The sequence below is a fragment of the Embiotoca jacksoni genome, unplaced genomic scaffold (assembly GCF_022577435.1).
Source record: "Embiotoca jacksoni isolate LCO1_2020_lvr unplaced genomic scaffold, fEmbJac1.0.p SCAF_15, whole genome shotgun sequence".
In the NCBI taxonomy this organism is placed as follows: Eukaryota; Metazoa; Chordata; class Actinopteri; family Embiotocidae; genus Embiotoca; species Embiotoca jacksoni.
The window spans coordinates 9719214-9823364 of record NW_027185285.1 but is presented as its reverse complement, the minus strand read 5'-3'; the positions used below and the strand labels follow the sequence as shown (position 1 = coordinate 9823364).

The window sequence follows — 104151 nt, the reverse complement described above, 5'->3', positions numbered from 1 at the left end:
GAGACTAAAACATTTATGTGTAGCTGAAAACAACAGGATACATTTTAAATCCTTTAACTGTTGTTTAACTGCTGGTGTTCAAGTCTCTTCTTTACCATCATCTCCTGATGTGTTTAGGTTAGGCTAGGTTAGGTAGTTACTTTATTAATTCCCGAGGGGAATTTTTTTTCGCTACAGCAGCATACAGAAGCAACAACATAATAATAGAACAATAGAAAGCAATAAAATAGCAGTTAAATTATAAAATATAAATATAAAATATAAAATGCACAGTATATACAGTGTATACAGTACAGTATATATCTATATATATTATATACAAACATCCAAAAAACACAGTCAACAGTATTATTTTGCCAGAGGTGAGTTATTGTACAGTCTTATTGCGGTCGGCAGGAATGATCTCCTGTATCTGTTTAAAGGACAGCGTCTGCTCTCTTGTTGCCTAAGTAAGCTGCAAAGGATTGGAGACTTCTTTACCTTCAATTATATGTAACTGTTTCCAAGTTGCAGCAGATGATGCAACTTTATTTGCAGTAAGTGGAAGTGAATTTGTTGCGCAAACATTTGTTGTACAGTAAACCATTTCCTGGCAGGCAAACTGTTCGTGTGTACATTCAAAAGTCTTACATTATCTAAATGTTCCATCTGAAAATAAGATATCTAATCAAATTAAGACTTATTATTCATTATTTTCCAAATACCCAAATTAAATATTTAAGTAGTATGTGCAATAACCTTTATAACCTTTAACACTTTTTAAAACATAAAACTGGTCTCAAATCTTCATGCAAACATTTCTTCTTCAAAATGTTTAACAGTTAAAAAGTATTTTCAGGCTACTACATGTCTTTGTGAAGGTAAATAGTGGAAGAGTTCGGTCACGGTCTGGCTCAAAAGCCATGACAAAACTGAGGAGACGCAGGTTGAAGGCCAAACAAAAGTACTTTATTCAAACTCAAACAAAGTTAAACCCAAAAGAACAATGGACATTTTACATTACATTTACATTTACATTACTAATAGAGACAGATCTACCTGAGGAAATACGATGTAACATAATGCAGTGCAACCTAATGTAACGAGTGAAACACATCCTACAAAGCCTTCTCCTCTGACTACTCTGAATATTTTTTTTTCGAAAAATAAAACCAAGTTGCATCTTTTACAACAGAATGATTTAAGCTCAGTGGCTCGCAATTGACTGTATCTGCCATTTTATGAGAAAATAGACCAGTCTTTATATTCACTGAAGACTGAAAGGGATCTTTGAGATGAGATTGTTCAGCATACTGTTGCCAAAGTTCAAGAACACACGCTCTTCTACACACATATGTGCAGCACTTAGAGTACACTTACATCATTGGAGGAATTGATGGCTTAAATCATGATGTGGATGCTATCTGAAGCTCATCTGAATGTTAAACAACATTATTTCATTGCTGGCTTCCATTGATTTCAAGCCTGTAAAGGATTAAGAAACCCTTATAATACCAACATTGATCAACATAAACCATTAGTCTACACTATTAAGGCTTGTTGTTCTCAACCACTTGTCTCTAATGATGTCTGTCATTTAAAGACTCCTCCTACAGCAGCAGCAGCAGCTCAGTGTCGTACGTAAATCCCTTCACCATTAGGACTCATTCAGTTCCTGTTTTCAACACATACTCTCGTCATTGAGCATTCGAAGGGTCTATTTTTGAAAAGCACCAACACAGGAAGATGTGGTCTCTGTATTGTTTCCCTTCACTAGTGTGCCTCATCTGTGGTTGATGCGGGATGATCTAGGACACTGATTATTGCATTTAGAGGTAAGAGTCTCTGTCTGCTCATTAATTCTGCCTTTTTAATCGTGTGAAAATATTTACAGTGCAACATGTATCATATATCCTCTGTGTGCCTCAGGTTGTCATAGTGCCATTTTGTATGTCACTGTTTCGTATATTTTAGTAGGAACAAGTTTCTGCCACACAACTTACATCAGCTCTAACTGCAAAGTGTTATTCAAACTCTGCAGATTTCCTGTTCCCCTTCTTTTAAAAGATGCAGAAAGCTGATGTCAATCAGGCTCCCACGCAATGAAACATGTATTTAATTCATTACAGAGCTGCGAGTGAGTAAGTATGACCCAAAAGTCTTTATGGTTGAGTGGGTAGTTGCACATCATCCCCTCTCTTGTGTTTCCTCCACTTCAACATGAACAATAAATGGTCATTTTTCAAGCAGCCCCAGCAGAGATCAGTGTTGTTGCATTGTGACAGGTTAAGTTTGTGTGGAGGGACAAAATAGCCTGCCAACATACAATGGATTAACACCTGCTTCCTCAGTACACAATAAATGGGTTTGCTTGCTAAAGCAGGATCCTGTATGCCAGGTAGTGCTGAGCTGCTGCATATCCTTTTTGTTATTTTGATGTCCGGACACATTCAGTCATTTAGTGCTTTACAGTTTTGGAGTTTAAGCTTATTTGGTTTTTACAATGCCACAAGCGTGGCTGAATATCATCACATATTGCCCCTTAATTTTTGTTTTATGTATCCTCTATTACTGTAATTTCCAAACAGAGTGTGCATATGTGTGTTTAAGGTTGAAATGGTTATTTGGTTAGTGCAAACACTTGAAAGAAGTGGCCAAAAGTGATGGATAAATGGCTGAATATCTTTGTTTTGGTGGTGTTAATGAAGGGTTAGTTCATGTGACAGGACTGTGGGAGTATATCTGGGGAAAAAAAAAAAGTTTAACACAAGTGCTGTTCTCTTTTTTGAATGTGCGCTTAACAAAACACAAATACTTTTGTTTTTGCTCCCATTTTCATGTGTTAAGGTTAAAGATGTAAGACTTCTTTTATGCACACAAAAGGTTTATTTGTCGAAAATTTTGGTCACAAATTTGTTCAAATCTGCGTCACCTTTGCCGAGATAATGCATCCACCCGACAGATGTGTCACATCAAGATTAAACATAATGCACAGGTGTTCCTTAAAGTCATCCAAATGAAAGGCCACTCTAAAATGTGTAGTTTTAAATTGAACAGTTTTTTTGTCGGTGTTAGACACAATTTCCCGTATGGCTACATCGACCCAGAGGATCCCAAACATGCTTAGTGGGTTACATGTCTGGTAAGTATGCAGCATTTTGATGTGCCATGCCTGTCAGGTTGATGGATTATCTTGTCAAAGGTGAAGTGCTCACAAACAGATTTGACCAACTTTATGATCCAGAATCCATTTGAGAGAAATAAACCTTTTGTGTACACAAAAGAGGTCACGTGAAAAATGAGAGCAAACACAACAGTGTTGTTTGTGGGGTTTTTTTTTCTTTTTTTTTGAATTTATATTTCAACTAGTTAAGATGTTGTTTCTCCCTGTTTCATGTAAAGACATTAGTTAATATTTTAAGAAGCTTTAATTTACATTGCATGTCCCGGAAGGTCTTTTCCTGCTCGGATAGGCACAGGTGTTTTCCTCTCCACACCCCGGTTTTCCAGTTACAGCTTCCTTGTGCACATTTACATCCTGGAGGCCAAAAATAAAGAAGTAGCAGGCAGAAAAATACTCCTTATAATAATTCTCAGAGCTGTCTGATTTCACTTTAAGTAGCACTGCAGTAAACCCTGTCTTAAGTTTTTGCCTATTTCATTGTGTTGTCATTGTGGTTTTAGTCACTGAACGCGTGTGCACCCTGACTACTGGTGCCATGTACTCTGTAGTAACCAAATTCCAGAAATTCCTTGCTGTTAAAAAAAAAAAAAATTAAAAAATTCCAGTCTTGGTTTAAGAGGATTAAATAGGAAGTTGTCCTTTTGAAAGATTCATTTCCACTACAGCTCTGAGTCATATGAAATCCAGTGTGAACAGCTGATTTTTAAGAATGAAAAAGCTGAAGTTGTGGTATCTGTTTTTGACCAGCTCATCTCCGGTCTACTCATGCAGTCTGTGACTCACTGCTGTTGGTAGGAAGTGTCAGGCTGGGCTCACTTGTGTTTGCACCTCTGCGTTTTGCGAGCGAGTCTTTTATTCTGGATTGTGTTTGATTGTTTCTGGAAGGGAAGAGCAATGATTATGAAGTGTTGGTGACATTAGTAACAGGAAGTTTGGACTACTAAAGAGACCCATTGGTTAACCAGAGCACAATAAAAGGCTGCAATTCTTGTTTTTATTTTGAGACTTCCTGCTGGTTTAGCCTCTGTAATTGTGACCGTGGATGTTGTGATGCCCGTGCAGAAGATCATGCAGATGGTGGAGCAGAGCTCGTGCACTGAGGATCGGATCCAGCATGTCCTCGAGCGTTGTCTCTGTGACCTGGGTCTCAACACTCCTGACAAACAACTCTGGAATGGTAAGGCCCAAAACTTTATTAATATACAAGTATATATTGTATATTACCATATAGATCTTAATTTAGCTAGTTTTGCAACCACACACGCAGCTAACTGATTGGGAACATATTGTCCATCTTATAGAGAAAAATGGGAATTGAAAGTGGTGACACACAGCGTGAGGGAGTATCATGTTGCTTTAGTTTTAATGAAAGAGTTTCACCCAGAAATTTGACCCCAAGAGAAAAATGGTATTATCATTTTGTTATCCAGCACCTTTTATGAAATACGCTGTGTAAATAGTGCGTTTATAGACATAGTCATCACAATGAGACCTAAAAGGAGAAATACACACCAGTTCATGTTGTGGGCTTTTATCTGTCTGATTAGCTGGCTTGTGCATAAACCGCTGGTGTTTGGAGGAACTTGTCAAGCGAGATTCACACAACTTCCTCATCCTTCTGCAGAAAATACTGAGGAAAACAAAAGAGGTGAAAAAACCGACATCATTTTCTGAAGAGCTCAATGTAATATGAGGAATGACAGCCTGTTTCAATTCACGATTTTTCTGTCTTTCGCAGGTACTGGAGCAGTGTCGGTATGAGCTGGTGGTGCCCCTCACGCTCTTGTTCTCTTCAACCCTCCTCAAAGTGAGTGGGTGTCATTTGTAATCAGTAGAAGAACAAGCAAGAACTCCTCTACTTTCACTTTTAGCTATTCACTGCACAGTCAGTGTTTTGTGTCCTTTATAATCAGGTTTCTTCTCCCTCTCTCTTAGACTCCCCACGTTGCTCCAGACTGCGGCGTGCTGCAGGAGGCCTACCTGCTGTTCCACAGTTTCCTGTCCTGGCCTGAGCCCTGCAGCTCTGCCTGCAAACGCCTGATCAACATCATCCAGCAGGAACTCCGAGCACCAGGTTACACTGAAGTTAATAAGTTCAGCAATTAAATCAGCTCGATGTCACGTTGATGTTTTCTTTCAAGCACCGGTGTTTGATCCATCCAACCAACTCCAACCTCCTTACCACATGGACTTTATCACTCCTTGTATTTCATCACATGACCTCCTCAATGGGCTGGTCATACATGTTTGTAGTTTTCACAATCAGGTGAGGCAGAATATAACACTGACACAGTGCTCTCTAGTGTATTACCACTTTGGTGGGATGCCAGCCTGTCTGATACATTCAGGCCCTCACTAACTGAGTAGAAACATGCTGATCACGCCTTTTATCGCCAGATAAATCTCTCTGTGTTTCTCTGTATACAGAGTTTGTCAAATTGGTGTCTGATGAGACATTCCCACGCTGGCTGGATAAATGCATACTGTTTAACTTCTCGTTTAGCGCTATGCTAGCGTGAATTGCTATAAAATAATTTAATCAATCGTGTGGCCCTTCTAAACTTTCCAAATGTGATCCGACCAAATCAAATCCTGAGGGGGTGGTTTAATTTATCCACTGTTTATCTGCCATTTTACAGCCACAACAGTGGCGCCAGAGTTGGCTTCAATCAAAACAGTTTCAGTAGGGTGCTAAAAGTCATGAATAAATGTTTTAATTGTTAGCTAAGAGTAACGCATGATTAACATCACTAAAATAATAAATAAATGGTTGAAATAAATTACTGAAACTTGTGAAACACTTAAAAGTGCTAAAAGTAACAAATAAGTTGGGAACCACTCAAATTGTTAGATGAATATAGAAAAAAGTCATGGATGAATGGTCTTCACTAAAGAGTTAATTGTATGGAAAAATGTAACAACATCCACTTTTCAATAGCTGATAGTGTTAAATGACAATCAGTTGAAAAATCAGTTCATATGAACACATTTGGAAGACGACTGATGTTGATGACGCAGCCTGTGAAATAACAGGAACCACTGGTTGCCTCTTCATGTGACCCTGTGACCAGACGGGGGCAGCGTTGACCTGCTGATACTCATAACCTGCTCCTGTCTGCCTTTTTCTGTCGTAGGTATTTCATTTCAGAGACTGGTGAGGATGGAGCAGGGTATTTCCCATGAGATCCACTGCTCTAAAACCATGTGAGTAATGCAGATTTGAATGTCAGCTAATTATAAACCCCATTAAAAAGGCCATAATTAAATATCATGTATATTTGCATGTGTGTGTCTTCATTAGGATGGTGCTGCTGGTGAGCCCAGATGATGACGTTCCTCTGGAGGTCCAGTCTGTTTCTGAGCAGCTGAGCACCACTCATCACTCCAACAGAGACATCACTGTGACTCTGATCCTGCACAGCTTTCAGGCTGCTCTGGGCACCAAACATGACCTGCAGGCACTCCACACTGCCCTGCAGGTGACACACCAACACAGCGTATCACTTTATTTTAATGCAATGTTCCTCTTAATTTTTTCCCCCTAAAACAATCTTCCTCATGTTCCTCCAGAGAAAGCAGCCTGAGGAGCTGGAGCTGCTCCTGGAGGCAGTGACTGACCGCATGGAGACAGCAGCGTCTGCGGCAGATCTCAGAGCAGCGAGACAGGATCTGCTGCACAGCATGGAGAGGCTCAGAGAAAGCCTTGCTGTTCCTGCTGAGGGCTGCCCAGACACTGGTGAGACAGAGAATACCATTTACACACTGGATGTAGATGGTTAAATGACTGAACTGTTGCTGTGGATTGACAATATTGTCAGATATCACTGCTTAATCTCCGTATCACCTCCTCTCATTAGGAGCTGTTGAGACTTTCATGCTGCCCTTCCCAAAATGTCACAGATGCCCGTGGGAAAGCGATAACTTCGGTAATTAGCTCAGTTTGAACAAACTTTAAACTAAACATCTATAATCTATTCATAATCCACTTTATTATCCACCTGCTGAACAGGCACCTGTTTCATTCTGCTCTTTACATTCATGCAGATATTCTGAATGATATTTTTCCAACTGATTTCGACCTGGACTCACCTCCAGACTGTTTCCTCAAAACTGGACTGGACGAGGATGTTGGTAATGACATCAGCGTGGACGAGGAAGACGAGCTGGACAGAAACAAAGAGGATCATGACTTTCAAAACCATCGCATCTCCACTGCCTCTTCGTCCTCCAGGGACTCCATGTTTTCCAGCTACTCTCTGTCCTCCAGCTGGTCTGTGCCTTCAGGCTCATCAGGTGTGGAGAGCGACTTCAGCGAGGACACGGAGGAAGGACAAGACAGCCAACCAAAACTTAGAAAGAAACCCAAAAAGAAGTCCAAATCCCTCCTCGGCATAGAGCGCTTTTCCTTGCTCTTCAAGAATCCACGCAGTCCTAACGTTTGCCGCCGAGCTCAGAGCATGGGTTACCATTGTGATGTCAGCAGAGACTGTCAAAGACCCAGCTCACAGCTCAACAACTCCAGGTCCTTCCCTAGACAGGTTCATTCTCTGCACACGTCCTCTGCTCCTTCAGATCCCCTTTCCCCTCAGAAGCACATGTGCATCCGCAGGAGGCCGATCCTGAGCTGTGACGAGGGGAGCATGACCAAGCGTCCCACCCTGGTCAAAGTGGTGGTGTTCGGAGGGGACAGAGAGGCCGGCAGGCTGGCCAGAGCGTACAGCGACCTGCAGCAGAAAGAGAGCAAATGCCCCCGACTCACCAAGATGTGCAAACTGCAGTTTTACTTTGTTCCCACTAAAAGGAGAGCTGGGAGTCCAGGAGGAGGACACACACCAACTGAGGGACAGACGGGGAGTTCAACCAAATCCATCGCCAGTGTGGTGAGAACATCTGCCAGTCACATCTCATCTCACTCAATCTTCCACCTCTAGATGTAAAAGTATACATTTATAATATGGGACCACTTTCTAAAGGCCCCTATAAATGTTAATAAAACATTCACTCATCCATTATGGATCAGTTAGAGGCCATTAATTACATCGAAGTGTGGTGTGCCAGGTAGTGAAAATCTCCTCATGACATGTTAAAGGAACAAACATGTGACATGAACACACTGATACCAATCTTATGTCTGTACATTGGATATGAGGCCACATAATTATTAACAGCTTATAATAAATAAGCAGTGCATAATTATTTGACCCCTAATAAAGTTGTGGCTGATGGCTTTTTAAAGGGTTCTCATTAGAAACTGCAGTTCTGTAATATTGCATTCTGAGGCCTGCTAACAGGAGAATTAATGTAGTGACATAAAATGTTGTTTTATTAAGCTGAGGTATTAGTACCTTTTATTTTTTCATTCTGACAGGAGTCAAACAGCGTTGCACTGGAGGACAGTACGACAGATATTGCCCAGATGTTGGGCATCATGGACCCCTGGTACGAGCGGAACGTCCTCAGTCTGCTCAGCCTGTCCACTGACGTCCTCTGTCAGGTAGCCTACATGTCACACTGGAGTCCTCACAGCCTAACACAAGTCTAACACAGCCGCTGACGATGGTAGAGGAGTCATCTCAGCTGGGGCTCGGAAACAAAAACAGACGTGGTTGTTTATCAGTCAAGGAATTAATGAAAAAGCAGCTTTATATGGAGTGAAGGATATTCAATTTTTAGAGTCAGGACTGAAACTATTTCTTAAAATTGGAATCTCTGCTGCTCGTTTTTTAACCACTGTAATCTGTTTAGTACGAGTCTACTATTTTTATGAAAGTGATTACTACACTTGGAGTTTAAGTGCTCATGGTTGGTGATAAAATGTCATCACTGGTGATGGATTTTCTGCATCAGACACATTCTGTATATGCGTAGGGTCTTTTACCAGCCAGCATCGCAAACAGCTTGAATTCATCTTTGCATTTACGAAAATTCTACTGAGAACTTTTGTGTTTTAGTTTGAAATTCATGTCATTTTCATTTCAAGCCTTCTTTATATTGGTTATTGTTATGTAACTGAATGCATATAATGCTTTATCACATTATAACTTCTTAACTCAGGCTGCGTCTAAGGACGAAGAAGTCTCAGTGAGCAGCAGCAGCAGCGTGGATCATCTTCCCCTGCTGGCCGACTTGGTGCTTTATTACTGCAGACACGCAGACCAGCCTGTTCTGGTGCAGCTCTACCAGGCTGAGGTCAGAGGAGCAGCACACACAGACACACACAAAGATTCAATGGCCATTAATTAATCCTCACAGACTTAAATATTGTTTCCTTCCTCTGCACAGCTGACCCTGGCAGGAGGAGAGAGGAGAAAGGAAGTGTTTATTCATTCTCTGGAGCTCGGACACACCGCTGGAACCAGAGCCGTTAAGGCCATGGGTGAGTCACACTTTGAAAGACGTACAGTTCCCAGACAGCAGCAACACCATACAGACACACACACACACACACACACACACACACACACACACACACACACACACACATATTCTATAATGTGTATTGTGTTCTGTTTCAAGGTCCCGCTAGCAAAAGGTTTGGAATTGATGAAGAATGGGAGGCTGTCCCTTTAACACTGAGTGTTGCCTACAACAAGGTATTATTCCGACGCACTGATTTCCTGCAACACAAACAATAAGACGTATATTTAAGTTCACTGCCGGAGTTCTGTCTAAAACTGTCCTGTTTACACTGAATGGCAGGTGGCTGTTAGTGGAAGGAGTAAGTGGGTCCAGACAGAAATAGTGTGCACATCGATTAATCTTCACAAAACCTGCGGGAAGCAAGACCAGCTAGGTGTGTGACACTGATTAATAAAGTCCAGCACTTTTCATCACATGAATTGAATCACGTCTTACATATGTTTTCTAAGCAATCAAGTACTGTTTGTCCAGATTCAGCAGAGAGTCTGCAGCTGACGATGGCAGAAGTCCTGAAGAGGCAGTGCTCCAAGTCTAAAAAGGGTTACAACCAGGTAAATGATAAGTTTTACACACGGAAACTAAACTCATCCTCTTTGAAACACTCCCCTCCTCACACCTCTTCTCCCTCTGTAGCACATCTCAACAACAGAGGTTAAAGTGGACAAGGTGCAGATGAGCAGTGGAGGTGACGGGACACCTTTCACCGTGTGTCTGGATCAGGACGAAAAGACATTCATCCAAAGTGTCACCAGGTACAACGAAGCATCATGTCTGACTCCTTAAGAAAGCAAGAGAGAAAGGCAGAAATTATTACTGTAGCAGTTGAAAAAGTGCTCAGATCCTTTACTTAAGTAGAAGTATGCATGAAATTACTCCTTTACAAATAAAAGTTGTATTCAAAACCACACTTACAGAAAAGTAAAGTATAATCAGCAAAAATATGAAAGTATTCTCGAGAAAAAATGCCCCTGTGACTGATCTATGATATACGTTATACTATTTATAGAAGTTCCTATTCCAAGGTTTGGGCCTCCTCCAAGGTTTCATGTCATGGGGAGGGCTGGATACCACACTAATTGTTTTGACACTATCAAGTGTCAAAAAATGTGTTATGTGGTTCTAAATTTTGATTCACAGCCTACATCCACACAAAAATGTTTTTTTTTGTATTTTTTTCAACACATAAACTTTTGCTCTGTTCATGCAAGAGTAAATCTGATCAGCGTCAGTGAAATCACAGCATTTACCATGCAAAAGTTCTACTTGAGTGGCCTGCCCACTTAGATAAAATCACTCCGTTTCAACTTTGGTAAATCTTTCTTCAGAACACCTTCTTTCACTGTGGGCGGCGTCCATTTTTGGTGGTATTTCTACTTTTACTTCTGAATCTTGTCTTTTACCGCTGTTAGCAGTCACTAGGCAATACAAGTTTATGAAGCATATCAACAAAAGCTTATTTGTTTTGTTGTATCAGAAAAAAATATCATTAACAGCTGTCAGTATGTTAAAAAAAAAAAATACTACCTTCTGAAATGTACTGAAGTAGAAGTTCAGTACAAAGTGACGTGAAAAGAAAATAGTCAAGTGCTTGAAATTGTACTTATGCGTTGCTTTTCAATGACTGATTTTTTCCAAAAATGACCAAACATGGATGTACGGACACACACACACACACACACACGCACGCACACACACGCACACACACACACACACACACACACACACACACACACACACACACACACACACACACACACACACACACACACACACACTCAGTGATGCTCTGTCCTCTCTGCAGGTGTGAGGTGTCACTCTGCTGTAAACATGGGAGCGCTTTGGACTGGAGGTCCTACAAGCCGTTACCAGGCCAGGTCCAGCCTCTACATCCGTCCTACTGCTCTCTGCTCTGCCTTCCCATCACCGCTTTCTCTGCTGCATATCCATGAAACACACTTGGCAGCCCACTGCACTGAACCAAACCACGGGAGTGATATCCACCTAACACAGGGACCAAAACAATGAGGAAGCAGGATAGTGACACTGCATAGATAGTGAACATGAAAGTAATAACATTTCTCGACCCACGTATATTTCAGCTCTGTCCTGTGTTTCAAGACAAGACATTGTTATTGAGGAAGAATGTCCGCCAGATTGAGAGGGTTGTCTTTTTTATCACAGCAGAAGGCTCACTGTGTTTTCAGTGACATTGGTGTTGTTGTTGAACGTTTTCACTGGGTGTCTCGGCAGAGCTAACGTGTCAGTTATAGAAATAAAAAAAAACGGACTACTTGAGTACTAATGTGTACATTTTTGATCCATGAAAGAGTACAAACGAAATGTGTAAGATAAGTTATTTATTTTTAAGTAATGGCGATGAACGGTTGTTTCTTTTATTTTTTATTTTTTGTATGTCACAACTGAAATAAAGATCTTCAGTCAGCTTTGTTTAGTCTTTGTTCTCACTCTTCAGACAGCGAGTGTTTCTTTTTTAGCTTCCTGTTTGGAGTCGATCACAGTCTGTCTCTCTTACACAACAAATACTTCCTCCCATTATCACGGTTATTTTCCTCAGGAAGCGTCCTTTGTGAATTAAAGTGTGCTTGGCTCCAGTTTTGTCATTTCACTGCTGAGTTTTCAAAAACAAATGCAGTCAAGTCTATGTTAGACTTTTGAGGAGATAAGAGCGCCAGTATGAAGTAAATATAGCAGATTTTCATTTTGTTTACGTGGTTTGCGCTGGTTGGAGTCTATGGAGCTGAAAATACAAATGTCCTGACATTTTTTTTAAGAGAAAAGATCATAGATGTGACAGGTAGGTTCTGTCATCTCTGAGATGTCTGATGTCACTGTAATAAACCGCCTAGTCTGGCTGGTTAAAGCTCGGTGTCTCAGTCAGAACATACAATGTGATTTATTTAGCCTACCCATCTGTCGTTATTTTTTTGGCAGACTCTCTTCCCCACCACAGAGTGCAGCCTGTACAATGATGTCGATGTTCTTTTCAAAGAGACCAGCAGTCAAAGTGTTTCCCAGAAAGGTAGCTGCACCTGGTGAAAACGCTCGAATCAGTTAATATGTTAAACACGCAGCTCACCCTGCTGCCCTTTTCAACTCTCCATGCATTTTTTTTTTCTTTGAACTCTTTTAGCTCTGTTTTGCATTTTCCAGTCAAAGCTGACCGGTTCGGTTTCATTAGTCAGCCCGCACGTTATGTCTCTCGGGTGGATCCTCTCTGCAGCGCACAGAGGCATCCACACCAGCAGGAGGCGCTGTAGTCATGGAAATGACTTTCCAGGTGTAAACCAGCTCGTGCACACCGTTCAGACTGCGACAGGTGTCCTACGCTTCAAACACCGAAGAGACAAACTAGTGGATGTAAAGTCGGAGCCAGAGGTGGAAAATGATCGGTAGAAGAGTAAAGAAAACTTTGTGCGGACAGTTAAAAGGTAAATGATTAACTTTGTCTTTTTTTTTTTCTTTTTTTTTTTTTTTTTCTTTTTTTTTAATCTTACTAATTTGACGTGACGTGGACTTGTGCTCCAGATCTTGATATCCTGTAGAGGCAGGTGCCTTCTACCTGACAGGTGCTCCTGACCGTCATGTTCCTTGTTCCTTTATTTTATCTGCGTGTCTCGTCAAAGAAAACTACTTGTCTTTTTGATTGGACTTCACACTTTATGGAGCTAAATAGTTCAATACTTCACATCTTGGTGTCATATGTGCGCTGCCTCTCTCTGCCAGTCTGCTTCACTTATCTGTCCAAATAAGTTCAAATAAAACCCAGACAGTCCGGTTACCAGTGTTACAGTGAAATAAATGAGGACCATGTCTTAAGACATTTGATCAGTGCACCACCGCGTCAAAAGATTTTAATAAGGATACACTGAATTCGATGGCCTGAAAAAAAAATTGGGAGAAAGTGTTGAATATTTTCTGATTATACCGTCAGAAATGTGAGGTTGTGCTGCTTTTCTTTGTCATTTATCTTTGTTTACTGAATATCTTTGTCTTTTGGACTGTAAGTCAAACTAAACAAGACATTTGAAGTTGTCACTTTGGGCCTCAAGGAAGTTGTGATGATTTTTTTTTTTTCAATTTCTTCGACATTGTCAGGGACTAACATCAGATTTATTCATTATGAAAATAACTAGCCTTAGTAGAAACCTTGCAGCCGCAAACATAACATGTCCATACTTTTCAAATAGTTTTTGAAGTAGTGTTTGAGGACGGGAAGTATTTGTATTCACCGTGTCGTTTCCTGTCTCCCTCAGTTTGAATCCAACCAGTTGCTCCATGTGACACCTATCAGGAGACTTTCAACCATGAAGAGGAACAAGCAGATCGACATCAAGCGCGCCCTCGCTCTCGCCGGCACCTTCACCTTCCTGTGGTCCTGTGCCAAAGCGTGCCTGCTCCCCTTCCTCACCCTCTACTTCAGACATCTGGGCCTCTCTCCTGCTATGACGGGCATCATCATGGGCACCAAGCACTTCATATCCCTGGTGTGGAGCCCCGTGGCGAGCCTGCTCGCCAAACACTACAACAAGAGGCGAGTGGTGATCAATGGCTCCGTCATGTCTTCGGTGGCAGTCGCTCTGCTTCTGCTGGTCGTCCCGCCCGCAGACGTGCGCACGCAGACTGGCACCTGCAACACGTCTGATCTGAGTGTCGGTCCGACCCAAAGACTGGCTGATAACCTGCTCATGAGTAGCGCAGGACCATCATCAACATCATCATCAACATCATCATCAACATCATCAACATCATCGTCATCGTCATCGTCGTCATCCACCACCAGGACGCACCAAAAGGCTCTTGTTTCCCAGCCTGCTGTCACTTTTCCTGCCAACACACCCGCTGATACGAAATCTGCTCCTGTTATTACAAGCAAATCTTCACCTTATCCGAATGATAAAGAAGAATCTTTTCTGAAAGCCTCACCACAGAGTGTATCAGCGGGGGTCAACACTCTCAATAGTTCTGTTGTGTATCACACCACCAGCTCTTTGGCGACTCCGGTGAGGAATAAGAGGTCTGAGTTGAAGTCAGAGGAGCCTGAGGAGGAGACGAAGGAGGGCACTTTTGACTTTCTGGGCAGCCTGAAGGTGATGGACCCCCAGCGCCAACTCTTCTACTTGATCCTCATCGTCGTGTCGGTGTGGGAGTGTGCGTCAGCCCCTCTGGAGTGGACGGTGGACGACGGCCTGTATGAATATTTGGACTTTGCGGATGCCTCCGACCACTACAGCAGCACCGGGGTGTGGGGTTTACTCGGAGCAGTGTGTGGCGTCGGGGCAGCGGGGTCACTGGTCAGCCAGTTGAGCTGCTCCGTCGGGGCTCAGACCTCCGGGAGCGCCGTGCATTTCTACTGCTACGCCGGCCTGGCAGCTCTGGCTCTGCCTGTCGCCGCCTACCTCCCTCTGTACCTGAATAAAAAGGGAGACAGGGCCAACGGGCTCCTGAAAGCCGTGCAGCTGGTGCGCGGCTCCCCCCGCGCTCTGCTCTGCGCCCTCACCACCCTGCTGGTGGGGGCGGCGAGCTCGGCCGTGGATAACTTCCTCCTTTGGCAGATGCAGGACCACCGGAGCAGTGAGCTGCACATGGGACTGTCTCTGTCGCTCGCTCTGCTCTCACAGGCTGCCTTCCCTCTGCTGGCCGGCCGGTTGTCCAAACTCCTCAGCCCGGGGAGGGTGCTGGCGGTCGGGGCCGCGAGCCTCGGGTTGCAGTGCTTCTACTACTCCTTCCTCTGGGGAGCGTGGACCGTGCTGCCGGCGCAGGTGTTGAGCTGTTTCAGCAGCGGAGCCCTCTGGTGGGCCGTGAAGGCGCAGTGTGAGGATGTTGCCACGCAGGGGGCGGAGAGGAGCGTGAGGAGGGTCTTCAGTTCCCTCTCTCTACACCTGGGAAGTGGACTGGGGAGCTTTGCAGGAGGGTTCGTGGTGCAGAGGTTTGGGCTGACGTGGCTGTTCAGAGGAGTGGCAGCGGGTCTGATGCTGTGGTGTGTGTGCCTGCCGCTGCTCCAGTGGAGAACCCCTCACCAGCGCAGGATTAACTATTCCCGCCTTTTGACAGCAGATGCGAGTGAAGCCAGCGACACCGAGTCTGAACAGGAGAGAGACTGGCTGGATAAAGCAATGGAAGATGACCGAAGCACTGACAACTACGGAAGGAGGATAAACCACTGAAACCAAGAGAACACAAAAGGGTGCAATGAATTGTGGGGAGAAGAGATTTAATTCCACAAAACGAAATCACAGAATCATTTCTATCCCACACCAGGTTTGCAGCATCATTTCCAAACACGCCACTCTTCATCATCAAGCGGGATAATTGATTTCCCACCCTGGCTTCTAACTCATTACTTTTTCATCAGAATTAAACATCATAACGTCCCATCTGTTCTTCCATTTAATCAGTATGCAAGTGTCGGCTGTCCTGATGGATTTTGGGATTCATCTCTGGGCCTCTTGAGCTTTTGCTAATGCACATTTACATTTAAGCAGCAAACAAGGATAATGGGTGGGCAGAACAAGGAGGCATCAGGACAATTGAAACAGTAAAGCTTCTTACAAGTAGTGTAAACTTCAGACGTGTGCACAAGGCGAGGCTGAACTGGACTGTCATCCTGTTCCACCACACCCAGTTGTTTATCTTCTGGAGAATTCACCACTGACTGCTATCATGTGCATGCCTCTTCTTGCACTTTAAACTGTGAACTGAAAAAACTGATTAAAGAAGCTGCCAAGTATTCTGTTATGTTTATTTAACCGAGGTAAATACATTCAAAATGACCTCCGCATGAATGAATTGAGTTGTAATTTGTGTCAGAAAATGTTTGACTAACCCGTATTTCAAAACACGCTGACCTCCTAACCGACTTCTTAAACAGCAGCGCATTGATTTCCCCATTAAACACTGTTTACAGGTGCTGGGAGTAGAAATGTGGAACAAGCTGCGTAAAGACTTTTTGTGAGAGATGCCGAGATTGAAAAGCAGCTGCTGGTGGTGCAGCAACGTGTGCAGCAACGTATTCCACCCTCACATGCTGTTTACCAGCAACAGCTGCTGCTTGAAAGTGGAAGGCCACTGTCACCGTTCCTTCATTAATTAAAAGTAATTTCATATTCGGATTTTGACTCTGATATCACAGCTCTTGTTAGCCCAGCTACTGTAGCCAGTACCTCGGCACTGCCGACATATTTTCCCAGTGCGTATTCTGAATTCATATAAATCGAGTAAATATAAATAATATAAACATTGACCCAATGGATAGTTTTTGAATTGAAGTAATTCAAATAAAATGACCATTTCTAATGATTTGGGGACCTCTGCTGGTGTTATTGGGGAACAACAGTAAAGAGTCAAAATAAGGCGACACAGAGGGGTTTTGTGGCTTCATCCTGATTACAGAATACCTACAGCCTAGTATCCAGTGTTCAAATTCTACTTGAATATAATTAAGTGCGTCTTCCTCTGTTTAAAACTACAGTCAGTATGTTTGAGCTGCAGTTTCCCTCACCAGATATACTTTTTTTGTTGTTTTTTACCAGTCTTGAGCTTGAATTGACTGTTTGGCCAGTTAACAACATCCTCATTATTTCTGTTCCCCACAGAAAGGAAACACTGTATGTTTATATATTTTAACAAAGCATTTTAGAGTACATGAATATTTATCTTCATTATTGGTATGATTTTTGTTTTAAGCAAAGGTAGATATGTGCCACATCATATCAGCCACCTAACTGGCCCAGAAGTGGTCCAGAAGGGTTTTTTTGTGTACTTCTCACTGTCCTCCTTGTCACAGTATGTGTTTCTGCCGGTAGGTGGCGTCTCAGACCTCATATAATTGTCGATGAGCTCCTCCGCGCTGAGAAATCCACCTCTGGAGGACCGGATGGATTCAGCATCAGCTGGCAGCTCTGTTCTTATTTTCCCCCCACACGTTCCGGCGATGCTGCATGGACTCGGTGTTAACCTTTTAAAATTCATTTTCAGGCTGCACAAGTGCCTCCTTTGAATTTCTTCCAGCAGAGTGTCGGAACAGAGAAGCATTTTTTTTTTTTTGAAGAATATGGAAAAAGAGGGGAAATCCTGTCAGCATTACGGCGCGCTGGAAAAGACGCAGGTGGATGAAGCGACGGAGAAATCAAGTGAGTTTTAAGAGTCATGTAGTGCTCGTGTTTTGTGTTTGAATTTGACTGGATGCAACAGTGTAATTGCCTGAAATAATGAGCGACTGAAGAAGACTTTCAGTTGAGAATTTAAGCTTCAGGTTCCTGCAGATCCTCACTGAGCACCGTGTCAAAGTTGTGTTAGCAGGGACGTAGATATGAGCACCCGGGTTGGTCTTGTCAACTCCAGTAGCTATATTATCATATTGTGGAGGTGACGGTTTTCCTACAATAAATGTATTTATTTAAGAAATGATTTTTAAAATGAAGTCAATTATTTATTTAAAGACAATAGTCTTTCTTTCTTTTTTTTTTTTTTTAAGATTTTTATTACATTTCATTTATTTTGTATTTAATGCCTTAACATAGTTCAATTTAAATACACTGAAACAAATTCAGAAATAATGATAATGCAACTTGATCCACAATCTGATGCCATGCCCAACATGTTTCCTGACAATAACTGCAGTTAGATGCAAATTGTAGGGAAAATGTTGTGTTCAGTTGGTTTATTTATTCATGTATCCATTTTCTGCTACTTATATGGGATCAGGTTGCCTTGGAGCAAATTAACCCAGACGTCCCTTTCCCAAGCTCCTCCTGAAGTGTTCCCAGACCACTTTAGTTAAACAATCTCTCCCGTGTATTGTGGGTCTACCCCGGGGTGTCCTACCAGTTGGACATGCCGGGAAAACGTCCGGTGGAAGGTGCCCAGGAGGCATCCTGATGGCCCAACCACCCCAACTGGCTCCTTTCAACCCATAACACATGGTTGACTTTATACTTAAATATTTCCGTAGTCTATCAAAATGACATGCACGTATTTAAGAAGTGAGAAGAATACAGAACCTGTTTTGTATAATCACATAAACCTGCTATATAACAAGTCTAATTAAAATGAACAGTGTGAAATTTAAAGCCAAGACCAGTTTTGATAGATTGCTTGGAGCCTGTCAGAGCTAAATAATGAAAAAAAAAAAAAAAAAAAAACAAGCACAAGCCTTTTTAACACCAAAACATCAAATCACCTGCTCATAATTAAAAAGTGTGTGCATGTCATTGTGTGTTATCACGTGGAGGTGAACATATTGGTGGAATCAGCAGATGTACGTGAGGAGTTTGAGGGGTTGTGTGTATGTGCATCCCAGTCATTCAGGGTGAGCCTAATGTCTTTCCACACTAGTACAGGTAATTAAAAGCCAATCCGGGCTCTGCTGGATGACTCATCGCTGGCGGTGAGGAGTAGGAGGCTGCAGGAGGGAGGGAAGTGCAGTTATTCAGGGACACTGGAAGAAGTATGTGGTGGTTCGGGGGGAGAGGGGGGGTTTGGGGGGGTCATATCAGGATGCCGAATCAGTTCCAGGATAGTTTTAATGTATGGAGATTAACAGCGTTGCAGGTTTAATTATCCATCCATCTGTTATCTATATCTACTTTCTCCTGTCCAGGATTATTTTTGTCATTTATAGCTGTATAGAGGAAGCCAGGATACTTCAAAGCACATTTGTCACTTTAAGTGAGTTTCACCCATGACTTGGCTACAATTCAATACTATGCCTTTCTTATGCTAACAGAAGTCGTGACGTGACAAAAAGCACACTTTCAGTAGTTTAACATTTTGTATGCCAGCAGCCGTATGTATGCTGTTTTAGCTTAGCATAAACACTGGAAACACAGGGAAACAATTAGCCTGTCCAAAGGTATATAAAACAAATGACAAAATACATGTGAACCAGAAAGCTTTACTGTAAGTGCTGGTAGAATTTGTTTTAATCTTTAAACAGACCCAGGCAGTTTTTTTTCTTGTTTCCAGTCTGCATGCTAATCTAAGATAACTGGCTGCTTCATGTTTAACGAAAATACATGACGGCGGTAAAATAAGCCTATTTTAAAAATCTTGATGCTGCAATAATTCTGTTACAATGCATGTATATTTTATACAGTTTTTTTCTGACGGGCTCTGAAAACTGAGATGGTCTTTGTCGCCACATTTAGAGCAGTTCAATGGCTTGTGACCACTAAGTGTTCAGAGTCCTTCTGGGTGCTGCTGCTGAAAGAACCGAGAAATTCTGCCATGTCGTTACAGTAAAAGCAAGTTCAACTGATGACGTGAATGAGGGCTCGGTTCCTTTAAGTGTCCCAGTAATGCCAGTGAGCTGGAAAACAACAACCTGGATCACCTGAAAAGAATGTACTCATTAGTAAGGCCGTTGGTTACACCTGTGCTTTTCCTAACAATAAACAATAAAATGTCTACTATTATGCACTTTGTTATAGACAAAGACCATGTTTAACCTGATAACTTCCTTCCGCACATGATGTCAGCCATTTTGTTTTGTAAAAACTGCTCACTCTTCTCTTTGCTCTGCTGATTGAAACTGTAATTTGGTTTGCAGAAGATACTTGAATTTGATGTTTTAGACCCAAATAAACATGTTTTGGTGTTGTCTGTCTTTCAGCAGAAGACACTGTCTCCATGGCTGACTCCACCATTACTCTCGAGGACATTGAAGGCGAGCTGTTCAGAATTGAGCGGATACAAGACATCCTCGTACGGAGAGAATCGGAGCTCAGATACATGTAAGATCTGCTTCTTCAATCGGACTATTCATGTCAGCTACTTTTACACACATTTCAAACATAGAAACAAACAGCTCTATTCGCAGTCTTATCCCCACAGACCACAATTGATGGTTTTTTTTTTGTTGTTTTTTTTTTTTTTTTTTAATGATTCATGATTCTCCAGATCGGGCTCTGTTGGAGGGGAGGGCATTCATGACATGACACCCCAGAGGATAATAGTGGATATGCTTCTGTTAAGTCATCTGATGTTCTAACTGTTCTGCTACCACACACACAGTCAAACTGTACAACACAAAAGATACTAGCAGCCCCTCAGGAGAAAGAGATGATGCACCACAACTGTCAGCCCCCGACAGTGGGAGCAGCCATGTGCATGACAGAAAAAAAAGTGAAGAAAACAGCCGTGCTATTGAAGGTCTTAGGAGACTACCAGCACACAGACATACAGTTTTTAAAGCTTTTGAAATATGCCCTTTCTCTCTCATCCCGACTTTTCATTATTTCACTCTTTTCTGTGGAGGCCTCCTCATTATTTTGACACATGATGACGGAGGTGGCGGAGTGTGAACTAGAGGCCAGCACTGCATAACGTGGACACACAATGTATCAGAGAAACTGACAATAGCTGTTTTTGTTCAGGGTTTTGTTTTTGCCAGTCTGATAAGTGTTGTGGTTCATTGAAAAGCGATGCACAATCCCACTACTAATAATTGATCATTTCTGTCTCCACGGGTGTGCATATGTTCACCTGCATTACATCAAACTGCAACAAAAAGAGATATTGTAGTTTCTCTCAAATGTATTAAATAGATTGCTTTCTTGCCTGCAGAATGCAAACAGCAGAAAACACGCTCCATCCAAACATAATAAATCCCACCTGTCAGCACCTGTAAAGCTCATAAACATGATATATCTGGTTTATTCCCAAGCTTCTCAGACCATGTGCCACTATGTACCAAACCCAATTTTCCAAGTATAACTTGCCATGAATTAAAATGTAATGGGGTAGCCATGCAAATGCTTTAGAAAGGTTTATTAACAACAATTTAAGACTACTTTCAGAATCAAAGAAACAACTCTGCTAGAAGTGACGCCACTTGGCGGCTCAAATGCCAACTCCAACTCTTCAGCATGAAAGGGTTTGTTCTGGCCTGTCTGGTGCAGAATTGTCACTGTCCTCTCGACTGTTTTTTTTGGACCTTGTAGCCATTACAAAATCCCACTCATCTTGCTTTCTAAGATTAAAGACTCGGGAGTCTTAATTTGACTGCATACAACTAATATTGGCGTTATGTCAGGCGTGCCCTGCATTACCACGCATACCACCGTTTGGGAATCACTGGTTTAAACCATCCGGATATCATCTGATTGCAATCAGTTTTGGTTTTCATCGGCTACATTTAAATCTTCGGGCGGTCTTCGACGGTGGAACAAAAAGTTCAGACTTCAGACAGTGTCTGTTGAGCATGAACGGTGTGCAGCAGCGTGATGCGCAATGAGCCTGGAGAGGTGTTTTGGGAAAAAGCCACATCGAGTCAGGAGCGTGGGTTATCTTTGACATTCGTGGGGTTGTTACACTGTGAAGGGTCAGACTGTCAACACTGAGTTCTACTGTGACGTCCCAAGTCTTAGAGGGAAAACATTCAGTACACGTCACGGTGCTCCGCTTCGTTCACATCTCACATTTATACCAGAACCTGATAGCTGCCAAAAATAGTAGATGATGACTATTTTTTTTAAGCCACCTATCCATCTACAGTAGAAAGAAGGTAAAAGTCTTATTCAGGGCTCCGATTCTATCTAGCTTGTATGTTTGTTAATGTTTGAAGAAAAAAAAAAAAAAAAGGTGGTTGAGAGTAAATGTGGTATTTGTAACCTTCAGAGCCAGCCTGTTTCCTGTCGTTGTTTTTGGTCTTTATGCTAAGCTAACCAGCTGCTAACTTCAGCTTTATTCTCACGGTGCAGACACGTGTGAAATCAATTTCCTCATCCAACTAAGAAAATAAGCGTATTTCCAACATTTCAAACAATCCGTTGAAGAGAACGGTAATTATACAGCATGTTTGGATTCATATATATGTCTTCCAAGAATCATTCATGTATGTTTTCACTACCGACGTCCTGCTAGGTGGCTGACGTCGTTCCATCCTTTGGTTGTCTGTGACATTTAGACAGACCAGAAAAAAAATATGTGAGTAAACACTCCTGTCTGAGCCGACATGAGTCACCCTGAAATATATACAGCTGAAGTACAACCTATTTTACTTAACCAGCAGCTCAGAATGTATCTATTACACTCATTTCCCTCTTCATACCATCAGTTATATGTTTTGGCAACACACACACACACACACACACACACACACACACACACACACACACACACACACACACACGGACAGAGCACTGGCGGAACCGACTCCTGATGTTTTGAAATCACCATCAGAGTCCGAGGGTGAAATGAGATCTGATACTGTCAGGTGTGATTTATTCACAGAGGGCAGCGTGGCGGTGTTATTTCAACTAATAAACTCACAGACCTCACTTTAATCTGAGCCTAAAATTGGAGCGTCTGTCTGTTTGATATGCTCATCTAATTTCACACTGACGATTGTGTGTAAAGTTTGGAGGGAAATTGTTTTGCTCCCATGATGCAAAATCCATTCTGTTTATGGATCTCCATGAGGGGAAAACTAGAGTCAGTCAAAAATATTTGGAGTTCTAGTTTAATTATAATTTGCACTGGCCTCAGCTGGTTTGCTGCAGATGTCTATTAAAATGTTTTCCCCATTTGTTTGTTTACCTCTCAGGATGGATGACATCCAGCTCTGCAAAGAAATCACAAGGCTGAAGCAGGAGCTGCAGAAACTTGTCTCAATCCCGGGTAAATTAACAGCAGTCTCTGCCTCTCCCTGCGGTGTTTGTCACGTTGTATTTAACCTGCAGACATTCGTCTGAGAATGGCCTCCATCCTGTTTTAGTTTGCTATGTTGTGATTTGAAAAGATACGAGCTGACTGAAGCCATGCAGTGTGTCCTTCCAACCAGCAATTACCTCTTCCTGGAGGGAGTCAAACATCTCCAGAATGAGCCTGTTTTGAATAAAAAACCAAGACTTTTTGAAAGGAAACATTTCAGGTCAATGGACTTCATACATCTTTGTGAAAATATTCAGACCAACACTCACATTCCTCTGTTCATTAAGTTTAGAAAGCAGCCCTAGTACAAAAAAAGGTTGCTCTGGCAACTGAAAACTTAAGTAGCTCAAGTTACCCAAATTATTTGGTAGCCTTCAAAATTCTCTGAATATCTTGTAGAATTGAATAATGTAATGGGTCTAGAGATGATGTCAGTCAGTCCACCACTTTAGTCCAGACTGAAATAGCTTAACAGCTGTTGGACTGTCAGAGGATTTTGGACGAACATTATGGTCGTCAGAGGGTGAATCGTGGTGACTTTGGTGATCCTTGATGACTTTTCATCAAGCCAGATTGTGATATGTTTAGACCACTATTGGATGAATTGTCATGAAATGTGGCAAATATTCATGGTGCCGTGAGCATCAAGCCAAGTAAATTTGCTGATTCCCTGAAGTTTCCTCTTTCCTTCATTTCTGGTTTTCAGTGAAATGTACCGACAACTGTTGGATATTATTGTAACATTTTTGGTGGACATTCATGGTCCCTCAGAGAATGAAACCTATGACTTTTAAACTTTTATGTAGTGCTATCAGGTCAAAAATATTCAATTTGTTCAATACTTTGGTACTTAGGCTGCACTTAGTGCTATATTTTGTTCTTAGAGCTAATTCATTATGTACGTATGTTAGCATTAAACTAAGATGACAGACAGGTAAACATTATATTTTTCTAACATCAGTGTCAGTGACTGGTAAAAATGGGAAATATTTCAGTTAACAGTAAAGTTGGTTTCTTCATTTATGAACATTATTCTGAAAACCTTCCATAAGAAGCCATAGAAACTATATTGTAACTAATAACTGGAGTGAACTGTACAGTCTCAAACTAATTTGATTTTAACAGTCACTGACAGCTGACTTGTCCGTGTGACTGTTGAACAGACAAAGACAAGTCCAAAGAGGACAAGGAGAGGGAAGAGGAGCTGCTGCATCAGATCAACAAGCTGGTGGAGACCAGAGACTTTCTCGTGGATGATGTGGAGTTTGAAAGGCTGAGGTGAGGCAAAACAACCATAAGGACCATTATTGTGTGAAGATCTTCTCGCGCATAGGCAAACCAGACATTCAGTGCTGTCTGTTTGAAGATAATGGCTTTCAGAGAGCAAATATATTTTCTTTGAGGCAAAGGTGTACCTTTCTAAAAGTCTAGATCTTTTGAATCGTTATTTAACTTGAAACATTTAACTTTTAGCATATTTATGAGTTTATGATAAGGTTCTCATCAATTACTTGAGTGGTGGACAATGTGATCCTGTGATGTTTACATTGATGAAAGGCCCTCACACAGTCCCTACTGTCTGTCTTAAACTCTTATTTACTTATTTGCTCCGTCTTGGACTACTGATCCAATGAGTTTTTAAAACGCTCTCGTAGGACCTTAATAACTCTGGTCTTATAAAGCCTGGTCTCTTTTCATTCTTGACATTCTCTCTGTATAGTTACCCTGAATAATAATATAAAGTCCACCATCACTCATCTTATTTGTTTGTGGTGCTAGATTAGCTGTCATTGGAGATAAGCAGGCGGTTGTCTTTGTGAAGAAATATCTTTCAGTGACATTTTGATTGTTCACAGAAAGATTGCAGGGATGTGAGAGGCAATCTCCGTTCATTATTTAACGTGGATGTGAGAATGGAAATGAAGATAGAATCCACATTTACAGTGCATTAAAATTCTCTCCTGGAGATTTCTCTTGTCAGGCAGCCTGCAGCCTGGGTTTCTTTCAAAGACACAAAATCTTCACTGCTACTTCACAGATAAAAAAAAAAAACAAGGAAATATTCTCCTCCACAGGGAAAGAGAGGAGGACAGAGAAATGGCTGCATTCTTACAGTCCAAATTTCCCAAAGCGTTGGCCGCAAAAGGTGAGTCTAACTGGAAAGCTGCCATTTAAAGCTTTCAATTAAAAAGACGTCTGGGGCTGCAGCTGTCTTTGCTGCCATCATTTATACCTACTCATGACATTGTGTCTAAGAGGATGAAGGTAGTCAGGTAGCACAGTTGTAGCTCTGTTAGCTACTTGAATTACTAAAGGTAGATACAGCAACGACCTAATACTGAAACAAGACTACGTTAAAGCCTAGTACATGCTTGAGGGCTTTTATTTTGAAATGAGGGATTTTAATTTGAAATTGATACAGGAAGTCGCAGCGTTCAAAACATAAATGTGTAATGTGGGTTATGTACCACACTGTTTCTTTGTTGGGACCAGTTGCCAGGCAGGTGGATTTCCTGACATTTGGACAGAGCTAGGCTCATTTTTTTTTTCCGTCTTTATACTAAGCTAAGCTAACCATCTGCCAGATGTGCCTGCATATTTACCATACAGATAAAAAAAGAAAATCAGAATTACTGAAAATATCCAACTTGCCATGAAGCTGTAGATGAGTGTGAACATGCCGTGGTGAATACGTGTTTCCTGTCACCTCTTATCCTTTTCACTCAGGTGCTTTGCAAGATCAGAAAGTGGCCTCCAAATCCCAGCAGACATCATCGCCATTCATCACTAAAACTGGACTTACACTACTGAAAGACTGCTGCGGCTTCACCTGCTCCATCATGTAACACACCGCCCAGAGGAAAACCTGCGGTTTCTACCTGCAAACGTGCGTGTCTTTGTGTACACATATGAGTCTCAGTGCTTTCATGTATCTATTGTGTATCTGGCCTTTCAAGAAGAATTATGTGCATTAATATGAGTATAATGTAAGGGACATGTAATACAATACGTGATGTGATTTGCTGGTGTGAAGTACAGGGTTTATAGGTTTTGCAGCAGGGAGGCTGACTGGCTTATGGATACTAATGATTCCTGCCCAATTTAGGTCATTAAATATTATTATGGCTGCTCCAGCACTGCAATTATCTATTTGTGATGTATTAGACACTGTAAGTGTAGCTGCCCCTCAGGGAACAAACTACACTTGCCAGTCTCCCTTTGCCATTTTCTTTAGTAGCTGAATGACATAATGACATCATCTGGACTTTAACTGATCATTATTTAGATTATTGGCTAATATTTATTTTTTTTTACATTATTATGCCTTACAGTTAAATATGTCCTTATTCCAGGTAGTATAATTTAGTATAATTATTACAGTAGCATCTTGGCAATGTTGTTATAATAAAGACTTTTAATGCTTTTCTTTTGTCATAGTAGTCAATATTTTGTCTTTAGATGCGTAGGTTACTAGAACTTACAGTTCACTCTTCTCCTCTTTTAATTGGGTCCAAATGAGGTCATCGCACACTGATGTCTTTCCTTTTACACGTTTCTTCACTGCACGGTCACTTTAACTGGGAAGATCACTGAAGTGCTGAAGTGATCTGGGTCGATAGTTGGAGTAAACCTTCTGCTCAAGTCCTCAAGTGTGGTCTGACATGCTCCTGTGATAAGAAATGCTATGAGAATTTAGTAATAGAAGTTGTCTTTATCATGGACGTCATGATTGCAACTGAACACGACTGTAAAAATTATGGAAAATTATCAACACTATCAGCTATCGTGAGAAGGTTTATTAAACAAACAACTAATAACGGATTTTCAGTCTAATTAGTTTTGCTATGAATCTTAACACATATCTTCCTCTCCCAACCCTGCTACATACACACCACTTAGAGACATCTGGTTGTTATGAGGAAAGTGCCACGCTGACAAACTCAGCATAAACATGGCAGGAGTCTGAGACTTAAGTTCCGAACACTGATAATGTCAAACACTGTGAGTGCAGTGGAGCACATAACCCACATCATCATGAGAGGTCACTCAAATCTAAGAGCTGATTCATATTTTCTATTATATTTGTGCAGTTTCTCAGCTTTTGTACATTCACGTCTGTTGCTTTTATGTTCACTCTGGCTGATATGTCCTCCAGTTGTACTGCAATATGTGCCCAACATTTCTGCCCACTGCAATTGATGTACAATCAAGGGGTGATCTTCAGATACTCTCACCTCTTTAATGTTGCATGAGCTCTACAGTGCTATCATATCAGGTGGTGTTTGACTTTATGATTGAAAATATCTCAACTGGTCACCAGATAGCAGTGGAGGCAGTGGAGAACATCCTGTAGATTATGAATGCCATGACAACAGGATGAGATGTGTGCGTTGTGGTTCTTGGGGGCGTTAATGTTCACTGTTGTGAGGAAGAAACCAGATGGTCTCAGTTCCACACAACTTACCTCAGCTGCCTGTCTTCACCTTGCACACACACACACACACACACACACACACACACACACACACACACACACACACAAAATAATACACAATGCAGTCACTGATGACTCATACAGCGGATTTATTGCCTCCTAAAGCAGGACCACTGTCAAGCAAATGGTTCCTGATGGACCACCTTGTCTGAAGACATTATGGACACATGAAGCCAAACAGGAGGGTGATTGATATGAATATTCACTTTTGTATTGTGGCAAAGATAAATGCATATCCATTCATACTCACTGTCTGTTGTTATTGTCTGCACTGCTTTTGCCGGCTCCTCTTTCCCAGGCAGTGATGTGGTCTGTTTTGTGGCTCCACACTCATGGCAATTGATAAAGGCCGTCACAGCTGGTTGCAGATAAATAGACCTGTGGACAGGCGAGCAACGCTCTCCACTGTATTTAATTTGCAGGCTGAGAAGGCTAATCAGGGACTACATACTGTGAATATAGACAAGTTACTGCCAACACACTCTAATTAGGTGCCAGTGAAAAAGACGAGCTGCTCGTTCCTGTACGAAGCGCTCGCTGAGACATTAAACAGTCCCTGGAAAGGTTATATTATGCTTTGCCTATTATGTGCTTCCTTCCTTTTTTTTTTTTTTTTTTTTTTTTAAAGCATTGACTCCAAAGTTCTTCTAACAGTACTAAATAATCTCCAGTCATACAGCAAGCAAACCAAACTAATTGTGTCCTTGCATATAGGAAAGGCTGCATCACCCTGCAGCACTTTGTTTTGTCCCTCTGGAAATCATCTGACATTTACTCCAGGGGAAAGTAAACAAGAGATTCCTGTGTGTGTATATGTCAGCCACAGTGAGCTGTGAGAGGGAACACAACAGAGTGGTACCAGAGAAGAGATTAAGGGGAAAAGGAAATGTGGGCTGAATAGTGGTAAATAAAGTGAAAAGTGGTGGGAATGAATGCTGACAAAAGTTAAAAGAATGTTTTTTTACAGATCTTTGACATGAAGGAGTTTTGATGTTGGATTCCTTGTGGCAGGTCTGTCTTAGATGATTTCATTGACATGCAAGTGCACTTTCATACAGCATATTTAAAAACCCAAATTTCTTTAGAGTAACAGTAACTAATTGGATCAACACTGATGGCTGCTGACTGACAGGCTTTTACCTTTCTGAAGATACCCACTTTACATTCGATACATGCATGTTCTCTCTAGTGTCATGCAACAAAGAGCTGTGGCCGAATATCTGCAGAAGAAGAAATACGACCTGCCAGACAGAGATCAGCTGCTGAACTGAAAGAAATCTGTTCATGTTCCCAGGTGATGTTTATCAAATTGACATTGATGATGCAATAACTGACATCTCAACCTGCTGGATTAACACCAACCTGCCATTTCCAGTCACTCGTGTATTAGTTAACCTTAGCACTAACATGATTTATATACCTTTGAAACATAATGATAACCAACATAAACCAGTATCATTCACACTGAGAATGTGGGTTTACAGGTTGTAGCTGTGACCAAGAGAACCACAACAACAAATGGAGACTTTATTTTGGACCATATTCACTTATCGAGTTAATATGTTCGCCATGACACAGTTGGAAATAGTTTTAGCAGCTTACTCTTTAGAAAACTGTCAGCTCTTTATTAATACAGTTACGAGTTGTTTAATGATATTAATGGCAATTTTATCAATATTATCACTGTGTGTGAGCCATGAATTTAATTTTGTGTTGCAGTTCTAATTTATAATTTTTTGGGGGTCGACCAGATATATGTCAGCATGAAAAAGTCTGGTCTGCTTCATGTTAGATTGGCTCTGAGAGTATTCTTTGTGAGCCCTGAAGATGAACAGCTAAAACTCCCGTTTGGTTCTAGTTGAGCTGTAAAACATTTTGCAACATCCAGGCGCTAATATTAAAAATGCATCTAAAGAGTCCATTAAGGTGGTGCTGTGGTATAAGAGGACACATAAAGAAGTGTATCATCAGCACAGCTACAGATAGAGATACAGATAATGTGTTAGACAGCTGAAGTTGATATTATTTGACAGCAAAAAGTATTAATACAGACACAAGTAAGATTAACATGACTCTAAATACTCTTAATAACAGGGATCAACAGAGATATCTGTTTTATTCCCATTAATATGTTACAGGGATGGTCATCACATACATTTGTCTTCATACCTCAATGGTAGCATAGCAACAGGCCTGTTGTGCACAGTGGTTGCAGCTACGCTGCAGCATCACTGCATAGGCAGTGAAGGTTCCTTCACCACAAGATTATGAAAAGGATTTTACAGCAACTTCCTCAGACAAACTGTCTTTTTTTCTCTCACAAACCACAGGCTCACTGCTGTTTCTGCTCAGACATCAAACACTGCCTGTCTGATTAGACGAGGCTTTGAAGGTAAAAATGATCACACGTTTTTATGAAGGAAGAGATACTCTCTGCATTTGTATCTGTTGTCCAACCACCCACATTATGCTACATGTGATTCTTTTTAATGGGCAGAACTGTATCGTCTGCTGGTGTAAACAGTCGAGTGGGTTGTGCATCAGCCGTGAGAGTAAAAACTATCATTTCTGTTGGGCTGTGAGTCACAGTGTCTGAGTCACACACTCACACCAGCACGCCCATGGTCAAACACAACAAATGTATTTCCCCAGTGTCGCTTCAAGTGCCATTTCTGTAAGACAACAGTCGTTTATTTCCTGAAAATCAGAGAAAGGTTATTATTATATTTTGGTCCTGCCGTGGAGGGTTTGGAAGTTGTTTGGAATGTATGTGTGATATTGACACATGGTGAATATTTAGAGGTCTTAAAGAGTTCAGGTGTGTTTGTGTACTTTAAGTAACAGCAGAATGATTTACGTGAGGCAAAATGTAGGCTGCAGGGCTCCTGTTTGGTTTCTGTTATTTCCACTTGCTGTGCAATTGGTGTTTCTGTGTTGATGTATTACCTGACCTCAGGTTTACTGTGTGAAAGTTCAATTAATCACCAGTTAATTTAGGAATATACAAAAATATTGAAATAATAAAGTCTTAAAAACTAGATTTTGACACAGATAACCTTTTCAGGACAGGACCTCGAGATCAGGTAAAGAATCAGGACTGTTAATTGATCTTGTACTGTAACATACTCCCAATCAAACTTGCAAATTAATGAGCACAAATTTGCCTGGTGTCCTGGGTCCCTGTTGAAGTTTGTGGTTTTGCTCTGGTGGCAGTCCAACCTTAACTGGAAGTCATCAGAGGCGGTGGAATACAAAATCAAACAGCACCCCCATGTGGCAGAGTCCACACAAGCATGTAGGTTTACAGAGAATGTCACTTCCTAAGGCCAATCAAACACATTTTCTGTCAAACTTTACAGTTCTCTTACATTTGCTCAGTTGCCACGCAAATGTTTATATCTGTATCTGCATGGTCCCACCACCTTCCCCACCCGTGTTAACACTATTTGGCTCCTTCCATCTAAAGAACAATATAGAAAGGGGAGCTATAAGTGTTGGCTTGTTGTCTTATGCAGTTATTGCACAGGTGGAAGAAATATTTAGATCCTTCAGTTAAGTAAATTTAGCCATACTAGAGTGTAAAAGAACTCTCTCACAGAATCCTACTCAAGTAAAAATGTACCCAAATTAAAAGAACTCATTATACAGAATGGCCCATTTCAGAGTCACCCATATTATATTGTTGGATTATCATTATTTATTCATTGATTTGGAAATATCTTTAATGTTTCAGCTGGAACACTTTATCTTCTGATGGGTAGCTTAATCGACAATAATTCAGCATAATTTATTAGTTGATTAAAATTTCATATAAATAATCAGAATCTCCAAAATAAGTGACTAAAGGTTAGCAACCTCAAAGCACTGTTCCCCATTCACCCACTCACCAACATTCAGCACTAAAATAAGTATTTCGGAAGAGGAAATGGACAAAAGGAGATTTTTTTTTTTTTTAATTTTTATGGAGTTAAAGGTTGAAAAGTGCCAATAAAAATGACATATTGAGAGTGTGAACTTTCTTTACTTACTTTAAATAATCAGCTGTGATCATTATCATTGTCTAGTTCAATGTTGCAATAATGACAGTAATTAATATGTGTCAAAAATATATATTTAGGACCTTTTAGGCTTTGTTTTTCACATCCAGATCAATAACAGTTTTGTTTTTTTTCATTATTGAATTGGAGCAGCATTATTCTCTTAGATGATTTAAAGACAACCGACTGGTGTGTGTGCAGACTTTGATATAGGTACGGTCTATGGTGCAGACACGAAACATACCTGTGTGGGGCGCAGTTACGGTGTACTAACTTTATTACAGCGCTCAGGCTGCTTTCCCTTTAAAGTATGACGCAGTTCAACTGGTAGCCCACTTTGTTGAATGAGCAGCCGCAGCAGCAGCCGCAGCAGCCTGCAGGAGCGGAGCGGCGGGGCTTGTTGTCGCATACGGCTCGGCTCCGGGGACGTCGGTGCTTTGCTGGAACCTCACCGCGCTCATCATGGAGTTTTTAATGGGAAATCCGTTCAGCACGCCGGTGGGACAGCGCATAGGTGAGCTCTTTTATTCCCGTCACATCGTTGCATTGTGTGGAAAAAGCAGTGAGGCTCAGTCATCGTCGCTCAGACCTCCAGCGGTCACGTCTCTGCTCAGCTGCTCTTGTCGGCTTTTTTTTTTTTACTGCACGACTAATCCGCTTATAATGTGAATACATCAAAATATAGAAATCAAGTTACATTTATTGAGAGTGACGGCGTCGCAAGGGCTTATGCTGTGATTGACACGTCCGCCACGCAATGATTTGGCAGAGGCGGGAGGACGAGGCTGAGGGGCCGAAACTGATTGGTTGTTGTTGTCGTGTCCGTTTAACCTGCAAATAGCTGGGCGGGACGCTCAGTGGCCGACATCCCCCTGACCCAAATTTGATTGTGCACATTGTGTCTTCGTTGACTGATGGAAATTGACAGTGGGCCATTAAAACAAGGAGATCAGCAGATTAAATTAGAAGCTGCAGTAGTGCAATTTATACAAACTGTAATATTTTACATAAATATCGTCTCGTAGCCTGTTTTTTGGCATAAAAACTGCAAAAGACCATTAGAGAGTATTTTACATCCAGTCCAAATTTTAGCCCCCACTCACTAGAAGGATTTAGATGCAGCATGAGATAAATGCTTTTCATAGTATCAAAAAAAACTTCATGTCCTTCAGCAGTGTCCTATTTCTTCTCACCTACTTTGCACAGAGCGTGCGACCAGCTCCAGCCTACCATCTGAGGACTGGGAACTCAACATGGAAATTTGTGACGTGGTCAACAGCTCAGAGGAAGGGTGTGTGTGTGTTGTCTATCAGCATCAGGAACAAGCTACTCCCCTGGAGGTTACATTTCTCTGACCTTTGAAAATTCTCTAATTACAGACCCAAAGATGCAGTCAGAGCCATAAAAAAAAGGGTTGTGGGCAACAAGAACTTCAAGGAAGTTATGCTGACGCTGACTGTGAGTATTGACTCTGTTTGTGATCCCATCAGGTGGGCGTAGTTTGTAGTCTGTAAGGTGCTTTCATGTCTCATTTTGATTGCAGGTCCTGGAGACCCTTGTGAAGAACTGTGGCTACAGGTTTCACATCCTGGTGACGACGCGGGACTTCATCGAGGGGGTCCTGGTGCGGTCGATCATACCGAGGAACAACCCTCCATTAGTCCTGCACGACAGAGTGCTCAGCATCATACAGGTGAGTTGTGGTGCATGGAGTGAAGAACAAACTGTCACATTGCTTCACTGTCTGATAGTAATGTGTGGTTTTCTCTTGTTAAGGCGTGGGCCGATGCATTCCGCAGCTCACCCGACCTGACGGGTGTGGTGTCGGTTTACGAAGACCTGCGAAGGAAAGGACTGGACTTCCCCATGACTGAACTGGATGGTTACTCACCAGTCCAAGGCACCACAAAGGTTCAAACAGGGCTGTATGCACAGTGTTTTGCTGCTGATAGTTGGGGTGGTGCTTATCATCTTGGCTCATTTTTCTTTCTGGTCATTTCTGTGCCTTCGTCTGTCAGACTTTGCCTGGGAATGGGCCTGCTGTTACTACTCTGCCTGCTGCGCTCCTCTCTTCCAAAACTCCGCTCATCCCTCCTCAGACCTCTGAGTTAAAACTGGCCCTTGAGGGAAACAATGCCTTCACTCCCAGCCAGGTGATGGGACTAGAAAGAGATATTAAACTTTCAATATCACTGTACTCCTGTTAATCACTGGTCTTTCTCCATGTTGGTTCAAATGTTCTCTCACGTCTCCTTTTCTCTGTTTCTCAATTCATTTGGACCTCTAACCCTTATTGAAATCGATATTTGCCTTCTTCACAGAGTTAGCTGTGCTTATTCAATAACTACCGTTGATATTACAGGTTAAACAGCTGAAGACGGAGCTGGGAGTGGTGCGAAGCAACCTGACGATGATGTCAGACTTGATGAGTCAGCTGGATCCAGTCACGGTAAAACAAGCAGACATGGAGCTGCTGGAGGTAAAAACAATAAATCAATGTTTACATGCGTGTTTTACTTACAGCAATGTGTGACGTTTTCTCAGCTCTTTCTGTTGCAAGAAAATCTTTTCCTTCCATTTATGTTGAATAACGCTGCGTTACCCTTAACTGATCTCCTACTTTTATACATTTTGTGTTGCATCGACCCCTCCAAACCCCCCCCACCCCACCCACACATTCTTTGTCTGATTGTGTCATTAGCAGTTATACACAGTATGTAAGGAAATGCAGGACAGGATAGTGAAGATGGTCCCCAGACTCAGCGAGGAGAAGCTGATCGAAGAGTTACTGGCGACTAACGATGAAATAAACACTGCCTTCACTCGCTATCACAGGTAAATACATTATTATTGTTATTTCTATCATTATGATAATATTACCTCATTCGCTAACAAAATAAGGCGATGATGTTATTTCAGCCTGATGGGTTTCTCCGCTTGATGATTTTGTTTTGTTGTTTGCAGGTTTGAAAGACGAATACCCAATGGTCAAAACACAGCACAGAAGGTAAAGAACATTGATATCAGCTTTGAATTGGTTGTTTGAATTTCAGCACTCATAACTCTATCAATTGATTTCAGAGCCACACATACGTCAACCTGACAGACCTCGATTTGAAATCTGAGTCTGTCAGCCAGTCAGGGCTTGCATCGTTCCCCAGTGACAGCTCAATGAGCCTGTCGAAAGCTGACAGTTTGTCTAGTCAGATGGCAAAACTTAGTAAGTACTCCAGTTTCATACATTTTCAGACGATGTGATTTTATTATTATTTCTTTATTATTATAAGCGTAGTTATGACTGAATGAATCGTGTAATAGCACACATGCCTTCATATATACTGATTTACTTCTTCTCATTCTGTGCTGTATAAAACTCACTCGTCTGCTACTTGTTGCTCTTTTTCTTGCAGGTACAAGTGAATCAGATGACACATTATCACAGAAAATATCTCAACAAAAAACAAGGTACAGAAAAACTTAAAGCACGGAGCTGTGATCTTGAAGATGTAAACACATTTACAACCAGTTTGTACAGAAGTACAGCTGTTGAAATAGCTAAAAGTAATGGCTAAATAGTTTAAATACAAAGCTAAATATAATGGATAAGTGGTTAAAACATCCAGCGTCTTACAACTCAACCTAACCTAACCATCAAGAGCTAAATTTGATAAGCAAATCATTGTAAAACTATGTGGCACACTTGCGTACTTGATATAATAAATGTTGTGTGAATAGCAACGGAATTTGTCGACTTATTTTGTGACGCTTTTGTTGCAATTACAGTTTTGCAGCGGCCTCATGAAACTGTGTCACAGGCTGTTTCTCAGGAATGACTCTTTTAAAGCTGATTTAACTGTTTTGTTTTTAACTCTGACTCATTACCTTCCTTCTCAAGACCTTAGTTATTAGCTTGCATGGCTGTTGACCAAATTGTAAACCTTGTGTTTCAGTAATCAGAGTGAGGTGGATGGCCTGGCTCAAGCTCAGGACAGCGGACTACCAAACACTGGAGCGGTAAGCAAAGATGCCATGAAATCCAGATTTGATACAGTTTAACAGGTTTAGTCACAAGATGTATCAGCTGCTACGGTTGAATTTGTTCCTATTTGGGATGTGACCTCTGAGATGTACCAGAAAATAGAAGGGTGGAAATTGTTTATCTAACTTATGAGACTACAAAAAAAAGCACCATAGTCAAGTGAAAATTTTAGGTTTTGTTTTCAGCAGAGTAACGAGTGTATATTCACGGTATTGTATTTAATAGCTGAGCTGTAATACAGAATCACTGGGCTGAACTGTAACTTGAGTGAATATGTGTGTTGCTCAGTAAATGTTTTCCTCTTAAATTCACTCTCTGTCTGTACATGAAGGATGACAGTCCAGACTCCACCGGCTCCTCACCAAAGTTAGATTGGATGATTAAAAGGGGAATGGTGGGTGTGAGTCCAAAAAAAATTGTCCTGGCTTTGTACTGATTTCACCCTTCCACACCCTGTGTCTCTTGGTTTTTGTCATGAGGTTGTAATTTTACTTTTGCTGCGGCCTGGGTTTCTTTTGTTTGGAACACGTTTTGGGTTTCGTGGTTCAGGTTTTGAAATAAAACACAATGGTTTGCATGCCAGTGTTTGGTTTGCTATTCCCGTTAAACTTCATTACTGTCATACCTGGAGTCCTTTTCATTTCATGATTTACTGACATGTGGTTGTTGTTTTGTGTGGGGTTTTTTTTGTTTATTGGTAGCTTTGTTTCATCTTCATCCAGTTTTACGAGTGGTTCATATTTACCTCCTGTGACCAACCTACTGCTCTGCTTCCTTTCTCAGATTCCTATCAACCAGTCCAATGTAATGGATGACATTGAGAAATGGCTTTCGTTGGAAGATGAGGTGAGTTAAATCCAATAAATAAAAATACTAAATTTCCCCACTGTGGGATTAATAAAGTCTAATCTAATTTTATCTAATAATCTATTATTTGGTTTTATTGCATATTTATCTGCATTTTAACCTACTTTAAACAGCTCCTATTTTAAAAGTGTGAACATTTTCAACTCTGTCTTATCATTTCTTCTTTGACTGAAGAATAATTTTGGTTAATTTAATGTCTTAACTAACTCTAAAAAGTGTGTATAAATGCTCCATCTGTTTCTTCATCTATTTTCGCAAACTTACATTTTTGTGCTTCATGCTTTTTTTTATTATTATTAGCTTGCCTTTTTTGCTGTTCAGTTACAGTTTTGCAATCTCACAGTTACATCATATTCTGTAAATTATAAAATGTGAACTCGAGCAGTATTTTCATACAAACCTCCTTGTAGTAATTAAAATTATAAGATGATGTAGGTGCATTGCAACATTAATTGCAGATATCAGTCCACTGTATTAGAAATTATGAGTTATATCCACATAATGCCAAATATCTGTAAAAAAACAAAAAAAAACAACTACCTGCTGTCTTCTATTAGTGCATGCTCTCATAGCGAGATACAATTATTTGAAATGAAAATTAACAGAATTATCTGTCACTGTAATTACCCTTTAACTGGGGTTTCCTTTAATTTAAAAATATTCATAAATATATGTAAACCTGACATGTGTCTTTTGTGTTCGTGACACAGTATGATGACTTTGAGGACTCTGACGGTGTGACCAGTGAAGGTAAGGACTTTTACACTTTATGTTATTTTTAAAATGAGTTGCTATTATTTTATTTGGCATTAATATCCACCTGCAGCAACCAAGGAGTTCTTTTTTGAGGCGCTTACTGTCCAATAGAAACACTTAATATTAAAAGAGAATTTTTGTTTACTATGTTAACCAGCTATATGTGAAATTAAAGGCACATCATGAAGTTGTGATCCTAACGTTGCATTTACTTGTTCTTTACATAAATATTTTTAACACTTAAATAGATTATTTCTACTCATCAGTCAGTTGCTAAATATTTTAGCATTTGACCAATAGCCGACAGTAGAAGCTTTAGTACTGGGGAAATACTGTCTCATACTCCCTCTACTGTCAGTGACTCTAAAATGTTTTGACTCAGACGTTTTTATTACTTCAAGGACGAAAAACTAAATAACATGAACAACTCACAGATGTCTTAATCATAGTCTAACTTTTTAACTTACAAAATATTTGATCAACTATTTTTCTCAATTTCTCAGTTGACATTCTTTGACAGCATCCTGCTTGTCTCCCTCTGCAGAGTTTGACAAGTTTTTGGCAGAAAGAGCAAAAGCAGCAGATCGCCTGCCATCACTGAGAGCTTCCTCACAAGAAAACAACGTCTCAGAGTCTTAAGCCTCGCTCGACCCTGCCAAACTAACAGTACTCATGAAGCTCCTGCGCTGTCAGCTGGAAAATGGAGATTTCTTATTGATAAATGGTTGAATGGCACATTTGATACGGGAATTCCTTCCATGTTTGAGGAAGGATGTCTTTCCTGTGTACTCTGCTCTTTATTGGGGAGCAAACATGTTTTTAACTGCTAAAAAATAATGTTATTTGATGAAGGACAGAAGTTTTTACTTGACATCGTTATGTGGGTTTGTCCATGAGCAAACGTTTGCACATTTTATATGGTTACATTCCTGCCGTCGAAGGAGAAAGTGGATATTGTTAAAAAAATTTAAAAAAAAAATGCTTTGCAACATAGATGATGTATTATATTGCTGTTAAATATATATATAACTATATTGTTAATGATGGGTTACAGAAAATGCCCCTGTCAAAGTAGCATCCACTGTAAAAAGAAGCTCAGCTATGACATGCTGTAATAGTGTGACGCTTCACATCATTATTGATAGTGGATGTTGATAAAAAAAAAAATTGAATTTTTTTTTTTTACATCCAACTTTTCCCTGTGAAGATGTATTACTTGAAATTTAACGAAACGTCATGACAGACTGCTGTCTGATATTAAACTAAAACTATTAACTGGAAATCTGTATGTTCTCATTCCCAATTCAAAGTGCACTGCATTAAGTTTTCTTACTATATAATCCACCTCATGGGATCACTGCAAAAGGTTTACAATTCCTGTTTGTTGTTAATGGCTCTGATCCTGAATGTATCACACCTACTTACTGTCTTCAGTTTAGTTTTCAAGTAAAAAGAGTGCATTTAAAACACACTAATGTCAAGATTTACCATAAAGTAGGAAGATTCTCATGTGGGACACAATTTAATGTTTAGATGAAAGTGCAGTTTAGTTTTATCCTGAAATGACATTAGTCTTCAAAGGAAACTGAAGGCGAATGTGTAATGTAATGTAACTAGTCATAGAGGGTAAACAGGGTAACTGTGTGTGTGTGTGTGTGTGTGTGTGTGTGTGTGTGTGTGTGTGTGTGTGATAATGACTCCCAAGTTTTTCTTGATGTAATACCGTGTATCGTGTCAATATTAAACTATGAATGACTAACAAAGTGGTTACAATGTAAGAAATTTCAGTGAAATTGAGTTTAACTTATAGCAGTTTATATTATGCATCAGACTCTGTCCTCTGCTACCATAGTGGATCTCAACCAGTGAGTAAACACACCCTGAAATATGATTGCACAAAACAAGACACCTGCCAAATCGCCCTTCCCTCTGATTGGTCACCCACACATACGCCTACCCTTATTACGTGACGCAGCCACGCCCCGTCTTTACGTCCAGCCTCGCCGTGACACGTTTGTCACCTCCACGCTGGTGTTAAACTGTCATGTCTCTCGGAAAAGCAGCCCGGAGTTTGGTGAAACCGGTGCGGGGGGTCCTGCAGACCTCAGCCTCGGCTCTGACCCGGAACTATGCCGCTGTCGCTGAAGCCAGAGCGGTGCTGGAGAACGAGCTCGACGCGATCCGAGCCGCGGGGACTTGGAAAGGCGAGAGGATCATTACCTCCAAGCAGGGTCCTCAAATCAGCGTGGACGGCAGTCGTGGCAGTAAGTGGTGGTTGTTTATAACAACAGCAGTTAGTATATAAATCACTGGGAGAAGCAAGAGCATGTCCGTAAACGCACCATTACGTACAAAAGTCTGTATAAATGTGCGTCTGCTGTGGAGTTGGCGCTCAGCTGCGATGTTATCTCCAAATAATAGGAAATAATAGTGTCTTGTTTCACACTGCTGAGGTGATTCTCAGGAGAACTTTCAGGAAATCCATTCCCAGAAATGTAGCAAACAACAACAAAAACATCATATTCAAATTCATTTAAAATAAGGGACAACAATTCGTCAGTTCGTCTTAAAAATGGCTCAAACTGTAAGCCAGCTTTCATTTTAAAATAAAAAGGAAACCTAGTAAATAATAAAAAATTTAAAAAAAAAAATCTAATAATGACGCAGCTTATCTGTGCCTCTGTTCTGCCGGCACAGCAGCCATCAGTGTTTACATTTCAGCATGAACCATTGCCAGAGATTGTCTGATTCATGAATGGCCTTTTGACGTTGGGCCATGACCCTGAATGACTCTTGAGCTCAGTGTCATTGTTATTTCTGTGACTCTTTGTTCTGTGCTCTTTGTTTGTTTTCCCTCTTTGACCGCAAAATACAGGCCGGATTTATATTTCACGCTGCAAGTTATTCAGTGGTTATTGTCTTACTGTCTCAAACAGTTGTTATTTTACTTTAAGTATCCTCTTTTGCATCTAAATGCTCTTTTTTTTTTTTTAGGTATACTGAATTTCTGTGCCAACAACTACCTGGGACTGTCCAGTCATCCAGATGTGGTGCAGGCAGGGATTGATGCTCTGAAGTTATACGGTGCTGGATTGAGCTCTGTCAGGTTCATCTGTGGGACACAGGTATGGTGGTTAATGCACACTAACATTAAAGCCTGTGAGCTGCTGAATGCATTGATATTAATGAGGTTTAAATTTGTGTAACATGTGATTTACAGGATCTACACAAAAATCTAGAGCAGAAGCTGGCAGAGTTTCATGAGAGGGAGGACTGCATCCTGTATGCCAGCTGTTTTGATGCCAACGCTGGATTGTTTGAGGTTTGTCAAAGCTTACTCTGTGCAGTTTCAGGACAAAACCGAAAGGATCTCCTAAGTCCCAATCAGTGAAGGCTGAAATCTCTCTCGCAACAGGTGCTGTTGGGCCCAGATGATGCGGTGCTGTCTGATGAGCTGAACCACGCCTCCATCATCGATGGGATCCGCCTGTGTCGGGCAAAGAGGCTCCGCTACAAACACATGAACCTCAGCGATCTGGAGACGAAGCTTAAAGAGGCTCAGGTGTGTGGACCTCTTGTTTTGCTGCGACAGGGCGAAGAGAGCAATCTTCTACATGGAAACAAACATCATTACAGTGTCCTTCATTTATGTTTATGCTGCTGAAATACGTAATGTCTTAATATCTAAACATTTTAAGCTATTTTTATCTATTTATACTGTTTTTTTTGTTTTTTTTAGACATTATAAAGAGTTCAGAGGCAAATTAATCACCATTTTGTTGTTTTGTTGTAAACTGCATTAAGTGCCATGCAGAAATATAGAACTAGCAACTGTAACTAATGATTTAGCAAATGATCAGTTGTATTTGTGTGAAGCCAAAACCAAAACTATCTACATGGCTAGTTATCACTTCCAGCTGTTTTGTAATTTTGGGCGAACCAATCCTTTAAATATATTTCCCCTTTTCAGTATCATGTGATGCAACTGAGGCTGCTGTCAGTGTGCTCATTTCTGAACTCTTCATCTGCATGCATGACATCCTCTGCTGTGTGTGCATTTGGAGGAAATCAGTGATTAATAAGACATTTCAATATTTATGTTAATTGCTCATCACTTGTCTCATCTAAGACATAATTCCACAGAGGAGTTCACGCAGGTCAATGTCCGCCAGAGCTCCATGCTGCTGCAGTATTGATTAGACTGTAAAAGTGCTATTGTTTGCTCCACTGGTCATCAGTGCTGTGCTTTGTCCTCCTCAGTCATCTCGTATGCGCCTGGTAGTGACAGATGGCGTCTTCTCTATGGATGGAGATGTGGCTCCCCTGCAAGGAATTTGTGACCTGGCCGAGCAGTACGGAGCCATGGTGTTTATAGATGAGTGTCACGCCACCGGGTTCCTGGGGCCCCGTGGCAGGTGGGTGAGAAGCTGCTTTAACCAAAGACAGGAACAAAAATTCAGTTTCTTTAGTATGTTTTTATTTTAATTGGTGTTTTCTGTGTGGTGTACAGTCTTGTAAAATGAGGTAGCTTTACTGCTGGACTTTTTTATTTTTGTATTATTTTTTTTATATATATATATATATATGAAATATGTGAAACCAAAACATGAGTGCTTCTTCACTGCTTTATTTCAACCTTTTATACTGTGCTGCCAGTTTGAGACTTTAAATTACACTTGATATAATGGCACATATTTTTAAATATGCAACTCATAAACGGGAAACATATTATACATTACACTTATCTAGGTTTTCTTTATTCTTCATAGTAATTACTAAGTCAGTGGTAGGGAAGATGGAACATGCTTATGAGCTTCTGTGTTTTGATATTACTTCCATTTAGAGTTCCTATGGGTCTCAAATGATCAAATGACATGAGGTTGTTTTAAGAAACTGTCAAACACGGCTGTCTGAAATATTTGTGACAGTGTCATTCATTGTTACGGTCACTAGGTGTCGTCAAAAAGAGGATGATTGAAATCCTACAGCACATATAGGGCTTTAAGAAAGTTAAGCTCTGTATCAGTGTGTGATATCAAATTGCAATCCGGTGTTCGTGAATTAGATGCATGACATCAAGGGTGTAAAAGGGAGAGCCGCCGTGGCACCAATTCGGCTTTGTGACTACCTTCAGTTTCGACTTATTGGCGCAACATTCCTGCCTTTAACAGGCTGTAGAAAAGGGGCGATTAAGAGGAGATAAACCGACAAGTCAACCTCCTTTATTTTGCAGAGGAACAGATGAGCTCCTGGGAGTGATGGACAGAGTTCATATTGTGAATTCCACTCTGGGGAAGGCGCTGGGAGGAGCAGCAGGTAAGTCTCTATCTCACTTTGAAAACATACAGTAACAGTAGTAACAGATTGGAACACAACATCTGGCCGATTATTGTCACATAGTTTTTAGTACAAAAGAAGCCAACAAAAAAGTGGCCCATTCACACATTGAGCAGACGTGTTGGCATTATCTTGGTGTAGTTGAGCATGGCCACCTGATGAACGCAGGTCCAATATTTAGCATTAGATTTATTATTGACAGCAAAACTATTGTCAAGTGTGACTTCAGGAAACTGACATTAACACACAAGATGTGACATAGCAGTTTAGTGCCATGTCACTCTTTCTCTTTCAGGTGGCTACACAGTTGGTCCCAAGCCTCTCATTGACCTGCTGAGGCAGCGCTCGCGGCCCTACCTGTTCTCCAACTCCCTCCCCCCTCCGGTGGTGGGCTGTGCCACCCGTGCTGTGGAGCTCCTGCTCGCCTCTAATGAGATCGCTCTGAGCATGACGGCCAAAACCATGAGGTGCGTTTGTTCTGAGGAGGGGTTGGACTATCTGGCTGGTTTACATTGGTTAAAACTGAGATCTCTTAGGTTTTGCCACCACAGGTCACATTAATAGTGTTTTGCAATGTTGTGAATACAGCTTAAACTGCTATCCATCTTCGATTGTGATTGTAATATTTTTGTCGATGCTGTCCAATCAGATTCAGGAACAAAATGACACAGGCCGGCTTCACCATCGCAGGCTCAGCTCACCCCATCTGTCCTGTAATGCTCGGTGACGCCCGGCTGGCCTCTCTGATGTCTGACGACATGCTGAAGCTCGGTGAGACAGCCAGAACTAATCCACTGATCTGAAAGCATCTGAATCTGTTTTTTTATTTTGAAAGAAATTATCAAATGTGCCCCCATTCACACAGAAAACATTTCAAGCTATTTTTAACGAGTCTCTTTCACCACAGGAGTGTATGTGATCGGGTTCTCCTTCCCAGTCGTACCAAAGGGCAAAGCCAGGATCCGTGTTCAGATTTCGGCGGCCCACACAGAAGAAGACATCGACCGGTGCGTCGACGCTTTCATCCAGACAGGTAGAAAGCACGGAGTCGTCTCATGAATTGGACACGAGAAGGAATCAGAGAAGGATTCAGCGAAGGAATCAGAGAAGGAATCAGCGAAGGATTCAGCGAACAGCTTGTCCTCGTAGTTCATGCTGCCTGTTACTCAAGACCTATGAATGATATTGATGGAAATCTTTGTTACATTTGAAGGTCAATAGAGGTAAATGTTATTTTTGTGTTTGCTTAGCTGAATAAAGCGCTTTTGCTAAAGCATCGATATTTTTATTTAAATAAAAAGGGCTGCTGATCCCACACTTGCCACACTACTTTTTATGAGGGAGAAAATGTTTCTATTGAATCCTTTTTATCTGTCGACAATCGACGAGTCACTTTTGACCAGTCCATCTATTCCACAGATTTAATGATTGTGAAGATAATCTTGGCAAGTTTAGTGATGCTACTAGTTATATATATTGTTGCATCATGAGCATTTATTGTAGTGAACATTAAACTCATCTTTCAAATCAGAAAAAAGGAATCGTGAACTCTGTTTTGCTTATTTGTGTGAGAAAGATGTTTAGGTATCTCTCCTTGGAACGAGAGATGCAAAGAGCAGACTTGAAAAATTCAACTTCATTGTCACACTTTACTTGGATGTTTGAGCTGCACTGTACATAATGATATATAAACCAAGTTTGACACTAAAAATATATTTTTTACAGGTTTAACGCATACATACCAACATGAATTTGTGACATCACAACTAGTTTGGAAGCCAGTAGTGGTCCTAATAATCATCTTAATGTGATGTGGATCAAACTTTTCAGTAAAGAGACATTTTACCTTGATATTTAAAACAATATTTGCATGTTTAATACTAGATTTTTTTTTTTGAGAAGATGTAATTTCAATACTTTTGTAACAGGATAATTAAAGTTATTAGAAAAAAAAAAAAACATCAGGAACAGAGTGTTTCTTAAAAAAAGGGGGGTTCTTTACATTTTATTTTCTTAAAATTTGGACACTCGTCCTGCAAGAAAGCTTTATAAATTATTGTCTCATTGGTCCTTTGCAGCTTTGGTCAAACTTTGTCATTTCATAAATAAGTATGAAGCCTTTCAAACTGACCTAGTTTTACTGTAACGATGGTAATATTTGATTACACTCTAATCCTGTCAAGAAGCTCCTTTAAAAGCAGCACAACCACTTCTTCGCGGTGGTAAAACTGTTTACTAAAGACAACAGACTGCAGATGAATCTAATGTTTCATCCCGGTGTCCTTTGTGGCTGCTACTCCCATGCTTTCTTTCTCCCCTCCTCCGGTTGTCTGTTTCGCGCCATGAGCGCTTACGAGCTCCACCTTCACCGCGACGTTACTCCTCCGACGAGCTGCTCTGACCAATGGGAACAGGCGGGGTTTGACTTCAGCCAATTAGAGGACAGGAGGGCGCGCGTTGGGAGAAGCAGCTCGCGGGAAACAGACGGGAAGGAAGTCAGTTTTTGCCGCGAAACAGACGCTCCGAGCAGCTTTGTCTCTTAACAGTTTACATCCATTTGTCTTCTGACTAAGAAGAACTAGTTTTTAAACTCAACTTTTTCCTCGTGACGTTGCGTTCAACGACTTTCGTTCAGTATGTCTGGCTTCGACGACCCGGGAGTGTACTATAGTGAGAGCTTCGGAGGAGGAGAGGGACCCGGCGGGGACGAAGGAGGACAGAAGCGGATCCAGATCAAAAAGCGGTTCCGTGAGTTCCTCCGACAGTTCAGAGTGGGGACCGACCGCACCGGCTTCACATACAAATACAGGTGATTTATCAGGGATGAGACGTCTTATTAGGAACGAACGTGTATTAGCGAGGCAATTTTTAGCTTCAGAACACAGACTGAGTATAAACTGATATTAATATCGCCTGAAACAAACAAACTGCATGTTGTTATCAGGCCATCTCAGTTTTGTGTGGGTGTCGACTTTTAAAACAAATGGACGTTAACTTGGCAGGAGAGCTTCAAGAAAGTTGCATTGAAGTTGCATTCTGGGAAATGTGGGCTCGAGCAATGCTGGAGCTAAACTTGTTATTATTCAGAGTAAAAGTCGGGATATGTGGATCTCTGAGGCGTCTATCATAACCATCGGGGTTTTTTTTTTTCCAGTCTGTCTCTTAAGAACTCGAATGAATGAGTAAATCACAAACAGTCGTTGGTCAATCGGGCATTAAAAAGTGCATCAAAAAGCTCAATCGGTGGCAGCATTAGCTGTGTGGTCTAATCTATCAGCTTGGAATATTTGAGCTCTTATTTCTAAAACCTTAAACAATTAAAACAAAGCTTCTTTTTTTTGTTTTTGTTTTTTGGGGCTGACCTCATGCAACAGCACTTCATGTATTTTCCTGTCTGTTTTCTGTTTGCAAATCAGAGATGAGCTGAAGCGCCACTACACCCTGGGGGAGTACTGGGTGGAGGTGGAGATGGAGGACCTCGCCAGCTTCGACGAGGATCTATCAGACTGTCTCTACAAGCTGCCTACCGATAACCTGCCGCTGGTGAGTGCGCTCTTTATTTCACCCAAAATCGTAACATTTTCTCACATCACCGGTCTCAGTCAACATTGTTCTCTAACAATTTGGTCTCATTTGAAGCTGGAGGAAGCTGCAAAGGAGGTCGCTGATGAGGTGACTCGTCCCCGGCCTGTAGGGGAGGAGACGGTGCAGGACGTCCAGGTCATGCTGAAGAGTGACGCACATCACGCTTCCATTCGCAGCCTCAAGGTGCCTCTTGGTTTCCTCATGCTGTCTCGCATCGTAGCTATTCCAGACAGTTTGATCACACTTTCTTTCTTTTTTTTCCCCCCCGTCTTCAGTCGGAGCAGGTTTCCCGTCTGGTGAAGGTACACGGCATCATCATCTCAGCCACGGCGGTCAAGGCGAAGGCCACCAGGGTGTGTCTGCAGTGTCGTGGCTGTCGCTCCCTCATCAACAACATCCCTCTGCCTCCGGGCCTGCAGGGTTACGCTCTGCCCCGCAAGTGCAACAAGTGAGTGTGACCAACAGGAATATATTTCTCAGCTCGACTTCCTCAAACAGAATTACCCTTTTAACAAATCTCTTGTCTTATTGCAGCGAGAATGCCGGCAGGGTGAAGTGTCCCGTGGACCCCTACTTCATCATCCCGGACCGCTGCGTTTGTGTCGACTTCCAGACGCTCCGCCTCCAGGAGGCTCCGGATGCTGTGCCGCATGGAGAGATGCCCCGTCACCAACAACTCTACTGCGACAGGTCAGGAACATTCACTTGGAAACTTGTGATCCAGGGTGGTGTTTTCTGCCACTGTGCTCCTGTTGACTTAAATGTTTTTCTCCTCCTCCTCCTGCTCTCTCAGGTATCTGTGTGACCGTGTTGTCCCCGGTAACCGCGTCACCATCATGGGCATTTACTCCATCAAAAAGATGGCTGCTGCAAAGGCCAAAGGAAAAGAGAAAAGTGTTGGTGTGGGCATCCGTGCATCGTACCTGCGTGTGGTCGGCATCCAGGTGGACACTGAAGGGGCGGGTATGTTAACGTCTTGGTTTGATCCATTTCTAGCCTGTGGGAGGAGATTTATAGACTCGGGTTAAATTCTAGGTTTCTTCTAATCTCTTCCAGGTCGTGGTGCCACTGGTTCAGTGTCTCCACAGGAGGAGGAGGAACTGAGAGGACTGGCTGCTTCTACAAACATCTACAACTCTCTGGCACGCTCCGTGGCTCCCTCCATCTACGGCAGTGACGATCTGAAAAAAGCCATTACCTGTCTGTTGTTTGGAGGTTCACGGAAGAGGTGAGGCTGTGAATGATATGCTTGCCATTATATTGTAATACTCTCCCCTCACATGTCCAGTAACGCTTTTGTTTGCTGCTTTCAGGCTGCCCGATGGTCTCACTCGTAGGGGCGACATCAACCTGCTGATGCTTGGAGATCCCGGTACAGCCAAGTCTCAGCTGCTCAAGTTCGTGGAGAGATGCTCGCCAATTGGGGTAATTATCCATTCTCCTCTCTCCTCAGCTGATGATCCCCTCAAACAAAACAAAAACAAAAAACCTCATCATGAAGTGTGTAATGTAATAAATCCACCCACTGATGCTGAGCCTGGACTCTGTGCCCGACAGGTTTACACCTCCGGTAAAGGCAGCAGTGCAGCTGGTCTGACTGCCTCTGTGCTGAGAGATCCCAGCACTCGTGGGTTCATCATGGAGGGGGGAGCCATGGTGCTGGCTGACGGAGGAGTCGTATGCATCGATGAGTTTGACAAGGTAAAACAAAGTTTAGTGGCAGGAGTTGTATCTTAATCTTCATTTCAGCCACAGGACTAAAGACTTATTTTGTTATTCAGATGAGAGAGGACGACAGAGTGGCAATCCACGAGGCCATGGAGCAACAGACCATCTCCATCGCTAAGGTGTCAGCCTTTTGTGCTTGTAAAAACAATTCACACTGTGCTGCGGTGTTGCCGTGATAACTAACATCTGGACTCCTCTCAGGCCGGCATCACCACCACCCTGAACTCTCGCTGCTCCGTGCTGGCCGCGGCTAACTCCGTGTTCGGCCGCTGGGACGACACAAAGGGGGAGGACAACATCGACTTCATGCCCACCATCCTGTCCCGTTTTGATATGATCTTCATCATCAAGGACCACCACGACCACCAGAGAGACATGGTGAGGAGGCTGGTGGCTTACTGCTTTAAACCCATACATCAGTAGGATTATTACTGAGTTTAATGGTGAATACTTCTGTTTGTTAGACGCTGGCTCGTCACGTGATGAATGTCCACCTGAGTGCTCAGACGCAGACGGAGGGCGTGGAGGGCGAGATTCCACTCGCCACCTTTAAGAAATACATCGCCTATGCCAGAGTGTGCGTGGACCTGATTTGATATTTAAAACAACTCTGTGACTGTCCTCCAATCATAATGTGCTCATTGAAAACTATTTTGTATGGATGTTTGCATACAGTAAATGCGGTCCTCGGCTCTCTGCGGCGGCGGCTGAGAAGCTGAAAAACAGATACGTGGTGATGAGGAGCGGAGCGCGAGAGCACGAAAGAGAGAGCAACAAAAGACCTTCCATCCCCATCACTGTCAGGTAGCTTTGTTTTTGTTTTCTTCCTTTTCCAAATCAGTGATGAACATGAATCTTGTACTCCGCGTCTGATACTTGGACGCTATGAAGTATAATCCTGTATGTTTCTGTTTTTTCAGGCAGCTGGAGGCCGTTGTACGAATCGCAGAGTCCCTCGCCAAGATGAAGCTGCAGGCTGTGGCCGGTGAAGAGGAGGTTGATGAGGCCCTCCGACTCTTCCAGGTTTCCACGCTGGATGCTGCTCTGTCTGGCAGTCTTTCAGGTGTGTGTTTTATTGTATTTCTGCCTGGAGTAAAACTACATAAACGCTTGGCTGCAGTGTGACGGCTCCACTGTAAATATTGCTATTACTTTAGTTCAAATGTCTACCTAGCTTTCTCTGATGTACCTCGGTGGGTCTTTACCAGAGGGGCGTGGACCCTTATCACCAAGAGGAAAGATTGTTGAGTAGCTCAACTAATTTGGAGAAATATACCCACATATAAAGTCAGCTATATCGTTAAAAACTGCATGTTGCATCTGGGTAAATTGCTAGCTAAATGTCATGAATAGTTGAAGTAGTGAGCTACAAGTGATGAAATGTTGGTTAAAACTGATTAAATAGCTTAAAAAAAAAATAGGTGATATAGTTGGCTAAAAGTAATGACCAAAGGTCATCTCTGCGCACAACTCCCTGATTGTCAAAGCTCAGCTAAGTCTTTTAACAGGACGCAGCGAAGGAGATTCCTGCTGTTAAATCTCTCCAACCACATTTTGTGTCCAGGAGTGGAGGGCTTCACCTCTCTGGAGGACCAGGAACTTGTCTCCGGTATCGAGAGGCAGCTGAAGAGACGCTTTGCCATCGGCTCCCAGGTGTCGGAGCACAGCATCGTCCAGGACTTCACCAAGCAGGTCAGTCTGAGAGCATCATAACGGGAAGTAAACAAAAAACACTTGAGAACACTGCATTAATCTGTTTGCATAAACGTACTGGGACCAAACATCCATCTGGATAGAATAAGTGAGCTTTTCGGTTTTCTATTGGGGAGAGGTAGGACATAGTAATCTGATCATATTCTGTCGACTCTCATTCAGGCCTGAAAATCTGATCTTGTACTTAAATGATCAATAAAACACAATTTGTTTGTCTTCATAATAAAAGATGGCTTGCTTGTTTGTTTAAATCATACAGAGCATATGGGGGATGACAATACATCAACCACTAAAGGTTTTTTTTGTGTGTGTGCAGATACCAGTGATTTTGTGACCAATATGGAAATTTAGTAGAGAACAGTTTCCCACTGTCTTAACACAAGAGCAACTTGCAAATCCAGTATTACTTTATGTCATAGAATATTGCAAATTTTAACCAGGGAAAGACAATTTTATTTGTCAAGCACATTAGGGCAAAATTTTAAATACCATAAAATAAGAGAAAAGTCAAATGAAAGGCAGTGAAGTTAATAAAATGGAAATAAAAATAGAACACAAGTTTTCGATCAGTAACCGAGTCCTGAATTTGCTCAACATTCAACAAGCTCTCGGTACTCTTGTGTTCATCCTGTGACTGATGTGTTCCTCTCCTCTGTGCCGTCTACAGAAGTATCCCGAACACGCCATCTACAAAGTCCTCCAACTGATGTTGAGGCGAGGCGAACTTCAGCACCGCATGCAGAGGAAAGTGCTCTACAGAGTCAAGTAGAGTCAGCCATTACATACCCCTATAGTTTTTGATGTAAATAGTTTTGGTCTATTTGTGCTGTTATATTTCCCTTGCAGACATCTTGGAATAATTTCTTGCCACCAACTGTTTAATTACATGTATCAGGATTTATGCTATAAAATGGATAGAGGGTGTCACTGTTCCGGTGGTAATGATGCTTTGGATCAACTTAAAGCTTTTACTGAATGTCTGCATGCCATGAAAAAATAAATAAAAGTATTTGAAATTATATCAAGAGTCATTCTGATTGGACAGATTATTTTATTACAAATCATTAAAAAGATGAGTTACAGCAACAGTGAGTTGTTTACATACACATGATGTGATAGACTAGCTGAGACACAAAATTTCAGTCTTGACTTCATTGAGTGATGAGTAAAGTGCTGCTTGTGCATATCCAGTATAAAAGCAGGTGAAGACTAAAAGGCATAGATGCCCACTCCAATCGTGGCCAGTGCGACGCACAGTCCCACGGTGAACTGCATGATGGATGACGGTGGGAATGCAGCAGTGGGGAAGTTGCCATTTGTGTGTTCTGCTGTTCCTGTTGTGACACTCAGCATTTTCTGCAAATCATCAAAAACCTGGAAGGGGAAACACAAGATTTTACAAAACAATCAGCAAGTTGGCAGCATGTTTGTTCTGCATGTGTGATTCACTTCCTCTTTCTGCTGGATTCAACGGGACTAGTGGAGCTTTTTTTGGTCCCTGACTCTTCTGCTCTTCGACGATTCCTGACTCACCTGAATGTTGAGCTCGAAGGCGGACACGGCCTCCTCCAGCACCGCCTCCTTCTCCTCCTTCGTCAGGGCGATGCTGTTCATCCGGCTCCTGTAGAGCTGCTTGAAGCGGTTGGGGCTGCTCACACTGGGGAACGAGAAGAACGACAGGCCCTCTTTGCTGCTCAGCTCCAGAGATTTCTGGGTAATCTTTCCCAGCACTTGTCCCCCTGATAGATCACCAAGATATCGAGTGTAGGCGTGGGCTACGAGCAGCTCTGGGTTCTCCCTGCCAATCTGAAACATGTGGGGGGGTGCGTTGAGCTGATTTCAGTTCAGATTTATGGATCATTGTACGGAGCATCGTACTCACCTCTCGTAGCCTCTGTTCATATTTGTGTGTGGCTGCAGGGACGATCACTCTCTTCTTCCAGTCTGAGCCAAAAAAGTGCTCCAGATCTCCTTCCAGTGATTCAAGACGGGCAAGTTCCTGAGGGAAGTATATCGGTGCAACCGCCGGATGGGAGCAATTCCTGTCTAGCTCCTCTTCTAGAGCCTTGTAGATCTCGTAGAGGGAGCACAGCAGGACCTGATTAAAGCATAGAGATGCATATCCACTTTTTAGGATGATGTAAAAACCAAAAAAACAAGACAAAGTGTGATGTTTTCCTTTGTTTACGGCTCACCTTGTACTGTGGCAAAGTGATCTGTCCCTTCTGGTAACTAAGCATCAGCTGAGTGTTTTCGGCTCTGACGTGGTTGTCCTTAGTGGCTGCTTTAATCTGCTCTGACAGGTCGCTGATGGGAAACACGGGAAAGGATCAATAATTCATCATATCCTGAAGAAGAAGTACGAAAACTAAAAAAAATGTCTTAAATTTGTGAAGGAAATTGTCACCTGCCAAATTCCTCAGTGTAATTTTTCCTCGCACTCTTCATATTCTCCATCTATTGAAATTGCATCAATTTTTTTTATTTGGCTAATTAAAACTACATTTTGTACAAATCATAAAGTATATAACACATTTTACTTACGTTCAGTAAGATGAAGTCTTCGGTTCCGTATGCTCGAGTGTGTTCTCACGCTGCTGTTACTTCCTCTGGATGGTCTATCAGCTCTCTCCTACCTCTTTTATACAGCCATGACTGCTGTAACTGATAAGTCACATGGGAATTGTGACTGCTGAGTCATTTTAATCAGACTGCTTCAGCTTAACATGACAAAACAGATGTTACACAATGGTAGGAAAATCTGAAAACATGATAACGCAGAAATCAAACACTCAGTACACAGCTAGGTTTTGTACTCCCTCTGATTTTAAGTACAGGGCTAAATGTACATTTGGAGAGTAGATTACTTCGTATAATTTAGAAGTACTTGTACTCTATCAAGTATTTTCATTTTTTACTGTTTGGTGCTTCTGAGTTACTACTTTTCAGAAAAAGATATTGTACTTTTATTTAAGTGTAAATCTATTCAAATATTATGCAATGTCATGTTGTTACCTCGAAGTATCTTGACTCCTCAAAGTTCTGCTCACACATCAAGGAGTAGTAAAATCTACCACAATCATAAAATGTATTAAAAAAAAAGCCCTCTCAGTGATGAATACTTTCACTTTTTATAGATTTACCTGATCATATTTCTCTTCTTTTAGGCTACTTCCATATACTTACGAAGATATGTAAGTATAAATATACTTATACCTTGACAGGTGGTAAAATGTCATCGTCAACCTTCACAAAGCAAATTCAATGATAAATATAAAACCTGGGGAAATTGAGTAATGAGTGTAAAACATAAGATTGAAGACTGGTCGGAGTGTCAGGTTTATCTAAGGCCACAAGTAAACATAAAGACCCACTCACTGTGGTAACCACACCCTCGATCTGGTTCTGTCATATTAAATGGAAACTGAAAATGTTATTGTATTTCCTCAAAACCCTCTTTTGTCGGACCACTTCTTATTAACATTTGAAGTTACAATAATGGACTACACAGCATGTGGGACTAAATCCCACTACAGTAGATGTCTGTCAGATAATGCCGTGGCCAAGTTTAAGGAAGCAGTTACATGAATTTGAAATAGTTGCAGTGGTAGTCCAAATACAAATACAAAATAAAGTTTAAATTGGAGGAGAGGTTAAAACTTCTGTCGGTGTGAAGTGTCAGTTTAAGTGCTGAGAGAAGTTGAAGTGTTTGAAGTTGAAACACTGAAAGGATTTGAAATGTCAGTTGACATGTAATTAAAGTCCTGAAGGAGATGAAGGTAATCAGTGCTGGTTACAAATAGCAAGAAGTGGAAAAAACGGCACTGTCATGTTTACAATTTCAAGCTTTGAACAGAGTCTCCGGGGAAAAGTATTTCCTTTTTCCCTCTGAGTTCAGCCCAGTTGGTTTGACAGTGATCAATGACAGATCAATGACAGTGGGCATTGTAGGTAGGATTGTTAAATTGATGTAAAATAAGATGTGCACGCGTCTTTTATTCTGTTCTATTCTACTCTATTCTATGGTATTTTCTAATCACGCCCCTTTATGCCAGCCGCCCTCCATTGGTTTTTGTGATCCGGGGGGGGGGAGTAGGTTGTGCTGGTGGGTTTTCGGAAGACTACACATTCCCACATAGCGCGTTTTAAAATGCTGAAGAGTAAACATGTAGCGGCCTTGACAGGTTTGAAGCCCCAGATGTTGCGCTCGAGGGACCGACAGCTGTAAAAGGTACCGTATTGCCTTCCATGTTTCCGCGGTTGAAAGCATTAGTCGACCTCACATCTGGTTCAGCGGGCGACGGCGGCCGCCGCATCCCCGGCGGAGTGATGTAACATCGGCCAGAGAGTTCACGGAGAGCCGGGGGACTCTTTATCCCGCTTCTTAACCCCGGTTCGCCGGCTTCAAGTCGCTAAATTATCCCATTGGTTTATGAAGTGTGATGTCTTGATAAATCTGGGCTGAATTTGTTTATTTTTGCTCCAGAGTGTCGAGCTGCTGCGTGTATGCAGTGGAGCCAGTTGCCCCATCATGGCCCAAATGCCCCTGCTGCCTGAGAGTAAATACAAACATTATGTTTACGATCATTTGCAAACATATCTCGTATTTTTACGTGGAAAACAACTTTTTCTAATAAAATCCAGAATTATTTTCACCATATTGCAGCAATATTAGCCTACCAGATATAAATATTAGATTTTTTTTTTTTTTTTGGCCATAGCCTATATATCCCCAAATCGTATGTGTCTTTGTAGCACAGATGTTAAATTTTTTGGGGGGGGATTTTATGGCACTACAATTTTCTAAATATATGTAAAAGTCTATCAGGTCATTTTTATAATGGGTGATGGAGAGCAGGGGTTTCAGCACATTATGTGGTACTGTATTATTCTTCTAGGGTGATTACCACAGAGCGTTGTAAGTTAAATGAATATTTACACACATGCATTAATATTTGATTATTTCTTAAGTACACATTTTGAAGTCTTCTTTTACTGTGACAGTCGTTTGAGAATGATTTAGGAAGCAGAAGGGGACTGGCCATGCTTCCTGTGTAGAAAAGCCCATTTCTAAGTAGTGTTTGGTGTTGTAAATTAAAATCTACTTTTATTTCTGCAGTTTCTACGTCATTATATGCTCTACTAATTCAAATAATGGTGAGACTGACCTCTTCCTGGACTGCTTAAGAGCTTCCAGAGCAAACCATCGTGATGGGGGGCAAATGTGTCATTGAAGCATTTATAGGAATCTGTATCTTATGCCTTATCTTTGTGTTTTATTTTTGTACGGTGTTGGTTTAATGTTAATATTTAGCGACTCAAATGGTCTTGTTCCCTCCTTAGTAGGCACTTCCATCTAATCACCCGTAGCAGGCAGGGGATGTGATGCAACTACACGCTTTGAGTGGTTGGTGTTGATGTGATGTTGATGTATATTGCTTGACGTCAGTAAAGCTTGGAATTTCACCTCAGTCTCATGCCTCTGCCGGCCGAACTGACAAGATGTATTTATTTACTGCAACACGTCACCCTATCATCACACACATTTGAACTACTTTCATTCATCTGGCAGGTTATGGATCCGAGCCTTGTGTGTTTCATTCTTTTCACCCTGATTGGCTTTGTGGTCAGCTTTTCTGACAACCGGCACCACAATGGCACCCTCCACTATGACTACTGCGTGCTGGGAGCCGGTCCTGCAGGGCTGCAGATGGGATATTTCCTCTCTAAGGCTGGAAGAGACTACATCATCTTGGAGAGGAACTCAGGACCTGGCAGCTTCTTCAACAAGTGAGATACTTTGTGACAGCTTTCGACACTGTACTCCTCTGTGGTCCTGCAGCATGTTTAAGACGTGTCCTCTGTGCTCTGCTTTGTGCGTCCCAAGGTATCCCAGGCACAGGAAGCTCATTAGCATTAACAAGATCCACACAGGGAGGCGGAACCGAGAGTTCAACCTGCGTCACGACTGGAACTCGCTGCTGAGCGATAAACCCGACCTCCTGTTCAAGAGAGTGAGCAGTGAGTTTTACCCGCCAGCTGAAGCCTTCCCTGTCTACCTGTCCATGTTTGTGAAGGAGCTTGGGTTGAAGGTCTGGTACGGTGTTGACATCGGAAGGATCAGGGCGGTGCAGTCAGCCTCCGGCAGGAGCTACACCCTGACAGATCAACATGGGTCAGACTACAAATGCAGGTACTTTGTGCCACACTGCACTTCAGGTGAAAAATTCCGCTTTGTTTGGATTGCGGATTGTACTTCTGTCTTCTCTTCCTCAGCATCCTTCTGGTAGCCACAGGTTTGTGGGTATCTCAGAAGGTAGAATTTGTCGGTTCTGACCTGGTTGAGGGCTACGAGTCCATCTCCACTAACCCCGAGGACTACAAGGACCAGGCTGTGCTGATTCTGGGAAAGGGGAACTCTGCTTTTGAAACAGCCCAGAGCATCTTGGGAAAAGCGAGTCGGGTGCACATGCTTAGTTCCAGCCCTGTTCGACTAGCCTGGCAAACACATTATGTTGGAGATCTCAGGTAAAGTAAAGTGAGGATAACTTCATACAAAGTGCAGGAGAACAGAAAACAAGCTAAACTACCAGGATTTTTCAAATGAACTCCATCCAACCATTTCCCACCGTTTATCCGGGTTGCGGTCCGGTGGCAGCAGGTTGAGCAGGTTAGCCCAGATGTCCCTCTGCCCCTGCTAAATTTTTCAGCTGCTTCTGGGGAAACACAATGTCTTCCAAGGCCAGATGAGATATGTATATGTGTAACTGGTAAATTGAAAGTTTAGTCTTCTGGCTCAGCTTCCTCTATCAAAATGTTCTTGTATAAAGCCAACTTTACTCCGATCAGCATCGATTTGGGTGCAAAGGAAGCCAGGTGACAGGCTGGGCCGAGGGCCTGGGTCTACCGATGCCCGGCCACTTGTGCTTTCAACCTAAACTGACCTGGTTTTTTTTTGCTTTCCAGAGCTGTGAATAATGAGCTAATAGACACATACCAGCTGAAGTCCCTCGATGGGCTGGTGGAGGCACGCCTGGAGAAAATAGTCATCGCTCGGCGAAAGGAGGAGGGCAAGAGGAGATCAGGTGGAAAGAAGAGAGAGAAAAAGGGTCAGCTATATCTTACTTTGAATAAGTACATTCAGAAAAAGGAAGAGAACAGTCCGGATGTGACGGGAGAAGAACTACCGGGGCATCACATCGACAACTTCCCGATGCGAAAACCCTACGACCGCGTGATTCGATGCCTCGGATTCCGATTCAACTTCAGCGTATTTGACAGGTAGAGATTTATACAACATGGTGGGCTTGTGGTATTATACCAGTGCCCATGCCCATTCATGTAAGTAATGTCCTTAATATGTACTGTATAAAAAAAGCTGTTTTATTTAGACAATGTTCCCATCTCCACAGCTCTGCCTGCCCGCCTAACAGTGAAAATGCAAAAGGGAGGTTGCCGGGGGTGACAGCCTGGTATGAAGGGAAGAACACCCCTGGCTTGTTTGTGCTGGGAACTGCTGCTCACTCCAGAGACTACCGCTCATCTGCTGGAGGCTTCGTCCATGGATTCCGTTACACAGGTGAAAGTCAGACAGATGTTTGTTATTTGGTGACACTGTAAAATAGTTGTCACTGAAAAATGCCCACTTTGTTAATGGCATCATGGCATCATGGCATCACATCTTGGCCTACATGCTCTGATCCCAACTGTAGGTCATACACTATAGTCGATAGTACTCGGTTGTGGACAGTGAACACTCACATCTGGAATGCAAACAAACTGACAACTCTGCTTTTGAACACAACAACACCTTTGTGCCACCTTTACATGTAGTCAGCATTATTTTAAATTAACCTATATGTATTTTATGCCACAGCACGAGCTGTACATCGTGTACTTGAACTTCGTTACCATAGCAACCTGTGGCCATCAACAAAACTGTTGACAACGCAGTTGCAGCCCTGGATTCTGAAGCGGGCCGGCGAGGCCTCTGGGCCGTACCAAATGTTTGAGGTCCTTGGGGATGTCGTACTTCTTCGAGGGTAAGCAGATGCTTATTTCACCAGTGATATTTGCCATTTTCCAGCTTTCCTCTTTTATTAATGAGAGCTTCCTGTTGTCACTTGCTGAGTTCAGGTCATCCATCTGTCCATCTGTCCTTTTTATGTTTAATGTCCTCATCAATGGCTGCTTCAGAACAGTTTTATTTACACTGCTCCTAGTGTATCATAAAGCACCCACATATTGTGTTCAATATTGTATTGTTCACGATAATATCAGTATAATTTCTATTATAAATAAATTCACACTGTAAAAATGACAATATTCTGACTTGTTGAGCCAATGGCATCATACCATAACATCGTAACAGCATGATATATGTTACGTGCCAAATTTACACAGCAACAATAAGCATTGCTTTAAGTGGCTCCACAGTGGAGTAGTTAGTTTGCAAAAGATCAGATGTACAATAAAACATGGTGATATGTCAGCTTTTACTGTATATTTTATGGCAAACAGTTTAATTTTTACTGACATATAAAACTAAAACACTTATTTTGCTGCAACTGCATGTTCTTGGATTAAATTATAAAATATTATTTAGTATTTTGCCATCTCGTTAAGAATATCGTCATCCAAGAATTACCCTGAAAAATCTTGATATTATTTTTGGGCCATATTACTCACCGCTCCCACTCATCACCAGCCGCCTCTCAGCTGGTCACCACAGTGGCCACATCTGTTCAGAGGTGTTCTGGTCAGGATGTCTGAAACACCTTCACTTTTAATTAATCTGGAAGTTTCACACATTACACCATGAAAATGGCTCAAAAACTACGTTTCCTATGAGCAAAGTATATTTTGTGCAAAATTGTATATACGGTCGCTTGTGATAACACGTGAAATTCATGTTATTTTTCTCTAAAGAGTGTTTCTTTTTTATCAAGAAATATATTGTCACTGCTCTACCATAATGATATTTGTCTTTTTACAAAAATAGCAGTGTTTGGCAGGGAATGCTTGTATTGACAGATGATGTTGGAACTGCATCATCAGGTTATCCATCCTGTTAAGTCTCCCTGTGTTTACTTAGTTCATATATTGCTGCTCTACATAGGAATAAAATCACCAAAACATGTCTTACCTAACCTTTTCACAGGAAATAAAACTACAGTTAATCTGTTTGATGCTCATCATCATGTTTGATCTTTCCTCTCTCCTTGACACAAAGCTCTCACTGTGAATACATGGAAGAGTTTCCACTCCAGGCCTTGCCTCAGTTCTCTTCTCTCTCTGGTCATGAGGTCTCCAACCATGGACTGATAGTTGTAGTTATGCAATATGGGAAGAAGATGATAGACTATCTGGGGCGCAGCAGGGCAGAAACAGACTGGACTAAAGCTTGGAAATCCAACTTTCTGCACCCAGTTTTATACTTCTATGACACACTTCCTACTGGTGAGTAGAAATGCTGCTAACATCAGAATTTAATGTACTTAATTTGACAGGGAACAAACTCTGAATGAAAGTTTTTGATAGAATCCTTATTTTCCAGAGGAAGAAATGAAGCTGCGCCCCCACGGCTGGCCTTTACCAAGGCCCAAGGCAATTCATCACATCGTTGAGGACTTCCTCACAGAATGGGAGAGTCCCATATCCCACATCCAGCCTCTGCGCCGTTTCCTGGAGCACTGCGTCCAGGCTGACCTCAGGGCCTTCTATGCAGGTAAAGCAGCATGTTGACGAGCGATCTGTTTCCAGCCCATACATTTTGATCTCTTTTTTTTATACTCGATCTGACTAAATGTTCCAAGTTCCATTTCTTGCTGAAGAGACCAACATTTTTCTCATAAAATACAATTCACTGATTTAACAATGTAATACAATCAATAAATAACAAGACTTTCAAACCAAAGAATACATTAATTAATCAGACCAGCTGGGTAGATAGGAAGTTATTAATATTAATTAAAATTTTCATTATCATTTGATTTGACAGTGGGTTCACTTGGGTGAACGGACCCTTTAAACATCTGAACAACATTAGGACATTTCTGTCATTTCAACATGTTCATTTTTGCAACACGCTTTATTGTGGTGTCAGCAGCCCAACCATCTCTTGCTCTTCATCAACCTCTCAGAAGCACATTTCATTGATCTGCACTACATCAGATTGTAGACACAGATATTGGATGGAAATAAGTATAAAAACTGAAAAATGTTTGTGTATGTTTTGAATTCTTACTGTAAAGCTGTTTGTGGCCTTGATTTGAAATTAAATATACAGCAGGAATGAATTAAGGAATTGTTGTTATTCAAATACATCAATCACAGGTGTTGTGGAATGTGACATCACATGACTTTGTGATGTCACAATGCTTCTGTTTAGGATCAAAGACACTGTAAGTGGGCGTGGTATTCTAGAAGCCACGCCCACTTACAGTGTATATAAGCGAGAGATTTTCAGCCTATCAGTACACCAATCGTCAGCACACATCAGACAGCATTTAAGACACAACAACAGTAGAAAGTGACTGCAACGAGTAGCGAACAACCAACTAGGAGAAAATTGATTGTATTAGAATCAGATTTGGAACAAAAACAGAATCAGATCAAAACTAAATCAACTATCTCAAGAGCTGTTTAGTCTCAGCATGAACAAGGTAATCAAGACCTTGTCAAAGAGGCTCAGGAGGCTTACAGTTGTGCCTCGTGAAGGCAGCAACAAAGCCAATGAAATGGTCATGGGGTCCTCCACCAGTAATCAAGCCAGGATGGGCAACATCCATGCGGAGGTTGAGCCCCAGAACTCTGCTGCTCCCGCTTCTGTTCATCCAACACCGCCACAAAACAATTCTGATGTGGACTATCTGAAACAGAAGGTGGAGAATCATAAATGAGTCCTGGATAGGACCATTAACAGTCTACAGGAGGAGCAGAGTATGAAAGAAAAGGCAGAGAACAACAGACAATACAACCGGAAAAGGCTCTGCATGGTGGAGAAACAATTGCAAAAGGAACAACACCTGAGACTCCACAATGAACAGGACCTGACGAAGCACAAAGAGATCGTTAGAAATCTGAGTCGGCCCTCCAAAGTTAACCTTTCGGCTGAGTCCAGCGCAATGGAGACAAGCAAAAAGGAGCTTGTATGTGCACTTCAGATGGAAAGGTTTAGAGCTGACATCCTCGAGAGGGAGATTAAAGCCATAAAACTTCAGCAGGAAGAGGCCAGCAAGGACAATGGGACCCTGGATGAGCTGAAGTTCTTGAGAAAGCAATTGGAAAACAAGACCGACTCCTGCCTTGAATTGTCCACCAAAAGTATAGCACAGGATGTGGACAAGCAGGCTCTGGAAAAGAAGCTTGAAGAGCTGATAGCCATCCTTCATGAAGGCAGCAGCAACAAGGACAAGGATCCATCCACCTGGACAGAAGCCACCACAAAACAATTCTAAACAGGTGGAGTGTCTGAAACATAAACTGGACAAACTTAAAAGGTCCCTACGCAGGATCCATCACCGTCTTCGAAAGGAGCAAAAGACTAAACAAACGGCAGAAAACAACAAATACTGTGACTGGAAAAGAATCCTTGTGGTGGAGAAACAAATACAAAAGGAACAGCACGTGAGACTCTGCTATGAAAAGGAGGTGAGATGGTACAAAGACATCATTAAAGATGTGAGTCGATCCTCCAAAGCTGACAATCTGATTGAGTCCAGTGACACGAAGAATAGCAAAGGAAAGCTTGTGTATGCGATCATGAATGAAGAGCTGAGGGCTGAAGACCACCAGTTAGAACTGGAGAACATAAAACCCAAGCAGGAAGAGGCCAGCAGTGAGGATGTGACTCATGATGAGCTGAAGGACTTAATAAAGCAATTAGAATACAAGACCAACTTCTACATTGACCTGTGCACCATAAATAAAGAAAACATAGAGGACAACCAGACTCTGAAAAGGAACGTGGAGGAGCTAACGAAGCAGTTGAAGTACTCTGTGAGGGCCGTCAACCACAAGCCTGAGGTCATCTCAGAGGGGTCTGCATCACAGGACAATGTAACAACGGTCTCTACACCAGAAATGACCTTGACACCAGAAATGGTCTCCGCACTAGAACTAATCTCAGAGGACTGTCCACCGGAGGAGGCCGGCAAACACAAGCGTATCGTCCTAAAGGATTCTACACTTGAGGACAACTTGACAACGGTTTTTACAGCGGAAAAGATCTCAACACCACAACAGGTCTCAATACCGGAAGAGGTCTCAACACCGGAAGAGGTCTCAACACCGGAAGAGATCTCAACACCAGAAGAGATCTCGACACCAGAAGAGGTCTCAACACCGGAAGAGGTCTCAACACTCCAAGAGATCTCGACACTACAAGAAGTCCCGACACTACAAGAGGTCTCGACACCAGAAGAGGTCTTGACACCAGAAGAGGTCGTAACACTAGTGGAAATCTCTGAAATAGAAAAAGTCTCTCTGTGGAGACATTTTAAGAAATTCCTGACACCATCACATCGCCGCAAATACAAACATTTTGAGCAGAAGCAGGATGAGTGAAAACAAAAACCTGCTGGTACGTCTAGTTTTGTGAGGATCGACCTTTTCAGTTTTTATTGGTCCTCACAAAGATAGATGTCAAAGAACACAGAAGGGTACACTATTTTAGTATTTAGTTCCTGTTTGTGTGTTTGTGTTTGTGTGTTCAGTTAGTGTTAGGGGTTAGGGCATTTTTGTGGGTTTTTCTCTGGGTGCTTCGGTTTCCCCCCCCAAAAAAATGGTACACTGTATAAACTGTAACAACTTAAATAAATTCTTTAGTCATGTATACAGAAGTAAGTATTCTTCATAGTGAAGTTTGTCAGTGGCTGAATGGTTACAGTGCAGGCCAAACAACTGCAACGTCCCTCCGTTACAGCCAGAGACCTGTGTTACATGCAATAGTTGCTCTGTCACCCAATGTTTCCTATTTTGTTTCTTTACAGGCCATGTTTACACCAGCAGAAAAAATGCTGCTGTGTGTTTGAGGGGGGGAAAGTTTTTTCTAAAGTCTAATGAAACAACTAATATACCAACTCTAAATAAATCAATAATCTTCATCAGCTCAAATCGCCTGTCTGTCTGACGCATATAGTCTTTTTATTAGGTTATTTATGACTTCCTGAGAAATAAAACTTCTGTCCATGTGCATGATAATTTATCCAACCACAACAACTCATGGTAGCCCACTAAAACGTGTTTTTATTGTAACTTGGCTACCTACTGCCACATTTGGCTACTTTATTGATGAGAGAGGTCACGGGTAGAATATTTCAAATTGAATCTGAACAGCCAGGTTCTCCTGAGGAGAAAGTGAAAACATATGTTATTTGCAGAGTCATTTTCTGGTAATTTAATACACCTCAATAATGCACTATGAAGTCTCAGAGAAGAAGAATACAAACATAACAAATGTATAAGCCTGTACCCAAATACACTGTAGAGGCAGGTGATTTTTATTTTTTACATTGTTTTGTATAAAGACATATGTTTGCAGATTATTTACAGTAATTTATAGACTTTGTACAATGGATTGTTTTCATTATTAGGCATATTATCTAGTTTATTTTGTATTAATTTAGGGGTTTATGCAAATTATATGCCACTGCTGCAAATATTACAATTATTGTGCAAATATTATTATTATTACCATATATAACTTGTAAGCAACAAATTCACACTTTGTGTCCAACAGTTCACCTGCATTTGATGCAGAAAAGCTTTTAGCCTCATAATTCTATCATAAGATCACAATGCCACTTAAGAAGGTTTAGGTAATGACGTTACTGCTACTGTTTATAACTTGTGCACAACCCCTCTTTCAATTTTGAGGCATGCATGTTGACCCTGCTGCTTTGTGATGGCAGCAAATGTTTAAGAAAGTCAAAGAAAAGCAGTGTACATTCTGCATTTGTTTGGTCTGTGTGAACGCCTCAAAGCAGAGTTCAAGAGTTGGGGGAGATTTGGCAACATGAGGCAGAGCTTCATCTGCCATTGATGATGGTCCCAAATCTTGTATTGTGGGCGTCACTGTAGATATTTTTAGGTGCAGCTTGGGACATAAAGACATTGCACAAACTTTAAAATTGCATTTTTAAACCAAGGACATCAAAGCAAGTTTTTTTTTTTTTTTTTAATTGCCTCATATGATACCATAAAGACACGATGGCAGACGGTAGTTTGACTTATTCCTGTGTTTTCTCCTGTCTTTTAGAATCGTGTTTCCGCTCATCCCTCACCCACCGTAAGCCGCCGCTGTTTTGCCAGCAGGGATACTTGAAGCAGCAGGGCGTCCCTCATAGCAGTCGGCTGCGGCAGCACGTCCATGACGCCGGGCTGAGTCCCACCAGGCGAGATGCAGGCACATCAGGCGCCGACCCAGCTTTTCCCAGCTACCTGGCACCAGGTGGAGCCTCCATGTCTTCAGGACTGAAACTTGACTTCTGATTGTTTTACATAAAGAGTGTTAAAGCTGTACAATGCTGTTTAAGTCTGTCAGAATTGCTACCTCCAGCAGTCATAGTCATTCCCTCAACAAGACCAAATATTTGGACGGAAAACCATCCTACAAATCAGTGGTTCCCAACCTTTTTTGGGGTGGGGGGGCTTTTGAGCCATTAAGATTAAGCCATTTCTACTCCATAAACTCGTCACCAGATATCTGCCACTGGATTATTTCAACCAAAGACTTCTGATCGTGTTTAAGTGTCAGAAAGAAGTACATTTTTATTCAGAATATAAGTTTGTATCCTTTTTCTGGTAATCAGCTCCTCGCAATTCAAACAGGTTAAGGTCCAAACCTGCAGGCTGGAAACCACTGCTTATCACTGGAGAGGTACTTTGCCTCTTTGAAAGCTCCCGTATTATAATTATTCCTCACAAATATTTATATACATTACACTGTGTCATTTTCATATCATGAAAATCTATATTATGTAAAGCTATATAGATGGCGGGTGGGGGTCACAAATAAATATGTATTTTACATGATGTTAAATGATTAAACATACATCAAATAGGAGATAAGACGATTGTTTGTTTGTTTACTTCAGATGAATGTTTTTTTGTTTTTTTTTTTGGTTAAAGTCACTGATTTTCACGGTACGCATGCCCAGAGCTGTGATTGGTCTACCCTGAGAGCAGTTTGATTGGCTGCTTAGTTGTGCTGCTCCAATTGGACGGGAGCCAGTGAACAACACGGAATCTGATTAGTCGTTACTGCGCAGAGGCTGTTGACTGTACAATGGGTGTGCCTTTTACTACTCTTATCTGATGAAATGGAAAATGGAAAATAGGGGACATGTTGGTGCTATGAAGGAAAATGAATCTATTGTGTGAACAGTTTAAATGATCCAGGATGGAAAGACTTTAACGGAGGAGTTTCTGTGTTGTCGCACCGTGAAGTGGCCTCAGGCGTCGCCTGACGGCGTGCATGCCACATTCAAAGCGGACTCCCGATGCTACTGACGGCTTCATTTCCTTTTAGCTTCGGCAGGAGTTGTAAGGACCTTGTGTAAAAAAAAAAAAAAAAAAAAAAAGAGCTTACCTATGCTACTGTAAAATATGGACGGGTGGAGCACTATCGTTGCCTCGGATAATGACCGATCCAGCTCCGAAGGGGAGTACATGGTGGAGCATGGAGCCGAGGATGAAACCCGCCGGGAGGCGGTGGACAGGGAGCAGCGGGGTGCTGTCGCGGGGAGGACGGACGACGTGGGTACCGCAGCTGTCGGGTTTGGGTTAAGTGGGATAGGTGAGGGCAAAGTGGTGTTGGGTCGAGTCGGACAGAGAGACGAGGTGGAGCACAGGTACCTGCACGTGTTGTGGAAGCCGGTGGAGATCGTCTCCGGCGGTGTGGCGAGCAAGCTGGGGAAGATGACGGGGACGAGGTCCAGGCGACACCACCGAGCTGTGCGGAACCTGGGTCCTATCGGGAAAGATATTTATGGTAAGGGACAGTTACATTGTCCTGTAATTTAAAAAAAAAAAGAAAAAAAAAAAAAAGGTGCATGTGTGCAGAGGTGTTTTAAAGTTAAACTACAAAACAAGCAGACGTTTAGTATGTGTGCTAATATTGTAGACTTATTATCTCAATGGCCCTAATATGGAGATACTAAATGGTATGTGAATAAGGGTGTAAGATATAATATTTTGTGATAACTGCATCGATCCTCAAAAACACTATAAAATTTGAATAAATAGTTGACTTGCGAAGGTTCGTGGCAGACAATGGTTCATTCTGTGTTGTAGTTAAACCCCCGACCACTAGGTGACAGTAGTGTAATCTATCTTCAGTTATTTGATTCCTCCAGTCCAACGTAACAATGTAAAATGTGACGTAACTGCTCACTTTTACCATAGATTGTAAATGAAAGTGGATGTTGCTTTTGGGTCTGAAAAGAAAAGCCAATGCGGAAGGAGCATAAAGTTCAATACCACCGATGGCCCCTAGGGGCTGGCTCCAACAAATCTCTGGCTCCATTGACTCCTATTCACCTTCCTTCAGGAAATATTTTCTGGCAGTTTATGAGAAAATAATCCCATCATTAATTAGATATTAGGCTTCAAAGAGCAATATATTTTGGGGCGTGAATGGTTTTATTGACAGGCCAGGGGTGCTGTTAGGTTATTGCTATAGTTGGCTGTGCATAGTACACTGGATTCTCAGCCAGATAGAGTCAAATCCACTGCTTGCTCCTCCCTAGTTTGTCCAAATATGGTCACTTTAAAAAAAATCTATGACAACTTTTCTAAATTTCGATTTAAAAAAATATATCTCTTTGCTCACAGTATCACAACATATTGCAATATATTAAACCGTAAACCCCTGTATTCTGATGTGTATCGTACTGCCGGGTTCTTGCCAATGAACAGCCCTGATGCGAGTTTGGTGCATGAAATCCTCGAACAATATTTGAATCCCTGACACTTTTGATGTCTTGTATCCACAGCTGTGAAAAAACTGAGGGAAGCCGCGAACAGCAATGATATAGACACAGGTATGAACATTGAGGAAGTAACAGTAAAATGCCTTGTGAGCAGTGCAAGGAAAGGATGATTGAAGGTTGAGTTTTTATTTTCCCCAGTGCGAAAGCTCCTGCAAGATGACATAGACCCCTGTGCAGCAGATGACAAGGGAAGGACAGCTCTGCATTTCTCCTCATGCAATGGCAATGAGAGCATTGGTAGGTTGGTGATGGCTATTAACGACATCATGACATTATCACAGGAAGTCATTTACCATGCAGCAAGATCGTTGGAGAGGTTATCTTTTGTGTGCAGGGCTTAAACCACAATGTAATTGAATAACACGCTGTATAACTGTATTGCTGAATTGCTGTTCCTCACAGAAATATAAAAGAGAGTCATCCATCCTTGGGTTGTTTTTTGCTGTCAGATATACTTTCTTGTACTCTGCATTTACAATAAAAAAAAATGTGTTTGTTTTTATGTTTGTAGTGCAGTTGCTGTTGAGTCATGGCGCTGACCCCAACCAGCGAGACAGTCTGGGAAATACCCCCCTCCATCTGGGTAAGACCGTACAGTCACCACGAACCAGAAACTGTAGCACTGTGATCAGCAATGCGTACGACTGGGGTTTCACCCTGCATACATCCCGGCAGCTGCTTGAGGCTCATACGCCTAAAAGTTAACACATCTACAGCAAAGCAACATTGAGGTCATATATTTTCATTTGTTAATGCATTTGTGTCGCAACTTCCCCGTTTCCCCCTGTATTTCTACAGCGGCCTGTACCAACCATGTGCCTGTAATCACCACATTGCTGAGAGGAGGTGAGACCACTGTGGAGCTGTTGAATTCTTTGTGTCTCTCTAAAGTCTTTGTCTTTGTTAGTTTGCTGAAAATATGTGGGCGCAAGATCAACTTTTTTCAGTTTAGAGTTACTCTTTTCAACATTATACGAGTAGGCTTTCAAAAACTTCAGAGAATTTTCCTGTAGTGTGCAAATCGAGCACAGCACAGCGACATGCATGAAGGAGGAGGAAGCACTAATTTTGTGACACCAAATTTGATCTCGTCCATGCTGAACATCGTAAATGCACACATGCTCGTGCTCAGGTGCTGACGATGATCAAGCGCCAAAACTTGGAATACTCACAAAGGTTAAAGCTTGCACCCTGATCTGTGCAGGTGATGCGCTCTGTTCGTGAACAATAGGAGCAGCCTCTGAACTTTTTGATCCACCCCTTGTATAAACCGTGTGAGAGGGACTATTACAGTTTAATGTCTGTTGCCCTAAAGAAGCATATGTAAGGGTTAATGCATAAGGGAGGGTGGTTTGTTGTAAGCGGTTGTAACAGACTTCCTGTCGTGGATTATTATGCTTGTTCTGTGCCGGCTGGTTGTTCCGAAAGCTTTATTTTTTTCCACACTCAGAACACAATTAAATGTGAGTCCAAATATATGTGTATCAAACAAAAAGTCTCCAGTTATAAGTTTTCACACAGATGTTGACATAAGTAATCAATATATACAAGTTGCCAAAATGCATTCTGGGGTGTCCTTATATGGGGAAACAATGTCTGCTCAGCAGACAGCACATACTGTGGTATTAGGATGCCCTCAGTATACTACGGCCATTCCCTAAACATGAGCAAATAGATAGATGTGGTGACTTCTTGTCTTCCCTCATAAAACATTTACAAACCCAGTTGCAAAAACAATAACCAGTGAATTAGTGTCTGAAGCTTGTGAGAACCCTTTTTGCTCAGTACTTCTGTCTGCTTTCACCGACACTGCTGTTGTGTGAAACTGCTGGCAAAACTTGCTCTCGTAAAGGTCAAAAACCCACAGGGTGTCTTAAACTGTAAATTACTTTGACAATATGGGAATAGTGATTTTAATAATTCTCATAATGGTAAAAGAAAGGTATTGTTGCTCTGGCTTTTGCAATTAAAGCAGACTAACACATGCAACAGTTGAGAATGATGAATAAACTGCTCACCAGTACTATATATTTTTTTTTACAAGTGTCCTAGTATCTTTCCTGTGGCTCGGGTATAATTTCAGTAATTTCCAGCTGCCTGTACATTTTCCACTAATAAATTCCATTAAAATGTTTTTCAGTGGTAGGACAGTAGCCACAGAAATGCCTGTCGCGAACCCAGACAAATATTTTTATAAAATGAATCGGTGTAAATTTAGAATTTAATGGGATTGTTGCAAATTAAAACAAATATATGTCAACAAATAAACTGCAGATATAAAAAATTATTATTCAATTAGAATTAAACTTTATAATTTGTAACGGAGAGGTTTGTGTTCTGTTATTTTTTTGTCAAGGAGCCCGTGTGGACGCCCTCGATCGAGCAGGCAGGACCCCTCTTCATCTGGCACGCTCCAAGCTAAACATCCTGCAGGAGGGAGATTCACGCAGCCTGGAAACCCTGAGAGGCGAAGTCACACAGGTAGAGGAGGTGTTCTCTCGCCCGGCACAGATATATTCTGACAGTGTCTGCCCTCCTTGCTGATGAATACTTGTTTTTAATGTTTGTCCCTCGCGTGCAGATTATTCAGATGCTGAGGGAATACCTGAACTTAATGGGCCAGAGTGAAGCTAAAGAGAGGCTGGAGCACATTTCGACACAGCTGCAGCATACGCGTACCAAAGAGCAGGTGAGACCCTCGCTGAAGAATTCTCATAATCGGATGCGCAGAAGGGAAGTTTTAAGGTGTAACTAAGCTGTCCTGTGTGTGTGTGTGTGTGTTTGCTTTTGTTAATGTTTTTTTTTTTCTTCCTCCTCTCAGGTGGATGAAGTGACTGATTTATTGGCCAGTTTTACATCACTCAGTCTACAGAAGCAGAATTTGGGTGACAGGTAGATGATGACGTGCACAGAGAGATGAAGCCCTGCTCCTTGTCAAAGCAAGCCTCCGCCTCACTAGCCTTGGTCACGCAAGCAAAAGCTAAACCCAAATGCTGCTGTTGTTTAGCAAAAGTACTGATATATTGGACTGTTGAACACCTTGTGATTTTAACCAAGATGAGATTATTATTATTTAGTTAGTAGCATTGACTGTGTGGTTAGTAGTGAGCAACTACAGTTCTCATGATGTTTTGTGCCAGGTTTGTGGCCACAGACCAGTGTGCTAAAAATGATCACAAATTTGTTGCTGTCTTGGTTAAAATGAAAAGATGCTGAAGTACGTTGCGCTAGATATCAGAAGGAGAGTGGCACATGGTAATAAAAAGCATAAAAGAAATCCCCGAGGGCCAAATGCCTTGAGAAAAGGAAGCTAGTGGACCAGAAGCTAACCCAGAAGTGCAGCGGGACCTTGGCTCTCTGTGGACTGTGTGTGTGTGTGTGTGTGTGTGTGTGTGTGTTTGTGTGTGCGTGTGTGTGTGTGTGTGTGTGTGTGTGTGTGTGAGAGAAAGAGCTTGAGTCAAAGTGTGTGTTTCTTTGTGCTTACACTTTTTGCCTGCTATTATTAGACCAGTTTTATGTTCATTTTAAGACATAAAATTTAACGGTTGTTGTATTTTAGGTTTTCTGATCTGAAGCATCTTTGTATCGTTGCCTTTTTTTTTTTTTTTCTTGTATTGCATGATGTGAACTGTATTGTCAAAATGGTTTGGCTGTCGTGGGAAATCAATAAATCTAAATCTTTGATTATATTCATGGGATTTTGTCCTCAATGGTGATTTTTTTTTTCTTCATTTATAAGGATTTGTGGTGCATTTTAATTTATGCATTTCATCGACATATTGAATGAGCGCCTTTTGTAGTTGCCGTCTCGGATCGTGGATACGGCCTTCAGTGAACGCACTCCAAATATGGCTACTTTTACTCCACGCTGATTGGCTACGTTGTCGAAGCCCCTCCCCATGCGCCGACACGTATTGTCTCACTGATAATAAAGATGGAGACCGGACCCGCGTAAATTGGGGAGATCCGACAGAGGTAGTAAAATTTAATAAAAACACTTTATTCCTCACTTCCCGGTGTTTGTAAACTACACACGCTATCACTCCGGAGCAGAGGAAGACGTACGTGCACTTGAATGCATGTCCGCCGCAGTGGGTTTTCCACTTATAGGCTACAGCGGCCTAGCCGCTAGCAAAAGCCTCGAGCTTTCCGTCGCCGCCTACCCCGGCCAGCTGAGAGCGCGCACGGCGGGGCGAAGTCAACTCTTGGAAAGCGTTGACTGTCAAAGTGAATAGCGAGGGGGTGTGTTTGTGTGTCTTTACGAAAGTAGGCGGGAATTTGTTTAGCTATCATTGTACTCTTTTGTATTTGGCAGACCACATTATTATTGTAATAAAACGTAAAAAAAAAAATAAAAATAAAAATGTTCCCAAGTGGCGAGCACTTCTCCACTTTTGAGTATGTCTGCAGCTCCAGTGCTGCTAATAGAGCTCAGTGCAGGACTAACCAGGAATAGCTGAAACAACATCTGCTTGGACGAAGACAAGACAGAAAGGGACAGCTTTTCAACCTGTAACTTGCACTGCAATTTTAAATGCTGTCACTCATTTATGGACAGAATATATATTAATATTAATTTTAATATTATTAATTTAATACTTTGATTTGCATTTCATTTTCTCTCGATGTTCACGTATCAGGTCAGTATCCTGCCTTAATGCTGCCGGCGACATCCCATGATAAATAAACAAAGGAGAAACCATGGCTTTTGAGGAGATCAAGGGTAAAGGAGGAATTGGTAATGTCCACCTGCTGTACACTCTTACGAAACAATTCCATTTTTTTTTTGTGCCGTCAGAAACACAATAATAAGTAGTGACAAAACTGCATTTAGTGTAACTAACTGGTAGTTTGCGCAAAGATTGAGGAACCATTTCTAAAGACAGAGATTCAGCAAGACCCAGAATATTAAGTCATGTTAAATATTTCCCAATGCACATGCGGGCAATAGAATCAAGTTTTTCCTGGTCAGGTGAAAATGATAACATGGATTTCATGTATTTTAGATGTGGGGATGGAGGGAGACAGGGGCCTTGTGGCTGGTCGGAGCCAGAGAGAGAAGAGGAGGTCGTACAAGGATCTGTTAAGGGAGGAGGAGGAGATTGCTGCCCAGGTGCGAAAGTCTTCCAAGAAACGGCCCAAGGTAAGTTATCTGCCCTCATAGTAATATCACGTGAGCTTTTTACGATATGGTGTCAATGCTCCTCTCAATATTTAGAATGAAATGCTATTGTTTTAATACCAAATCAGGATTCAGAACTTTTCATGCTGGGAGGAGACTCGCACAAAAAGAAGAAGAAGCATAGTGATGAATACTATTACAGAGGTGAGAGGTTGTATTGCATGTATTAATGAGAAGATGTATTTGAATCATGTTTTATTTTCACAAGTCTTTGCTTTGTAACTGTTTGTCGTCGTCCCCCCCCCCCCCTTTACCAGACCAAGACGGTTCAGGCCCACCTCCCCACAAGAAAAAGCACAAGTCTGCAGACCGCTCCCCGACCCTTTCTTCCCCCTCGTCGTCCCACCCGACAGATACAGCGATGGGCCTCCTGCAGGCTATCACCTCTCCCCTGGCCACAGGTTCAGACCCGAGCCCCCACCTGCACAAGAAACCCTCCTACCCCTCCTTTTCCTCGCACTCTTCCAAGGACCGCAAACGTGAAAGCAGTAACAGCGGCGGAAGCAAAGGGAGCCACTCCTTCTCTCACTCCCGGCCGCTGTCTTCGTCGTCGTCCTCCAAGAAGCACTCCTCTTCCTCGAAGTCGTCCCTGTTCCACGGCGGCGCTCCTAAAGAGGAGCCCTTGACGTTACGTGAGGCCGACGGGCTGAAGATGAAGCTCATCATGTCGCCGGAGAAGGAGGAAGCAGAGAGCTTCCCGTTCACGCCACACTCCTCCAAAGGAGGCGTGAAGAAAGAGAAAGATCGAGAGCGCACGCAGATTTCAAAGTCAACGAAGAAGAAGCTGCAGCAGAACAGAGATCCACTGCCTGTAGTGGGGAAGGAGGTGGAGGTGGAAGGTAAGATAACCCTTGATGCAAGTCATTGCCCTCTCCTCTCTTCTGACCGTACACATTTCCATTGATAGTGATTGACACATCGAACTCGTTGTCTTTCATTGTTTTGTTATTTAATGTTTGCGTCGCTAATCTCTGTAACGCAGGTCATTATGGAGGCGCCATGGGAGACGATAGCTCTTCATCTGGAGGAGAACTGGAGGCAGGTGAACTTGTTATAGACGATTCATACACACACTTGTCAAAAAAGAAGAAAAAGAGCAAGAAAAGCAAGAAGAAAAAGGACAAAGAAAAAGACAGAGACAAGGAGAAAAGTGGGAAAGACAAGAAGCACAGCAAAGGATTCGGAGGTGAGTGGACTCAGAAATGAAAGATATTGTCTTTTTGACATTCAGCACTGCGTTGTTGGAAGCAGTTTTTCCTTTAATTCTGCATTTCTGTTTTGGATTTGAAAACCACAAATGAGGAAGTAGAATAACATCACTTTCTATGTCACATATACAAACTCAGGTTAACGACACAGCTGACTATTTCTCTTATCGCATTTACTGATTAGCCGTGAAGGAGCACGTTTTAATCAGTCAGACAGAGCTGGTGCAGCAAACCAGGCTCTTCGTCTTGCTGCCTGTAGATGTTGTGGTCATGTTTACTTGCAATGCAGACATTTAAAAGCTGGTGCTCTTAATGGTTGAGAGCCAGAGGAAGCACTGTGACTGATGAGGGGAAACTCAGGATCTCACACGCATCACTCTTCTTTGGTCAGCTTCGTCTCTGCCTCTGGGTTTTGTTTGCAGTTATGCAAAGCAGCGCTAGTGGCTTCCAGGTAACGGCGCCCCGGTGCGACACTGCGAAGTCCCGTAGCTGCTTCCAAATGCTCTTCCCTTTTTGAAATGATTTGACTATTAAAACCACAAAGAAATCAGCACATATGCAAACATTTAGCTCGTGCTAATTTACTAAATAAGCATATATAGTCGTATTTAAGCGAAAAGTTTGAAGGATAATGCACTGCTGTTGTTTATTATGATATTAGAAAGATACCGTGATAGACACATTCCTTATGGAAATCTTACAATTTTGCAAGTTTTACTGTCGTTGTGCCTCTCTGAGCCGAGCTGAAGTCAGCGAGGTGTTAAACACGGTGCCACCAAAACAGAGGCCGATTCTATTCTGAACCCAGAATTACAGATCAGACTAACGGACCCTGTTTTTGATGTGTCTTTTTTTTTTTTTTTTTTTAATGTGTGTATTTTCCCCAAGCACTTGTCATCACTTCTGCTTTGTCTTTGTACGACGTTCAACAGACTCATCGAGGGCACACAGTCACTCCCATCCCACCGTCACTCACAGTGCTGTGGGTCCGATGTATGCCATGGGCACGCCCATCCCTCCACACCACCACCAAGGCAATGACAGCGTGACCGAGAAGAAGAAGAAGAAGGAGGAGAAAGATCGAGAAAAGCACGAGAAGGAGAAAGATAAGGTACTATTCGGTCGTGTTTGTAGTTTTGTAAGTAATTGTTTTGTGCGTCTTTGTTTTTTTTTGAACATTATTGAGTCTTTTATTCCCTCTTCAAGCCCAAGAAGAAGAACACAACAGCATATCAGGTGTTCTGTAAGGAGTACAGAGTCAACATAAATGCAGAACAGCCAGGACTAGGTGGGTCAAATTTACAGCACAAGTTATCACGACACTGATTCGGACGCAGTCCCTTCAAATTTAACTAAAAGAAACCACAGAAAACAATGTCTTTGTGTCTAATCTGCAGTGTTTGGTGAGCTCAGCAAAAAGTTGGCAGAGGTGTGGAAGGCGATGCCAGAGAAAGACAAACTCGTAAGTTGTTTCCTGATCCTGTTTTAACTGTATATTACTGTTATGTATGCAGTTGAGGTGGTGCTTTGAATGTCATGTATCTTCTGTGTGCCCTTTCCTACAGGTTTGGAGGCAGAAAGCTCAATATCTGCAGCACAAGCAGAACAAAGCTGAGGCCACCACAGTCAAACACAAGACCTCCAGCGAGGCCAAAAGCAAAGGTACATTTGCTTCGGCTGATTGATACCAAAGTGTTATTGTTTCTTGTTTCTTTCTCTGCTGGAGCTCATTGCTGTTGTATCTGAATTATGTTTTGTCATGAAAGTCGTAGGAACAGGAACAGCGATTGTGTCGCCGAACAGAGCGCCCAGCACTGTGTCCCTGTCCCCGGCTCGGGTCCCAGACGTCGATCCCATCGATGCAGCAGCTCACCTGCAGCTGCTGGGAGAATCTTTGTCCCTGATTGGACATCGGCTTCAGGAAACGGAGGTGAGTTTTTTTTTGTTGTTGTTTTTTTTGTGTGTGTGTGTACATGCAGCGCTTAATGTTTCCTAAAACATTTTATTAAAACATAAAACCAGGCTGGTAAATACAAAGACGCACCTCATCAGCACCTTCGTGTTCATCAATATGTGGTGAAATAAGTAAGCTCTGTGATTGATGCTGCCTTGTGTTCAGGGGATGGTTGCAGTCTCCGGGAGTTTGTCAGTTCTCCTGGACTCCATCTTGTGTGCGCTGGGCCCACTGACGTGCCTCACGGCACAGATACCACAGTTAAACGGATGTCCTCGAAATGTGCTGGTAAAGTATCAACATTTATCATCGTAATTGATTCATTTGTCAGCTTTATAACTTCTTCACGTCGGAGTATCGCAAAGTGTTTCTGATGTATGGTCTCCATTTTTATTAGATACTGACTGATAGTAAACTTTTGGGGCCAATACTGAAATTGGGGAGTTACAAATTTATTTATTTTTCGAATTTCTATGTCGTCCAAAAGCTTGTTGTTGGCTACCAAACGCATCTGGTGAGGGTGCAACTTGCCGAGAGACATTTAACCAAATATTAAGTGTTTTGTATGTATATTTTTGACTCATATAATTGTATATATATATATATATATATATATATATATATATATATTAACCTATTCAACGACTTCTATTAAAGACGCATGTTGATGTTGGTACACCCGTTCAAAGAAATCATCGGAAGCCCAATACCGCCATGACATTCACGTACACAATAAATGAATGAATACGTCTGACCAAAACTGTGCGCAGGATATATAATGAACCCTCACATGTGGTTATCAAACACTTTTGACACTTGTGACAAAGATGTGTGATGGAGGCAGGATATTGACCACGTGCACATTTTCTTGTCATCCTAACAAAAAGCTTTTTTTTCCTTTTTCTGCCAGTCGAATACGTTGGACAACATCGCCTACATCATGCCTGGACTGTGAGTCAAAGACGATCCTCAATCTGGACTCACTTGGCATCAAAAGTCGCCAGATTTGATTGGACGTCTCTTTTACTGGAGAGACTGGAGAGACTCTCGGACCGCCGCTGTCTGGCATCTGAACATTTCTAGCCTCAACATGTTTTTAAAGTGTATTTTTTTAAAAGACTTTGTTCTCTTAATCCTCTTTCTAATAGCCGTATTTTTAAATGAAGCATTTTACTGTATATGTTAATCTCTTTTTTTTTTACTGTTACTGTACAGCCTTCTGTTTTATGAATGAGTGTGTGTACTGTGCTGAATGTATGCGTGCATTTGTTTAGTTATTGAGTGGGACTGTACTTGTGTGACCTGTACGAGCCCATAGGGCTGGGCAATATATTAATATTATATTAATATTGTGATATGGGACTCGATATCATCTTAGATTGTGGATATTGTGACATCTTAATATGGCATAAGTGTTTTCTCCTGGTTTTAGAGGCTGTCTATATCCACATTACTGATGATTATTTATCAAAAATATCATTGTGTAAATATTTTGTGAAAGTAGAAACCTCAACAATACGGATATCGAGGTATTCGATTTTGGCGGTATTGCCCGGCCCTACATGTCTGCATATTGATTTTTTTTGTTTGTTTGTTTTTACTAAAATGTACAGAAACATTTAAGTTGTTGTCGTTTGCTCCATCAACATAACGTAATATATTTAACACCTGCTTAGTTTTTTTCTCTTACCGTGTATAAAGTAGGCTACTTGTTTTATGCATTTCATATTTTAGGGTGTGTACAAGCAGCATTTAGACTTGGATTTTATCAGCAAATTTTCAAAGGGATAGAGAGGTCATAATGTAGAGCTGTTTCAACAATCCACTGTCAGCTTGAAATTGAACTAAGTGGCAACATTAAAATATGATGTTTCAATGTAATGGATGTTTTTGACCAGCTGCACGAGGGGCTTCCAGGATTACAGTGATGATGGGTCACTAATGGCCGAAACATTTCGCGAGTATTCACGAAGAATCTTACTGATTTCAGTTGCCCTCTACCATGGGCGTAACCACTGCCTTTTTTTTTGGGGGGGGGGGGGGGTGTCCACCCCAATATGGAGAAAATATCAATCTGTGCCACCTGTATAGAGTAGAAAATATGTTAAATATATTCTCCTTTTATTAACACCGTGAAAGGTTCTGTCGCTTGTTTATGACATTTTGGACCACATGCTATACAAAGACATTTTTATGACATTTTGGACGACGTACTGTAGTATGACGTTTTTTTTTTAAACATTTTAAACGACATGTTTTACCAATACATTTTTAAAACAGTTTTGGTAATATGTGTGACTTTTTGAACGATATACTACAGTATGACGTTTTAAAGACATTTTGGAGAACATACATTTTTACGACATTTGGGACGAAATGCTCTAGTATGACTTTTTTTTTATGACATTTGGGACGACATACTATATAGTGTAATGTTTTAATTATATTTTGGAGAAAGTACTACACAATTACATTTTTATGACGTTTTTGGACGACACGATATCGGTTGACTTTTTTTTTTATGACATTTTCGACTACATACACCCATATCTGGATGACATATCTGACATTTTGGACGACACACTCCAGTACGACTTTTATACGACATTTTGGGCACTTAGAAAAGTATGAGATTTTTATGACATTTTGGACGAAAACTATAATATAACTTTTTATGACATTTTTGACGACGTGCTATCATTTTTATCAGTCACCTGAAGTCCTGCGTTGGTCGAGGAGACCACCAGTAGACATTCACCTTAAGTCCTGCCTCGGTCTATCCGGAACCCCCTGTCGGCCCAAACCTGCCGGTCCGGCGTTGGGATTCGCAGACATCCTCCAGACACCTCCCTTCTCGGCACGCTCGCTCGCTCGCTCACTCACTGACTACACAACCTGGACTCTGCCTGTACACACACAAAACTCATTCTCCCTGGACGTTAACAACTTCCCTACTTCATTATATTCAATGAAGCTGTTTTTTATACATTTATTCCCGCTTATATGTCTGCTCTGTTCACACATAATGCAATACTATGACACTATGATTTTTGGACATTTTGAAATCCATTTATGATATTTTGGACGACATGCCTTTAAAAAAAAAAAAAAAAACATTAACAACATACTGCAGTGGGAGGAAGCAATAGTACCCAGAGAGAACATGCAAACTCAACAAAGAAAGATCCAGGCCTGGGATCGAACATGGAACCTATTCATTAAGGGGCGACAATGCACTTTATGACTTCTTGCACAACACTGTACATTATTTTGTAATTCTTGTATTTCTTGTATTTGTATTTTATTTAACTATTTCTATTTTTATTCTTTAATATTTTTTGATATTCTTGATCAATTTTTAGATTTTGTAAATATTTCTTGTTTAGGTTAGGGAGGTCCAGCAAAGTAAGAATTTCATTGTAGTGTGTAATTGCCTTTTATTATACTGTGCATACGACAATAACGTTTTCCGAATCATAATCTTTATATTTGCCCATTAATGTCCTTATTCTTTTGCAGATGTATTCAGATAACATGGTTGAGCCCTTGCCCTCAACCACTGCCATCATCTCGTCCCGTCGGCAGATGGCGCTGTGTTCACTTCTGGTGTCAGAGGCAGGGCTTGAGTGAGCCAGCAGGAATTAGGAAGTCCGTCCCGGATAAACTCTAAACACGGCATTAGAGCGGGACCAGAAATGTCAGCGTCTACTTCGCAGTCAGGTAGGCGGGATGATTCTTCTTCCTCGAGGTGTTCCGGGAGCTGTAGAAAGGAGACAGCGGGAGAGAAGTCAGTAGGTGCGGCTTCCAGCTGCGCGGCTTCGGTATTTGAGCCGTCGGCGGCTGCAAAGGGCGCTGCCACTTCTCGGAAATCTCAAAGCCGTGCATTAGTGTACACCGGGGGTGATGGCACACGCACGGTGGCACAAACCGACCACTGAAATAAACAGCTCGTAAACTAAACCTTCCTACTTTTGTATATGTGTGCAGAACAGGATATAAGAATTGGGGGTAATTTTGCCGTCGTAAAATGTCGTGGTGAATTAAAAAAAACAAAAAAACCAACAACCTTGTTTAAATTGTTTAAAACATACTGCACGTTTCTAAACCGCTTTAACAAAGCACAGAGCATCATGAAAACCGTGTTTCTTCGCCTGTGCTGAGCAGAGCTGAGGCTCGTGGTGCTGGGCCGGACTGGATCAGCGGTAGGCACGATTCTGGGCCTGCAAGTCTCCCAGCAGGGCACCGACGCCGCCGATGCTGCCCTCCAGGAGTGCAGTAAACACAGAGGAGAGGCCGCCGGCAGACAGGTAGGAGTGCAACACTGGAATGGCATTTTAGAAGTTGGCTTTTGTAAAAAAAAAAAATATATATATATATATTACAGCCACAGGTGCAAAAAGACAAACACTGCCTTAATTTTCTTATGTAAATATCATTCACAGATATCAACATGGCCAATTTAAAGTTATAATCCTCAAGATTTCAGTTCAGGAGTATTTGGTGACACCTGTGGTCACTGGTGGTAAAGATAGATGCTTTCATGTCAGCCTAAGAAGGTCAATAGTTTTACCCTTTTATAATATGCATATCTGCGAGTGCAACCACCGGATATATTTCAAAAACCTATTTTGAACTATTAATGAAAGTGAAAAATAGCTCATGATTCAAAATATGTCGATAACACACAATAACGCAAGCTCAATTTTGTCATCTGCATGTATCCTTTCACTGCCTCTTGCATGCCCTCGCCATTTTAATCCATTGCGTGGGCACTGGACCTCATCAGTGGCAATGCAATGCTACTATATAGTCGGGTAACTAACGAGTGCAAATGCATTTAACAACTACAGAAGAATAAATATTACACTTTGCAAAATTGCTGTGAACATCTTGAGGATTATTACTTAAATAAAGGAATGCAATGCACAAATCTTGCCACATAAATGAGAAAGAATATACGCCCTGTACCAAATTTAATTTACAATTTAAGAGTAATAAAAAAAGTAGACAGGCTTACTGTGATTGTTTAATCTTTATGCTTACCTCTCTGTAGGTGGTGTTAGTCTCCAGTCCAGCCTGGTTCAGCTCAGCCTGCAGCCCAGAGGAGAGGAGAAGACATATCTCCTCCTTCATCGCTTTATCCAGCCCTGGGCCACATGCCTTTGTGCTGTGCGTCCCTATGGACCAGTCAGCCGATGGAGAGGCCAAGGCGCTGGACATCCTGGCGGAGCTATTCGGCTCCTCAGCCGTCAGCAGAAGCACCATCGTACTCTTCACCAACACAGAGGTGCTGGAGGAAGACGAGCAGCTGGAGGAGTACCTCGTCACATGGCGCAAGGACCTCCAGGAGCTGGTGGAAAGATGTGGGGAGAACTACCACACCCTGGAAACCCGCAGCGGTGAAGCAGATGAGAGGAACGTCGTGGAGGAGCTGCTGGAGAAGGTGGAGCAAGCAGTGAAGGAGAGCGGGACCCAGCACTTCAGCTGCCCTCTGTACCAGGAGGCTGAGGAAAGAGTGCGCAAGAGGCAGGAAGAGATAGTGAGGCAGAGGAGAGGAGAGGAGCTGAAGGACCAGATGTCTCCCGAAGACTCACAACCAGAGGAAAACGTGACAGAAGAAGAAATGGCAGCAGTACGGGAGGAGGCCGAGGGGAGCGTAGGCAACCTGGATGTGGATGTGGAGAGTATTTTCCCTGCTACCAGTGTCTCGCCTTCCTCCCCGGCTCCACCGTTCCTCCGAGGCTTGTGGGAGAAGCTAAAAGGCTGGATCAGGTGGCTGCCCACGCTGGTGAGAAGAGAGGCCCTGCTGGGGGCCCTGGTGGGCCTGTTCGTGGGAGGGCCGTTTGGAGGTATGGTTGGGGCCTCTGTGGGGTCTGTGGCTACTGAAGTGGGGAGAAGAAAAACACAGAAAACTAAATGAATGATGATCTCAATTTAATCTATTATGCAAAAAGTTGCACCTTAAAGTCACTTAACTGTGTTCAGCAAACCAGTGTATTACTGAGCTGTGGGCGTTCCAGCCAGCACCTGTCACAATAGTATTTATGCCTGATCAATGAGCTCCACTACTTATTTTCTATGTCAGAATGGGCTCCATTCTCTATTAACGATTTAAAATGGTTTAAAAAAAAAAAAAAAATCATGCTTCAGATCAGTAATAACTCAAGTCTGACAGATTTTAAAAAAATCCTTTTGGCTGGTGTATATTGTCCCCTAGTATAACCCCTTCTTTCTTAATTCATCCTGATAATATGAATTACATTTTCTTCCACCACAATAACATACCTGCCAACATTTAGGTTTGAAAATACCAAAGGTTTTTTCAGTGGTGTGGGTAAGGGGGTTGTATCGTACATTATTTGCATTTTGCCTGCAGTGTCAGCCCCTTTACATGTGGGCTCATATGTCCTGGATTTCAATACAGCTTAATTCAACATATTCTTCTTTTTCTGTTGTCAGAAAGCAGAGCATGAAATAGTGGCTGGCCAATAGAGACGGGACCCATTAAGACAACATATTAAGCAGTGCTCACTTCCAAGCTGCTGTGCTGCTAAAATTCGGATGTTATACCCACGACGTTGTCTGACAAGCTCACTGTTATCATAATTTAGACATGACACCCGTGCGGTGATTCTGGCTCTATTTAAATGTAAAATGATCAAATTATCATTGTAAAGCGACAGAATATTTTTCTCAAAACAAACCACTGGTACCTTGCATTGACGATAACTGCTCTAACTGAGTAAAAAGTGCCTCAGGAGGACATTCAACAGCCAAATAGATTATTCATATCCTGGCAACCAGTTTGTCCTTTTAAGTGGATTATTTCTGATCACTAAAGAAATCATCTATCAACCATTAAAATGATAAGTTACAACTGTTAAAAACTTTTTAGAAAGGGGGACAATAAACTGTCATAACACTGTTAAAGGGTAATACCCAGAAGAATCCACAAGGTGGAGACATTGACTTTGATACAGAGGAAGTATGAGCTTTGAGATGAACCGAGAGATAATTATTTACTACTTACCAAACAAATAAAAGCTGCTGTTTTAAGTACACTTTAAGCTGTTGTTGTTGTTGTTGTTGTGAGATCTTTGAATCTAAAATTATTCACTTCTACAGTGGGGATTGAGTTGTGGACACTTTTCCATAATTGAAGGGCATCCAACATGTAACAAAAGCCGACATTTGACGTGTGTTTTCTGAGATACATTTTTCGAACCAGCATCAATTATGTCATAGAATAAAGTGAGTGGGACATGGATAGCTGTGGTGCAGCGAAGCAGACGGGTCTCCCAGACTCTCTCTGCTCTTCGCACACCGGCAGGTTATAGCTTTGACATTGATGTAATTGATACTCTGCTAAAACCGTCCGTCATAACCCATCCTTACATCTCTCTCGCTGGCTCTCGCTCTCTAAGCTGCCGGCGGCTCTGCCTGAGGAACAGCTAGGCGTTTCCGAATGTGGGTGGTCCGGCCGGGGTGGGAGGGAGGGAGGGAGGGAGAGAGAGAGAGAGAGAGAGAGAGAGAATTAGCCCAGCTCTCATGTTTCCCCAAAAAGAGAGAGGGGAGGGAGGGAGGGAAGGACACGAGAAAGAGAGAGTGAGTGAGAAGCAGCGAGAGTCAAAGGCAGAGAACAAGCTCTGGGACTACATCTGTCTTCCAGATGTGGCCTCCTCTTGTTTGAAACAGGAAAAAAAGAAGGTTTTAAAAGTAAAGGAAAATTGGTGCTAAACAGTTTTTTATTGTTAGGGATTACACATACAGTACAGACTACAGTATACAACACCAGCTTCACAATCCACCCGCCACGACGTGCTGCTTTTTTCTCTTTATGAAACTCCAGTGAAATGGCACACTGGACCCCTTGAAGTTAATGGATATGAAGGAGCACCTGTCCAAATATTATTCAGTCTCAGTGGATACACGTAACGGATTAGACAGAGATAGAGTTGGCATTGTGGAGAAAAATTAATGAGAAATTTTTGAGGGGAATTTATTTCTTTAGGAAGAAACTGGCCTGAAAAGGATCTCAGATAAAAAAAAGTATAACAAAAAAAGCAAGGCCTCATCTGCGGTGGTGGGTCAGAATCAGTTCTGGAAGATGAGACCTCACCAGAGACAAAGATGCAGAGTTGATTTGTGCCTGTGTGAATAAGCAAAGCCAAAATCTGAACAAACATGTGAGGGAATCAGCAGTGAGCCATCATTAACTCCCCGGCTGTAACTTCTGCTCCTCTCCCTCACAGCAAAAATGTTGTTCTAAGGGCCTTGTGGTCCCTGGTTGGACTGGGGGGGGGGGCAGTCTGCTGTGAGACATGGACGCCCGCAATATTTTTTTGTTATCATCGCGCCCTTTGGGCTGGAAAAAGACAGCAAACCAAAGGAAAATAAACAAGATGACACACTTTTTCCTTAACAGAACAAGGCGGTTCTCTTTCTGTTGTTTCACACAGAAACATCACGTTAACATTAACCGGCCCGCATTATCATAAAGACATGAGTTTGAACACGGTATTTTTTTGTTTTTTTCATTTCTATTTGAGCATGACTTCTTGTCTGAACATAAGAATGTATAAGTCAATCAAACAAATCATTTGGGAATAGCAGCAAATGCCACAAAAATATGTCACGTAATCCTTTTAGTTTTAAGATTTATCTATATAAAAATTTTCTATCAAATAATTTCTTTTTTAGATGCATTTATCAAAATATATATATATGTACAGCTGTAAAAAAAACGACGCAGCAATATGCTTATACAGCAATATCTTTCAAATATAATGTGTCGTTACACAAATCTGTAAAAGATCACATAAATGCTAAAAAAAAATCAAAATGAACACAATCCGACCGAGGGATCCTGGTGGACTCTCGTGACAATATGACCTCAGGAAACAATCTTTGTGTCTGATCTCAGAGCTGTTTGTGTATGACAGCCGCGCTGAGACAGCAGTGTCCGACAACCGCCTCTCCTCCTCCTCTACCTCCTCCTCTCTCTGGGTGTGCTCGCTGCGAGCCCTCTCATCTTTTTCCCATTAGAGCTGTTTTCATGCTCCTTCCTAGCATGAGCGTGTGTGGCTGCAATTGTTTATGAAGCAATGCCTGCCCCATCCGACTGTGTTTGTGTCCGTGTGCGTCCGGCAGGAATTATGCAACAAGCGGCTCAGAATATGATAGAAAAAAATGAATAAAAGAGGCATAACCATCGGGGTGTTGAATTTCATTATTTTCTAAATATGTAAATATAATTATAATAGTGCAAAAATGTATTTTAAAAAGTGGCCAAATATATTGAAATATTTTTTATTTTTGAGATGTAGATTTAAATGCATTGGTTCCTAACTCTTTTTTTTTTCTTCTGCTACTTGTGGCAGAAGTTAGACATTTATCCATTACATTTAGCCTTTTCAACCATTTATCCTTACTTTTAGATAACTGCTTTGAAATTATTATATTATCTTGTTCGTGCAATTTTTTTTTTTTACCATTAATCTATTACTTTTATCTATTTCTTTTATGCTTGCTTGCAGCTATCAAATGTGTGTGTGTGTGTGTGTGTGTGTGTGTGTGTGTGTGTGTGTGTGTGTGTGTGTGTGTGTGTGTGTGTGTGTGTGTGTGTTTAGAGTGCTCTGCTTGCTGCCAGTTTTCATGCTTTCTTCATCTCACTACGTGATGGTTAGTTGTTACACCTTATCCAGTGCGTAAATATATATTATTAATTGCACCATCCTTACTTTTTTTTTTTTATTACATTTTTTAAGCTGCTCCAGACTTTACACAAACTCAGAGTAACTGTTAAATTAAAGCTGGTTGGAAAGTGTCTCCACATAACTCCAGAAATGAATTGACAGAAATAACATAGATTATAGATTACTGGTAGGGGTGGGGGAAAATTTAAACAGAATAAAATCAAGATATTTTGTATTTGTATTTTGTGTCGATACATGGACCCCATGTATTGGTATTTTATTATATGAATACATTTTTCAGGTGCATGCAACATTTATGGATTTTCTGATGGATGATGATCTGTCTGTCTACTGGACGATCCCAGTTTACTGCAATAAGAATGATTGAGATGAGATAAACAGACTGAAAACTTAATTTCATTAGATAAAACAGATGTTAAAAAAGTTGGGGACATAATTTGTAATTGAAAAAAAGATAATATATTGCAATATATATTATCACAATACTCAGCAGATAGCAAAATGATTATAATCGCAATAATATCACAATATAAGTCCTGTTATCATAATTTGGGCAGTCTGGTGATTTCTACCTCTGTGTCCACTTCTTTATTTGTCCCTAGAAAAAGTCTGAAAATGAGTATTATCTGCCACAGATGAAATGCGAGCTCAGATATAGAAGCACTGCAGCTGAAGTAAAGCAAGCTCATGTCCATAATCTGTCCAGAACATGTCTCCACCACACAGAACAAGGTGTCAGGACAGACAGGAAGAAAAGAAATACAACAGGAAAGAAGCCCCCACACAACATTAATACAAAATCACATACAGCTGCGAAGGTTAGGGCTCTGACGGACACACACACACACACACACACACACACACACACACACTGGCGCAGCCGCACATGTACCAGCAGCTGAAGTGCTTTTGGGGAACGGCGAGGCAAAGTGGAGGTGAGCTGGGTGAACCGGCCGGCATGAGAGTCACCCTTCATCCCTTCACGCCTGGCCACAGCCCTGATGCGACAAAGGAAGAATCCTCTCTTGGACAGGGACGGGAAAGAGGAAGAAGACGAAGGAGGAAGAAGGACAAGGGGGGAGGGGGGAGGGGGGGAGGAGGAGTGAGACTTGGATGATGCTGTGTGGTCTGGTTCAGGTTTGTACGCCCTGCCGTCATCCGTCTGTTAAAAAGAGAACTCCAAATATGGTCGCCACATTTGTGTCATTTATTTTCACTCGTACAACCTTAACATACGTTCTGTCACTTGGATACCAAAAAGGCAGTGGGGCTTAACTAATACCCCATGGCAGCATGTCAGAGTCAGATGACAGTAAATGAGTTCCAGTTGGACTCAGTTCGCTTGCCAAAGGACAGATAAACAGGGGGTGGGAGGGTAAGGTCACCGACTCGAGTGTGTCTTACAGGCGTGTGGATCAGCCCACTGTGAGATGAGTGGATGTACGAGGATGACAATTACATGAGGAAGGGGATGAAGTGGGCTATTATGCAGCTTAAAGCGAGCTGCAGGAGGCCACATTTACATGAGGATGTGTTATTTAGGAGCTGCGGTGAGATAACACGGCGTGAGAGGAGCGAGAAAAAAGCCGGAGCTCCGTTCCTGTGACAGCCCCGAGGAGCTCCACACCACACCTCCTGCAACAGATGGGCTCAGAGGGCTCCAGGGGAGGTGGGAGGGGGGGGAGTTCAGTCAGAACAGAAGACAACTCACTACTTGTGTAGCTGTGGTGCTGGTGTTGGATGGCCCCTGAGCTCACCATAATTGATGAATAGTGTGGTCCACATTAAGTGACATGCGCCGTTGGCTGTAAGTGGGTGCGATGATTGGGGGCCCCTTTGAAGCCGAGGCCGTGGGCTGTGTTTGAACCGTCAACAGAGACCCCTCTTCTCTGTAAGGGACACCAGCCTGTGGTTTGGTCGCAGCCTCGGCACAGGCCGAGCACGCAGCACACAAACAAACACACACACACACACACACACACACACACACACACACACACACACACACACACACACACACACACGTTACCCTTCAGTAGTATTATGGGGTTTTGGGGGAGGTGACTGTATTATTCCTGCTGCAACACTGACTTAATTCAAGGCAGATCTGACCCGAGCTCGTTCTCCTCCACTTCTGCTCTATTGGATCAAGTCTTAATCCTGCCCTCACCACATGAATGGGAGACACAAAGAGGAGCTGCGCTCACTCCTGCCACATACATCAAATGTCACTCAGGTCCATATGCTGTCATACAGCCTATGATGGGTATCGGCGTGTCATGTGAAAGCTGAAGGAGCTTAATGGAGGCCTAGAAAGACCAGAGCCTGGAGACAGAAATGCAGGAAGATTGGAGCCACATCTCTCAGATACCGTCAACCTGGAATTGATCTTCTGTTGCCCGGTTGTTTTTTCGCAGACCCACAAGCCTGACACAGCCTCTGCCAGGAAAGCCAGAGGAGCTGACCCGTTACCCCCACTTCAGAGTCGCAGCACACAAAACAATCTCTAAATAGAAGCGTCTTAGGAGACAGTAAGCTATGACTAACAAACCCGAGGCACCTCACAACAACACTGGGAAGCGTCCAACTTCCATCACAGCAACACCAGCTCCCGCTCTCAGCCGAACACATAATAACTCCTGCTCAGCGGCCCGTTATTGTCGTATCTTTTCAAATGATGCCAAACCCAAAACACACTCCACTCACACACTCGACCTTGAGCTAACAAGGGACGCAGGGCTATTCCAACGACTGCACTCACCAGACAGCAGATCGTGGGGCTGAGGCACTTGCGGTGGGGTTCAGCGTTTTAGTGTGTGTCATGGTCCAGCTCCCACGCGGTGGAAACACAGAGGCCCCCGTGGCGGCGGGTGCTACTGAGGCCCCCAGATCCCCACTGACGCCCCAAGGGGTAGACATGCCCTTCAATCTCCGTCTGAAATGAGAGACAGGCCATGGGTGCACAGGGATGGGCCTCTGATTTGTTCTGTGGTCCCTTTGAAAGCATGCATCCTGCAGCAGAGAGGAGAGGAAAACATCAAGTAAACATGACAGGCAGGATGAGGGAAAAATAAGATGAAGATGTGCAGCTGCAGTGGCTTTACTTCGGCCCAGAGAGGGCAGTGGAATCAATGTGGAAATGATAAGGTGGTGTGAAGAAGTGGGGATTCTTTACATGCAGTAACTTTAGTGCTTTCTCTCTCTTTTTTTTTTTTTTTTTTTTTAAAGCTCAACTAATATGATCCTTCAAACAGAAAGAAATACAGCAACTGTGTTCAAATCAAGGACTTCACTGTTAAAAAAGAAATCACTCATGTTTCTGAACACTTATATTTTGGAAGGAATTAGCTGTCAGATGAAGAATGATCAAAGAATATGTTGAATCCTTCGCATAACATACTCTTACACAAATGTGTTTCAGTTTGTGCATGGTTTGTGCACAGGCATGAGCCAGAGAGAGAGAAAGAGAGGGAAGGAGTGTGTGAGACAAATCGTGAGAGAAACAGACAGATTGTGGTGGCTTTGATGTGCGCTCAGAGCTCGCTCCTTAGAATAGATCCTAGGTGGAAAAAAGTAATATAGGACAAATGTCTCTCTGCAAACCACTACAGTAGAAGAGTGTGTGGGACTCTGTGTGTGTTTCCATAACTGTCAAATGGCTTGCACAGACTCATTCATGTGTGCAGACTATCGAGATGTCAATCATGAGGAGTGATGAAGTTGAAAGAGATTTTTTTTTTTCCTCTCAAATATCCCCAAGCAGCGCAGACAACTGACACGCCTTTAAAGGGAAACAAAACAGCCCCTACCACATCTAAATCTCGTTGTATTCTCTTCTCCTCAGAGGAAACTCGTGTGATCACAAGTCTGCCACCAATATGCTCCCCATATGTCCAAGTCCGGTCTTCTGGTTTATAGGGAATTTGCCTTTTGGGGGGGGTGTATCTATTTATCTGCTCTACGTATCCTGCATATTAAGAGCAGGCTGTCTTTGTGTGAATGCTGACAGCCCGTCACTTAGCACTGAATTGATGACTTGCTTTATCAAAAGCACACAAGGCAGTATCAGAAAAATCAGCGGTCATAAATCAGTAGTTATCTATTTGTTTCTGATCCAGCCCCTGCATCCTCATCGGAAGAAACCAACTGCCTCTTCATCACCACCACTCATCTTCCAAATGTGTTCATTCAAATGGGCGTCATGTGACACTATTAACTATATTATATCTTTATAATATACTGTTTTTTTATTGTTATTGTTTTCATATAATTCAGCTGTCAAACGTGTAGGTCGGTTTGGTCAAGTTTGAAGACGATAACTTTATGTTGCAGAAACTGGAGATTTATCCTTTACTAACTGTGATAAAGGACTTTGTTAGTCACCGTATTAAGTGGCAGGAATCAGCCAATCACTGCCCGTGCTGCTGGTTTGCCTGTGAATTCTAACTTGTGCTCATTATTGTAGTTTGTAGGTGGGGAAGGGAAGAGTGTGCAAGGTTAGGTTAGGTAGTTACTTTATTAATCCCCGAGGGGAAATTTTTTGAAGACTTTACTTTTCACACATCATCCATCAGTGTGTGTGTCCAATGTACCTGCATTCTTGTTGTTAATGCACCAGCCACCTATCGATCCCTCATTACACTATTTCAACTACTAATCCATCACTTTCAATAACTTTTTATATTGTTGATCCATTACTTTTCATGCCTGTTTATCCATTATTTTAGCTGTTTAGCTGGGTTTTTTTTAGTTTTTTTTTTAGCTGGTTAATCTTTTCACTTTTAGCTAACTATCGTAACCAGTAAACTGTTACACATATACAGTCGCTAACTATTTCAACAGTTAAGGCATTAATGTGAAGTATTTCAATAACTAAAATATTACTTTTTGCTGTTTTAACCATCAACCCATTATATTAAGCTGTTTGAATTGTTAATCCATTGCTTTTAGCTGCTTTTAATTATAAACCATTACTTTTAACTAGCTATTTTGATCCATGACTTTTATCTAACTATTAAAACACCGAATCTGTTCCTTTAAATTAAGTCTTTTATCTGTTAATCCATAGCTGTTAGCTGTTTTGGCTTCCTGCCTGCTATCTAGTTTCCACATAGTACATCACATATAGTGTTCAGGTATTCCACCTGATTTTATATACAGGGTATTCTGTATATATATATATATATATATGAAGTATTAGTTGGAATACTTCAAAATCTTTCTATATACATCATGGCAACAAGAAGCACCCTCTCTGGTAGAAGCGCCCCTGTTGGTGAATCTCTGTCCTAAATGGGTCCAAAGACTCACGGCTCAGCAGTGTAAACAGATTGTGCAGATATGAAGCACATCAAGCAATGTCAATGTTTATTCAATCTAAATTCCAAGATTACTTCATTTTTTAGCACAATGCCAGATCCCAGTCACAGCCAACATCTGAATACACCATCACTCACTGAAAAATTATAGACATCAGAAACTCACAAGCAGAAGGGATTTGAAAAAAATGAATCCACGCATTCACACGGCTCATCTAATAATTAACGGATGCTATGACTCACCATGGTCGCAGCACGGTAATTATCTGAGGAGGCTGTCATATTTATTTAACTAGGAAGCTAAGACCGCTGAAGTCCAGTCATGTTGTATGTTAGATCGTGTCAGATTGAAACCATGACACATTAAGCAGATTTTTTTTTTTTTTCCCTCCCCTTGCTCTCTTTCTGTTGAAGCAGGGTGGTCCTCACTCTGGCTCCGGCCTGGTATCTGTGTGTGTGGTGTGTTTGTGAGGCTGTCACAACAACATGACCCCCAGAAAATTTCAAACATACACAGTAATTCGCCTCAGACACGCACATATTGCATATCCACACGCACACACGCCGAAACCCATGTCCCGTCTGCAGGGACAGAAACAACAAGGCTGCCATTGACACTGACCCTAACCTCCATCCCATCTCTCCATCCCCCTGGCCCTCATCACCCTCCCACGTTGCCCGGGCCCGGCGCTGGCCAAAGGGCCGAGAATGCGGTTCAGGTGCAGGACTCTGCTGTTTCCAATTAGTGGGGTATAAATTAGCATCACTCTCCCCTGTCCTCTCTCCAAACATTGCTGTCTCTTCATCCCTGTCGACCCTGCACACTTCACTCTGCCTCTGACCTCCCGCCCGTATCACTCCGACACATAAATTCACCTCCTTTATGGCCCTTGTCGACAACCTCTGCACTGCACTAACTCATGCTCAGTGCTGTTAATGTGCAGTGCATTTGGTATAAAACCCTCCATTTTCAGTCAATGAGAGTATAAATCCACCGCCATATATCTGACTGTGAGAGGTATATAACTTCTGGTTTTACTGTACAGTCTGGTTACTGTAACTGACATATTTCACAGGACACGGGGACATGTGCACCCCACATTGCACCAAGGCGTGCACTGATAAGGTTACACTGAGATTCAATTACTGTGAGAGGAAATGTAGCTTTATTCCTCGACCATATTACACAGGGCGTTTGCGAGCGCTTTCTTCCATAGGTCAGTCTGTTAAACCGAGTGTTATTTTTCCAGGGCGGAGAGATCAGCTGCAGTGTAGCCAAGTAGGACCTGAGGTCACCCTGGCACTGAGAGTTCACATCTGTTCAAATAAATCCTCCACTGTGCCATCAGCAGTGAAAACACACACGCATGCACGACCCACAGCACACACGCATGAAAGCAGAGGTAGAATGTGACTGAGTACATCTACTCAAGTACAAAGTTTAGGTATGCAAGTCAAGTTTTATAACTTAAAATCATAAACCACAACTTTTCTTCAGGGAGCTTTGGGTTGTTGTGTTTGAGCATTTCATGCTACTTCATATTTGTAATCCACTAAAATTCGACAGTTGACAGATTTAGTTTCGTCTTACTTTTCATATTAAGATTTTACTCAGAGCACATATACGTTTTTCAAATATGACAATAAATTGGAGCATTCAGACTGAAGGCGCTAGTGCACTTACGCAGGAGGCACTTCTGTCGCTGGTCTCACTGAGAAGTGTTTCAAATTAAAATAAAAAAAGAAATTGCAATTCTATATTTATAGTTATATATTTATAACCGGATTTTATACACTGAAAAAAATTAAACGTTGGATCACTGAAAAAAAAATGAGGTAATTGATTATGCAAAATATTTTATGTTTACTCCTACAAATGCTATCTTGTGAAAAAATGGGTCAAACAGTTAGCTTTGCAATGGCTCGATGCTAAAAATGCTAAAAAAAAATTAAAAAAAAAAAGAATAAGTAGTAGATAAACGATTAGAATGGTTAAATTGAAGACATTTATAAAAATTTAAACAGTTAAAAGTTAAATAAAATGAGGAAAAAGCTAAAACTAGTGGACAAATTGTTAAACAAAATAGCTAAAAATCTGTTAAAAGCTAAAGCTCAATGGTGAAAATGCTAAACATTGCAGATGAAATTGAAAGCAACAGTTAGCTAAAAGTAATGGTTAAAAAAAATCTGTCTACATGCTCAGGGGTTGCTAAATGAAATGGCTTGTGATAAAAATTTAAAAAAAATAAATAATGGTTAGCTAAAAGCTAAAAGTCAGGGAAAGTGGTGATAAAGATCAACTTTGACAAATGGTTGAAATAGTTTGATAAAAGTCATGGATTAATGTCTTCTTCTAAATTAACCAAACTAACCCTGACACAGTTTCAGTCATAAAACTATTTAGATTTAAACCACTGGATTAAAAGTCCAAAAGTATAAAATATTTCACACCACCTCCGCCTGCAGTAACATACAACTCATATACAAATGCATCAGAAGGAATAATCCAATAGCACAATATAACAGTGCTTCTATACATTTGACTTTTGATACTTTTCTTTACATTCTGCTAATAACATTGACGAGTGATATGTTCCATGCAGGACTAATTACCTTGTACCGCTGGTATGCCTTCAGCACACACCCTCTCAGAAAAAGACACACAACCTCGAGAATAAAAAAAAAAAAAAAAAAAAAAAGGGAAATAACAAGCAGGCGGCATGATAATATTTCATCATTCGCTTTTTTTTTTCTTTTTTTTTCACATTCCTGACTCTGGCACCTGTCATGTGTGTGGTTTTTCTTTTTTTCTTTTTACAAGCTCGGGCTGCCGTTACAGAGAACACAGCATACAGGAGGGAGGGAGGGAGGGAAATTTACAGAGCGTGTCCTCTGCAGGCCGCGCACTGTTCACAGCGATCAAATACTCCCAAGGTGTGGAGTCTCTGTGTGTATATAACTCTATATTCCTCTCCACCGCCGCTGCTACCAGCAGCCCCAGCCTTTTACAGAGCCCAGGACCTCGGCATGCCCTCTGAGTTTGGTCTTTATGAGCTCTAGCTCATCCCTTGACTTGTAGAGAAAACAAGAACTGAGCGGGCTTTTATAGGACTCCTGGGGAAAACGCAAAGAAGAAAGAAAATACACGAGCAAAGTTTGTGGCAGTTGGTTTCTGGCTTCTGCTCGGTGAAGGATGGCAGGAGACTGACTGAGGAGGTTAAAGTATTGGCAGCAGGATTAGACAGAACGTTGCCTCATTTTCTGCAGCCTCTGACCTTCAGCTGCCTGGAAGATGTTAGAAAAATGTTCGAGATGAAGATGAAGAGAAAGAGAGAGCATTCACAGGGAGGGTGTGAACTTTCCCCCACCGACACGAGCTCACTTATGTGATCCCTCCTCCACAGGAGTCCCCAAGATAAACACGGCTGTTCGTTTAACATCTTTCACCTCCTCTCCTGACCTCCTTTTTCACCCTCACGTCCACTCCTCTTTCCCTCTTGAAAACGCTCTCTCCTCCACTCCTCTTTGTTACTTCCTTTCTCTCTCTCTGTCCAGATGTTTGGCCCGGCAGCGGCAGCGGCAGCGGCAGACGCAGCGAGAACGGGGACCCGGGGCTGAGTGGTGGGGATCTCCAGCGTGGATTGGAATGCTGACCCTCTATCCATCTCCATCAGCGGAGACGCATTTGTTTGACTTGAGATGTGATTGTGTTTTCTCTTCCCCACACCTGCAGCTTCCTCTGAACCCGGCTCCCCCTACCCCGCCCCGTCCTCCTCTGGACTCTCGCTGATCAATTGCTTTAACTTGGAAAAACACTCATCCAGCTGCTACTGCTTTTTCCGCATGTTTTATATTTTCTGTCGGTGTTCCTTCGGGGCCGACCTCAGGAGGAAGAGCTACAGTTGCGCCTCAGACAACGGCCTTTCGACAAGTATTTTAATCCGATGAAGTCATGAAACAAAGCAGGCATGCTCAGTACATCGACAGCTCCTGTCTCCCTCTGCTGTTTGTTGTCACTTCTGCTTTGATTGACTGCTGTAAAATGCAGGCCTTTGGGGGAGTAGCATCGTTATCAGAGGCAGCTCATGTGGGATCTGCATAAAATAATAAACCTCCTCTCTGTTATGATGGCGTTTCTCTTCCAGCGGAGCTGAGCAGGCATTGTGACTTTCAACAAATTGCGGTTTGGTGCAGATCAAACACTCTTCTTGTTTTTGAATTTATCATGGAGCAAACCCACCCTCATTAGTCAATGGCACTCAGCAAGTTGTAGCATCTAATTCTGCGGGGCCGCCCAAACTTATCACCCCTCATTTCAACATGGTGGGCTGCCCTGTTGCTGAAACCCTCTCAAGCTGTTCCAGACATCTGACAACAGCCACATTTATTTATTGACTTCATTTCGCTCACGGGGCAGTCTTTACAGCTCCCTTGAGTGATACAGACTTAATGTAGAACTGTTCATTGCTCGGGAGTGTTTTTTCACTCCTCCTCCTCCACCACCACCACCTCTCTCTCCTTTTAAACTGTTCTTAAGTGTTTAAACACTCGGGTAATGACGTGCTGTTGTGGAAGCGAAAAACCATGTGGGATAAAAAAAGAAAAACATCCATGTGGGCTTTCCCCCCCGAGGAGAGAGTGAACCACCAAGGATGGGATGAGAGTGAGGAAGGCCCTGTTAATCAAAATGAATGAGCACCTCTCAGGGCCCTTGTGTCGACGAGGCCACAGAGGAGCTCTCAGCCGCCTTCACTCCAGGAACATGGAGCTCTGGGTGTAAAGAGAGATCCAGACGCTGTGCTGCACACAGCTCGCAGCAAACCCAGCTCTTACGTCCCCTTTGCTCATCTTTGCAGCATCATGTAGACAGAAGGTCAAAATGCCTGATCATTGAACTGATCATCTTCAAATTATGATTTTGCTTAACCCAGTTAATTGTACAAAAGAGGATACCGTGACTGTATTTTTTCTTAAAACTGAACTGTCATTATGAAGGGCTTTGATCAAATTTGCATTTAGAGCTTTACCCCTTCAACATTTCAACATGTATTTGTACTTGTACCTATTTCAGCCATTTCCATGACTTTTAGCTTTATGAGCATTTATCCATTTTCATCTTTTATTTATTCATTTCTTATTTTTATTAGGCTATTTTAACTTCATAACTATTAACATACTTTTGGCTTGGATTGTTGTAATATCAAACACAATTAGTTCATATTTTTGTCTTAATTTCTAATTTTCAAATTACTTTATTAATACTACTAATTTAGAGAAGTATTATGATAATAATTCCTCAGATTGGCTTCATAAAAACAAATAGCCTATTACGGACTCCAAAAACATATTGACAAAGACGGCCACTGAACTCATTGTGTAGTAAAACACAATAAGGTGTGAGTTGCTTTAATTTGATTATAAATGGCATTCCCCTGGAATAAACAAAGTGGCACATTCATATGCAACAAATCACCATAATGAAATGAGAAGAAAAAACACCACTCTTGTGTCTTTGTGGTAAATATTTAGGCAACCTGCAGATGCTGGCTACATTAGCTTAGCATGAAAAAAAAAGGGGGGGGAAGGGAACAACAAGGGAAAACAGCTGGCCTTGCTTTGTCAGTGGTGACACAATTCTCCCTCCAGCACCTTTAAAGCTCACTGAATATGACATGTGCTGTTTGCTGAATACAAACAAAAGGTTCACAATTGAATTCTGGCAATCTGTTTCCAGTCTTTATGCTAAGCTAGGTTAGCCAGCTGCTGGAGGAAGCTTCATATTTTGTTCATGCATGTAAAAGTAGGCTACTGATCTTCTCATTGAACTGTGAGTGAGAAAGTGAAAACAAATATTTGTCAAAATGTCAAAGTTATCTGAGAAAAGAAAGAAGTGTGAAGCCGAATCCCAAGATCTTTGTGATGTTCCTAACTTCTGCTGTCTTCGCTGAGCAGTAACAAGGTATTGAAAGCATTACGTATTTTAACCTGCATTCAGCGCAGGTCTGGCTTGAATAAGCTGATCTGCCAAATATAAAAGGTGGACTTAAGTTTATAATTTGCATCTCGGAGAGAAGAGCCACAGCTATGGGCTACAGAGCCGTACCATCTGCATTACAATGGGAAAATTCTGACAAAAGTGTTTGTATGCAGTAAATGAAAGTAGACCTGGCACAGAACCTTGAGGCGCTCCATTAAGTAGAGTAAACCAGTTTAAACTGTTCCCATTGACCTTCACACACACAGTCCTACCTGAGAGTTAATCATGAAACCAGAATTGAATTACCCGTAGGAATATCCAGATGTTTTCTCTTTTACAGATGGCATTTTTTGGAGCAGAGTCAGCCGGAAAGAGTTTTATCTCAGTGAATTTGAGACGAGAGAAGCGAAACAAAATTGAAATACGAGTCACCGTATTTTGGTCAAGATAGGGTGATTAGAATATGAGTATATGAGTGTTTGCACAGGCTAAACATAAATCGCATTAACTTAGAAAAGAAGGACAGACATTATCGCCATCATTTCATTAAAAGAGCCATAATTATTGGTGGCTACGGCTTACATTACCCAACAGTTATTATTGCATTGCAGGCCTCAGACTTTTGGGGCTTATCGTGTTTTTGCTGTTTTTCCTTTTCAACTGATTAAATTTAGCCCCCCCTCCTCTCTCTCTCTCTCTCTCTCTCTCCTCTCCCTACTGTAGCTCCTACCGCGTTTCACAGAACGCCTTCAACTCAGCAGCTTTTTCAAATTTGGGGCTTGCGACACTCAGCCAAAAGCCGCAAATTACCCCCCTCTAGCAGCAGCGAATTAGGAACAATTTTGTGTTAGCTATAAAAAAAGAGAGAGAGCGAGAGAAGTGAGGGGAAAATATAGCTTACACCAGGGACCACCAACAGAGGCAACATGGGATGAACGGCTCGTTGGCCGACAGTTTGGGTGGCAGGGCGGTGCTAGAAAGCAGCCTCAGTGATCTTCAGAGCAATCAATCCTATCATATCACATCTACATAGTACAGCACAACATCCATTACCAAACACAAAGGCCTGAATTAGTGGATTTATGTTGCTGTTACAGGATGTTTGCAGGCCTATGAATTGGCTTTACAGTTCCCTGAGCACACAGAGACCTGCAGCAGTGATTACAAAAACGCAGGCCTGTCCTCTGAAACTGACTGCACCTTATAGCGTTATTCACTGTGGGGACACTGAAGGGGAAAGCACTCATATGAGGTGACAATTCACCGCCTGGAATTTTCATTCTCTCTTTCGTAGAGGGTGGGATTTTTTTTTTTTTTTTTTCGCCGACTATGCGGTTGGTCCTTAACGGTACGCATTAATGTAAAAAGGGCCTTTTTCTTGTTTCTTACAAAGCGTGAGGTTTGGCATGCCCACTTAATCTGCTTCCCCTGAGCCAATCCATGTTTTTCCCATTCTGGCACCCTTCTCTACTCCCTTTTAAAATCCATTTCCAAGTTGTAATATGCCACTGCAGACGTTATTGAGGGGGAGAGAGGTAAAGAGCAGACGGGGGGAGAGGGTGAACTGAAAGGCTCTGACGGAGGTTTCCAGCTATTAACTGGCTGGTTTTGAACTGTGCCCGGCTCTTCGTGGCCATGCCTGGTGAGCAAGGCAGACCACTTTGTCTTCCTCAGAGATCAGACGGAACGGCCGGGCCAGGTTGGGGTTACTGACTCTCATTAGGCCCTACACCGACCGCCAGGCCTCGGACTGTGCAACTGTAATAAGAGCCTGTATGGTTGTAGCCTGACCCTTCTCTGACACATCTCGGCCCAGATGTTAATTATACTTCCTGCTCCCCTTTTGATTAAATGACACAGAGTCTTAAGTCTTTGTTTGTACGGCTAATGGCTCTCATTTAGAGCAATAAGTGGTTTAGGGGCTGCCGCGGGTGACATCACACTCCTGCTGCCTTTGATCTCAGGCCTGTAGAGGGTGAACGGTTCTCCTGGTGGTTTTGGAGGACTTTTACCTGCAGCAGTGCATACCGCACAAGCTGATGCCACTGCAGGCACTTGCTGCTACACTAAAGAAAAAAAAACCTGGAGAGGCAACGTAGCTGTGATGCCAAGCACCATGGGCAAGGCGAGGGCATGAGGCCGCCAGCTGCAGAGCAGTAGGGGACCAGGCAGAAGCAAAAAGCAAAGGAGGTCAGGACCAAGTTCCTCTCAGAGAAGTACAGATTGACTTCTTCACAGGCTTTTTGGGGGAACAGATGTGGTTAAAAGGAGAATCTTGAATATAACTGTAGATTTTCTAATGGAGCAGTGCATTCCTCCAGAGCTTGGCTGACAGAAGCGAGCCACAGTCTGAGGGTAAGAGTAGAATATCTGAGAGATTTAACATAGTTTGGTTTATTTGGAAATTATTAAGACGGTTTTCAAGCTTAGCAAGGAACCTAAACTATTTAAATAAGTCACAGAGATGTTTTTGGTTCACTTCTGCTGCTGCGGCGTCATCATTAGGTCATTTGGTTAGTGTTTTTTTTTTCTACCTTTTTGATTCTCTATCCTTTTCATCTTAATTGTATTGTCCCCCCCCCTACCCCCAGCTGTAGATCTCCCCTCTCCCTCTATTTTCTCCCACTCCCTGTGAGCGCGTGGCTGAGGTGTGAGATCATTCTCCTTCTGGGTGGCTTTCCTGCTATATGTCACTGTCATCTGTTGGCACTGAGGCTTGAGGGGGGGTCCCTTTTCCAAAAACACACTCCGTTTCACCACCCTGAGCATAATAAATTCTTGGGCACGAGACTGGAGAGGGGTGTACCAACGGAGCAGTGTGTTTTACTGGGCTTGGCAGGGTAACACATAGGCCGGTGAGAGAGAGACACACACAGAGAGAGAGAGAGGGGAGGAGGAGAAGGAGGGGGGCAGCAAAAGAAGGGTGGAAGATTTATAATTGAATAACTCCCCGAAGCAGGGCAGCGGGGATTGGCCCTGCCAGGAAAAGCAAACGGCGAGGAGCGAGTGAGGCCTGTGGAAGTCAGCCATTAAAGTGAGAGGAGAGAAAACCTCAGCTGTGATCTGCCTCAGCAGGAAGGTGTGAGATTTACTAATGATAACTGAAAAACCACAACACCTAAAGCCTTTCTGCTCAACAAGCTCGGATTCCGGGGCTCCACAACCCACCTCGAAAAAAGCAGACACAGACACAGTCACAGGGTTTTGTAAACATGGCTATAAGGTGAAGGTAACCCAATATTATGTTAGTACTTTACTGACCTAAATTGGGTTTTAATGCATATTCACACACACACACAAAAAAAAGGGTCCCAACACCCAGGGGTAACCAGAGAAGGGTTTGTTTTGATCATGTGACCACCAGTAATATTAAAAATAGCCCTACCACTGGCTGAACATGTTGCTGCCAGGTCAAATGAAACTAGTATGGTCCACACTGGGCGATTCTTAACTCCTGATTTGTAGGAATCACCAAAACTTTTAATAAAAACAGAAACTTATGAGACAGGAAAAATATTTTAGGGAAATCAATTTCAAATTATGCATTTCAAACAACTCAGTTGCGATGCCTTCCCTGTCCGGACTGAACCCACAGGGATTGTCCCAGAATGCACCACTTTGCTGTGGAAGCAGTAGGAGTGAAGGCAGCGAGGCGGGGTGCTCCACGAAGGAGTTTATCTTGCCTGTTTGGCTTGGCGTTTGGAAGTGGAGAATGAAAAGCATGGCACAGCAGCCACTGTTCGGCATGAATGGAGTTCTGACCGAATCGACTCACTTTTCCCAGAGAAACAACCTCCACATCAGAGAGGTCGATAGGAGCTGGGACACACTCACAAGTGATCATCCACATGGAGCTGAGCAGAAACACTGCATGGCATGCACCACCGACACGATGTCACATAAATGTGTATTCATCACAGCCACTTATGTGATGAATCATCTTAATGTGACACTGATTCCAGTTGTGACATATTCAGTGTGAAACCCAATCTCCCTGTTTAAAACTCTGAATGGCTCACATTCAACTTTAAAAGTTAACCCACAGAAAAAAGTATGGGTTGAGAACAGGAAAATCTTGCTGCTAATGATTCAAAATGAGCTTTTCACTTGTACTACAAGTGAAGATTTAATAAACCGTGTCACACTTAATGACGCACAAAGGAAAAAAAGAAAGTAAAAAGACTTTAAAGCGGCGTATTGGCAACTTTTACCTCCGTCAGGATGGAAAACTGATGTGCAGCCATACACGCACGCACGCACGCACGCACGCACGCACGCACGCACGCACGCACGCACGCACGCACACACACACACACACACACACACACAAGCCTAGAGTGTCTGAGTTGCTTATTTTATCAGGTGCACTGGCTACTCCCCCCTCCTTATCCCCCCCCCCCCCCCCCCCCCCATCCCCCTAAAACGGCCGTGACTCTCCTCCCTGGCTGCCAATCAGTCTCTGCGACAGTGTTTGTCTGCATCTCTTGGCTCCCCACCAGCAGAACAAGCACATAATGATAAAAAGATGTATTGTTCTGCTGGATTATTAACATTGTTGTGCCATAGTCATACTTAACCATAACATATCCAGCACATGTGTGATTGTATATACTACATCATATACTACATACTACATCAGGACTTATTGACTTGTATGACACATTCAAGTGCATATGAGCTGTTCCCTCTTTTCATTACAAACTAGTATACAACTTCAGTTTGGACTAAAAAAGGACAAATGGAAGCTAAATGATAAAATATATGTTTAAGTATGTATTTGGGTTTCCAATCAGATAAGTTCTAATAGTAGAAGTGCTGCGGTGTATGATATGAATCTAGTCTTGGATTAGTTTAACCACAGCTCTCGCCGCACTGTTTAAGATTAGCAGAACAAATATTAGACATTTGGTTTTGAGAAAATAAGAAAAAAAAAAAAAAACCTCAGTATATATTGAATTAAATCTGAGCCTCCAGAAATGGGTGAGTCTGTAAAATGTCCTGAGAGGAGTGAAAGAAAGAGGGGAAGAGACTCAACGAAAGTGGGTGCTCTATCAGGAGAGGGCAGCTTCGCAGCTCACCATCAGGTAACAATCTTTTTATTTGTTTCAGTCCCTCAGTGGGTGCCAAAGTCTGCTGGAGGACTACACGTGCAGTGTGATCCATCAGCCCCGTCCAAGAGCTGCAGTGTGGTAATCCATCTGAACCAGACTCAGAATAGAATTAAATAAATACTTCCATGCTCTGAAACCTAGAATTATTTTACTACTGTCAGTCTTCCTATAAAGCAGCGCTCTGTGGACTTAAATGAACAAGAAAGGAAAAATAAATCATCTATTCTAAATTAGCAGTGGGGAGAAATGAACAGGAAGGTTTTTGGATAATCACATATTTACTGATTTGTTCTGTTTGTTTGTGCAGGTTGAATGTCTGCCTCAGCACAAAGATTTAACTTATTTATTTTAAGTCTAAATTATGATTGATTTAATCAAGTTTTAAATATCAGATAGTAGAATCCAACTTGACATTGAAAAAATTATTTGATTTTTTTTTTTTAAATAAATAAGAATTGGCAATTTCTGAACAATAGAAATCTATATGTGGGATATTATAAATGTGTTGGAATATTTCTTTAAAAGAAATATATTTACAACAAAACCATTTTTTTAAAGGCAGTTATATATTATCTACTATATTTTATTTCAATTACATAAAGTTACTTCTCCTAAATTCATTATGGATCATTTAAAATGTTTTATTTCTCCCAAATAAGACAATAAAAACATAATTACAAAACAGCAGTCAACCACATTATTTTTGACTTAGTAATTTTCTCTATAATAACATAAATTAGGAGATGTTTTAAAAGGCTCCTCTGTGGGCGCTTTTGGGAGGTAAATGACCATAAAGCGGGCGAATTATTATTTGATATGAAAATGTGTTGTACATATTTTGTCGCGGGAACGTGTGTGTGTGTGTGTGTGTGTGCACGCGCGCGCGGGTGAGAGTGGGGGGGTGGGGTGGGCTGCAAAATAAGGCAATTATAGGCATGTATACCACACCCACCCACCCACACACTCATATCTCGTATGTCTATGGATTTATAGCTAAACGACCCCTTAACGACTGACATAATTATATCATGAATTAATATATGCCTTAATATTGCAGAGTCCACAATGACTCTGAACTTGACGCACAGGAGTTCCTCCATATGTCACTTAAAAATGATTAAATCTATTTAGAGAAACTTTTTGCAGCTTTTTTTTTTAAATATTTGTTTTGTTTTGTTTTAGCACTCTCAACTAACAAAATATCTTAATGGCTCATAATTAGAAAATCGCTTTTTCAGGAGTGTAACCTTTGCTTTTATTTGATCAATTATTTAACGCAAGATAAAAGCTCATCTTTTCAGAGTGAGAGCAAGTTCTGGGCCTATGAGAAAATGTATTCTTCACCCTTGCTGTTTTAAATTAATTTACTTTGGTTGTTTCTTTTCATTATTTATCAAACCGTTACAAGGTTGTCCTTGTAACAAATTAAAGGCTAATAATAACTCAGCACAGACCTGTTTAAAAATAAAGAGTAAGTTAACACCAGACAAAAACGACTGCCTGTAGCTTTAAACCTAAATTATGTGTTTTCTAGATCATTCATACGATCAATTAAAAGCTTAATCTGTGCAAAATACAATTTAACGCAAGGTTTAAATATTCAACTTTATTTCTTTCCAGGAAAAAGTAAAGGAAACTCGTCATTTAAATATTTAAACAAAAGATAATTGATAAATCAAATAACAGAGGCGCCTGCTGAAAGATCTTGTTGCCATAAGGAGAAAGAGTTTCTGAAATATCTACAACATTCCTTTAAAACAGATCCGTCCGTTTTCCACTGCTGGACAAACTAAACGTCTCCGTTACCTGAGAAAAAAAAACGAGTTCAAAGTCCGGTTTGATGTGATTATTCATTGTTTATGTTGATGTGTTTGGCCAGGTCCCCGGTGCTACGCTGAGTCTGTAGTTTCTGGTACTCCTGGTGTAAACTAAGGAAGTGCGGAGACGCAGCCGGGTGGAAGAGCGCGGGGGAGGCGTAGGCAGCCGTGGAGGTCAGAGGAGAGGCGTAAGCCGTGCAGTGGGCCGGGGAGAAGGCGTCGATGCCGGGCTGCGACTGAAGGAAAGCCTTCGCTGTGAGGGCGCTGCGGGAAAAGAAGCTGGAGAGAGCCGGCAGGATGCTGCTGACAGGTGGGATGGTGGCGGGGCCGCACGGCGAGGGCGCGTGGTGATGGAGGTAGGGGTAAATCTCCAGACTGGGCAGCTGCAGAGCCGCCGTGCCGAGCCCGTAGGCGCCGTGCGGGAAGCCATGAAGTCCGCTGGGCTCCAGGTGCTGCTCTTTGAGCGGGTCGAAGCGAAAATGTTGCCGCTTGAAGCGCTTCCTCCGCCGCAGGAAACTCCCGTTCTCAAACATGTCGGAGGAGTTGGGGTCCAGCGTCCAGTAGTTGCCCTTCCCGGGGTTTCCGGGCTCTCTGGGCATCTTTATAAAGCAGTCATTAAGCGACAGATTGTGTCTGATAGAGTTCTGCCAGGCGGGGAATTTCTCCCGGTAATAAACGAAGCGATTGCTGATAAAGTCACATATCTCGCTGAGGGTGAGACGTTTCTTTGGACTCTGCAGTATGGCCATCGTGATCAGAGCTATGTATGAGTATGGCGGCTTCACTGACGTGGGACCTTTGGTTTTAGCTGGAGGGCACCCCGGTGCAGGACTGTAGGTGTCCCGATCTTTACTCTGGCTACTGGAAGTCTCCGTGCTGCGGTCCTGCTCGCTCCGCGACTCATCCAAAGGTAAGAGCTGCTCCTCTCCGCTGTCTTTGAGTCCTTCCCCCACTACGTCGATAACAATATCCTCCATGATTTCCAAACCTAATGTCATAGTAGATGTCCGCTGGTAAAGCCAATACCACCTGGAAACAGGTGGGAGAGTGACAGCTCTTCTCT

General features: G+C 42.1%; 12 protein-coding genes across 21 annotated transcripts in view; 10 read left to right on the top strand and 2 right to left on the bottom strand.

Annotated features, from left to right (window-relative positions):
• The first annotated feature begins 3583 nt into the window (after window positions 1–3583).
• Window positions 3584–12027, top strand: LOC138198183 (phosphoinositide 3-kinase regulatory subunit 5-like). Its single transcript, XM_069149445.1, has 17 exons — window positions 3584–4340; window positions 4711–4811; window positions 4902–4970; window positions 5099–5237; window positions 6298–6367; window positions 6465–6642; window positions 6734–6899; window positions 7021–7089; window positions 7208–8043; window positions 8532–8657; window positions 9218–9352; window positions 9446–9539; window positions 9680–9756; window positions 9863–9956; window positions 10055–10134; window positions 10217–10335; window positions 11385–12027. Exons 1-17 carry the CDS (start codon window positions 4214–4216, stop codon window positions 11530–11532), a joined length of 2628 nt encoding a protein of 875 aa, XP_069005546.1. The 5' UTR covers window positions 3584–4213; the 3' UTR covers window positions 11533–12027.
• An 897-nt stretch (window positions 12028–12924) lies between these two features.
• On the top strand, window positions 12925–16331 carry mfsd6l (major facilitator superfamily domain containing 6-like). Its single transcript, XM_069148536.1, has 2 exons — window positions 12925–13032; window positions 13858–16331. The coding sequence occupies exon 2, from the start codon at window positions 13909–13911 to the stop codon at window positions 15766–15768; it is 1860 nt and encodes a 619-aa protein (XP_069004637.1). The 5' UTR covers window positions 12925–13032; window positions 13858–13908; the 3' UTR covers window positions 15769–16331.
• A 1137-nt stretch (window positions 16332–17468) lies between these two features.
• Window positions 17469–26678, top strand: LOC138197677 (bMERB domain-containing protein 1). The gene is made up of 6 exons (XM_069148535.1): window positions 17469–17733; window positions 20214–20334; window positions 23148–23221; window positions 24418–24532; window positions 25330–25400; window positions 25982–26678. Exons 1-6 carry the CDS (start codon window positions 17655–17657, stop codon window positions 26098–26100), a joined length of 579 nt encoding a protein of 192 aa, XP_069004636.1. The 5' UTR covers window positions 17469–17654; the 3' UTR covers window positions 26101–26678.
• Window positions 26679–32165: 5487 nt separating this feature from the next.
• tom1 (target of myb1 membrane trafficking protein) lies at window positions 32166–38730 on the top strand. 3 transcript variants are annotated; one of them, XM_069149442.1, is made up of 16 exons: window positions 32166–32300; window positions 32993–33077; window positions 33166–33244; window positions 33330–33479; window positions 33563–33697; window positions 33805–33939; window positions 34149–34265; window positions 34491–34621; window positions 34751–34793; window positions 34868–35006; window positions 35197–35251; window positions 35737–35800; window positions 36157–36219; window positions 36609–36671; window positions 37403–37442; window positions 37993–38730. In XM_069149442.1, the coding sequence occupies exons 1-16, from the start codon at window positions 32249–32251 to the stop codon at window positions 38085–38087; spliced, it is 1446 nt and encodes a 481-aa protein (XP_069005543.1). In that variant the 5' UTR covers window positions 32166–32248; the 3' UTR covers window positions 38088–38730. The 3 variants fall into 3 exon arrangements, with proteins under 3 accessions (XP_069005543.1, XP_069005542.1, XP_069005544.1); XM_069149441.1 differs by having other exon boundaries at window positions 34488–34621; XM_069149443.1 differs by lacking the exon at window positions 36157–36219 and having other exon boundaries at window positions 34488–34621.
• A 704-nt stretch (window positions 38731–39434) lies between these two features.
• On the top strand, window positions 39435–44114 carry gcat (glycine C-acetyltransferase). Its single transcript, XM_069149444.1, has 9 exons — window positions 39435–39712; window positions 40443–40573; window positions 40669–40770; window positions 40864–41010; window positions 41709–41863; window positions 42682–42764; window positions 43081–43252; window positions 43435–43556; window positions 43693–44114. The coding sequence occupies exons 1-9, from the start codon at window positions 39493–39495 to the stop codon at window positions 43842–43844; spliced, it is 1284 nt and encodes a 427-aa protein (XP_069005545.1). The 5' UTR covers window positions 39435–39492; the 3' UTR covers window positions 43845–44114.
• A 1192-nt stretch (window positions 44115–45306) lies between these two features.
• mcm5 (minichromosome maintenance complex component 5) lies at window positions 45307–50803 on the top strand. The gene is made up of 16 exons (XM_069149439.1): window positions 45307–45594; window positions 46202–46328; window positions 46425–46553; window positions 46646–46818; window positions 46905–47060; window positions 47164–47333; window positions 47427–47598; window positions 47684–47795; window positions 47928–48071; window positions 48152–48217; window positions 48300–48476; window positions 48563–48675; window positions 48774–48902; window positions 49019–49161; window positions 49663–49790; window positions 50479–50803. The coding sequence occupies exons 1-16, from the start codon at window positions 45422–45424 to the stop codon at window positions 50578–50580; spliced, it is 2214 nt and encodes a 737-aa protein (XP_069005540.1). The 5' UTR covers window positions 45307–45421; the 3' UTR covers window positions 50581–50803.
• A 45-nt stretch (window positions 50804–50848) lies between these two features.
• hmox1a (heme oxygenase 1a) lies at window positions 50849–52474 on the bottom strand. The gene is made up of 6 exons (XM_069149438.1): window positions 52356–52474; window positions 52219–52268; window positions 52007–52118; window positions 51694–51909; window positions 51345–51617; window positions 50849–51185 (listed from the first exon to the last, which is right to left on the bottom strand). The coding sequence occupies exons 2-6, from the start codon at window positions 52266–52268 to the stop codon at window positions 51021–51023; spliced, it is 816 nt and encodes a 271-aa protein (XP_069005539.1). The 5' UTR covers window positions 52356–52474; the 3' UTR covers window positions 50849–51020.
• Window positions 52475–53913: 1439 nt separating this feature from the next.
• foxred2 (FAD-dependent oxidoreductase domain containing 2) lies at window positions 53914–64883 on the top strand. 5 transcript variants are annotated; one of them, XM_069149436.1, is made up of 11 exons: window positions 53914–54042; window positions 54298–54370; window positions 55384–55601; window positions 55699–56004; window positions 56088–56339; window positions 56778–57092; window positions 57224–57390; window positions 57688–57853; window positions 59044–59270; window positions 59368–59538; window positions 64072–64883. In XM_069149436.1, the coding sequence occupies exons 3-11, from the start codon at window positions 55387–55389 to the stop codon at window positions 64302–64304; spliced, it is 2052 nt and encodes a 683-aa protein (XP_069005537.1). In that variant the 5' UTR covers window positions 53914–54042; window positions 54298–54370; window positions 55384–55386; the 3' UTR covers window positions 64305–64883. The 5 variants fall into 5 exon arrangements, with proteins under 5 accessions (XP_069005537.1, XP_069005538.1, XP_069005535.1 ...); XM_069149437.1 differs by lacking the exon at window positions 54298–54370; XM_069149434.1 differs by having other exon boundaries at window positions 54298–55601.
• Window positions 64884–65071: 188 nt separating this feature from the next.
• On the top strand, window positions 65072–70501 carry ankrd54 (ankyrin repeat domain 54). Its single transcript, XM_069149432.1, has 8 exons — window positions 65072–65805; window positions 66809–66856; window positions 66944–67042; window positions 67317–67388; window positions 67604–67651; window positions 69162–69286; window positions 69387–69494; window positions 69627–70501. The coding sequence occupies exons 1-8, from the start codon at window positions 65421–65423 to the stop codon at window positions 69699–69701; spliced, it is 960 nt and encodes a 319-aa protein (XP_069005533.1). The 5' UTR covers window positions 65072–65420; the 3' UTR covers window positions 69702–70501.
• A 221-nt stretch (window positions 70502–70722) lies between these two features.
• hmgxb4a (HMG box domain containing 4a) lies at window positions 70723–77277 on the top strand. Of its 4 annotated transcripts, none has more exons than XM_069149427.1 (13): window positions 70723–70780; window positions 71446–71543; window positions 71812–71948; window positions 72056–72131; window positions 72245–72826; window positions 72970–73173; window positions 74128–74306; window positions 74402–74483; window positions 74593–74657; window positions 74761–74857; window positions 74962–75125; window positions 75315–75437; window positions 76060–77277. In XM_069149427.1, exons 2-13 carry the CDS (start codon window positions 71507–71509, stop codon window positions 76102–76104), a joined length of 1791 nt encoding a protein of 596 aa, XP_069005528.1. In that variant the 5' UTR covers window positions 70723–70780; window positions 71446–71506; the 3' UTR covers window positions 76105–77277. The 4 variants fall into 4 exon arrangements, with proteins under 4 accessions (XP_069005528.1, XP_069005530.1, XP_069005529.1 ...); XM_069149428.1 differs by lacking the exon at window positions 70723–70780 and adding an exon at window positions 70813–71317; XM_069149429.1 differs by lacking the exon at window positions 71446–71543 and having other exon boundaries at window positions 70747–70780.
• A 1476-nt stretch (window positions 77278–78753) lies between these two features.
• LOC138198175 (GTPase IMAP family member 7) lies at window positions 78754–82216 on the top strand. The gene is made up of 3 exons (XM_069149426.1): window positions 78754–78869; window positions 79314–79456; window positions 80203–82216. Exons 1-3 carry the CDS (start codon window positions 78845–78847, stop codon window positions 81067–81069), a joined length of 1035 nt encoding a protein of 344 aa, XP_069005527.1. The 5' UTR covers window positions 78754–78844; the 3' UTR covers window positions 81070–82216.
• A 20677-nt stretch (window positions 82217–102893) lies between these two features.
• foxd7 (forkhead box D7) overlaps window positions 102894–104151 on the bottom strand; it is a 1380-nt gene continuing 122 nt past the window's right edge. The window contains exon 1 of the mRNA XM_069148534.1: window positions 102894–104151. This exon is cut by the window's right edge and continues 122 nt beyond it. Within this exon, the coding sequence (XP_069004635.1) occupies window positions 103118–104086 (969 nt within the window). The 5' untranslated portion in view covers window positions 104087–104151 and the 3' untranslated portion in view covers window positions 102894–103117.

Bases quoted from the DNA above. Each gene is read 5' to 3' on its own strand.
- LOC138198183 (XM_069149445.1), top strand. From the start codon at position 4,214: ATGCCCGTGCAGAAGATCATGCAGATGGTGGAGCAGAGCTCGTGCACT. The intron at 6,368-6,464 runs GTGAGTAATGCA...TGTCTTCATTAG, and splicing joins ATCCACTGCTCTAAAACCAT to GATGGTGCTGCTGGTGAGCC. The intron at 9,757-9,862 runs GTATTATTCCGA...ACTGAATGGCAG, and splicing joins TGAGTGTTGCCTACAACAAG to GTGGCTGTTAGTGGAAGGAG.
- mfsd6l (XM_069148536.1), top strand. From the start codon at position 13,909: ATGAAGAGGAACAAGCAGATCGACATCAAGCGCGCCCTCGCTCTCGCC.
- LOC138197677 (XM_069148535.1), top strand. From the start codon at position 17,655: ATGGAAAAAGAGGGGAAATCCTGTCAGCATTACGGCGCGCTGGAAAAG. The intron at 20,335-23,147 runs GTAAGATCTGCT...TTTACCTCTCAG, and splicing joins GAATCGGAGCTCAGATACAT to GATGGATGACATCCAGCTCT. The intron at 25,401-25,981 runs GTGAGTCTAACT...CTTTTCACTCAG, and splicing joins CAAAGCGTTGGCCGCAAAAG to GTGCTTTGCAAGATCAGAAA.
- tom1 (XM_069149441.1), top strand. From the start codon at position 32,249: ATGGAGTTTTTAATGGGAAATCCGTTCAGCACGCCGGTGGGACAGCGC. The intron at 32,301-32,992 runs GTGAGCTCTTTT...TACTTTGCACAG, and splicing joins GCCGGTGGGACAGCGCATAG to AGCGTGCGACCAGCTCCAGC. The intron at 33,940-34,148 runs GTGATGGGACTA...TTGATATTACAG, and splicing joins ATGCCTTCACTCCCAGCCAG to GTTAAACAGCTGAAGACGGA.
- gcat (XM_069149444.1), top strand. From the start codon at position 39,493: ATGTCTCTCGGAAAAGCAGCCCGGAGTTTGGTGAAACCGGTGCGGGGG. The intron at 39,713-40,442 runs GTAAGTGGTGGT...TTTTTTTTTTAG, and splicing joins CGTGGACGGCAGTCGTGGCA to GTATACTGAATTTCTGTGCC. The intron at 40,574-40,668 runs GTATGGTGGTTA...TGTGATTTACAG, and splicing joins GGTTCATCTGTGGGACACAG to GATCTACACAAAAATCTAGA.
- mcm5 (XM_069149439.1), top strand. From the start codon at position 45,422: ATGTCTGGCTTCGACGACCCGGGAGTGTACTATAGTGAGAGCTTCGGA. The intron at 46,819-46,904 runs GTGAGTGTGACC...GTCTTATTGCAG, and splicing joins CTGCCCCGCAAGTGCAACAA to CGAGAATGCCGGCAGGGTGA. The intron at 48,218-48,299 runs GTGTCAGCCTTT...GACTCCTCTCAG, and splicing joins AGACCATCTCCATCGCTAAG to GCCGGCATCACCACCACCCT.
- hmox1a (XM_069149438.1), bottom strand. From the start codon at position 52,268: ATGGAGAATATGAAGAGTGCGAGGAAAAATTACACTGAGGAATTTGGC. The intron at 51,910-52,006 runs GTGAGCCGTAAA...TGCTTTAATCAG, and splicing joins TCACTTTGCCACAGTACAAG to GTCCTGCTGTGCTCCCTCTA. The intron at 51,186-51,344 runs GTGAGTCAGGAA...TTCCCCTTCCAG, and splicing joins CCTTCGAGCTCAACATTCAG to GTTTTTGATGATTTGCAGAA.
- foxred2 (XM_069149434.1), top strand. From the start codon at position 55,288: ATGCCTCTGCCGGCCGAACTGACAAGATGTATTTATTTACTGCAACAC. The intron at 57,391-57,687 runs GTGAAAGTCAGA...TTTATGCCACAG, and splicing joins CCATGGATTCCGTTACACAG to CACGAGCTGTACATCGTGTA. The intron at 59,539-64,071 runs GTAAAGCAGCAT...CCTGTCTTTTAG, and splicing joins CCTCAGGGCCTTCTATGCAG to AATCGTGTTTCCGCTCATCC.
- ankrd54 (XM_069149432.1), top strand. From the start codon at position 65,421: ATGGACGGGTGGAGCACTATCGTTGCCTCGGATAATGACCGATCCAGC. The intron at 65,806-66,808 runs GTAAGGGACAGT...TTGTATCCACAG, and splicing joins TATCGGGAAAGATATTTATG to CTGTGAAAAAACTGAGGGAA. The intron at 67,043-67,316 runs GTAGGTTGGTGA...TTATGTTTGTAG, and splicing joins CAATGGCAATGAGAGCATTG to TGCAGTTGCTGTTGAGTCAT.
- hmgxb4a (XM_069149427.1), top strand. From the start codon at position 71,507: ATGGCTTTTGAGGAGATCAAGGGTAAAGGAGGAATTG. The intron at 74,858-74,961 runs GTACATTTGCTT...TTGTCATGAAAG, and splicing joins CAGCGAGGCCAAAAGCAAAG to TCGTAGGAACAGGAACAGCG. The intron at 75,438-76,059 runs GTAAAGTATCAA...TTTTTCTGCCAG, and splicing joins GATGTCCTCGAAATGTGCTG to TCGAATACGTTGGACAACAT.
- LOC138198175 (XM_069149426.1), top strand. From the start codon at position 78,845: ATGTCAGCGTCTACTTCGCAGTCAG. The intron at 78,870-79,313 runs GTAGGCGGGATG...TGTGCTGAGCAG, and splicing joins AGCGTCTACTTCGCAGTCAG to AGCTGAGGCTCGTGGTGCTG. The intron at 79,457-80,202 runs GTAGGAGTGCAA...ACCTCTCTGTAG, and splicing joins GAGAGGCCGCCGGCAGACAG to GTGGTGTTAGTCTCCAGTCC.